Below are 135,691 nucleotides of genomic sequence, written 5' to 3' on the forward strand. Positions count from 1 at the left end.
TTGCACTCCTAAGGGGGTCAGCCCAGGATGGTGGCCACGGGCTCCCGGCCCGATCCAGCTCCTCCCTCTCCTGTGTTGTCTTCGCCTGTATCTTTGGGATGGTGATGGGAGCTTGCAGGAAGCTTCGATGAGACAGCGGGCCTGGATCTCTAAGCCCAGCACCGGGCACATAAGATTTGAGAGCTAATAATGATGGAACATTACTGTCTGACAACTATTAGGATCATGACTACTCGTATTATAAAAGATCTATGGTTTGTGATAGGCTGAATAATGGCCCCCAAAATTATCTAGGTCCTAATGCCTGGAACTTGGGGATGTTACCTTATACGGCAAAAGGGCCTTCACAGGGTCTTGAGATGGGGACGCCAGCCCGGATTATCCAGGTGGCCCTACACGTGATCACAAGTCCTTACAAGGGACGCAGAGGGAGCCTCAGCTGCAGAACAGGAGCGGGCAATACGACGAGGGCGGCAGAGACTGGAGCGATGCAGCCACAAGCCAAGGAGAGCCGGCCGCCCCAGAGGCCGGAGCGGATTCTCCCCGGAGCCTCAGAAGGAAGGCGGCCCTGCCGACGCCCTGCCTCCTCGCCCAGTGAAGCTGAATTTGGACTTCTGACCTCCAGAACCGCATAGAAGAAACATGTGTTGTTTTAAAGCATCGAGTTTGTGGCAGTTTGTCCTGGCAGCCATGGAGGATCCGGGGAGAGGACGTTGGGACATTTACACGGGGCTGAGGGAGGGAGAGAGTGGGCACACGATACTTGGTCCCAATCGCCAACTCCAGTGCCAACTACCCACAGCACCGACGTTAGTGCGCACGGCGCCCCCGGCAGAGCGGAGAACCCAGCCCGGGCCTGCAGGCAGGGCTCTCTCCGGGCGGGGCGTGCGCTGAGAATATTTTCTCGATGCTTCCTCTGCATGTGTACCTACAGATCCGAGTGCGTGTGTCTGTATCTGTACACGAGCGCATGAGTCTACACTGACACCCACGCCTCGATCTGCGTTGGTGTTCTCTGTGTTCCCCAAATGGGTTTCTTGAGTAGGGGAGGAAGAAGTGTTCCTTTGCTCTTAAATTTACTCTTAGGACCCAGTCTTAATTTAATTAAAGACCCAGTCTCTAATTCCAGCTTCTGCCATTTTCTCAAACTCTTTCAGCTTAAAATATCCAATATGCCATATTTCGGGGTAGCATGTCGTAAATCCCACCCCTTGCAACTTGCCTTCGTCATTCAGAAGACTCCTCTACCTGAAATGCGTTTGCATGTTAACTCTCTGCCCTCCGAATGTGCTCATCCTCAGGCTGGCCCAGTGTTCACCGATTCGGATCCCAGGTGCAGACATGGCACTGTTTGTCAAGCCATGCTGTGGTAGGCGTCCCACATATAAAGTAGAGGAAGATGGGCACGGATGTTAGCTCAGGGCCAGTCTTCCTCAGCAAAAAGAGGAGGATTGATGGCAGATGTTAGGTCAGGGCTAATCTTCCTCAAAAAAAACAAAAACAAAGACAAATGTGCACATCCTCGCCGTGCAGTTGTCGCTCTAGTTTATTCACTGGTCCCTGAAGCGCCATCACTGACACGAGACCAGCTGCCTCTGTTTTTGAGATCCCCTTCCTCTGCTCACAGCATCGTGGTCTGCAGGGCCGGGCTCTGGGCTAAGAGCTTTGAAAAGATTATCTCGGGAGCTGCCACCATCAATGCCCACAGGGCCAGGCAGGTATGGTGATGGGTGAGAGCCCAGGCACGCCACAGCTCAGGGTGGGGACGATGACAGCGGGAGACGGTGGATCCCACAGGGGGCCCCTCTTCCAGCCACTCGCTCCACGTGAGAGTGCAAATCAAGCTGCCGGGCCTTTCTGTTTCCAAGGGAAGCTGGAGATAAAAGTTGGACTTTTGTGTGACATCAGCCCTGCGGTTTTTCAGGGTTTGCAACCAATACAGTATTTTTAAAACATAGCCCGTGAGCCAGAACCACAGAAAAGTGGGCAAAGGCTGATTAACAGACAAATCATGGGAAAAGAAATGCAAGTGGTTCTTCAACACAAGAAAAGATGCTCAATTTCCTCATCACAAGACAAATGCAAAATAAGACGATGGACGGTGAGTTACCATTTTTCACTTCTTAGGCAAAGATTTAAAGTATTTGATAACACATTCAATTGGCAAACGTATAGGGGCTGGATATTCCAGATCTTAATGGTTGATGAGAATAAAAGCTGAGATTGTACACCACTTCACATCTAATAGGATGGCTATAATAATAATAATTAATAATAAAAAGGAAAATAAGTGTTGGGGAGGATGTGGAGAAACTGGAACCCTCGTACGTTGCTGGTGGGAGTGTAGAATGGTGCAGCCTCTGTGGGAAACCGTTTTGACTGGTCTTTAAAAAGTTACACATAGAATTAACATAACCACGTGGACCAGCAATTCCACTCCTAGGTGTATATACCCCGAAGAACCGAAAACAGGGACTGAAGCAGATACATGTAGTGAATGTTCCTAGCAGCCTTCTCCACAGGAGCCAACAGGTGGACACAAACCAAGCATCCATCAGCTGGGGATGGATAAACAAAATACAGTCTATCCACACCAGGGAATATTATTCAGCCATAAAAAGGAATGAAGTACTCATGCACGCTACCACCACATGGATGAACCGTGGAAACGTGATGCTAAGTGATAGAAGCCAGACACAAAAGGACAGATGTTGTATGATTCCACAAATATGGACTATCCAGAATAGGCCAAGTCATAGAGACAGAAAGGAGGTTAGAGGTTATGGGGGCTGGAGGGAGAAAGGAATGGGGAGTTATTGCTTAATGGGTAGAGCTTCTGTTTAAGATGACAAAAAATTTGGGAAGGAGATAATGGTGATGGTTGCAAAGCATTATGAATGTAACTAATGCCACTGAATCGTACACTGAAAAGTGGTCAGATTGTGGGCTGGCCTCATGACCTCGTGGTTAAAGTTCAGTGCACTCTGCTTCGGTGACCCAGGTTTGTGGGTTCAGATCCCAGGCACAGACCTACACCACTTGTCAGCCATGTTGTGGCAGCATCCCACATACAAAATAGAGGAAGACTGGCAACAGGTGTCAGCTCGGGGCCAATCTTCCTCACCAAAAAAAAAAGGGGGGGGCATACCTAAAAAAAAGTAAAAAAGAAAGAAGGCAGTTCTCTATGTAGTGATATGGAAAGATCACCAAACTATATGAAATGATAAAAGCAAAGTGTCGAACAAGGAGTATATGGTATGTTACTGTTTACAGTGTGTGTGAAATTCCTGGTCTGCATATAGAAAATTTCTGCAAGAATCTATCAGAATCGAGGGAAAACCTGGAGTAGCTGAGGGCAGCAGTAGAAGAGAGATTAGCACTGGAAACCTCTTTTTATACTTTTTAAATTGTACACAGTGTAAATGTATTCTCCTATTCAAAAGAAATACAATGAGAAACTTTACAAAACTGAAAGTGACACAAAACATACCTGTGGGTCTACTCTAAACTGGAGGCTGCCAACCCGTGACTTCGGCATCGTCGGACTTGATCCTCACACCATAAGGAAACTGACAACACAGAGACTTGCCTTGGGGAGCTCAGGAATTAGGGGTGTCACCAAGAGATAAGGTCTGACCCGGAGCCCGCCATCTCAGAGTGTCCTTACACTCTCTCATTTGTATAAAGCAGTGGAATAAAAAAGCAAGTCAACTGACAACGGCAAAAAGATTGAGAAGGAGACTGTGTTCTTTCCTGTGGCTGCTGGAACAAATTGCCATCAGCTTAGTGCCTTAAAACAACACAATGTATTCTTTTAGCGTTCTGGGAGTTAGAAGTTCCAAGTCAGTTTCACTGGGCTGAAGTCAAGGTGTTGGCCTGGTTGGTCCCTTCTGGAGATGCTGATTGGGGAATCCGTGTCCTTGCCTTTTTCAGCATCTAGCGGCCACCTTTCTTCCTGGTTTCTTCCACCTTTCTTCCTGGGCTGGTGGCCTCTTCCTCGCTCTTCACATCTCGTCACTGCAATCTCTGCTTCTGTTGTCCACTGCCATCCCCGCCTCCTCCTGTCCCCCTCTTAGGAGGACCACTGGGATTCTATTCAGGACCCGCCCAGAGAAACCAGGTTAACCTCCCCGTTTCAAGATCCTTCACCTCCTCCATCTGCAATATCCCTTTTGCCATGTAAGGGAACATTCGCAGGTTCCAAGGATCCAGGCGTGGACATCTTTAGGGGACCATTAGTCAATGACCCACAGAGACCATCTCCACTGGGGAGATGCCCACACAGTTCTGGCAGACAAATCAGGTAGAGGCATGGGGACAGGAATCAGAGGTCATTCAGGAGAGGGCTGCCCGCAAGAGGGAACCCAGCATCACCTGGGTTGTGGGGAGGAGGCAGGAGCGAGAAAAGATAGCCAAGACGGCCCCGATGACAGCCTGCCTGCATTTCGTGCACCATCCCATGTCCCCTTTCTCCAGGGCACAGGCCACCCCCCACTCACGTCGAGGAAAACAAGGACTGCAGGGTGGATCCCTAAGACCCAACTCTCTGACAGCTGAGGTGGGAACGAGGGAGGGGCTGGCTTCTTAAAAAAGCCAGTCCTCTTCTGGCACTTGTGGTAGAAGGGAGGGGTGGCAGGAAGTGGGCTCCTGGCCTCACCCACCCACATGTGAGGCCAGCCTGGCGGCTAGCCCCACACCCGGCCACAAAGCTGCCATTCATGCTCCAACTCAAGGGCAGAGGAAAACAGGCCCAGGCTTCCAGCAGAAAGCACACCGCCATCACCTCCAGGCAGTGGCCTCGCCTCTCCTTGGAGAATGGCTAGGAGCAGGCGAGCAGCACCAGACAGGAGAAGAAACCAGCAGAGCAAGAGAGCACCCAGAGCGAACGGCCCAGCCGGGACCCGGTCACCGTGCACACCGCATTTGGGTGTTACGTCTCTTTTTTTGAAAAAAGCCCTGGCCAGTTATCTTGGGTATATCCTTCATTACTACACACAGGTTTAGCTTTTTTTTTTTTTTACAAGAGTTCCGCATAGGCACTTTTGTGTACTTCCTATAGTTTCACATCAAGAGGCACTTGACTTGATGTCACGCTGTCCCACTTTGGGGATATTGATCACTCGGTTAAGAGGGTGTCTGCCAGAACCCACTCCCCCTCACTAGGTAGGTACATTTTTTCCCCTTTGTAATGAATAAGTCATGGGGGGGGGGGGATGATTCTAGAATGTTCCGCAACAACCTTTACCAATGGTTTTAGCATCCTTTGATGATCCAATTATTTTACTGGAGTCCCCTGTGATTTTTCTAACTCATCTAAAATAAGCTGGTATCCTTTATTGACATAAATCGCATGGTGCCTGTAAACCCACATCATCCATGCGGTCTGCATCTGGTGCACAGCAGGCGCTTATTGATGGTATCAATAAAAGAAAGAAAAAGTCATTGCTATTATCTCCAGTCCGCAAGCAAACTTTCTTCACCAATTAGGCCCCCAGCTCTCCACCCAGTAAGACCCGACTGAAGCGACGTCGGGGGGATTTTTAACTTCTATTCCGCTACGCGTGTGCTCCTCTCCAGACGCGCTTTGAAGCAGAAACATCGCGCGATCACGGAGCACGGCCGTCACTCTGCTGGGACTATTGCAGAACTCTGTGTACGGTATATGCCTCCTATCGCCTTCTAGAAAAAATCCGGAATCCCAAGCCTCTTAGATAAGAGACTGTGCGTGGATCTGTACTAAAAACGCTACAAATAATGCAATAATGTTACGACCTGCGACAGAAATGCTCGGAAAGGCGGTGGGTCCAGGTGACGGAGAGGTAAGGATCCCTCGGCGCTGCACGCGGGATCCCACGCGGTCCTGGCAATGGCGCTGGGGTCCCTTGCAGAAGCTCCTAGCGGAGGGGACCGGGGAACCCACGCCCGAACACTTTCCTGTCGTGTGACCACCCCCCCCCCCCCCCAGCAAGCGACTTGCACCGGGTGCATAGCCTACATTTCTCTGGGCCTCAGTTTCCCAGGAGAGCGTCCCTGGGGTCGTGCCTATAAAGCATCGCGCACAGTGCACGCCATGAGCGAGTGCCAGCGAGGCTTTACTCGTGGTGGGCGGCCTGGCATTCAGGGGACCGGCCCTGGGATGTCTGAGAGCAGTCACTTGAGGACCTTTGGACAATCTAGGGCAATGCAGGAACGGTGCGGGCCCAAGGGCAGAGGGCAGGGGACAAATAGCTGGTGGCCTCGGCCTCGCTGGCCCTGAACCTCGGGTTAATCCAGTTGTGTGCCATACAGGCGGGGGAGGCGGGTTTCCAAAGCAGGGGGCACATGTTGTCGCGGCCGCAGAGAAGTAAGCGGGGTAGCGAGGCTCAGCGTGGGAGCAGGCCGGGTTTCCGAGGCTCTGGGGACACGATGTAAGTTAGAGAGGATCCCCGCGGGAGGAACTCTGATCCAGTGTTTCAAACCAGGCCCAGCGTCACAGTCTCAGCTAAGCCAGGTAAGAGCAGGGGACAGATGGTGGGGAGGTGTTGCGAATGGCGGAGGCGGCTGGAGGCGGGAGGCCGGGGTGAGAAAGAAACCCGGGTCTGGGGGTCCTGGGGGAACCGGGGGCGTCCCCACGGCGGGAGGCTCCCGGAGGTGGAGCTCGCCCAGAGGAGGCGGCGGGCTGGGCGCCGGGGACCCAGGTGTCAGATCGCGGGGCGCCGGGGCCGCAGATCCCCACGTGGGGACCGCGCAGGCTCCCCGAGGGGCGGGCCCCCAGACCCGGGAGCGCGGGGCTGGCTCTGGTCCCCGCCCGCCTCGTGGCAGCTGGGCCCGGTCCGGCGCCCGCCGTGCTCCCGGGTCCCGCCCGCCGGCGCAGCCGCCCGAGGAGGGCGGGCCGCATCCAGAGCCGCCGCGGCCGCCAGCACCCCCGGGGGAGGACCGCCCGCCCCGGGGCTCCCTGGGGGGCCGATCCGGGGAGCCCCCGCCCGCCTCCCGGAGCAGCGGGGGGAAGGGGATCTTTGCCCGCCGCCGCCTCCGAGCGGGCCACCAGGTGAGCGCCGGCACAGGTCGGGACCCGCGTCCGGTCCCCACTCGCCGCTGGGGGTCCCAGGAAGGATTTCCGCCCCCAGACCCTACCCGGAGGGGCGGGTCCCGGGTGTCCTGTGCCCCTGCGCCCTTTCCTGGGCCTCCGGTCCTGGGCTCCCGGGCCAGAGTGAGCCCCAGATCCTGCGGGGAGGGCTTTGCTTTGCAAACCTGTCCCGCTCCGCCCGCTGCGAGGCCACCATTAAGTCCGTCCCTCCAAACGCAGCGACCGACACGTGTCCGCTGCAGCCGGCGAAGGGCCGGGCCGCTCGCCAGCAGCTGTGCCCATTGTCCCTGCCGGCCGCCGCCCCTTCGCAGACCCTGCCCATCCGCGGTCTCCCGGCGCCGGCGCCGTTGCTTGATTTAGCAACTGGGCACAGGGTGTTTTGAGCTCCTCCCAATTTAAATTTGGTTCTTCTAAGTCAACTTTTGCAGTGTCCAGGAATATTTCTGAACGCTGGGTATCTTGTTCCTTCAACTTTAGACAGCATCTGTTCACTCCCGCTTTGGGAAGATCGCACTATTGCAAACACACTTTTAGAATAAATAATAACAGCTTTTTAAAAACGTCCCGGGAACGCACAAGAACAAAGGACAAATAGGAAAGACAAAGCTTTACAGGAAAAATAACGGATCCTTTAAACCGCAGCCGCCAGCCCCACGGCCAATGAAAACGTTTGGAAATTAAGTTACTTTTCAGAAATGGTAAAAAGTAACTTGTGGTCTGTGGCGCATCGTTTTAAATCTTTTCTGCTTTTGATTCCTCTGGTAGTTACTTCCACATCTTTAAAGCAGATTCTTGGATGGTTATCTCTTGGTTTATCAGCTTTTACACATTAATCTCTTGCTAAAAATAGATGGCGACAGCTTTCCTAATGATCACAGCATTCCTGTCAGCTTCCCTGTTGGCTGTTTATTTAAATACTGATTTTTATTGTTTAACCCAATCAGGTTATACACGTGGCTCACAAATCAAATAGAAATGAGAGTGCCTTATTTTTTTTCTATGATAAAAGTATTATAATCTAAGAAAATGGAAAAGGCAGGGCAGTGTTTTAGATTAAATTGGGGAACCGTGACCACCCACAGCAGTGTGCAAGCCCCCGAGCTTGTCAGGAACAAACAGCTGCAGAAGACTTTTCTGGGACAATGAGGAAAATTGTTCACGGGCTGGGTATGAGAGGGCAGAATGGACTTCTCTTGGTGGTAAGTGGTTGTGAAGACCTAAAAAGTGCTCTGATTCTTTCTTAGGAGATGCAAGTTGAAGTTTTTTTTTTGGTGAGGAAGATTGGCCCTGAGCTAACATCTGTTGCCAGTCTCCCTCTTTTGGGACTTGAGGAAGATTGTTGCTGAGCTAACATCTGTGCCCATCTTCCTTGACTTTATATGTGGGATGCCACCACAGCATGGCATAGGTCCACGCCTGGGATGCGAATGTGTGAACTCTGGGCTCTGAATTGGAGCATGTGATGTTAATCACTACGCCACTGGGCCAGCCCCATGTCGAAATATTTAAGAATTCATGAAAATAGAGAGAAAGCAAATATGGCAAAATGTGGAACATACAGAGATGTTCGTTTTACTATTCTTTCTACTTTATGATGAAATTTTTTATTTTTTGAGGAAGATTAGCCCTGAGCTAACATCTGCTGCCAATCCTCCTCTTTTTGCTGAGGAAGACTGGCCCTGAGCTAACATCCATGCCCATCTTCCTCTACTTTATATGTGGGACGCCTACCACAGCATGGCTTGCCAAGCGGTGCCATGTCCGCACCTGGGATCTGAACTGGTGAACCCCAGGCCGCCGACGCAGAACATGCGCAGTTAACCAATACGCCACTGGGTGGCCCTATGATGAAATTTTTATGGGGAAAATAAAGTCAGACAATTGAGAAACTAGCAAAGAGATGAAGATGTGCACAGTGGCACAGACGCTGGCATCTTCCACACCGAGGTTCAAATCCCAGCTCTGCCACTGACTTGGCTGGTGACCTTGGGTTCGTCACTGCCCTCCTCCAAGCCTCAGTTTCCCCAGCTGAAAAACAGCGCCTGCCTCATGGGGTTGTCTGTGGGGCTCCTGTGGGGTTTTGTGAAGCATCCCCACGTACCTAGAGCTGAGTCAGTTCTCAGTTAACAGCAGCCGTTAGTATTTTGTGAAGGATGTTTCTTAACCAGCACAGACTCCTCCCCTGGGAATAACCGCTGTTAACGCCATGACCCTGTTGGGTCCTTCCCTCTCTTTTTTGTAGAGATAGATTTTGAACTTAGCATTTTCTTCTTAAAATTCAGCACGTGGCCCTGACTTCGCCGTCAGTGTGGTTTTCTGCCGTGTTTCGTCCCTTACTTTCTGACCTCTTCTCCCCTCATCCCACGTTCCTCTGGTTGTGGGTTCAGTGGCCGCGTGACTCCGCCGTGTGGAGGTGCAGACAGACTCCAGTCCCTTCGCCCACCTTCACTGTTAATCACAGTCACAACAACCAACATTTGTTGAGGGCCAGGCTTGACCTTTTAATTTTCCCACCTCCATGAGAGGCGGGAGTTATTAGAAATCCTCAGTGTCTTATCCAAAACTTTTGAGGCCAAATGCGTTTGGGAATCCAGACTATGAATGAATATTAGGCAAGTCCTATGGAATGCATCCTGTACGTTACATGAGACCCCCGGCGAGGCTGGGGAGCATCGTGCGCTCCGAAGTACTGATATTTCTTCAGTGAAATGCCTGTTCATTCCCAGGGGAATAAACAAAACCTCATGCCAGTCAAGTCAGCTCTGACACCACCTGGGTCTGAGAAAGACTTTCAGTTTTCAGAGCTTGTGGGCTTGGGGATTATGGTGAGGGGATGTGGACCCGACATTTCCCATTTTCAGAGGAGAAATCTCATACTCAGAAGGAAAGCCTTTTTGCCCAGTCATGAAAAAGTTAAAGTTGGGACTTCAGGCTGTCACCAGTAATTCCCCAAACCAGTGTCCCTTGCTAGCCCTGTGATGCCCTCTCGCCCAGAAATGTCACCGCTGCCTCCTGGGAGCGAGAGGATGCACGGAAAGAATTTCCCAGAGTGCCCCACAAAGAAAGCACTTGACAAATGTGAATTATTTCTTGCACTAAGATGCAATTAGACAATTGCGTTCTTTGACTTAAATAAGCATGGTGTTCATTGATGGCATCATTTATTTTTAATTGTGAAATATACCATCCATACAGAAAAGTACATAAAACATATGTACCGTTAACAAATAATTATAAATTTACCCATGTAACTGGCACCCAGCTCAACAGCAAGAATATCGCCAGCTCCCAGATGCTTCCCTGTGTGCTCCTTCTGGTTGAAGCTCTCTCCTTTCCTCTAGGAGCCACCGTCCTCACTTTCATGCTATTCACTTCTCTGCTCTGCTTTTCTTCATGTGGTTTTAGTACCTATGCGCGCATCCGTAAACAATATTGATTAGTTTAGCCCGTGTGCGAACTTGCTAAGAATAGAACCATTGGTGTGAGTAATTTATCATCCAAACCAGGAAATTTTGGAAGCAATAGAAGTCACTATTAATAATTACCCTAACTACCTTGGGACCACAGGTGTAGCCGGGCTTGTCCCAGGCTGTCTGGTTGTCCTGGAACCACACTTCGGGTGACTTTTGTCCAGCATCTTTCACTCAAAATTATGCTTTTGAGGTTCATTCAGTCTGCAGTGGGTACTTATAGTTAACTCCTTTTTATTGCTACATAGTATTCCATTCTGTGACTACCTTTATTTACACATCCTACAGTGGATGGGCAGCTGGGTCATTTTCAGGCTGAAGCTGTGAGGAACAATGCTCTCAGGAATATTCTAGTATGAGTTTCCTGGCTCTAGGGTCGAATTGCTGGGTCCTGGAGGAGGCACATTTTCAACTTCAGCAAAAAATGCCAACTAGTTTCTAAAGTGGTTATACCCACTTATCCTGCCACCAGGAGTGTATGTGAGTTCTCACTAATAGCATTTTTTTCCTTTTCCTTTTTTTTTTTTTTTTGAGAGGAAGATCGACCCTGAGCTAATATCTGTCGCCGGTCTTCCTCTATTTTATACGTGGGACGCCACCACAGCATGGCTTGATGAGTGGTGTGTAGATCCACACCTGGGATCCAAACCTGCAAATCCTGGGCCGCTGAAGCGGAGCACACGAACTTAACCACTATGCCACCAGGCTGGTCCCTCATTGATAGCATTTTAGGTAAATTATGGTGACATTGCACTGGTTGATTGGTTTATTATTTTTTTTAAAAAAAAGCATATCTTTATTACACATGATATTCATTACATTTAAATTAGAATATACCAAACAGCCAAGGTAACTTCGCCTCCCCCGTCTCTCACACTGTGGCCTAGAGGGCAGTTGGGTAACTGAGAGGGTGATGTCAATGAAATGACAGAGATATAGATAGAAATCCAGAATCACCTACTACTGTCTGCTATGAAAGATGGTATTTGGCCAACTGTGTATTCCTCTGCTTTACTGCCCCAGCGTTTTTTAATAATTGTACTGTTTGGGTATTTTTTTTAACATTTTTTATTTTTCCTTTTTCTACCCAAAGCCCCCACCCCAAGTACATAGTTGTGTATTTTTTTTTAGTTGTGGGTCCTTCTAGTTGTGGCACGTGGGCCGCCACCTCAGCGTGGCTTGATGAGTGGTGCCATGTCCGCGCCCAGGACCCAAACTGGTGAAACCCTGGGCCGCCGAAGCGAAACGCACAAACCCATCCACTTGGCCACGGGGCTGGCCCCCTGGGGATTATTTCTTATTAGCCTTTCTAAGTTTAAATTTCATGCATCACTTCTATTTTTTCTTCTGGCAACTTTTGATTCCCGTGCTAAGAGGTGGGTGAGCTGAGCATCCTGGACCCCCTCCCCCACCTTTCATTTCCCATCCTTTGTCAGTCATCCGTGTATTTTCCCACTGTCAAGTCTGTTCTGTTGCCATAAGTAACATGCTTCAGTCTTGCCTGCTTTAACTGTAAAGTTTGAAGGGGTTTTTGACAGCAATCAACGTGTAATTGACATACCATGAAATTCAGCCCTATTCTGAGATTTTTGGGAATTTACAGAGTTCTGCGGCCATCACCACAGTTTAGAGCATTTCCATCACCTCCAAAAATATCTCTTGTGCCTATTTGTGCTCCCTCCCTCTTCCCATGCCCAGCCCAGGCAACTACTCATCTTTCTGTATCTTTAGATATGTCTTTTCTGGACATTCCATATAAATACATCCTACAATAGGAGCTCTTTTGTGTCTGGCTTCTTTCACTTAGCATTCTGTTTTGGGGTTCACTCACGATGTAACATGTACAGTACTTCATTCCTCTTATTGCTGAGCAGTATCCCCTCGTATGGACAGACCACATTTTGTTGCTCTGTTCACCGGATGGCTGCTGAAGATCCATTGATGGACATTAGGATTTTTTCCAAATATATAATGCTGCTATGAAGATTCGCAATCAAGTCTTTATGTGGGCATATGTTTTCATTTCTCTTGGGTAGATAATCCAGTACTAGAATTGCTGGATTTTGTGGCAAGTTTAAGTTGTTTTTTTTTTAAATGTTCAACTTTTAAAGAAACTGCCTGTTTTCCAAAGTGGCTGTTTTTCACATTCCCACCAGCAATGAGAAGTTTCTAGTTTCTCTGCATCCTCTCCGATCCTTTGAACAATAGCCATTCTAGTGGGCATGAAGTGGCGTCTCATCGTGATTTTAATTTGTACTTCCTTAATGACTAACGATGTCGAGCATCTTTTCTTGTGCTTATCAGTCATTTGCATATATTTTTTAGTGAAATCTCTATTCAAATCCTTTGTCCAATTTTTAAAATTGGTTTGTCTTATTATTGATTTTAAGTGTTCGTTATATATTCTGGATACCAGTCCTTTATCAGATGTATGATTTGCAAATATTTTCTGCCAATCTATAGCTTGTCTTTTCATTTTCTTAATGATGCCTTTTGAAGTGCAAAAGTTCCAAACTTTGATGCGTAATTAATCCATTCTTTTCATTTATGAATCATACTTTTGGTGTTATATATAAGAAATCTTTGCCTAACCCAGGATCACAAGATTTTTCTCTTGTTTTCTTCTAAAAATTTTACAGGTTTAACTCTTACTTTTAGGTCTATGATTCATTTGAAGTTGCTATTTGTGTATGGTGTGAGGTAAAGGCCTAAATTCATCTTTTTTGCATGTAGATTTCCCAGCACCATTTGTTAAAAAGACAGTCTTCATGCTAGGAGATCAGATCTTTAAACGTTCTCATCACAAAAAAGAAATTATAATTATGTGACGTGATACATGTGTTGAAAAACAAAATTCAACTGAGTAAATTTGAAAATCTAATTGGTTTTATGAAATGATTCATGAATCAGACAGTATCTCTTCTGGCAAGCAGAGAGATACTCTGGGGAGTTAAACAAAATGGAAGGTTTTGGGGCCCGGCCCGGTGGCGCAGCGGTTAAGTTCCCAGATTCTGCTTGGGCAGCTGGGGGTTCACTGGTTAGGATCCCCGGTGTGGACATGGCACTGCTTCGCAAGCCATGCTGTGGGAGGTGTCCCACATATAAAGTAGAGGAAGATGGGCACGGATGTTAGTTCAGGGCCAGTCTTCCTCAGCAGAAAGAGGAGGATTGGCAGCAGATGTTAGCTCAGGACTAATCTTCCTCAAAAAAAAATGAAATGTCTTTAAGAAAAGTTCATTGGAGGAAAGTAAGAGTTCAGAGTGACAGTGGCTTCTCATTGGCTGAGCAGCGGCATTTTCCATTGGCTGGGCTTGTTGCTGGGCAAGGAGAAAATCTTCCTTCCTCCTGCCAGGGTAGTCAGGTGGAGACAACTTCCTGTTGGAGATGCAAGGTACGTCTCTTCCTGTGTAGGGAAACTGACCATGAGCGGTAGGATGTGAGAGCTCCCTCCGTAGGCCTCCATACTCCAACGTTAGTTGAGGTTTCCTTTATTAATTTTCACAGCGGTGTTAGCTAATGCTACAATTGTCGTCACATGACAGTATATAAGTATCAAAACGCATTGTACACCTTACATTTATACAATGTTATGTGTCAGTTATGCCTCAAAAAAAAAAAAGGCAATCTTTTCCCCATGAAAACCAATAAACAGGCTTCTCTAAGGAGAATGCCCCTAGCCCCCAGGTCACATGGATTCCTTTCTCTTGCACTTTGTCAAATGGACACAACATGGATCCAGTTTAGTGTCTATCATATTCAGACCACAACTTTCTTAAGCAGCTTTTTGTTTTTCCTGCAGTTTCTCATCGCTTTCATTTTTCCCTTTTGAGAGAAGCATTTTCCTGTTTCTAACTCGTCTGATCTATTTCTTAGATTTTTCTTTTCTTCTTGAAGACATTCTTCTTTTTATAGTATCCTATTCTCGTCTCGTTTTCAATATCTTCTCAAATCTAAGTGGACCCAGGACCAGCTACATAATTTGCTGGGCCCAAGGCAATGTGAAAATGTGGGCTCCTTGCTCAAAAATGATTCCGAATTTCAAGTTGGCAACAACAGAGCGTTAAAACAAGCATGGGGCCCTCCTAAGTGTGGGGCCAGGTGTGAATGCACGAGTCACATGCTCATGAAGCCTGAAGCTGGCCCTGAGTGTGCTAATTAGGTTTTGTTCTTTTCCTTTGGCATCTGAATCGTCTGTTTCCTCTGGGGTCACTTTGCTCTGGTTCTGCCTGAGGAGCTTCTCCTTCTCTTTCAGGTTCCCAGTTTCCTTCAAGTATCTGCTGATCCTTTTTGTCCAGTCACATTTTCAAACAAACGAGGGGCTGGGGGACTCTTTTAAGTAACTGGGATGAGGTTTGGGGCTGTTACAAATATAGTCCTTCTTTCCCACTGGCCTTTGTCGAGTTGAAGGGCCGACTGAGCCCTCTGTCTGGTGATAGCACGGAGGAAGCCAGTCTCTGCTGGGACCTGGATGCTGGAATGGGGAGGGCTACACCCAGAAACGCCGGCAGCCTGGCACTTCCCAGACGCTTCGTGCAGTTTGTTTAGGGAACAATCATCCATTCTTGTCTTGTGTTTCTGGTGTGAGAGCGTTGGGCAGCCTGAGATCTGTGTGGCAAAGCGTGAAAGAGGAAGGCGATGAGCAGGGAGCCAATAGGCATGGTTTTTTCAAAGATGGACTAACCTCTGCCCTCACTCTGCCCTCTCAGTCCTGACCTGCACGCCTACGCCAGCCTGGGACCCTCTGGCTCCAGAGCCTCTGGGGTCCTTGAGGCTCCATGGCTCCCACTGTGAGTTCTGTCCCAGCCCTTGCACTTCTGTCTGCTTTCTGTATTTCAGAAACAGATCAACATGGCTTTTTCATTGATGATCTCCCTGCTGTTGACTTTGCTGTTCAACTTCTTTGCCGTACGTAGAGAGAATGCCCGTTGAGAGCAAGATCAGACTGCCCAGATTTCAATCCCCACTCCACTTCTGACTGCTGTGTGACCTTATGTGAGTCATTTCTCCTCTCTGGGCCTCAGTTTCCTCATGGTGTGAAGATCAAGTGGGAAAACACAGAAGTCACAAAATGGCCACCCCAAGTCGGTTCCTGGGTCTGTAGATCTGTCTCATCTGGCCTGTACTTGCTTTACTATTTATTATTATTATTACTATTAACACATTGCTAACATTTGAAAATTGGGTGATTTCGCATAAAAACTGAGATTTCCAGGTTCTTTTGAAAAACTGGAAGATATGGCCAAACTGGGCCCCCCACCCACCCAGTTGGCAGTCAGTCAGCCAGAGTGAGTGCTGGCACAGCCTTCAGGCTGAGCTGTGCTCTGGTTTGCCAGGGTCCCCACCACTCCCTGGTTCTCCCACCAGTTAGCCTCCTTTGGGGTACTGCCTGTCTCCTGTAGACATTTGAACTTGGAATTCCTGGGATAGTGGTTTGAGAGCATCTAGCACAGGACCATGCACATATGAGCTGTTACTATTATGAGGCCAGCCAAAGGCAGCCATGTAAGTGAGGTCTCAGATCCAGCCCTTGCTCTGACCACCAGGCAGTGCTGGCCCAGGGGTGCATTCACCCAGAATGGCTGCCTTTAAAAAAAATCTACCCAAAGGCTCATACAGGCTAGTACGGCCCTGATTATCAATAGCTCAGTCTGCCTTCTCGAAGGAGAAGCCACACCGAATCTTATTTATTTATTTATTTATTGGTGAGGAAGATTGGCCCTGAGCTAACAGCTATGCCTGTCTTCCTCTATTTGGTATGTGGATGCCACCACAGCATGGCTTGATGAGCAGTGTGTAGGTCCAGGCCTGGGATCTGAACCTGCAAACTCCGGGACACTGAAGTGGAGCACACGAACTTAACAACTATGCCACCAGTCTGGCCCCACATCAAATCTTTGGACATGCAAACCACTTTAAAGAGCAAAAAATTTTAACCTTGTCTCATTGACGATTTTTATGTAACCAATTGTTGCAGATTAGAAGCAACCCCAGCACTACAATTCAAGAGCAAAAAGTTAAAATTAATAAGGGAGAATGTCAGATACAGCGGAATCCCCCAGAGGCCTGAAAAGGAAGCCATCCTGTCTAAAACGAAAAAGCTTGACCACAGCAGGTGCTGGCAACTGCAGCTCGCCTACACTGTTGATGGGAATGCAAAGGGCACGATAAGGCTGAAAAACCGCTGGGTGTTTTCTTGTTACGTGAAATGCGCTTGGTAATATACACTTACCATATGATCCAAGAGTCCCGCTCCCAGGCATTTAGCCACGAGAAATGAAAACATACGTCCACTTAAACACGTGTACAGGAATGTTCATAGCGGCTTTATTCTTAGTAACCCCAAACTGGAAACAACCCAAGTGTCCACCATGGTGAGCGGATAAACAGATTGTGGATTTCCTGTTCAATGGAATACTATGCAGCAATAAAAAGGAATGGACTCCTGATCGACACCTGCAACAATGTGTATGAATCACGCAAAGGTTATCCTGAAGGAAGGAAGACACAGGGAGCACATACTATATGTATCAGTCAGCATCCAGCCAGGACACTGAGCCACACAGTAGTTTGAAGGGAGAATGTTTAATATACAGAATTATTCATTATAGCAGAGGATTCGTGTAAGAGCAATTAGCTACTAAGAAATTAGGAGAATGCTAAAGAACATAGAAATAGCAGCTATAAGGAGCAGCCATGACTCCTAAGATCCAAGATAGAGAGCTCTAGAAAGATGACAGCCCCCAGAGACTCTGAGCTCCTTGCAGAATGCTTGGCCGAGGCTCACTAGACGGCAGGGGAGTCCCTGGGGAGGCTGCACCGGTGGGACTTGCTGGATATCCACCCTCTGGAAACTGCCAGAAGTCCGTCCTCTAGGATGCTGGGGAAAGCAATTCACAAGGACGTGCCTCACTAGGGGCGCCCTGCTAGGAAGCCACGGATGGCGGCGTGGGGGGCCAGGGCATGCCGCTGGCTGCCAGACCCTGGAGAGGCGTGCCCGCTGCCCGAGCTGCCCCAGAAGCTGCCCGCCTTCCAGGGAGCAGGTCTGGAAGCTGGAGGCAAAGCCTGTCCCACCGGCAGCGACTCTCTGGCTCCTTCTACTGGAAAAACGTATCATGTCAGCGGGCGAAGGAAAAAGATTTAAAGGGCCAAACTCGTATTTCGCCGCTTGGAGCTGGAAGGCAGTAAACTGATAACTGGCACGCTGTATGGCTCCATTGATACAAAATCTGAAAAAGAAAACTCGAACTTATTGTGGCGGAAAGCAGATTAGTGGCTGCCTTGGGGTGGAGGTGGGGGTTGTCTGGGAGGGGGTAAACGGAAATGTTCCCTGTCTTGGCTGTGGTGATGGTTACGTGGTTGTGTAGAGTTGTTTAAAATTGTACACTTGAAATATGTGAATTTTATTGGATGTGAATTATACATCAATAAAGGTAATTTTTTGGCAGGCCAGCCCTGGTGGTCTACTGGTTAAATTCGGCAGGCTCCGCTTTGGCAGCCTGGGTTTGGTTCCCCGGGCACAGACCCACACCACTATCAGCAGGCATGCTAAGGTGGTGGTTCACATACAAAATAGAGGACGATTGGCAACAGATGTTAGCTCAGGGCCAATCTTCCTCAGCAAAAAAATAAATAAATAAAGGTAGTTTTTTTTAAACGTACCCAATCTTGGAAACAGGGCTCACGTGCAATTATAAATGCAAAGAAATGCACACGTGCACACACAGCAGAACGGCAGCCTGAATCCCACCACCGAGATCCCCCAGCTTACCCTGGTGACTGTCTCTCTATGGGGTGGTGTCGGGATAGTTTCTGGCACTGGCTCGGTGGCCTGCTCTCTTACTCTCCCTGAGGGGTTCAAGGTCAACGTGGGTGCTGTGGGCAGTGGCTGAGTTTACGGGGGTGATGAGGTACGCATGCGCCCACTCCTCTCTCCTTTTCCCCCCTCCCCAAGGTGAATCCACAGAGGGCCCCCCATCCTTTCAGATGATCCACTCACCCTGAGAGCAAAATCCTACCCCTTGTTTTATTACCATTGGGTCTTGTTGCTTGAGTCCTGGGCATGGCTTAGGGACATTTGTCCTTCACTGCTCACAGCGACCCTTTGAGGCAGAGCAAGAGTTATCCCCAAATTACAGGCAAGAAAACCAAGGCTCAGAGGTCAGCAGGACACCTAAGAGATGGCCTGCCCAGGATTCGAACCCAGATCATCGCCTCCATAGTGGGAGCTCCAGCCACCACCTATCCTGCTGGGGGGCATTTGGGTCTCTTCTCCCCCCATGATTGTCTTATGACAGTGTCCAAGCATACAGAAAAGTTGAAGTAATTATACAGTGAATATTCGCTGACTCCTAAGGAGGGGAGATGCTAACATTACCCGTGTATTTAGGCTGATACTGAAATATTACTATTCATAGTAACAGTTTAGTCAGTCTTCCAAATTCATAAAATAAAATAAAAAGTTGGTAAAATGACATTTCAAGGACAAAACTGTCTAAATATCACAGCCAGTAAAAACATACATTTATAAATGCATAAGGGTTACGCGTAAGTCATTCTAATCTGTTATTAGCTGATAAAATTGATTAAAATAATTTCAAAATCAATTGAAATAAAACTGCTAAAATAATAAAGGTAAAATTAACAAAAATTAAGGAATAAAATTAATAAAGTAAAAATGACTGTATCAAATGAACACAGTTTAGTGAATCAGGAGCCTTGAAAATGAAATTATATTATTTGACGTTTTGAGTGTAGATTCTGGGAAAAGGATGCTCAGCTGGAGAGACCACGTGGAGACAGAGAAATGCCTCAGGAGCCCCCAGCTCTCTCTCTCTCTTTTTTTTTTTTTGGTGAGGAAGATTGGCCCTGAGCTAACATCTGTACCCACTTCCTCTATCTTGTATGTGAGTCACCACCATAGCATGGCTGATGAGCTATGTAAGTCTGTGTCTAGGATCTGAACCCGTGAACCCAGGCTGCCGAAGCAGAGCATGCTGGACTTAACCACTACGCCATGGGGCTGTCCCATGGCAGTATTTTTGTGCAAAATTTTCCAGTCACTATAAAAAGGTCTCTAGGGGCCAACCCCGTGGCTGAGTGGTTAAGTTCGCACGCTCCGCTTTGGCGGCCAAGGGTTTCGCCGGTTCAGATCCTGAGCGCGGACATGGCACTGATCGTCAGGTCATGCTGAGGCAGCGCCCCACATGCCACAACTAGAAGGACCCACAACGAGGAATATACAACTATGTACTGGGGGGATTTGGGGAGAAAAAGCAAAAAACAAAAGGTCTCTAGCCCGACACAATTCGAGGAACTGCTGAGGAGAGAGAGAACCAACTCTCCGTAGTTTCCATGGGTTCCTTCATTTTATAGCAGTCCTAGCTTTTGTTTGATAACTTTGGGGAGAGCTTTTGGATATCTTTTTGTTCCTTTCCGTGGATTACCATCTCTGTTTTTATTGTTGTTTTTAGGAAACCTTTTCTAAAAAGCGCTCAAACTGTACAGTCTGATGAATTTTTACAAATGAATGCACATATATAGCCAGCCCTCAGATTGAGAAACAGAAAAAAACACGTTTTCTAAATGAGTATACCTCTGCCCGGTGTGAAATTGTAGTGCTGCCTGAAATTGTCTTGGCAGAGAATGTTTTGTTGGTGTTCAGGACATAGATTCATCATGAAACGAATCATTGAGTCATTGATCACAAGCTAAGGGTACAAAAGATTCCAGATTTTTAAATAAAATCAAATAAAGATATCACACCACTAAAAATACCAGTAGTCAGAATAGCTAAAACGTGGAAGCACCCTGTGTCCATCCGCAGATGAGTGGACAAGCGAAATGTGAGCTCTCCATACAATGGAATATTATTCAGCCCTAAACAAGAAGGAGCTTCTGACACATGCTCCAACATGGATGGACCTCAAGGGACATGATGAGAAATGAAATAGGCTAGTCACAAAAAGATGAATACTGTATGATTCCTCATCTCAGGACTCAGAGTAGTCAAAATCTTAGAGACAGAAAGTAGTGTGGTGGTTCCTGGAGGGAGGAGGGAAGGAGTGATGGGGAATTATTGTTTTATTTATTTTTTTTTGAGAAAGATTAGCCGTGAGCTAACTGCTGCCAATCCTCCTTTTTTTGCTGAGGAAGACTGGCCCTGAGCTAACATCCATGCCCATCTTCCTCTACTTTATATCTGGGACGCCCACCACAGCATGGCTTGACAAGCGGTGCCATGTTGTCACTCGGGATCCGAACTGGCGAACCCTGGGCCACCAAGTAGCAGAACGTGCGCACACTTAACCACTGCGCCACTGAGCCGGCCCCGGGCATTATTGTTTTACAAGAGAAGAGTTCTGGAGATGGATGGTGGCGATGGTGGCATGACACTATGAATATATTTAATACCATGCTGTTAAAAACAAACAGAAAAGCATGCTCTTCCTGCATTACATTTACTAGGCTCGGTGGAGATAATTATTTTTTGCCCCAAATCACACAGATAGGAAATAGGCAGAATCAGGATTTGAACCCAGATCGGTCTGCATCGGGCACCCGTTCTTTCTTCTTGGGGCTCTTTTTTTTTTTTTACTTTTTTTTTAAACTATTTCTTTTTTTTTTATTGAGTTATTGATAGGTTACAATCTTGTGAAATTTCAGTTGTACATTAATGTTTGTCAGTCATGTTGTAGGTGCACCATTTCACCCTTTGTGCCCACCCCCCACCCCACCTTTCCCCTGGTATCCACTAAACTGTTCTTAGTCCATAATTTTAAATTCCTCATATGAGTGGAGTCATACACAAATTGTCCTTCTCTCGCTGGCTTATTTCACTTAACATAATTCTCTCAAGGTCCATCCATGTTATTGCAAATGGAATGATTTTGTTCTGTTTTGCAGCTGAGTAGTATTCCATTGTATATATGTACCACATCTTCTTCATCCATTCGTCTGTTGCTGGACACTTAGGTTGCTTCCACGTCTTGGCTATTGTAAACAGTGCTGCAATAAACATTGGGGTGCACAGGACTTTTGGGATTGCTGACTTCAAGCTCTTTGGATAGATACCTTGGGGCTCTTTGACATCCGGGGCAGGATAGCTCTTTGAAGTGGTACCCATGCCATGAAATGCAGGTCTCTGAGCATCGTCACATGTAGCTGCACAATAGACCGCTCAAAACGCAGTGACTTATGGGGCTGGCCCCGTGGCCGAGTGGTTAAGTTCGCGCGCTCCGCTGCAGGCGGCCCAGTGTTTCGTCAGTTCGAATCCTGGGCGCGGACATGGCACTGCTCATTAGACCACGCTGAGGCAGTGTCCCACATGCCATAACTAGAAGAACCCACAACGAAGAATACACAACTATGTATTCTATGTAAACCGGGGGGCTTTGGGGAGAAAAAGGAAAAAATAAAAATCTTAAAAAAAAAACCCGCAGTGACTTAAAACAATGCCCATTCTTTTCTCGTTATTTTTTATGGCTCTGGGGATATTGACCCAGCTCAGCTAAGCGGTTCTTAGGGGCTCTCGGGCAGGTGCCCTCAGACAGCGACACACGGCGGCTGGGTCGTCTGAAGGCTGATTCAGTCCCATGTTAGCACCTGGGATGTGGACACTCAGACATCTGGGGCTCCCCAGGCATCGCCCTCTGTCCCCACGCGGGCTTTCCAGAATGATGACTTCAGGGCAGCCAGCCTGAAGCGAGGGTCCAGGCAGCGGGATGCTGCACCAGCTTGCAGCGGCGGCTGGCGAGAGCGGACTGTGGGCAACTCTCCAGCCCCACAGGGCAGGGTCTTCACCGTGAGAACTCGCCATCAGCCCCAGTGGGTGTACTTACACCAAGGAAATCAGCAAATGCTACAAACCCAGACTCTTGTCCTTTTTCCCCAGACAGCCAGTTGCTGAACACTGAGCAGCACACCCCTGGACTCAGGGCTCCCAAGGTGCGCATCCTGACAGCATCTCCTCTGTGACGACCCAGCCTCGGAAACCCCTTAGCAATGTCACTTCTGCGCTGTTCTGAAAGTTGAAGCAGTCGCAGAGGCCTGCCCATGTCCAGGGGAGGGGTGTGGACTCACTTCTTTTTTTTTTTAAAGATTGGCACCTGAGGTACCAACTGTTGCAATCTTCTTTTTTGGTTTCTTTCTGCTTTTTATGCCCAAAGCCCCCCAGTACATAGTTGTATATTTTTAGTTGTGGGTCCTTCTAGTTGTGGCATGTGGGATGCCGCCTCAACGTGGCTCGATGAGTGGTGCCGTGTCCATGCCCAGGATCCGAACCAGCGAAACCCTGGGCCGCCATAGCGGAATGTGTGAACTTAACCACTCGGCCACCGGGCCGGCCCCTGGACTCACTTCTTAATGGAGAGGGGTCCAGCCCTGGAAGAGCGTGTCAGGTAGGGTACGTTGTATAGCCATTTGGGAAGACATGCTCTGCCATAGCATCATGGGTCCCTGGAAACAATACCAGTAGCATCCCCCAGTCACTGTGACAACCAGTAAAAACCTCCCCCCTAAACATGCACATGCTCCTGAATGCCCCGGCAGCAGGGCCCACATGAGCCAGCCGGCAGTCGGCACTCAGCCGTGTGGACCTGGCAGCTATGAGGTGCCTTGGGGCCCTCAGTAGAGCATCCTAAACAAGCGTTTTCTATCCCCAGGGCTCAGGAGGTACGTCGCTTGAAGGTCCTTGCTCCTCAGTGAAGTCTGGCTGCCCTCCTTGTGTGAGGGGCCCCCCCAGCTCCAGAGGTCCCCCATCTCCGCATTCCCGAAGAGGGCCCACCCGCTACACTCTGGTGAGTGTCCCGTCCACGCCAGGCAACTGGTGCACTTGCTTGTAAATTGCTGCTAATTATTAACGCAACTAACAACTGCGGGGGCAAAGCACACTCTAGTCTCTAAAGCCGGTCTCCACGATGTCGGTCACTCAGTCGTCGGGGCCAAGGGGTGTCGGGCTGTGAGCCATGTCCATAGACCGCTTGCCCGAAAGAGCCTGATTTCTTAACAAGACCTTCATCGATTTGTTTAAAAATAACAACAGCTGACAGGAACCGGGCACCCACTGGCTTTAGACAACATGACAAGCGTTAGCTGGCTGAAGGCTGTTAACCCGGGCCCACCTCCAAGGATGGTTTTGGCCATCACACTGAGAGGATGGGATTCAGGGAGATGGTCCAGCTTAAACGCTCAGCTCAGCGGCCAAATGAGGGCTCCAGAAATGTTGCCAGATGAAATATAGCTAAATGGTGGCTTGTCATTTTTTTATGATGTGTAATCATAAGAGCAACTAATAATTTAGTGTTTAAGATTAATATCATTTTTATTTGTGAGACACTGGCAGTTTTTTTTAAGTGCTTTACAAATATTAACTCATTTCATCCTCACAATAACCCTAGGAATTAACCACTGTTAACATCCTCATTTTCAGAAGGGGAAACTGAGGCACAAAGAGATTAGTGACTTGCCCTTGGTCACATTACTAGGAAGAGGCCTAGCTGGGACTTGAACCCGGGCCGGCTGGATCCAGGTGTCGGACTTTCAGGACGAGGCTGTTCTGCCCCAAACAGGGAAATCAATGAATTTTGCACTAGATCTTGGGCTGATCGCTGAGTTCTTGTTAAATAAAGGGATTTCGCCTCACTGTGCCTCGCATCCTCACCTGCGCAGTGGGCTTCTGGTGTGACGATTCGTTCGTTCATTTAACATCTCTTTATCGCTCAATTATTCTATGTCAGGCTCCACTGTGGACACTGTGGTTTGCAGTATGTGAAAGAAACAACAGTTCTGCCCTTGTGGTGGTTACAATGTGGGCTGGTCGTGAGGCCCAGAAGTTGTAAATCAGGTGGCCAGGGAAGGTCTCGTGGAGAGGCTGACATTCGAGCAAAGACTTGAAGGAAGCACGGAGGCGAGCAAAGAAATCCTCTGGATCCAGGTGGAGGAAACAGCCTGTGCAAAGGCCCTGAGGTGTGGAGGCCGCTGTGGCTGGGGCAGAGTGAGTGAGGGGGAGATGAGGGCAGGGAGGCGATGGGGGCAGATTGTGAGGGGTCTTGTGGGCCACGGTGAAGACTTGGCCTTTCCCCTGAATGACATGGAGCCAGACGAGGGCTCTGGGCAGGGAGGGCCAGGACCTGACTTGGGTGTTTACTCCTGATCTGATGTGAAATGGTTATCTACAGAGAGGAAGAGCGAGGGCCTAAGAAAAATGTAAACCTGATGGCTGGGCAGCATTAGGGGCACACTCGAGGGTCAAGTTCATAAACTCGAAGGGAGACCAGCCAGTGAAGCTGTGCGTTGTCCTTCAGCAGCTTTAAACTGCGTGGGAGAGGCACATGGTAGACGGGGGGCTGGATTTAACCAGGGTCTTGTGTAGGAGGAAGCCAGAGGAGGTGATGTGGTATGCAAAGAAACCAAGGAAGTTAAGCTGCATAAGGAAGAAATGAGGATGTGAGGGGATGAGGGGCCTGAAAAGGAGGGAGAGACACAGGGTGGCAGACCCCAGTGGGCTGGAAGGACAGTGGGGGTCTAGGGCATTGCGGGGAGAGAGCTGGAAAGAGAGGAGGAGACGGGTGGAGAGATGCCTGAGATTGAGGCTCTGAAGATGCTGTCGTCATTGAGACAAGGTCTAGGTGTGACCATGGGAGGGGGGGACAGAGAGGAGAGCAGGTCAGGAAAGGGTGAGAGGGGGCAGGAGACAGAAGGAAGGATCATCTACCTGGATGTGAAATGACTAAGAATGTCGACAGTGAGCCTGGAGAAGTGAGAAGTAGTGATCTGGGTCAGCGGATGATGCCCCCCGTGGGGTAGTCAACGATCTGCTCTGATGATGAGATTCATAGCTGGGGAGCTCGGGGAGGATGGAGGGAGAAGGGTCTGGAAGCAGCACCAAGGAGCAGGGAGATTTCCCCACTTGGAAGGGCCACAGGACAGCTGGGTTCTGATTAGAGCAAGAAGGTGACAAGAATGTCCTAGTCAAGAGATTGAGGAAATAGATTTTGCTGAAGACAGGTCATGAATTCCAAAGGCCTGAGGAGCTGGGACAGGTTGGGGGCTGAGGTGACAATGGTTTCCTCCCCGCTGGGTTTTTCTCGGGGGTCTTCAGTATGCTTATGGTCATCTATAAAGTGCTTAGCCTGACACGAGTGCGCCGGCCAGGGATGGGAGCCATGGTTAGCAGTCCCGGTGGGGGTCTTGGTCAGGCCAGGGGGTTGTTGCTCCAGGGGGAAAGTTGGGGAGAAGCCGATCGATCGCCCTCCGGAGCCAGGTGGCCGGAACTAGGTGCCTGGTTTTCGCGGCCGCTGTCAGTCCCGGGTGGCCCACGTACCTGGTGGGGTCACAGTCCAGCCGCAGCGGGCTTGCGTCCAGGGAGGAGCGGTGGAGGGAGGCCAGATGACCCTGACCCGCCCACCCCTCTCGCCCTGCAGGCCTCCGGCGGCCGGCGATGGGCGCGCGGCCCTCGCGGCGGCGGCTGCCCGCGGACCCGCCGCTAGCCTTGGACGCGCTGCCCCCGGAGCTGCTCGTGCAGGTGCTGAGCCACGTGCCGCCGCGCGCGTTAGTGCTGCGCTGCCGCCCGGTGTGCCGCGCGTGGCGCGACGTGGTGGACGGGCCCACCGTGTGGCTGCTGCAGCTGGCCCGCGACCGCAGCGCCGAGGGCCGCGCCCTGTACGCGGCGGCCCAGCGCTGCCCGCCCCACGGCGAGGACGAGGAGGAGTTCCCGCTCTGCGCCCTGGCGCGCTACTGCCTGCGCGCGCCCCTCGGCCGCAACCTCATCTTCAACTCCTGCGGAGAGCGTGGGTACCGGGGGCGGGGCCTGGGAGGGGGCGGGGCCAGGGCCGGGAGCCGGGGGGCGTGGTCCAGGAAAGATGCTCCTGGGAAAGTGGGTGGGCGAGGCCCCTCAGGGGCTGGGGAAGAGACGGACTGGGTGGGAGGAGCCGGGGGCTGTGGGCAGTGGAGGGAGACCAAATGGATGGGGGAGACCCAGCGGGCGGAGCCAGGGGGCGGGGCCGCGGCTGGAATGGCCCCGTGCTGGGACAGTGGGTTCGGTGGGCGTGGCTAAAGAGGGAGGAGCCAAGGGGAAGACTAGGGAGAAGCCGATTGGGTGCTGGAGGGGGCGGAGCTTGCATGGAAATATGCGATGTATTGAGAGGCCTTGGGGACGGGAACTGAGGAGTGGGCGGGGCCAAGGGAGGAGCCGGGGGTGCAGTGGTGGGAGAGGATGGGGTCTGGGTAGAAGGAGCCGTGGGCGGGCCGGGATTGAAACCCAGTAAATTGAGAGGCTGAAGAGAGGTGGAACAGGGGATGGGACCGAGTGGGGCCGAGGGGTAGCTGAGAGGATGGGCAGGGCTGGGTGACGGGGTGGTGGGGTGGGACCAGGAATGCAGGCTGCTGGGAGAAGCTGATGGGCGGGGCTAATTGGGTGGTGGCGGGCTCTGCGGGCGAGCTGGCGGGCGAATCCCTTGTGTTCAACCCTATTGTATCCCACAGAGGGCTTTAGAGGCTGGGAGGTGGAGCACGGCGGGAACGGCTGGGCCGTGGAAAAGAACCTCACACGGGTGCCGGGGGCGCCTTCCCAGACCTGTTTCGTGACTTCTTTCGAGTGAGTGGCCCTTGATCCCTGGGGCAAGGGCTCCGAGGAGGGAGGCGGACCCAACCCCATCATCCTCCTCACCCTCACCCACCTTCATCCTCTCCTTCCCTCACTCATTTATTCAGGCAGTCAATCAACGAATATTTGTTGGGGACCTGCCAGGTACCAGGCACTGTTTTATATGCCAGAGACACAAGGAAAATGCGGCAACATCAGGAACCTGCTCTTTTTTCATCTACATTTTAATTGTAGGGTGGGGGAAGACATTACACACATAACCAGTAAAATAACAGCAAAAACAACAGGACTTGGGGCTGGCCCTGTGGCCGAGTGGTTAAGTTCGCGTGCTCCGCTGCAGGCGGCCCAGTGTTTCGTTGGTTCGAATCCTGGGCGCGGACATGGCAGTGCTCATCAAACCATGCTGAGGCGGCGTCCCACATGCCACAACTAGAAGGACCCACAACGAAGAATATACAACTATGTACTGGGGGGCTTTGGGGAGAAAAAGGAAAAAAAATGAAATCTTTAAAAAAAAAAAAAACAGGACTTACTCTATGCCAGATGCTTTGCATAGAGCTCTTAATCCTGGCAACAACCCTGTGAGGTAGAGACTGTTATTATCTGCACTTTATAGTAAGAAACTGAGGCACAGAGGCTAACCAACGTCTAGTAAATGGTGGAGCTGAGATTTGAACCCAGGGAATCTGGGTTCTGGCTCCAGAGCTGCTGATTGTGATAAATGCTATGAAGCCATCAGAACCGTTTGATTTATTGATTCTCTCTACCCTCATACCCCACAACCATTTTCCTTGTCTCTCCCCCCATAGTCAACCATTCTCTTGTGGCATTATCCAGCTTTCTAGTAGTTGCCAGTATATTAGGGGTGAAGTGATATCTCATCGCTGTTTTAATTTGCATGTTTCGATTTCCTAATAATCAAGCATCTCTTCATATGCTTGTTAGCTTTTTGGATTCCCTCTTTTGTAAAGTGCCTGTTCATATTTCCTATTAGGGTTGATGTTTTATTCTTGTTGATATACAGGAATTCCTTGTAGAGTCTACCTGTCAGTCCCTCGTCCATCCTGAACACTGTGGAAATCTCCCACTCTCCATCTGGATTAACTGTGTCCGTGGTGTTCTTTGTTGTTATTTTCATATGATCAAATTCACCTCTCTCTTTTTTCGCTCTAGAATTTGTTTTTGAAATTTTGTTTAAAAAACCCTTCCCCACGCTTATAGCCTAACAAAATTCTCTTATACCTTCTTCTAGTAACCTCATAGTTTTACCTTTCACATTTAGATCTTTAATCCACCTTTGAATGTGGTGTTAGGAAAGGTCCAGTTTTCCCCCCTCCACAGATTGAGCCAGTTTTCGCCACAGCATCGTCTAAAGAATCCATCCATTCGCCCATGGACTGGCGGTGCCGCCTCTGTCATTTGTCAAGTTCCTCTGCATACCTAGGTCTGTCCCTGAGCACTGGGTTCCGTTCCACTGGCCAGTTTATCACTTCTTCTGCCAGTACTGCACTATTTCTATTACTATGGCACATTCAAACTGGGGGGAGGACAGTGTTCAAAGGTGTAGGCAGACCACAGGCAGTACTGCAGGAGCCCGGGCTAGTAACATTGGGGAAGGTTATCGCCACCCCTAGACCCGACACGGGGAAGTTACTGAAATGTGAGACAGAGAAGGCTCTGAGGAGAGGCCACTTCGGAGCTGTGCCCTTTCCCTGAGGCACACAGCAGTCCACAGTGATCCCTTGGGAGGGAGCCGGGAGGGTAAATACCCTGATTTTACTCTCTTCTCTCCCTTCCATCTTCTGCTGGAGCTTCCCACTGCTGACCCAACAGGAAGGGAGGGGAAGGGAGACCATCTCTGCAGGCACTACAGCCCCACAGCCGGGCCCCCACACTCTCAGAAGGCCCAGAATGCCCCGTTCAATGTGGGCCTCCATTGGTACCCATGTCCCGGTCCCCACAAATATCAGGGGTAGGCTTGCATAGCGGTCAGCCTCCTGGAGCCCAGAGCAGCTGGGAGAATGGTGGAGGGGATCGCAGAGGCCAACAGGGTTGCCCAGCCCATCATCCATCTTAGCTGGTAGAGCAAACCCTGAGGGGCTGCCGAAGATAGGGTTGGGGGGAGGGAGTTCTTGGAGGAGGTGATTTCTAGGCTGTGACTGTCTGCCCCTGCTCCCCCATGGTCTCCACTTCGCAGATGGTGCTTCAAGAGACAGCTTGTGGACTTGGTCATGGAGGGGGTGTGGCAGGAGCTGCTGGACAGCGCCCAGATCGAGATCTGTGTGGCCGACTGGTGAGTGAAGATTGGCGACCTGCCCCCAGCACCGACTGTGGTGCTGGCAGCGGTTCTGCGGGAGGCGCTCGTTTCCCGCCGCCATCAACCCCATGGGCTGGCCCATTACTCTGCCCCTTCATATTGAGGCTTCGAGAGGGGAAGCGATGCTCTCAGAGGTGCAGAGCCAGGGAGGGGCGGAGCCTTGGGGAGCCCAGACCCCTCACTCTGCACTCGTCGCCCCACCCCCTCTTCCCAGCAGTCCCCAGGTCGCTGACATGGGAGCTGTTGACTGGCTTCGCTTGGTCTGAAACAGACCAGCCTCTCTCACCCACTCCACCCCCATAGTCGGCAACTTAGGCTGACCCTGAGGGCTTGTGGACACCCACGGCCTCAGAAGGGAAGGGATCCCCGTGTCCTGAGAACTGAGCGGCAGAATTGGGATGGGGGCGCTGGCCGGCTTCAGAGTCTGCGGGCCAAGCACAAGCCCCCTCCTCTCCAGAGCACCCCGCTGCTCCCCAAAGCATTCGGGCTCTTCCTTCAAGCTCCTGCTGCCCCGCCGAAAATCCAGGTTCTTCCCTGGGACTCTGGCTCCTCCCCACAGCGTCCAGATTCCTATGCCCAGGCTCCTCCTCCAGATTCCCCAGCCAGACCTCCCCATCTGCGCCGTAGGGGGGCGCGACCCTCGTCCAGGCGCAGGGAGGCCCAGCCCTCAGCCTCCCTCCCCACCCTAGAGACGGGGGAGTGTGGTGGGGGGCGTCCAGGCTCACCGTCCCCCCGCCCCCCGGCAGGTGGGGCGCCCGAGAGAACTGCGGCTGCGTCTACCGGCTGCGGGTCCGCCTCCTGGACGTGTACGAGAACGAAGTGGTCAAGTTCTCGGCCTCGCCCAACCCTGTCCTTCAGTGGACGGAGCCAGGCTGCCGGCAGGTGGGTCCAGAGCGCCTTCCAGACTGCCCCCGACCCGCCCAGGGGTGCACCCCACCTCTCACTCTGCTCAGGGGCGGCCCTCCGCTCTCATCCAGAACCGCCAACCATCTCTGAGCCCTTACCACAGCCCAGGCGCTGTGCATCAACTCATTTCATTAGCACACCAGCCTCTTTGATCTGCATACATTTATTGAGCACCTACCGTGTACTGGGCACTGCTGTATGTGCTGGGAATGCAGCGGGGAACCCAAGTCCTCACACTGTGCCCCTTCTAGAGTTGAGGAAACTGAGGCACAGGCCTGGCCCAGAGTGGCACAGAAGCGTGCAGGGCCTGACCCAAGCCCAGGCTGGCTCCCGAGCATTAGCCATCACGATCACTGCACCCCAGTTATCGAAACAACCCTTCAGTGGTCTCATTTCCACTCCTCATCTCCTCCCTGACCCCCCACCATGCAGACACAGCATCCAGAAAGATCCCCTTGAAAAGGGAGTCAGGTCACACGTCTCCCCTGGTTGTGACCCTCCATGGCTCCATCTCAGAGTCCCACCAGGCACTGGTGGAAAGGAGGCGAGTCTGGACCCACGCTGCCACACGGAGGGACCCGGGAAACCTGCTAGGTGTGGGAGGCCGGGCCAAGGGCCAGAGTGTAGGACGGCGTTTATGTGAAACGTCCAGGACAGGCAGAGCCAGGCAGGGAGTGGCTGCCAGGGGCCGACAGGGAGGGAGGAGTGAGGGATGGTGGCTAACGGATTCAGCGTTTTTCCCTGGGGTGATGGAAATGTTCCAGAATTAGACAGTGGTGATAGTTGCATAACGCTGTGCATAGACTAAAAACCTCTAAATTGTACTGTTTAAAATGGTGCATTTCATGTTAGGTGAGTTTTATCTCAATAAAAAAGTTGCAAAAGATGGAAAAGCCAGACGCCGAAGTCCTTCCCTGGCCCACAAGAACCCCCAGGATCTGCCCGTTAGCTCCCTGACCTCATCTCTTACTTCTCCCCGTGCTCTGCTCCCAGCAGGCTGCCACCTCAGGGTCTTTGCACTGACTGTTCCTGTCCAGAACACTCTCCTCCAGATTCCCCCATGGCTCTTTCCTCTCCTTCAGGTCTCTGCTCAAATGTCACCTCACTTTACGACCCCGCCCTCCTGCCGAATTCCCTCTGTCCCTTTCCATCCGTCTCCAGTGCCTGGTCCCCCACGAGATGGTCAGTTTCACCAGGGCGGGCTCTTTCGCTGCCTTCTTCACCGCCGTCTCCCCAGCACCAGGACAGGCCTGGCACCCGTTCCGGGGGGGAGTATCTGCAATCCGGTGGAGGAGCACAGACCTCACCCTCTTGCTCTCCTCCCCTTGCAGGTCTCCCATGTCTTCACCAACTTCGGCAAGGGCATCCGCTACGTGTCCTTTGAGCAGTACGGGAGGGACACGCGTTCCTGGGTGGGGCACTACGGCGCCCTGGTGACCCACTCCAGCGTGCGGGTCAGGATCCGCCTGTCCTAGCGCACCGGCCTGCGTGCCTTGCGGGAAGCACTGCCCTCCGCCAGACACCGTCTTCCACCCAGGGTGGCTGGCAGCCGGGAGCCCGAGGACGCCCGCGGACAGCGGGCTCCCACGTGGCCTCCAGGGAACACCACTTGCTGCTGCTTCAGCACGGGGCCCACACATTGTACGCAAAGCCAGGGATGCAGCCAGGCTGCTCACGGCTCCCCCGGTGGGGGGCGGAGGGTACCTCGGAGGCGGTTCCTTTGCCTGCAAACTGTTTACCCACATGGGGCTGTCAGTGGGTAGACAGAGCCAAATCAAAGGCCAAACCAGGATTTCTAATGGGGGAGGAAGCTGCCGACAATCTGGGCCAGTGGCTCCTGTCGGCGTGTTTTTGGGGTAAGCTGATGGCTGGCAGGGAGCAGAGGTGAATCTGTCAGTCTGCCCTTAAGGGGACCACCAGGGACATCAAAGGATCCCTTTCTGTTGTTTCCAGGAGTCTCGGATTCAGCTGTGGGGCCCCTGCAACCTCCACCAGCACTGCCCATCAGCATACCCTGTTAGGCCAGGCTGGAGCTGTTCCCTTCAGAATTCCTGAGGCCGAGGACCCCAACCCCTGCCCCGCCTCAGGGCAGCACACTCCGCTCCTCCACACCCCGTCCTCCAGGAGCAGGGCGTGCCCGGCGGGGAGCTCCCACTCCCTACCCCGCTCAGCTCAGCCAGCAAACTAGCTCAATAAAACTGGTGCTCGGTGTGAGGTGAGGGGGGATTTTTGTCTGTCATTGGTGTTCTTTCTAGCCCAGCTCTGATCCTGCAAGGCCTGGTGGGAAGATCCCACTAGTGAGAACTTCAGGAGGTGTGTGAAGTGGCATGCAGCAAATGGAGGCGGCTTTGAGAACCCAGAGAGGCCACAAGGACGCACGGGACAGCTCCCACGCGGCTCCCAGCTGTTCTCCCAATGGCTCTTACCCAGGCACCCTTATCAATGCCACTTAGGCCAGGAGGAAACAGGCTCGGAGTTCAAATGACCTGCCCAAGGTCACCCAGCCCGGAAGTGGGGGGGGGGCTGCCCGGCCTGCAGGAAAGGGAACAGCCTCAGTGCCACACCCCTGACTCCAGAGCTTAGAACAGTAGCCACGTGCATGCGCTTTGCACACAAAGCATCTATTGACCTTCACCAAACCCAACAAAGGGCATGCTGCGAGGGGAGCTCATTTCTGGAGAAGGAAACTGAGGCCCAGAGGGGTGTCAGTCGCCAAGACCACACAGAGGGCGAATACCGCGGGCAGGAGTTCATATCACAACCCTGGGGGTCTGTGTTTATTGCAAGCCCTTGCCTGCAGGTGGCAGTGCCGTGTCCTGTCCCAGCAGAAGAGGTCCTTCACGCCACCACTCTATACATGGGAGCCAAGGATGCTGGCAGACGCGCCTTTTTCTAACCCAATGCTGGTCCTGATGGGAGAGGCGGGGTCAGGATTTGAACCCAAGACCAGCCGCCTTTCGAGCGGGCCTAGCTTCCCAAGGTCCCGCAGGAGCCCAGAGAGGCGGGTGGTGACTGCCGGCGCTGCAGCTGCGCGCCCGGCCGCCGTCACTTCTTCTGCACGTGGCCGCAGTCATACTTGCCGCGCACGACGGTGAGCTTGACGCCGGGCAGGTCCTGGGTGCGGCCGCCCTGCACCAGCACCACGTGGTGCTCCTGCAGGCTGTGGCCCTCGCCGGGGATGAAGCAGACGGCCTCGCGGCCCGAGCTGAGCCGCACGCGGCAGCACTTGCGGTTGGCCGAGTTGGGCTTCTTGGGCTTGCGGATGAAGGTGCGCAGGACGACGCCCTTCAGCTGCGGCCGGCCCGCCGTGGGGCCCGGCTTCGGGGGCGGCCGCTTCGGGGGCCCCTGGCGGTGCATCTGGTTCAGCGTGGCCATGGGGCGGGCGGCCCAGAGACGGGGCGCCAGGGCGAGGCCTGCAGAGACACAACCGGGAGGGCGCAGGAGGGTTACCAGCCGATGAACAGATAATAGTACCAGCGACTCCAATCTGGGGTTGTCGGCTCCGCGCCGAGCGCTTGACAAGCGTGTACTGGTTTACATCCGGGGTCCTCACAGATCACGGGAATAACAACAGGTACTGAGCAACCACCACGGGTCAGGTTCTGTTTTAGCCATTTCACATGAATTAACTCATTTTATTCTCCAAGGAGAGTACTAATTTTAATGCTGTATAAACATCATCACAAAGCGAACGCTGTGCGTCCCGTTCTATGCATGGAAGCTGCGTGAACTCATGCCATCCCCACAGCGACCTGGGACCTGCGGGGTAGTCCTGGGAGGTGTCACTGCTCCGCCCCCTCCTGTCACATCCACTTTCAGCCCCAGCGAACAGATCGTCAGCTGAACCTCCAAAACGGATGCAAAGCCCCCTCTTTCTCCCTCCTCCACTGCATCAGCCCTGCATTCTCTTCAACCAACGTTCACGGAGCATCTCCTGGGTCTCGGCCCCAATAATGAGACACAGGGATGACGGTGACGGCCCTGGGCGGGCTCTCCTGCAACTTCACTAGCACAGAAGCCCTTTCACACCCGAATGTCACACTCCCTCCACATCCAGGGCAGGTCCTGGTCTTCCTGGCCATTTCCACACGTCCTTATGTCTCGGGTTACAGCAGCATCCTCAGAGCGGAGGAGCCAGTCCTAGAAGCCTCTTCCTAGTGCTGTGCTCCTGAGCAAGACGCCTCGCCTCGCAGTGCCTCAGTGTCCCCATCTGTATCGTGGGCCCCACAATCACGTCTCCCTCCCGAGCGACCACGAGATACACACGTCAGGCTACCCCAGATGCCCTAGGCGGGGGGCACGTCTGTGCCTTGTGAGCCTCGGTGGGTGGAAAATGCGCTTGCAGGGTGAATAAGTGAGGGCATGTGATGTTAGTGGCAGGAATAAGTTAATGATTTGCCAAAGAAATCATTGACCCAAACCGCTGGCGCCCACCGGAGGGGCGCACAGCAGCCCTCAGCGCACCCGCTTCCCCGCTCTTGCCCTTGCAGCCCGCGCTCCGCCAAAACCCATCGCGTCTACATCCCCGATTCCAAATTAACTCCCTCGGGCTGCGGCACAGGCGCCCGAGTCCCAGCGGGGATAACCCTCACCCAGCCTCGCCTCTTACCATAACCGAGGGACGTGTTGAGGCCACGGAGAAGGCCGGACCAGGACATCGCGCCGCCTGCCGCGTCCCTGCGTTAGGGGATAAAAGACTCAGAAAGGAGGAGGGAACAGTGGCCGTAGTCGGGCGAAGGTCCAGATTCTCCCCATCCCACTCTCAGGGCCTCCTGATTCGATCTAAGACAGTTCCTCTGACAGTCTAGCCACAACCCCTCATACTGCTAACAAAGCCCCTCCGTGAATCTAGCCTCGCTCTGAGTAGGCTATCGGGGACCCAAACGCCTTCATCAGCATACGGGAGGAAAAGGGAAACTGAGGGGAGGTCCGGGAAGGTTTGGAGGACCCGGGGAGGCCGCTGACCTCACCGACCCTAGCCGGGTCCGCAGACACGCTGGATCCGGCCTCCAGTCCCTTCCGGGAGTTATCCCGGCGGGGATTGGCGGGTTCTGACTCTCGCGTACACCGAGGGGGCGGGGCACAGACGACGACTGGGCAGCGACAGAGTCAATCTCAGTTAACTGTCTTCAGCCCCCACCTCCAGGATCTGATTGGCTTGTTCCCCGCAGGACGGCTGCTTTGCAATTGGTCTAAACGTAGGGTGGGCGGGACGAAGGGTGCGTGTCTCCCTGTCCCCCGTCCAAGATGGCTGCGTCCATAGCACGGCGCCTGTGGCCTTTGGCGGGCGCTCGGAGCCTCCGGCCCCGGGGAGTCTGCGTCTGCAGTCAGAGCCCAAGGAGAACTTTCGCGACGGAAAGACGAGACCGGAACCTCCTGTACGAGCACGCGCGCGAGGGCTACAGCGCGCTCCCTCAGCTCGACATGGAGCTGTTGTGCGCATGCCCGGAAGAGGCGGCGCGCGCCCTGGAGCACCGCAAGGGGGAGCTGCGGCCGGAAGAGCTGCCCGCGATCGTGAGTGCGCTTGCGCCAGCCGGCGGCCGCCTATTGGCTGTGCTCTTTCCGGATGAAGAGGGCGTGCAGGATGCTCTCCAGCAGGGGGCGGGCTTGGCGCGGGGTTTCAGTTCCTCCGCAAGTGTTGCGCACGTGTTGTGCTTGGTACCCACATCCGTGCCCGTCATCCGCGGGGTGCCCGGGCCCTGCTGTGTAGACACCCGGGCTGCGCCTGCTCCGTGGAGCTCTGCGATCCGACCTCAGGCCGGGCTTCCCCTCAAGCCACAAGGAAGATGGGGGGGCGGCGGTGTGGGGGCGGGGGAGCCTCTGGCCTTTGGAGAGCGAGAGTGGAGTCCTGCCCCTGCCCCACACGAGGCAGGCGGTTAAATGGGGTATTCAGTGAATGGATGGGTCTATTGAACAGATGGAGGGAGCGCCTGTTATGATCCAGGTGCTGAGAATAAGGCGGTGGGTAATAATAATTAATAATGATGATGGTGATGATGTTACCATGATATCGTAGTACGTGCTGGGGAGCTAGAATAGGGTCATCCTACTCCTAGACCCTGCTGGGGTACTGGGGACGGTGGGCACCCCAAAGCCCCCCAGCCCTCTCTGGAACTCCCCTGCTACCCTGTTCTAAGTGCTTTATACATATTCGCCTCATTGAAGCTTTGCAACAACCTTGTGAAGTAGGTGCCATTATTTTCCCCCATGTTATCAGAGGGGAAACTAAGGCACAGAAAAGTTAATTAAAAATAAAAAGTATGGTGGTTCCTCAAAAAATTAAACAGAATTCCTATGTGGTCCAGCAGTCTCACTTCTGGGTCTACACCCAAAAGAATTGAGCAGCTCTTTGTACACCCAAGTTCACAGCAGCGTTATTCGCAATAACCGAAAGACACAAGCAACTCCAGTGTCCGTCCGTGGATAAATGGATAAACAAAATGTGGTATATCCATACAATGGACTATTATTCAGCCTTGAAAAGGAAGGAAATCCTGACACATGCTCCACCATGGACGAGCCTTGAGGACACTATGCTAAATGCAATAAGACAAATACTGTAAGATTCCACTTATGCCTAGAGTAGGCAAATTTATAGAGACAGAAAGTGGAACTGTGGTGGCCAGGGCCTGGGGGAGGGGGAATGGGGAGTTAGTGTTTAATGGGGACAGAGTCTCAGTTGGGGAAGATGACAAAGTTCTGGAGGTGGCTGGTGCTGATGGCTGCACAACCATGTGAATGTACTTCATGCCACTGAGCTGTACACTCACAAATGGTTACCATGGTCACTTTATGTGTATTTTACCACGGTTTTTAAAAGTGCTGGTTTAGAGATCCTAAATTAATTTTATAACCCACTGGCGGATCACACCCCAAAGCTTGAAGACACTGTTTCAGGGCGCAGAGTGTGAGGAGGAAGATGGCGCATGGCTTTGCAGCCGTAGCGAGGCATGGGATCGTTCCTGGGGCACTGGGGGGCTGTGGGTGCTTTTAGGCAGGACAGGGACTGTGTCAGGATGCTGGCTGGATTGGAGGGGTGAGCCCCAAGGCTGGGAGGGGGGCACAAGCATCCTCGTGGGGAACGACAGGACCTGGGTGGGTAGGAGTGGGGGATGGGGACGGACCGATCTGTTGGACGTTCATGAGGCAGAAAGGATGGGACATGGTACGTGGCTGCAGGGTGGGGGTGACATATGTCCAGGAAGAGGCCTGGGGCTCCGGGGTGGGGATGGGCCAGGGGTGGGGCCAGGGGAGCAAGGGGAGGGACTGTCCCTGAGGAGAAGGAGTAGATGTGGGGGGCGATGCTCTTCCTAGACTCACTCTTGCATGTGAGGAGTGTGAAGTGTCCAGGGGGAGCCACGAAGAGAGTCACAGCCCTCCCTGTGGCCCGCCCTCCCCTGCAGGTGCCCAGCCCCAGGGAGAGGGGACAGTGGTTTTACCGTTTTGTCGAAGGGAAAGCTGCCACCAGAGAGGACAAGGGTTTGCCCAGGGACATGGGCTCCCCGAGGGACCCCGCGGTGGTTGGTGCGCCCAGGCAGTGGGAGCTGGGGTGTGGGTCGCGCCCGGCCCTCTGGCCCCCTGTGATGGAGGGTGCAGGGTCAGCTGTGTTGGCAGCCCCACGGGGAGAGGCTGTATGGCTCCCCCTCGAGAGTAGAGGGAGCAGAGCCGGCGGGCCCTCAGCTCCGTGCCGCCCCTCTGCGCCCAGGTCCTTTCATCTTCTTGCTCTGAGTCTCAGAGGACATTGTCCTGGTCGGCTCTCCCACCGTCCATCATCCAGTCCAGGGAGAGTGAGAGAGCAGGTCCTGGATGGGGGCTTACCTTCAAGGAGGTGACCAGTGGTCACACTTCCCACCTCCTCTCATGCCCGCGGTGGACCTTGGGCACGCATGGCTGCAGCGGAGGCCAGAGAAGGTCTTAATTCTGGGCAGCCGTGGGCCCAACGAACCATCAGGAGTTCCAGTGCTGAGGGAGGGAGCGCAGAATGGCTCCCGGGGGCCAAGAGGGGTCTCTCCTCACCCCACCGCTGGTCCAGGTGGCCAGTGGGCAGGGCTCCCGCGGACGGGGCGGGGGACAGTGGCCACTTCACATCTTTGGCCCCTGTGTCCCCCCAGATCTCAACGTGGCAGGAGCTGAGGCAGCTGCGGGCGCAGATCCGGAGCCTGGAAGAGGAGAAGGGGGCCGTGGCGGAGGCGGTGCGGGCCCTGCTGGTGAGCACGGGGCTCCAGGTGGGGGGCTGGCGGCGGAGGCCCCGCGCTGCAGAGAACGGGAAACCCAATTTATGGGCCTTGAAGGATGCGCCCATTGGTTCCCGCCTGTCCCACCCAGGTTCAGGCATCCTTGGGGTTGATGCAGGCGCGGCTCCCCCACCGTCCGCAGCCTGCCTTCCTTCCCGCTCTGCCTGGCATGTTCATTTGACTCAGTTTCCCTCTTGAAGTTCAAGCTGGCTGCTATAGGACAGCAATTCCTCGCATGACTCTGCCAGGGGCAGAAAAAGGACCTCCCGGCTTGAGTGCCTTTTCCAGGAGGGGGGGGCCTCCCCGAAGCTTCCAGCAGAGTCCCCTCATCTCCTGGGCCCAGGCACCCCACACCCACCGCGTCATCAGCAGGAGGCCACTCCAGCTGGGGCCCCATCCTGAACTGCAGGCTCGGGGAGGGTGGCCTGCATCAGGGGTCCCTGGGAAAGGAGGGCGGAGGGCGGAGGGTCTCCGGTTAGCCAGCCCCAGCATCTGCCACAGAGGGCTGAGGAGTCATCGTGACAACAGCGGCGGTCAGCCTGCGCCAGGCGCTGTTCTGGCAGCTCTCCTTGCTGACAGCCCTGGGAGCAGGTTTACATACAAACCCAGTTTACAGTGGGGGAAACTGAGGCCCCAAGAGGTTGAAATGGGCCCAAGTCCACAGCTGGGAAGGGGGAGCAGTGGACTTGCCCCCGGGCATTTGGGCTGCTCTTCTCTGGTCCACTCGGGTCCTCTCGAGACACTGATGACATCTCCCAGTGACCCACCGTGTCTGCACTGGGCCCCGGGTCACGCGCGTCCCAGGCGCATCTCCGTCACTGTGCAGTGAGTGCTGGCTCGTCTCTCAGGGAGGCTGTGCGACAGCCCTGCTGGGGTGGTGCTGTTACTGCCCCATTTCACAGATGGGGATACCGAGGCGCCGGGGGAAGAGCTTTGCCCAAGGGCACCCACCATTCAGACCCAGGTCCGCCTGATTCCCTCTGCTGCTCTGGGTCGTAGAAGGTTCAGGGTGTCAAAAGCCCAGGTGGCAGGCCCCCAGATTCCCGCTCACAGCCCACCTCTCTGAGCCTCAGTTTTCCCAGCTGCAAAACGGGGGTCACGGGCTGCCAACCTCCTAGAGTGGGTGATGAAGAAATAGGATCGTGTGAGGGCCCCTGCACAGAGCCAGGCGCGAGGCGGCACTCAGTAAACGGAGCTGCAGGTGTGGTTCCGTTATCTGGCCCCCTCCCAGCGTTACTGACAGAGAAACTGAGGCACAGAGTGGAGGAGGGTCCAGCCAGGCCCTGGCAGAGCAAGGAATTCAGATGCCTGGCCCTGTCTGACCTTTCACCCTCTTTTTTTCCCTTCTCCCCACCCCCAAGTCCATCAACCTGACTGCCCTGTCTGTCTCTTTTCTACCAGGTGAACCAGGGCAACAGCCAAGTGCAGCAGGTACTACAGGGAGTTGGGGTCCTGTCCCCGGTGGGGTGTGGGCAGCGAGGAGACCATATCGGTCATGATTCCTCCATTGTATGGGACAGAAAACACAAACAGGATTAGGGAGAAAAGAAAACCAGGCTCTATTGATTCATGAAACTAAAAAGGCTGGCTTCAGGTAGAGCTGGATCCAGGTCCTGGCCCCATAATTGGTTCTGCTTCCCTCACCAACCAGCTTTCTCCCTTTGGGAGAAGGAGAGGCAGGGTCCCCGTGCAAATAGGGCCACTTCCCTGATTGCTCCAGCCATAGTCCTGGGGCTGATTCTCATGAATTCGGCTTGGATCATGTGCCTGTCTTGGAGCCCATCACTGTGGCCAATGCAACTGACTATTCCAGTAGGCCAGGCCTGAGTCACGTTCCCATGGACATGCCATGGGGTAGTGAGGGGAGGTTCCTGAAGGATATTCAGGATGTTGAGCCAAAAGAACACACAACAGAGGTCCCCCACAGAGGTCCAGCTAGCACAGCTCAAGGTCAGAGCGGGTGAGGGGCCCTCCCCCTCTCCCGGGCTGACCCCGCTCGCCCCACTCCCAGAACCCCCACTATCAGCGTCTGCGGGCTCGTGGCCGGGAGATCCGGAAGGAGCTGGTGCTCCTGTACCCGAGGGAGGCCCAGCTGGAGGAGCGCTTCTACCTGCGGGCGCTGAGGCTGCCCAACCGGACCCACCCGGACGTGGTGAGCGCCAGGCGGGGTGGTGGGGGAGGCCCGGGCCACCTCCTGCCACCTGTCCATGACACCACTGTCTTCCTGCAGCCCGTCGGGGACGAGAGCCAGGCCCGAGTGCTCCATGTGGTCGGGGACAAGCCAGGTGGGCCACACCCCACACTGGGGGCGGGGGCCCCTGGGGTCTGGGCCTGGCCTGGTGCCTGTGGAACCCCTGGGGTGCGGGAGGCGGCTTCATCTTGCCACCTCGGCATCCGTGGGGCACATCTCCCCTCACCTCGGACTTCCTGTGTGTCTCCCTGGTGTGTGTGTGTGTCTGTCTGTCTGTCTCCCTGTCCCTCTTCCTTGCCTCTCTCTTCCTCTCTCACCCCATCGCTTTTCACCCGCATCCAGCATTCTCCTTCCAACCGCGGGGCCACCTGGAAATCGCCGAGAAGCTCGACATCATCCGCCAGAAGTGAGCCCGCTCGAGGCCCCCTCCTCCGCCCCGCCCTCCCCACCCCAACAGCTGGCTGCCGGCCCACCGTCGGGCTCAGCACAGCATGGGGGACCGCCAGGGCCGCACCCCACATGAATATTTGATGCCCAGTCCCCGTCTGGCAGCTGGGCCTCTGCCCCCGCCCGCCCTGGCCCACACACCCCCGCCTGTCTGCCCGTCTGTCCCCCAGGCGCCTGTCCCACGTGTCTGGCCACCGCTCCTATTACCTGCGCGGAGCTGGGGCCCTCCTGCAGCACGGCCTGGTCAACTTCACACTCAACAAGCTCGTCCACCGGGTATGGGCCAGGGTGGGAGGGCTGCCTGGAGGCAGTGGCATTGAGCTCAGAAGGCTCAAGGCAGGCAGGGGGCGGGGGGGGGGGGGAAGGGGGGGACCTCTGCTCCAGTCGCTGTTGCAGAGCTTTCCATCTATTATTGACATGTTGAACTCCTGTGAGTCGGATGCTGTTATTATCCTCAATTTAGAGATGAGACCTTGTGGCCTGGAGAAGGAGGAGCCCAGGGTCTCCGGCTAGTGTAGAGTGGCGTGTAACCACTGCACCTCACTGCCTGCCTTGGCGTAAAGGGGGTGTTGGGGAAATACAGACTTGGTTGACAGTGGAGGGGCCAGCGGGGCTGAATGCACAGGGCCTTGGCCATGGTGAAGAACTTGGACCCTTCCTGGGGGCACTGGGGAGCCATGGAAGGCTTTTTGCAGGGGAGGGACCCGGTCCGAGCTGTCCTTCAGAACTGCAGCTCCGGCTGCCCTGTGTGTGTGATGTGAGTGAGGAGCCGTGAGGCCCCACAGGAGGGCCCGGCGCTGGACCCCAGGGCTCCGGGCCAGCCGTGAGCCCCCTGCTCGGGCCTCCCCCATTTTGTCTGAGGTGGAATGGACCTGAGTGACAAGGGGGAGCCACTGGCCCCCTCTGCAGAGTCCCTTCCTCAGGCTGAACCTGGCGTCTGGGGGGTCCCGGCTGTGCCCCTCACCCCTCGCCTCCCCCCACAGGGCTTCACCCCCATGACGGTGCCAGACCTTCTCCGCGGAGCTGTGTTTGTGAGTGAGGACCCTCCGCCCCCTGCGCCCAGGGTGTGTCAGGCCCGGTTCTGGGGGCCCAGGCCGGGAGACCAGCCTGTCTCCCCTGAGGGACGGCCCTGGGGCTGTGTGGAGGGGGTCAGGCCGTAACTGGGAGGCCAGGGGGTTCCAGATGCTTCCAGGGGAGGAGCGAGGGTTGTGACTGCAAAATGAAGGAGGCCAAGGGTACCCATCCCCTGACCTCTGGCCTGGCCTCCTCCTCAGGAAGGCTGTGGGATGACACCAAATGCCAGCCCATCCCAAATTTACAACATAGACCCCTCCCGCTTTGAAGACCTCAGCCTGGCCGGGACGGCAGAGGTGGGGCTGGCCGGTAAGCACCTGCCTGGGGCAGGGGGGTAAGGACACCTCCAGTGTCCTCAGAGCAAGAGGGGTTGTAGGGGGACAACCAGGAGCATCCTGGGGGGGCAGCTGCCTGCCCAGGATATCTTCAGTGACCCCAGGGTCGACGTGTACAGTTGTGTGGGTTGTTTACTGCACAATGGTACAGTGAGGATCCAGCCACATGCCCTGACGTGAGGGTGTGTCCGCCAGAGGGGATACCTCTTCTGGTTCTCACAAAGGTTTCCTATGGACGGATGGGGGCCCTGGCTGACCCGTCCTGTCCCCTTCTCCTCCCAGGCTACTTCATGGACCACTCTGTGGCCTTCAGGGACCTGCCCATCAGGTGACGCCCCATTCCTTGAGACCTTGTCCCCACCTGTGACATTCCCTCCCCGCTCCCTGACCGCACCTCCCCTGCTCCCCCAGGATGGTTTGTTCCAGTACCTGCTACCGGGCGGAAACAGACACAGGGAAGGAGCCGTGGGGGCTCTATCGCGTGCACCACTTCACCAAGGTTGCCACAGCTGGGACGGGCGGGGGGCTCACCCCCACGGCCCAGGGCCCCTGACCCCTGTGCCCCTGCCCTGCCCCAGGTGGAGATGTTCGGGGTGACAGGCCCCGGGCTGGAGCAGAGCTCACAGCTGCTGGAGGAGTTCCTGTCCCTTCAGATGGAGATTCTGACGGAGCTGGGCCTGCACTTCCGGTGTGGGGGTGGGGCGGGGGTGGAGGGCGGCGGGTGGGGGAGGGGTGGGGGGGACCGGCCGGTGCTCCCCACCTTGAACACCCTCACCACCTCCTCTCCCTTCGCCTCTTTCTCCTGTGTTAGGATTGTATGTCCACCTGTCAGTCTGTCAGCCCCATAGAGGATTCGAGGGCTGTGACAGCATCATGGGCAGCAGGGGACGCCCCAGAGTGGAGGCCCAGGCCCCCTCCCTCCCGTTGCTCCGCATCCCTGGGGCGTGCCTCATCTGCATGGGCCTCGATGGCTCTCACCCCCCAGTGGGGAGGGGCTGGGGGCCTATGCCCCAGACGTCGCAAGCCCGCCTCCTCTCACAGTCAGTCAGGCACACGTAGCTGTTGGGAGGGGCTGAGAGATGCTGACTTTTTGGGGGTGACCCATTGCAAAACCTGGGGGCGCTGTTCTTCCAGAAGGTGAGGATGGCCCTGCAAGCAGCCTGCAGACTCGGCCGCCCGCCCTTCCTCTCCCCGTCCTCCTCGCCCAGCGGCTCCTTCCCTCCTCCCCCTCCTCCTCCTCCACCGTCTCCATCACCACCTCCTGCCTCACCTCTTCCCCTTTGCCACTGTCACCTCCTCCTTTCTTCCTGCCATTTCCCTCTTTTTTCAGCTACCTTCTCTTCCGTCGCCTCCATTTCCTCCTACTCCCCCTCATCCGTCAGCTCTCCCCCATTGACCCTCTCCCTGTCTTTCTCCTCGGCGACAGGGTCCTGGACATGCCCACCCAGGAACTGGGCCTCCCCGCCTACCGCAAGTTCGACATCGAGGCCTGGATGCCAGGCCGCGGCCGCTTTGGCGAGGTGAGCCCCCACCCCCAGGGGATGCAGGGTAGGAGAGAGGGTGGGACTACCCCCCCACTGCTGCCGAGCCTCTCAGCCCACCCGGCCCCCCGCCCAGGTCACCAGTGCGTCCAACTGCACGGACTTCCAGAGCCGCCGGCTCCACATCATGTTCCAGACAGAGGAGGACGGGGAGCTGCGGTTCGCCCACACGGTGAGCGCCCGCACACCCTCACCCGCCCTCCCCAGCGCCTCCCTCCCCAAGGCCCACACCGCCTTGGCCTGCCCCTGGCCCTGAGCACGCGTCTCCCCCAGGTGAACGCCACGGCCTGTGCTGTCCCTCGCGTCCTCATCGCCCTACTGGAGAGCAATCAGCAAGAGGTGCGGGGGGCGGGGAGGATGGCACCCAGAGAGGCAGAGGGTGGAGGGCCGGGGCAGTGGCAGCATCCTGAGGCCTGCTCTGTCCCCAGGACGGCTCGGTCCTCGTGCCCCCTGCCCTCCAGCCCTACCTCGGCACCGATCGGATCACGGCCCCCACCCACGTGCCCCTCCGGTACATCGGCCCCAACCAGCCCCAGAAGCCCAGGCTCCCGGCCGGCCTACCTTGAGCTGAGAGCTCATCCTCCTCCTCCTTCCTGGGGCTCAGGGGCCCCTGGACACCTGGAACCTGTTTTCCTGACGTCTGCGTTCCTCCTGTCGGCTCCATGGCAGGGTCCCCCCCTGGCCTCCGGCACCCACCTCTCCCACTTCCCTACTTCCTCAGAATCAGTCAGGGACCTGTTGTCATTGGGGGTCCCGACCCACACTAGAAAGCAGCAGTCTGGGGACTGAAGGCTCTGGGGCTGGGGAAGGAGAGAGAGGGGCCTCCGCACTCCTTCCCTGTCCCTCCCTCCGTGCGCAGCAGAAAGTCCCCAATAAACAGTCAGAACGAAGGCCTTTGTGGATCTGCGGGCGAGGGGGATGGCCCTGGCCTCTGGCGGGCTGCTGGGCCATGGCTCGGCGGTGCTTAATCTTCGAAGGGTCTCCGGCTGCAGGGACTGGCTGGAAGCATCCAGCAACCACCGGAGCACGTGGAGGGTGGCGTGGGGGCCGCCGGGGGAGCCGAGAGGATGCCGAGTCCTCTCCCCTTCCTCTGGGACAAGTGGCACCTTGCGCCGACCCCAGTTGCAACCCCACCCCTCGGCCCCTGGCTCCAGGCAGCGGTCCAGCCGGCAGCGCAAGCTCTGGGAGGCCGGAACTCGCTCTCCGTGCCTGCAGCTGTGTGCCCAGCGCTCCGGCCGCACCCTTGGGGCATCCTCCCCTCTTCTCTTCATTCACGTCCAGTCCTCCAGCAAACCCTGGCTGCTCCTCCCTCGGAGTCTTTCCAGAACCTGCCCTTGCTCTCTCGTCCCGGCCCCTCCCTGGACCTCTTTGCCGTCTTCCTGCTCCCTGACCCCCACACAAGGCCAGGGACCCTGGGGACCCCTGCGTCAGGTCACATCCCTTGCCTGCTCAGAGCCCTCCTGTGGGGAAAGGACAGAGTTGTCACCATGGTTCACAAGGCCCCGCATGACCTGCCCCTCACCGTCCTCTTCAACCCACTGTTCTCTGTCCCATTCTCTGCCCTGCGGGTGTCACTCTGCCCACTCGTCCCCACCTAAGGCCTTACCCTGCTAGTCTCCTCCCGGCCTATCTTCCGTGGATCTTGTGTGATGGCCTCCATTCTATCACTCAGGCCCTAGCCCAGCGTCACCTCCTCAGAGAGGACTTCCCTGATCACCTGGCCAACGTAACCTCACAGCTCTCCGCTCTCACCCGCTGGCCTGCCACCTCTGTCATGTCCTCCTTCCTTCATGACGTGTATTCGAGTGCTGTTTGCTTCCCTCCTCCAGTGTCCGCTCCACGTGGGCAGGGGTGTTTGCCCGTCATTCACTGCCGCAGCCCCAGGGTCTAGAAGAGGCTGGGTATACAGAAGGTGCTTAATAAAGTCACTGGGATGAAGGTGCTCGGACCTGTGCAGTCCCCTGCCTAAGTTACTCATCCACACGCATCTAATTCTCCCCGCCTTGCTGTGCAGCCGGTCACCAGCCCTCCTTCACTAATGAGGAGACAGGTCTCAGAGAGGTTAAGCAGTTGTCCCAGGGCTGCACAGCTGGTGGTGGTGGAGCCCAAGCACAACCCCTGAGGAAGGAGGTTTAATGACCCATTTTCCCAATGAGACTGGGGCCAAGGAAGGGAAGGAGTTGCCTGAGGTTGATCTGTAAGCGGCTGCCCCTGGATTCGAATGCAGGTCGGCCTGCCAGTGTGGCTCTAAGCACATTAGACCCTGTTTCTCCAGGAGGGAAGCCCCAGCCCTCCATGCTGGCACCAGGGGCTGGAAGCCAGAGGGGAGCGGGTGCAGGGTGTGGGCCCCCATGAATAATTGAGGGTCTCGGGCAGGCCGCCGTCCCGCAGCTGTCGCCCTGCCAAGGGCGGGGAGGGAGCCGTGGTGACATCCTCTCCTCCCCCGGGGGGCCGCAGGCGGGTTATAAGGAGCTGCCGCCCAGCCAGCTGCACCGCGCTGAGCAGCCTGGTCGACGCCCCACCATGCAGCGCTGTGGGCCCGCCCCCCTGCGGAGGCTGCTGCCACTGCCCCTGCCCCTGCTGCTGGTGCTGCTGCTGGGGGCCGGTGAGTACCAGACACCGGGGGGACTGGGGCGGCCAGCCTGGGAGTGGGGTGACCGGGGCAGGGACGGTGCAACCCAGTGGAGTCGGACTACACTTAATGGGCCGAGCTCCCAGGTGGACTGGTGCACCTGGCAGGTGGGCTGGGGCGGGGGGCCCGTGGGTACCAGGCGGCCCTTGGAGCTGGAATCAGCACCGAGGACAGCGCCGAGGGTCCAAGCCCAGCCCCCATCTCCTTCCTCACAGCCACCGCTGCTCCCTTGGCACCAAGACCCTCCAAGGAGGAGGTGAGGAGTGTGGCCGCCTTGCCCTCCCTGCCAGCCTCCTCCCTGATCCTCGTCTCCCCTCTAACCCTCCAACTGTTCTCGTTCCCCCCATCTGCCCTGCCCTCAACCTCCCCTCTGACCCTTCATCCCAGCTGACCCACTGTCTGGCAGAGGTGGTCACAGAAGTGCTGACGCTGGGCCAGGCCCAGAAAGGCCCCTGCACCGCTCTCCTCCACAAGGGTAAGGAGCCCCTGCCGCGCCCAGGGGTCTGCCCAGGGCCACCTGGAGGAAGGGGTCCTCTTCTCACTCCAGGGCCCTCCTGCCTGGGCTGGCACAGCACTGCCCAGCGGGTCCAGCCTGATGGAGCTGGGGCCCCAGCCCCACCCTTGGGCTCCCTGCAGAGGAATGGGAGCGGGGCAGAGAATGTCCTCTCCCAGTGCTGGCAGTCCCCCTGTGGGGCCTCAGGCAGCCCCCCAGAACTCCTCTAGCTCCGTTTCCAGGTCTGCTGCACCGAGAGCATCCTCTCTTTCCACTAGAAATGTGTGAGACAGAGCCCCACGGCTGTGTGTCCGCCAGGGAGAAAGGCCTCCTGATTGGGGCCTTGAAGAAGCAGGAGGCTGGGAAGACGAGGTCCAGCCACGAGGCGAGGGACGAGGAAGAGGAGGCAGCAGAGAGGACCCACAAGTCCAAGGTGCGGGAACAGGTCATCCGCAAGGAGCTCCACAGCCAGCTCCGCCACGAGGAGGACCGCGAGGAGGAGGAGGAGGAGGAGGAAAAGGAAAAGAAGAGGGGGCCCTTGGACACCTCCGAGGGCCCGTGGAAGCGGCATTTAGAGGGTGGAGGGGGGCCCCGGCAGCGGGTGGCAGAGCAGGCCAATGACGAGGAGACGGCCCAGTTCGAGGCGGAAGACAAGGGTGTGCAGGTGCTGGGTGGGGGCCGCGGCCTGTGGCAGGGGGCCCGGGGGCGGGGAGGAGAAAGGCCCGAGGACTCGCCGCACCACTACCACCTCCGCCAGCCAGAAGCTGAGGCCAAGCAGAAGGAGAAGGAAGAGGCTTTGGAGAAGGAGGTGAGCGGAGGAGGCAGTGGGGGCGCGGGGTGGACCAAATGTCAGTGGGATTGCTACCCAACAGCTACCAGGGTTGGGCCGTAAACAGGGCGAGATCCACCACGAGTGGGTCACGGTGACCAGGATGATGCCAGGACTAGGTAGCAACATCCAAGCAGGGCCTCTACTTGACCAAGACGGCTTCCGTACTGGATTCCAGTAACCACGATGGCTGCCGTTATGGCACAGACGCGTTCAAGTTAGCCACCACTGCTAGTCCAAAACAAGCCAGTTGGCCGCATGGAAAGCAGCCGCCATGCCTGGTTCACAGAACTATAGAACCATCACTGGGTCATGGAATGTAAGATGTCACCACGATTGGTGGCAGTAGCCACAGGGGCCATCCCATCACTAATGGGCCATGGCATCTGGGTTGGGCACCCCGGCTAGGCCCACGTCTGCTGCTTTTGGCTCCGGAGTCAACGCAGACCTCACATGTTGGCCAACATAACTCTTCCAGGGTTGTGGTGACTGCTAGGGCCACAACTGCCATCCAGGATGACCACTGCTGGCTACCATTGTGTGGACAGATATGGTCATGGGTGACCACTGAGGAGGCCTACCCTTAAAGGTGGGCGCTGACCACCCCGTTTCTGATCCCAGCAGGAGCGTGAGATGGAGCGGCTGGAGCATATCAGAGAAGAGCTGAAGGAGGCGGCGGCGATGTTGGGGGAGGAGCTCCAGAGGGCGGGCTGACCCCCGACCTCACGTCCTCCTTCTTCCCAACACACCCAATGGCTTAGGATTGTTGACCCCCAGGGCCCCCAGCCCGCTCCCCCACCCACAGGAGTGGGATGAGGAGTGTGCCTTGGAAGCAGGCCTGCGGGGCTAGGCGGGAGCTGGGGAGAGCACTGGGCTCGGCCCGGCTCAGGAAACGCCTGACCCCCATCTTGCCCACCAACCCTTCCCAGTGAATAAAGCACAGAGAAAACCACCCAGGCGGACTGTGAGGGACTTGCTTTCCGAGGGCCAGGGCCCGGGAATGAACCAGAGGCCCGGGAATGAACCAGAGGCCCGGGAATGAACCAGAGGCCCGGGAATGAACCAGAGGCCCGGGAAGGCGCCTGGCCGTCCGCACTCTGGCTGGCAGAACTGGGATTTTATTAAACTGGAGATTCTATTCACAAGGCGGTCAGACAGGGTCGTCAGGGAGAGGTTTGGAGGCTGGGGCAGGAGGTAGCGGGTTCTGGCTCCGGCCTCTGTGGACCACGATGTCGTCGTATTCATCCTGGGGGCAGAGGGGACAGGCAGAGGGCTCAGGCGGCTGCCACCTGCCGCTGCCCCAGCTCTTCCACCCACCCTGAGCGGTGGCTCTGCCCTTGAAGCCCGAGGGCCCCGCTGCTTCAACTCCCCTGCTCCTAGTTATCCCCCCACCACTTCCAAGGTCGCCTCTCCCCGGCCTGTGTCGTCCCCTGGCTGCTGCCGGGGCTCCAGGCCTGCTGAGGCGGGTTCTCAGCAGCCACAGCCCCGAGGTCTCCCTCCTCCGCCCACTCCCTCCGCCTTCACCCAAATTCCTCAACCACCAACAGGCACCCTTGTCCCCTGCCCGAGGCAGTGCCTCTGCTGCCTGAGTTCCCCAATGAAATCCCCTCACCGCTGGCTAAGGTCTTTCCCCACTCCTGTCTCAATCATGGCTGCCCGATGTCACTGGCACCGCTGCCTGGGTTCTCTAATCGCAGCAGCCCAAGGTCGGTCTCCGTGCGCTGCCAGACGCCTGTTCTCCCCCTTCTGACCTGCCCGTTTACCCTGACCCCCCAGCTGGGCCACCCGTCTCTCCTCCTGACTCACGCCCTCGTCCCCGCTGTCGCTGTCGCTACTGCTGCTGCTGCAGGGGCCGGGCTTCTCGTCCTCGTCCTCGGGCTCAGGGGCTCCGTGTGCACGGAGGAGGCGGGCGAGGATGGGGTTGGGCCGGAGCGTGGCGCTGCCCAGCGGGGTGCGGCCACCGTACATGCGGGCTGTGGGGTCGGCGCCTGCCCTCAGGAGAAGCTCCAGCACGTCGGCCGCCTGGGCCTCAACAGCCAAGTGCAGGGGGCTCCGGCCGCACGTGGGCTCCTGGGAGGGGCAGCAGAGAGGTCAGAGGAGGCCCGCTCCCCCCCCACCAGGGGACAGCCCCAACCCAGCCGCACCTTCTCCCCGGGGCGGCTCACCGGTTTGTTGAGGTCAGCTCCAGCCTCCCGGAGCAGCTGGACCATCTCTGCATCTTTGTGGATGACGGCCACATGGAGTGGGGTGTGGCCTGGGGACAAAGTGACTGGTGTCAGATGATGGAGGCAATGCCATGATCCTGGGGGAGGGCTTTGTGGCCTGAGGGTTTGGGGTCTGGCTCCTGAGCTCCTGGGTATGGCAAAGAGGCACCTGCATCCCAAATGCCTAAGTCTCGGGTGGTCTGGAATGTGCTGGAACTGCCACTGCCTGGGGTGGGGGGCCCTTGGGACTATGGGTGAGGAGCCTGGGGTCTCTGGATGGGAGGCCAGGATCTCGGGGCCAAGAGACCTGAGTCTCTGGTCTTACTTCACGAAGGACTTGCCCCCAAATTCCTGGGTCCTGAGTAGTTGAAGGGCCTGTGACCTTGAGGGGTGGGATGGGCCCTGAACACTGGGTCCTGGGTGATCTCAGTCTCCTCGTGGAAGGGCCTGGTCCCAGGTAGCTGGGCTTAGAGATGGGGGAGCTCAGACTCAGACGCCAGGGCCCTGGGTAGACGGGGTCGTTTTTCCCATGAGACCTTGCTGACGAAGGCTGTCCCTGAAGCCAGTGTCAATTTCTGGGAACACGGGCTGCCAAAGTTTCACAGAAGGCCTGGGCCTTGAGTTCCCTCGTCCTGGGTGGGCAAGGACCTGTGGGGGGCCGAGGGGGGGTGGGGGGGCCTGCAGGGTGAGTTGTGCCTTCCAGCTGGGGAGCCCTGGCCTAACAATCAGATCGTAGCTCTAGGCTTATGGGTGACAGGTCTGGGTCCAGCTGGTCTGGGGCCCCCAGTTGGGAGTCCTGGGTCCCACATGTCCATTCCTATTAATTCAGGGCCAGGGTGGGAGTCCTTGTTCGTGATGCGTGGGGCCCTGATGCCTCAGGATTCCTTCCCAAGGGGCTGGGTCTTGAGCCAGGAGAGCTGAGCTAAGAGCCGGTGCTCTTGCCCTGCCTGGGAGCCTGGGCCCTGCCCGGGGACTGGAGACCTCACCCTCATAGTTTTCAGCCTCAAGTTGCAGCTTCCAGTCCTCCTCGCTCTCATCCTCTTCCTTCTCCAAGTCGGGGTCGGGGTACAAGGCAACAGGAGTATGGTCAGTGTTGGGGGTGTGGTCGGGGTCCTGAGCGAGGTAGGTGCTGGGGGCTCCCCGGGGGCGCCGGGGGCGAGGCTGGAGCAGCACACGAGCGCAGGCGTGTGCCCCCACACGGCAAGCCAGGTGCAGCGCCGTGTGGCCCCCACGCTCTGCCACGCACAAGCCGGCGCCTGCTGCATACAACTTCTCCACCGTGGATGCCTCCTCCAGGATGGCTGCCAGGTGCAAGGCTGTCTGCAGGAGCAGAGGGAAGGGGTTAGGGGCCACACTGAGAATCCTGGCCCCCAAGACCGACACTGTCCCCCGGTGGCTCACCTGGCCCAGGTCATTCTGCAGGTCCAGGTACTCAGTGCCAGCCGCAAAACCCAGGAGGAAATCCAGGAAGGGTTCATGCTGATGAATGACAGCCAAGTGCAGCGCCCTGAGGACAAAGACTGGGGTCAGAGGCAAGAGGTCAAGTACTCTCGTGTTTCTTCACTCAACAAACATGGAGCACCGACTGTGTGCTAGGCACTGTGACCACAGTTCTGGAAGAAGTTGTCAGGGATCTGGGAGGGGCAGGTCTGAGTCAACCCAGCAAATTTGTTTAATCAATATTTATTAAGTGGGACTTCTACTTCCTCCCAAGATGAAGTCACTGGACTAGATTTCCCTCAAAAAAATCAGACAAGATACAGTTTATGAAACAACAGTTTTCAAGATACTGGACATCACGCGATGAATGAAAATGATCCCTGAGAGAGAGGAAACAAGCGAGATGAGTCCTCTGACGGACTGGCACAGCTCACTGTGGTGACAGTTTCCAAGCCACAGAGCAGTGAGGGGGAACCCCGCCAGGGCCCAGCAGACTGCCCGAGGTGAGGAGGTGGAGCTGAGTCTGGGGAGAGCAAGGCGGCTAGAGTCATAGAGTAGATACCCCGAGAGGAGAGCACCCCACAGGGAGAGACCCCAGAGATCTGCAGAGGGGCCTCTTGAGTACTTAGGACAACACTGATCGGTGCGTGGGTATAAGGAAATACCCCAGTCTGGGGGAAAAACCACCCAAAAGGGTTAGAGAACCATGCCCATTGCTCACACGGGGCCAGGAATACCCTGTTCCCACCAGCCAGTCTAGGAAAGACCCATAATTCACAGGACATTGGGTAGAATATTCAGGAAGGTTTTGCCTCAGTAGTGGGGAATAATGAGTCCTAGATGGACCACTGCTCAGGACCCACCTAACAAATCATAAACGCAAAACCCAAAAGAATCAAGCTACTTGCAAGTATTGTAAACTGCATCCCAGAATAATAGGCAAGAATATTTATAGGAATACAAGATATCCAGCCTAAGAAGGTAAAATCCACAATGCCTGGCAGCTAATCGGAGATTATCAGCATGCAAAGAAGCAGGAAAACATGCTCCATAATGAGAATAATCAATCCGTTGAAATTGACCCAGAAACGAGCCAGATGTTAGAATTAGCGAACGAACAGTAAAACAATTCATTATCACTGTATCCCATACATTCAAAAAGTTAAGTAGAGACATGGATGATAAAAGAAAAGGACTCAAATTGAACTCCCAGAGATAAAAACTGTAGTGCCTGAAATGAAAAATATACGGGATGGGGTTAACAACAGGTTACACACTGCAGAAGAAAGGATTAATGAACTTGAAGACTTCATGATAGAAACTACCCAGAAAGAAACACAAGGAGAATATTTCAAAATGAAGAGAGCATCAGTGAGCTGTGGGACAACTTCAAGCCGCCTAATATATTTGTGGGGTTTTTTTTTGTTTGTTTTTTGAGGAAGATTAGCCCTGAGCTAACATCTGCTGCCAATCCTCCTCTTTTTGCTGAGGAAGACTGGCCCTGAGCTAACATCCATGCCCATCTTCCTCTACTTTATATGTGGGACGCCTGCCACAGCATGGCTTGACAAGTGGTGCCATGTCCACACCCGGGATCCAAACTGGCGAATCCCAGGCCACCGAAGTGGAACATGCAAACTTAACCGCTGCACCACCAGGCAAGCCCCAGCCTAATATATTTGTAACTGAGGTCCCTAAAGGAGGAGAGGGATCGACAAAATAACTGAAGAAACAATGTCTGGAAATTTTCCAAATTTGGTGAAAACTATGAACCCACAGATCCAAGAAGCTCAATGACTCCCAGGAACAAGAAATACAAAGAAAACTACATCAATGCCCGTGATAAAAAATCTGTTCAAAATCAGTAAGAAAGATAAAGATCTTAAAGGCAGCCAGAGAAAAAGATACCTTAAGTACAGGGGAATAAAAATAAGGATGACAACAGATTTCACGCGGGAAATAATGCAAGAGAACACAGTAGGGCGACATCTTGGAAGTACTCAAAGACGGCCAACCTAGAATTCTTTAACCCAGCAAAAATATCTTCTAAAAACAAAGACAAAATAAAGTGTTTTCAGATACACAAAAGCCGAAGGAACTCAGCAGACCCACACCACGAGAAATGTTAAGGAACTCTGCCAGCAAAAGGTAGATGCTCTCCGATGGAAAAACGGATCTATACAAAAGGATAAAAAATACCAGAAATAGTAACTATAGGAGTAAATACATGTTTTTTCTCTTAGTGTCTGTCTCTTTAGAAGACAACTTTTAAGAAATAATTGACTGTTTAAGCAAAAATAATAAAAATATTTAGTGGAGCTTATGACATACATACAAGTAAAATGTATGACAACATTGCATAAAGGCCAGGAGGGGACAAATAGAAATACACTATTCTGGGGCCAGCCCCGTGGCTGAGTGGTTAAGTTCGCGTGCTCTGCTGCAGGCGGCCCAGTGTTTCGTCGGTTCAAATCCTGGGCGCAGACATGACACTGCTCATCAAGCCACGCTGAGGCAGTGTCCCACATGCCACAACTATAAGGACCCACAACTAAGAACATACAACTATGTACTGGGGGGCTTTGGAGAGAAAAAGGAAAAAAATAAAATCTTTAAAAAAAAAGGAAATACATTATTCTAAGGTTCTTTTACTCTATGCAAAGTGGTGTAACATCACTTGAAGGCAGCCCATAATAAGTTAAAGCTGTACTATAAGCCCTAAAGCAGGGGTCAGCAAACTTTTTCTTTTTTTTCGTGTGGAAGATCGGCCCTGAGCTAACATCTGTGCTCATCTTCCTCTATTTTGTATGTGGGATGCTGCCACAGCATAGCGTGACAAGCGGTGCTAGGTCTGTGCCTGGGATCCGAATCTGTGAACCCCCGGCCACCAAAGCAGAGAGCGTGAACTCAACCACTCTGCCACCGGGCCAGCCCCGGCAAACTTTCTCTGTAAGGGCCCAGGTAAATATTTTAGGCTTTGTGGGTCACAAGGTCTCTCTTGTACTACTCAACTCTGCTGTTGTCATGGAAAAGCAGCCATTGGCAATATGTCAATGAACGAGCGTGGCTCTGTTCCAACAGAACTTTACTTATGGAGACTAATTAGAATTTCCTATAATTTTCATTCGCCACAAAATATTCTTCTTTTTATTGGTTTCAACCATTTAAAAACGTAAAAACCATTCTTAGCTCATAGCCATCCAGAAGCAAGTGGCTGGCTGGAGGCCACTGTTTGCCAACCCTCGTCTTTCAAAGCCACCGCTAAGATAACAGACAGTTAAAGCTGATAAGCCAACAGAAGAAATACAGGGGAATAAAATTTGCTCGTTCCAAAAGAAGCCAGAAAAATGGGAAAACGGAAACAAGGGAGAGAAAAGTGGAAAATGACTAACAATATGATAAACATAACCATATCAATAATTAAATTAAGTGTAAATGGTCTAAACACTCCAATTAAAAGGAAGAAATTGTCAGATAGACTTAAAAAGTAAAACTTAACTCCATGCTGCCTAGAAGAAACACTCTTTAAATATAAATATTAAAAAAAATAGGTTAAAAATAAAAGGATGGGAAAAGATATACCACCAGTCAGCCAAAAGACAGCAGGAGTATTTTAATATCAGAAAAAATAGATTTCAAAGCAAGGACTATTACCAGGGATAGAGAAGGTTAGTTTATAAGGATAAAGAGATCAATTAATCAAGAGGACATAATAATCCTAAACATATGTGACCCTAATAACAGAGCATCAAATTACATGAAGCAAAACCTGATAGAATTTCAAGGGGAAATAGACAAATCCACGATTACTGTTGGAGATTTCAACACCCCTCTCTCAATAGGTGAAAGAACAAGGAGACAAAATCATTAGCAAGGAGACAGACTTGAACAACGCTACAAACCAACACGACCTCTAACGGACATATAGCAGACACTACACTCCACGAAAGCAGAACACACACTGCTTTCAAGCGCACACACCACATTCTGAGCCATAAAACAAGTCTCCATAAATTTAAAAGGATTCCAGTCAAAGTATGTTCCCTATCCACAATGGAATTAAATTTAAAATCAATAAAAGAGAGATATTTAGAAAGTTCCCCGAATATCTAGAAACTAAATAACATACCTCTAAATAATCCACTGGCCAAAGGAGAACTCGGAAGAGAAATTAGAGAGTATACTGAATTAACAGAAACTAAAAACACACGTATCAGAATTTGTGAGCTATGCTAAAGCCGCGCTCGGGGAAATTTACAGCACACAATACCTTTATTAGAGAAGAAGAAAGGTCTCAGATCAATGACCTCAGCTCCCACCTTAAGAAACTAGAAAGGGAAGAACAAATTAAAGCCAAAGGAAGCAGAAGAAAGAAATAATGAAAGTCAGAACAGAGATCAATGAAATAGAAAGAGAAAAAAAAAAAAGAGAAAAGTAATGAAACCAAATCTGGCTCTTTGAGAAGATCTGAGTCTTCCTATGGGGATACAGAAGTAAAGACAACACACAAACGCAGGGACAACCCCCTCCTGGGCCCTTACCACCGCTGCTCCTTGTCCCTGGACTGCTCATCTGGCCAGAGAGTCTGCTTGTCTCATTTTCCTGCTTTATTTTTCTCCAGAGAACGTACTACTTTCTGACAAACCATACTTCTTTCTTTTTCTTCTTTCATTTCTTTCTTTCTTAGTTTCTCCCCATCTTTCTTTCCTCTTTCTTTGTTTCTTGCCCATCTGTCTTTCTTTCTCTCTGTCTCCCTTTCTTTCTTTCTCTCTCTTTCTTTCCTTCTCTCTCTCTTTCTTTTTCCTCTCTTCCTTCCTGTCTTTCTCTCAGTCTGTCTGTCCTTCTGGCCATCCACACACCCTCGCTAGAATGGACGCTCCCTGGGTTTTTGTCTTTTTCCTTCAGGTGCCATATCACCAGCACCTCAAACACGGCCTGGAACATGGTCGAGTTTGATAAATATTTGTTTAACACAGGAATGTCTGCTGTCATGGAGTTTATATTTTCTCTTTGAATGTAAGATTTGAAAACTAGAGCTCAAAAGGTGGGATCTTAGAGTCAAAGGTCAAGTATGAATTGGGAAATCAAAATCTAAGGGTCATAAATCAAGAGCTCAGGAGCACAGACCGTATTTGGAGGTTAGAGGTCAAGAGGAGCCTGCCTGAGCTACAGTTTTAACAACGGTCTCAGGACTGGGGTCAGGAGGGTCAAATCGAGTTTAGAGATCAATGGATAGGGATGTGGAACTCTGAGAGCCAGAGTTCAAGGAAGGTCAGACATGACTGGATTACGATCAAAGCTGGAGAGGAAATTGGTTTCATTAAAGGTTAGGACTTGGGGGTTAGAGGTCAGGAAGTCAAGCATCGGAATCAGATTTAGGAGTGAGAGGTTGGGAAGCCGGGATCAGAGACTAACAGGGAATCAGAAGTCGGATCCTAGGGCCGGGGTAGACAACCTAAGGTTCACTCACGTGTCCCCATCCTCAGTGACGTAGCCGAAGACGAGGGGCGCCCACGACAGCCCCGGGCCCAGCTCCGCGCCCAGCCCCGGTCCCCCGGGGGCCGCCGCGTCCGGACCCAGAGAGCCCAGGCCGCTGTCGCACCATTCGTCGGCGTCCGAAGCTTTCCCCAAGCACGCGACCCCGGCCATGGCCCCCGAATCCTCAGGGGCCCCCAGCGGCCGCCCGCCTGATGCTGGGCTCTACCTGGAGGTCTGGCGTTTCCGCCCTGCGGGGAATTCCCCAACCCGCCCCCTGAATCACCCAATCAGAGTGGGCTAAATAGTCCATGCCCCGCCCCCTACCACACCATAACCAATCAGAGCACTCAGATGGACAGCGGCTCTCTACCCATTCCCACATTTTCCGGGCGCCCTTTACCAACATGGCTGCTGGCGCGGGGCACTCTGGAACTTGTAGTCTGGCCCTCGCGTAGCTTCCTTACCTAAGAGGGGCTCACTCCCGACGTCGTGCGAACGCTTGTTTGCGGCCGCGACGGCTTCTGGGAGTTGCAGTTTTCTGCCCTATCTCTGCCCCTCCTTTTCCGGTGCCGTCACGGGACAGAGCAGTCGGTGACAGCTCCGAGGGCCCCTGTCCCGCACCCATGGCCGAGCCGGACCGTGAGTCGGGGGCCCGAGTGGGAGAGTCGGGCCGCGCCGGGGCCTGGCTGAAGGCTGCAGGCCCCGGGGCCCAAGGGTGGGCTTGATGGGGCAGGAGACAGGGGCTGCATGCCGCGGGGGAGTGGGGGCTTGGCGGCCGTTGCTTAGTGATCCATACTGCTAGGTTGGTGGGTTTCTGGGTCGTGAGGTTTTAAGGGTCCGTTTGCCGCGACCCCCAAGTTACTGATGATCGCGTGTTTCTCGCATCTTGGTCGCTAAGGACCCTCGTTTCTAAGGACTTAGGTTGCCGCGGTCCCGGTTGCTAAGAGTACCTGGTTTTTGGAGGGAACTGTAGGATGCTCGGGAACCCCTGGTGTCCCGCCTATCTCTCTCCTCTAATTCCCGTGCCTCTCCTAACCCTACTGTCCCCACTCTCCCCACTCCTCCAGTCAGAGGATCTCTTCCTGTCTTCTCCCTTCCTTTCTAAACTTCCCTCTGCTGGTGAACCTGACCCTCCCCGCACACACGCGCACACGCTCCCGTGTCCTGCCTAACGTCTCCTAAGTCTTCCTCCATGCCCTATAAGCTCTGCTTTCTCCTCCCTCTCCTAAACCTTCCTGGCCCAGCCTCTGCCCCCCACTCACCACCTCTCCCCCCAGCCCTCTCCACCCTAAGACATATGCTTTCCCCATCCCCTGCGTCTTTACTATCCCCCGCCCAGGATAATTAGGTTAGAGGATCTTCTTGCCCCCACCCCACTGCCTTGAAGCCCTTCATTGCCCCTTAACCATTCCCCACACTGTAACCACGTCTACCCCGCTCCTCCCCCAGCCTCTGACCCTCTGGAGACCCAGGCAGGGAAGGTGCAGGAGGCTCAGGTGAGATGGGGAAAGGGTGGAGGGAAGGAGAGAGACCTGCTTGTTCCCACGCCCGGCTCCCCTGGGGGGAGGCGGAAGAGGGGAGACAGTTACCCCAGGGCCCTCAGCTCACTGCCCCAGTCCCTCGCCCCACCTCCCGGGCCAGCCTCCTGGGGAATGATGGATTCTAGGAACTGTCAGAGAAGGTCGTGCAGCCTCAGCCCCAGCCTGCCCTCCCAGACTCCTCCCCGCCCGACCCTTCTGAACCTTATGTGTGCTGGGGCTGAAAGAGACAGGGATCCGACTTGGTCCCTGAACTCACGGATCTCATGAACAAGTGACTAGAGAATGGCCGTAACAGGGTGATTATGAAAGGAGCTCAGGGCACTCTGGGAGTCTAGAGTCAACTTTGTGGGGTCACAGAGCTTCCAGCTAGTCCCTTCCATGGTGGAGTCCACAGGCTGGTCTGGGAGTCAGACTGAGGTACAGACACGTTGTAGTCAGTGACGAGTGACTTAGAACTTCCTGGGGCAAGGTGAGAAGTGGTGTTCCACGCAGAGGGTCCAGCTTGTGCAAAGACCCAGGGACATGAAAGAGTGTGATGTGTCCAGTAGTTAGTGGCCAAGGGTGGTCAGCTAATTATATTCGTGGGTAGCATTTGTGGAGTACTTATTCCAGCTGGGCACTCTGCTTAGGGCTCTGTGGGCATCATCTCATTTCATCTTCCCAGCATCCCTGTTGCTGGGGGACACACAGCGAGTTGCTCCCATGTGCTGGGCAGGGCCCTCGAGTCCTTCCACAGAGCCTCACTGTCTGCAGCCTGAAAGAATGCGAGCCCACCCCCAGACACGCGGTCGCTGCTCAGATGCGGGGCAGAGCAGAAGCTGTGACTAGTGCACCCCACAGATGCCCGGCAGAGGGTCTAAGAGCTCCCGTCAGGCTGGGGCTGCTCCCTCTGGTTCCCAAAGCCAACCGCTGTCAGAGAAAAAGGTTTCATGTGAAAAAGGGATCCTCAGTCCCAAAGAGAGAGATTCGAGGATGTAAATCACAGCATTGTCTGTGACTGGGCGAAACTGGAAACAGCCCAAGTGGCTGTCAGCAGACGGGTGAAATGAACCATGGTGCGTGCTTGCAGTGCAACTCTGTAGCCGCTTAAAAGACAGAGGTGGGGCTACAGGATATTGTTCACAGGAAGATGCAAGGTGTGGCATCGTACCATGGTATAACCCATTTCTGGAAAAACAGTGAGGTTTATCTGCAGAGAAAAAGCCTGGAAAAATGATTGTCCTGTTAATAGTGGTCATTTTGCTGGGGTGGCTGAGGGAATTATGAGGCTGGTGCCCCAAGTTATACATTGGCTAATGATCAAAGTTTTTGCAAAGCTCATACAATCTTGAGAAGCAATAAAAAAGGTCTAGAAAGGAGATTCCTATGCTAAAAGGCTTGGAACCAGAGAGTGAGTGATGGGGGAGACGGCTTAAGCAGGAGAGTGAGTTGGTCAGAATTGCATTTTTACGAGGTCCCTGCAGGGCCCAGCCCTGGTCCAGCCCCGGCAGGTATTCATTTGTTCAGGGGTGGATAGTTCTGGAGCTCCTGCCAGGTGCCAGACTCTGTTCTTGTGCTGGGCATCCCGTGATGAACATGAAAGATCCCTGCCTTTGTGGAGCTGACAGCGTGGTAGGCTCTGGATGCTCGTGATCACATGATTAGACCAGGGCCTGGCCCGGTGGCACAGTGGTTAAGTTCGCACATTCTGCTTCCATGGCCCGGGGTTCGCTGGTTCAGATCCCGGGTGCGGACATGGCACCGCTTGGCAAGCCATGCTGTGGCAGGCATCCCACACATAAAGTAGAGGAAGATGGGCATGGATGTTAGCTCAGGGCCAGTCTTCCTCAGCAAAAAGAGGAGGATTGGTGGCAGATGTTAGCTCAAGGCTAATCTTCCAAAAAAAAAAGATGATTAGACCAGAGATGGCAAAGGGAAGGGCCTTCGCAGTGGAAGGGAGTGGGCTGATCCCAACAGGCCATCACAAGGAGGGTAGCAGAGTAGATCGGAGATGGAGACTGAGGCTGGGAGCCTAGGGAGGAGGCCGGGACAGGGCCCTGGTGGGGATAGGACAGGCTGGACCAGGTGGAGCCCTGAGGAGGGGACACATTATGGCGGGAGGGTGGGGGAGGGAGGCGGGAGGTGTCTGACAGACTGGGAAGCCACACTGAGATGGGGCCCAGCAGGAGGCGCAGGTTTGGGGGAGATGCTGAGGGTGGTTTGGGACACAGTGGGAGTAAGGGGCCTGGGGTCCCTTAGGGGGAGGTATCCAGGGGACTGTGGGAGCACTGGATCTGGGGACAGAGAGGTGACATCGTCAGTGACTGGGCTGAGGCCATTGGCATGGATGAGGCAGGTGGCCCTGGGAAGGCGGAGGGAGAAAGCAGGGAGGGCCCAGGGACAGAGTCCCAAGACCTGTGTTTGGGAGCCTGGCCTATGGGAGGAGCAGAGAAAGGAGGAGGAGGGGTGGGACAGGTGTATCTGGGCCTTCCAGCGGGAGGGCGAGGACCGAGGCCTTCCCACTGGCGTTATTCCTAGGAGGGGCTTTGATGAGGAGGGCTGTGGGGGTCCTGGGATGGGGTGAGGCCCACGCTACAGCAAACAAGGTGGGTGCAGGGCATGGACGTGGACACCAGGCAGGTGACAGTGGCACGAGCCAGCACTTCCCAGGCACTCATCCCGTGGGGTGCTGTTCTGAGCACCTCGCATAGGTTAACTTGTGTCATCTCATAGTGGCCTCAGGGGTGGGGGCCCTCTGACTCTGTGTCCGAGATGAGGGGCACCGAGACTCAGGAAAGTGAAGTCACCCACATGAGATGATGCTCCTCCCGAGTGGCAGGGCTGGGGCTCCAGTGCAGGCGGCCTGTCCCAGTGCCCACACAGGGGCCCCCAGCATGTCCCTCCATGGCCCCACACTTCCTCAGGCCCACCTCCCAGCCAGAGCCTTTTCCCCGAACCAGGGTGTCGCCCCGCTCCCCCCCTGCCTCCCTAACCCCACTTCTGGGGCCTGGCCACCCCACCCCCACCCCTTCCAGGACTCAGATTCAGACACTGAGGGAGGAGCGGCTGGCGGAGAAGCAGAAAGTGAGTATGTCCCTTGGGAGCCCTTGCTGGGGGGCGGTTTCAGGCACGGATTGGGGTGACACTGTTCACCTCCACCAGGGGTGACATTCAAAGTAGGTAAAATGGGTTCGCTGCCAGCCCTGGAGGCAGCTGGCTGGACCAGGCATTGAGCCTTTAGTTGTGGGAAGGCGGGTACCCCAGGGCTGGGGCAGCGGCATGCGGGGCATCTGTGTACCCCAGCTGAACGCCCGCCTGGCCGCTGTCTCTTTTCTTTTTGGCCAGTGGACTTCCTGCGGAACTTCTTCTCCCAGACGCTGGGCCTGGGCACCCAGAAGGAGCGTCTGCTGGACGACCTCACCCTGGAAGGGGTGGCCCGCTATATGCAGAGCGAGCGCTGTAAGTCCCTTGCCTGCGTGGGGCCCCAAGAGACTTCTCAGCCCCAGCCACTTGAATCACTCACATCTTTTGTTTGCAAGTAACAAGAAACCCAACTCAGCCTGCCTTTAAAAAAGCCAAAAAAGGAGTGTGTTGACCCTGTAACTAAAATCCAGCTTTAGGTATGGCTGGATCCAGGGGCTTCCATGTTGTCAAAAATCATAACCTTCTCTGGAGTTGCTCTCCTCTGTGTTGAGGGGGTAGCTCTGAATACAAGTTTCACCAGCGTAGCAACTCCCACTGAAGAGAGCTTCTTTCTCCCAAATATCTTCCATACATTTGTTCAAGCAACACAGCAGAGATTGGCTCCAGTTGGCCCAGGCTGGGTCCTGCCCATGAACCAGTCAGTGTGTCTCTGATTGGCAGACCAGTCAGTGTGTCTCTGATTGGCAGACCTGGGTCATATCTCCATTGCTGAGCCAATGACTGTGCCCTCATTGGCTGGGCATGTTTGATGGAATGAAGATGATAGTAATAGTATCTACCCACGGGGTTCTTGGGCGTTAAACCAGTTAATATAGACGTGAATGCCTGGAATGGGCCTCGAACAGGGCACGAGCTGTGTGAATGCTCCCTGTGACTATTGCTACAGGAGGCTCGTTGCAGGTCTGGCAAAGAGGTCCCTCTTGCCTGGGCCATCGTGTAATTTATATTTCTTGGTGCAAGTTGAGGTCACCAGCGTCTGAGAAACCAGCCCCTCGGCAGTCCTCGACTAGAACAATCACCCCTTTGAGGGTCCTGAACGGCCTTTTGTTGTGAACGTCTTCTCCAGTTGCCCCAGCCTCCACCTGCTGCCGGCTCCCTCCTCGGGCAGCCGGGCCACTGCCCTGAGCCTCCCTCTCCTGGGCGGGCTAGGCGGCCATCCACAGACATCTTCTGGCTTGGACTGACCCCAGCGAACGCAGGCAGTGGCCACACTGCGTTAGTTCCTTCTGTCCTGCTGCCCCTGGGTTTGAGGATCACTGGCTCATGAGGGGTGTCTATGAGGGGATGATAATCAATACTAACAATTAATTGAGCCCTGGCTGTTTGCCAGAGGCTGGACCAAGCCCTTGACAGGCGTCCTCTCATTTGGTCCTCACATTATGCTTGTGAGGTCGTTACACAAGTGATCTGGACAGACGAGGAAACTGAGGCACAGAGAGGCTGTGACGTGGTGCAGGGTCACACAGTTGACAAGAGGCAGAGTCAGGACTCGACCCCAGGCCCCCTGAGTCCAGAGCACATACTCCCTCCCACGTGGCCCCCTGGGTCCAGCCGGGCCTGGTCTGATGGTATCCCCCAGACGAAGCCCAGGGCTGAGGCTGGGCAGGCCTCGGCCTAGTTCACCCTTGCTGGCCTCCTCTGGACAGGACACCCCAGAGGCACCCTGTTCTCGGGGCCTCACACTTGTGTGTGTCCCGCGTGCCCAACTGATGCACAGACACCAGGGTACCACCTGGAGGGCTGCCCGCCAGCCAGCAACTGGGTCTCAAGAAGTTTATGGGTCTCGAGAAGTTTAGCACAATTGAGCAGAGAATAGCAGTAGACAATATGCGCTGTCTGCTCAGCGCCGGGCAGCGGCCCGAGCTTTCCGTGAATTCCTCCATTCTCTCATGGGCCCGCCAAGTCCCTACTGTCATTACGCCCATTTCACAGGGCAGGAAGCTGAGGCCCCGAGGGGTGATCCGGGCTAAGCCCCCGCTGGTGAGCAGGAGAGCCAGGATTTGAAGCCCTGCTCCACGTTCCTGCTCACTGGGCACGGGCCGAGAGTGACAAATCTCTGGTCTTCCCCTGGAAACTACCAGTGGCTGATGTGTGTTTACAGAGGAATCAAAAGTAAGATGATGAAGGAATGTGTATACTCTGCTAGAAATAGATGGTCCTCCAAGATCGGGTCCAAAAGGCGAAGTGTTGCCAGAGATTTTTGTAATACCCCGCAGGCCTTCCGGGAACCCCGGCCCCAGCCTTCTCATAAGATCTCATGCGTTTTTCTTTTGTTCTTCTTCTCCCCAAAGCCCCCCAGTACATAGTTCTATGTTCTAGTCATAGGTCCTTCTGGCTGTGCTGTGTGGGACGCCGCCTCAGCATGGCTTCATGAGCGGTGCTAGGTCCACGCCCAGGATCCGAACCAGTGAAACCCTGGGCCACCAAAGCGGAGCGCGTGAACTTAACCATTCAGCCATGGGGCCAGCCCCTCATGCATTTTTGTCTAGATCGAGTCAGGGGGAGAGACTCTCTCCAAGTGGCCTTTTCTCAAAACTGTCTAAATGGACATAATTGCAAGCAGTGGATTCTTTGTCCCCATGCTGGCTCTTCCACCAGTTGACTCTGTGACCCCTTCCCCTCTCTGAGCCTTGGTTTCCTCATCTGTAGAATATGGATGTTAACACCACCGCCTTGAGATGGCTGGGAGGACTGTTCATGCATCCGAAATGCTTGCTCCAGGGCCCGGCTCCTAGTACACCGTGTCAGGGGCTGTGATGGGTGGCTTCGTTGTGGGGCGTGAGCAAACCGTGTCACATGATCTCTAAACTCCTCTCCTGCAGGTCGCAGGGTCATCTGTTTGGTGGGAGCTGGAATCTCCACGTGTAAGTGCCCCCTCCCCCTGTAGCCACCCCCAGGTGGGGGCGCCCCTTCCAGGGCAGGAGGGGAGCCGTGTGTGGGCGCTCACCTGGGAGGTGGGTGTGGTATAGCCGGGGCCAAGGTCCCTGATCGCTTGCTCCCTGCGCTCCTCCCCCAGCCGCGGGCATCCCTGACTTCCGCTCCCCATCCACCGGTCTCTACGCCAACCTGGAGAAGTACCACCTTCCTTACCCGGAGGCCATCTTTGAGATTGGCTACTTCAAGGTGTGTGCTCCCCCAGGAGGGGTGTCTGTAACTTTGGGGGAGTAGGGTCTCCTGGCTCCGCGCTCATCCCGCCAGGGGCATCTGGCCCACTGCCCTGCGGCCCTCTCTCCACAGAAACATCCAGAGCCCTTCTTTGCCCTCGCCAAGGAGCTCTATCCTGGGCAGTTCAAGGTGAGCTCTTTTCTGCGGGGGGACAGGACAGCTGGGAGACAGCAAGAAGGGGAAGGCGCTCTTGCACAAATATTACATGGTCAGGAAGTTCATGGGCTCTGGGCCCATGACCTCGAGGCTCGGTTTTCCCATCTGTAAAATGCAGCCGTTAATAGTATGTGAAAAGGGTCATCATGAGGCTCAACAACCCACGGGAGAGCCCAGACTCTGGAGCCGGGCTTGCTTTTGTGCGAACCCCCACTCTGCAACTTACCGGCCGTGTGGCTTCGGCAAGACAGGCAGCCTCCCCGGGCCTCAGTTTCCTCCTCTGTGAAATGGGGATAGGGAAGGTCTGTGCCTCACGAGGCTGTGGGAGGATTCCGTGAGGTGACACAGGCCTGGGACAGCTCCTGGGGGCAGTGCGGGGGAGGGGGTGTTCTCGGTTACATCAGCATTGTCGCGATTGCTCCCCTGCAGCCCACCATCTGTCACTACTTCCTGCGCCTGCTGAAGGAGAAGGGGCTGCTCCTGCGCTGCTACACGCAGGTAGGCGGGGCGGGGCCCCCTAGGAGGAGCGGGGTGGGACCCCCAGCCCTGGGAGGGGCGGAGCGGGAGCGCCCAGGGAGGAGCGGGGCAGGGACCCCAAGGGGATGGCACCGGCCCTAGGAGGGGTCAGGCTGCCGGAGGTGTCCTGGCACCTCAGTGCCTGAGAGCTCGGGCCACTGCTTCTTCATCGTGGGCCTTGCATGGTGTCGCTTCCCCTCTCGCAGCCTCAGTTTCCCCTTCTATAAATCAGAGGCCAGCACAGCGGCGCCCTCTCGGGTCTGTGGGGACGTGGCAGCGACCTCCTCCCTGGGCCATCTCCTATCCCGGGGAAGGATCCCATGTCTGAGGGGACGCCGCGCGCCCTGTAGATTTTATGTTCGTTAGGGTTTTCCAGCGGATGATGCCACAATGACTGGCTCTGACGGTTTTCCAGCCGCTGCACGCGGCGTCTTCAGGGAGAGGGCTTTCCTGTAATCCGCACGGGGCCGGGAGTGGGGCCGCGGCTCGTTCCTGTGCGGTCCTTGGCGGGGGCCGCGCCCTGGGGACTCAGCCGGGAGAGCTTTCACTGTACACTTCTGGACCCGTCAACGGGACCTTCAGGGTGTCGCACCCCTAAAATGAAAAACGCCTGCACCTCTACCTTTGTTTTATGATCACGTACTGCAGTCACGTGGTGTACTATAGCACTGATGTGTGCAGGTTATCATTCATGCCTCAGCGCCTAGTTCTAAATCGAGAGAGCAGCGGCATAAAAACAAGTGTTCTAACATTTTCTTCCCGCGCCTGGCGATTTGGAGCCTGCAGCCTCAGAAGCTGCCACCAGGGGGAGGATGGGTCTTTTTTTTTTAATTGAGATTATGATAGTTCATCATTTTGTGAAATTTCAGTTGTACATTATTATCTGTCAGTCATGTTGTAGGTGCACCCCTTCACCCTTTGGGCCCATCCTCCACTCCCCTTTCCCCTGTAACCACTAATCTCTTCTCTTTGTGCATGTGTTTGTTTATCTTCCTCATATGAGGAGTCATACAGAGTTCGTCTTTCTCTATCTGGCTTATTTCACTTAGCGTTATACCCTCAAGGTCCATCCATGTTGTTGTGAATGGGACGATTTTGTCCTTTTTTATGGCTGAGTAGTATTCCATTGTGTATATACTACATCTTCTTTATCCAATCATCCATCAATGGGCACTTGGGTTGCTTTCACGTCTTGGCTGTTGTAAATAGTGCTGCAATGAACATAGGGGTGCATAAGTCTCTTTGAATTGTTGATTTCAAGTTCTTTGGATAGATACCCAGTAGTGGGATAACTGGGTCATACAGTGTTTCTATTTTTAATTTTTTGAGGAATCTCCATACTGTTTTCCATAGTGGCTGCACCAGTTTGCGTTCCCACCAGCAGTGGATGAGGGTTCCTTTTTCTCCACGACCTCTCCAACATTTGCTATTTTTCATTTTGGTTATTTTAGCCATTCTAACGGGTGTAAGGTGATATCTTAGTGTAGTTTTGATTTGCATTTCCCTGATGATCGGTGATGATGAGCATCTTTTCATGTGCCTATTGGCCATCCATATATCTTCTTTGGAAAAATGTCTGTTCATATCCCCTGCCTACTTTTTGATCGGGTTGTTTAATTTTTTATTGTTGAGTTGTGTGAGTTCTTTATATATTATGGAGATGAAGCCTTTGTCTGATGTATGATTTGCAAATATTTTTCCCAGTTGGTGGGTTGTGTTTTTGTTTCAATCCTGTTTTCCCTTGCCTTGTAGAAGCTCTTTAGTCTGATAAGGTCCCACTTGTTTATTCTTTCTATTGTTTCCCTTGTCTGAGAAGACATGGTGTCTGAAAAGATCCTTTTAAGACTGATGTCAAAGAGTGTACTGCCTACATTTTCTTCTAGAAGCCTTATGGTTTCAGGTCTCACCTTTAAGTCTTTGATCCATTTTGGTTTTTTTTTTTTTTCTGCTTTCCCCCCCAAATCCCCCCAGTACCTAGTTGTATGTTTTAGTTGTGGGTCCTTGTAGTTGTGGCATGTGGGACACCGCCTCAGCCTGGCCTGACAAGCAGTGCGATGTCCGTACCCAGGATCCGAACTGGCGAAACCCTGGGCTGCTGAAGCAGAGTGTATGAACCCAACCACTCAGCCATGGGGCCGGCCCTCATTTTGAGTTTATTTTTGTGAATAGTGTAAAAGAATGGTCGATTTTCATTCTTTTGCACATGGCTGTCCAGGTTTCCCCACACCATTTATTGAAGAGACTTTCGTTTCTCCATTGTAGGCCCTCAGCTCCTTTGTCAAAGATAAGCTGTCCATAGATGTGTGGTTTTATTTCTGGGCTTTCAATTCTGTTCCATTGATCTGTGCACCTGTTTTTGTACCAGTACCATGCTGTTTTGATTACTGTAGCTTTGTAGTATGTTTTGAAGTCAGGGATTGTGATGCCTCCAGCTGTGTTCTTTTTTCTCAGGATTGCCTTAGCAATTCGGGGTCTTTTGTTGCCCCATATGAATTTTACAATTCGTTGTTCTATTTCTGTGAAGAATGTCATTGGGATTCTGCTTGGGATGACGTTGAATCTGTAGATTGCTTTAGGTAGTATGGACATTTTTAACTATGTTTATTCTTCCAATCCATGTGCATGGAATGTCTTTCCATCTCTTTATGTCGTCATCAGTTTCTTTCAGGAAAGTCTTGTAGTTTTCATCGTATAGGTCTTTCACTTCCTTGGTTAAATTTATTCCAAGATAATTTATTGTTTTTGTTGCCATTGTAAATAGGATTGTGTTCTTGAGTTCTCTTTCTGTTAGTTCATTATTAGAGTATAGAAATGCCATTGATTTGTGTAAGTTGACCTTGTACCCTGCAACTTTGCTATAGTAGTTGATTATTTCTAATACCTTTCCAATGGATTCTTTAGGGTTTTCTGTACATAAAATCATGTCATCTGCAAACAGCGAGAGTTTCACTTCTTCACTCCCTATTTGGATTCCTTTTATTTCTTTTTCCTGCCTAATTGCTCTGGCCAAAACCTCCAGTACTATGCTGAATAAGAGTGGTGAGAGTGGGCACCCTTGTCTTGTTGCTGTTCTCAGGGGGATGGCGCTCAGTTTTTCCCATTGAGTGTGATGTTGGCTGCGGCTCTGTCTTATACGGCCTTTAGCACGTTGAGGTGCTTTCCTTCTGTGCCCATTTTATCATGAATGGCTGTTTTTGTTTTTAGTTTTGTTAATGTGGTGCACCACGTTGATTGACTTGTGGATGTTGAAGGGAGGATGGTTCTTTTTATTTTGAGGTTCAGATTTCTCAAATGGGGCAGGTGCTCCAGCCCAGGAGAGGTGGTGGCGCCAGGCTGGGGCGGCCTCTTCTTCCAGGAGGAGCCTCAGCTCCGGATAAACCTGACCTTTCTTCCCGGAGGGTCAGTTTTATCCATGGGACGTGGCTCAGGTACAATAAAAGCTGCTCTCCTGAGGCCACGTGCCTTCTGGGTGGGATTTCATGAGCTCCTCACCACGCCCTGCTGGCAGCCCTGTCTGTCAGCTCCTGTGACAGTGTTTACTGAGCACCAACCCAGTGCCAGGTCCTGCTGGCAGTGGACGGAGCAGGGCTCCCTGCCCCCCGGGGCTGACCTTGTGATGTGGGGAGAGACCGTGGACGGGATGGGGACGCAGTGTACGGCGTGTGTGAAAGGGCCAGAAGTCTGGGGAGCACAGCTGAGCAGAAAGGGGAATCAGAAGTGCTGTGTGCGTGTGTATGTGTGTGTGCAGGGGGGCAGGAGGTGCTGTTGTAAACAAGGTGTCAGGGACAGCCTCCCTGAGAAGGGGACGTTTAGACACAGACCTGTAGGAGGGGAAGGAGCGAGCCACGAGATTCTCTGCGGGGAAAGTGTGTTCCAGGCAAAGGGAACAGCCAGTGCAGGGGTCCTGAGGTGAGAATGTATTTGGCATGTTCAAGGAATCCCAAGCAGCTGGATCTGAGTGAGCGAGGAGGACAGTAGTTGGACAGAACGGGGGAGCCGAGGTCAGGGAGGTAGCAGGGTGGACCATGGAGGGCCTCAGGGGCCAGAGGGAGAACTCTGTCCTTTCTCCTGAGTGAGATGGAGCCACAGGGGGGCTCTGAGCAGGGCCCGGACGTGACCTAACCCAGGTGTCCACAGGGTCCCTCTGGGTGCGTATAGGGGACAGACTAGGGGTCAGTGGGGAGAGGGCACAGACACCCGGCAGAGGCTGCTGCAATGGTCCAAGCGGGAGAGGATGGAGGCTGGGCCGGGGGTGGGGGAGAGCATCGAGGGGGAGAAGCAGACAAGTTATGAATCCATCTGAAGGTGGAGCCGGCTGGACTTGCTGATGGATGGGGTGTGGAATGACCGTGAGGGAAAGAGGGGAGTCAAGGATGGCTGGACAGCTCTCCACGATGCTGGCGTTTTCCTGGGATGTGGGAAGTGCGGACGTGGGGGCCGCGGAGCCGTCTGGGTCGAGGCCTGTGGAGGTTGAGATGCCCATTAGACGCCAGGTGGAGAGGAGGGCAGACAGTGGATGCAGCAGTCTGGACTTGAGCTGGAGGAGCAGCTAACAGACAATGTTTAAACTCAGCAGACGGGATGGGGTCCCGGGGCCCCAGCACCAGAAACCCAGGCCCCGGGCAAAGTAACCCATCGGGGCCACACCGACTGCTCCCTCCCCAGGTCTGTCGGAGGCAAAACCCCTGTCTGCCCACGAGGGCACACCAGCTGCAGGCTGTTTTTACACGAAAGCCGGCGTGGGCACGTTCTGGGGTCAGTGTGCAACGTGCGGGCACGCCCCCCTGCTTGCAGTATTCAATGCATGGATTTAACTACACAGACACTGGAAATGGCATATTACATAAAATAGATAAAGGTGGAAAAAAATTCTACTCTCACATTTCATGAAACTGTTATTTTTTTTCAAACTTGTCACCCTCTCCTTCAGCCTCAGCTCCTCTCAGTCACTGACCCAGTTTTCTAGAACACATTGCCTTCCCGTCTTTCTGAATTGTGACGACGCAGCACTTTCGAAGCGCTGGGCGATGCTATTTTTATGTCAAGACACAGTATCCATTCAAACAGGAGAACAGTTGTCCTGTTCAGTCAAGTTGCCATGATCAACACAGCGAAACAGCACAGAGTTCTTTTAAATACATATATGGTGTTTCCACCAGACAGAGGGTCTGTCGTCGGCTGTTGTTCGCTCCCCCTCCTTGTCTGGAAGACCCTTCCCTGTCTACACCCACGGAGCAGCTTCGTGCTTTTCAAAAGCTGCCGTCGATGCCCAGGGACACGATGTCTGGTAGCAAAAAGTGAGCAGAGGTTTAAAAATCAGGAGGTTACACCTGAAAACGCAGGCTCCAGGCCCCTCCTGGAAGGTGCGAGGAGCTGGCTGCACGCTGGCTGACTTTCCCAGGGAGAGCGGGTGGCCGGAGCTGTGCGGCCACTGTCCCCTCCAGGAACGGCCCACCACTGCCCCGGGCCCACCTCCCCACCTCGCCCCGTTCCCTGTGCGGTCAGGTGTTAGTTGCTGTGTGTCATCGAGCGTCCGCTGATGCTTGTCCTTTAGCAGAGAACTTCCTTGGCCGTATTCCCAGCCCCCCACTTCCCGCCCTCGAGGCCACCGCTGTCGCCCGCCTCTCGTGTCTGCTTCGAAGATCTTCTGCCCTTGGGGAAGCAAACACACAAATTCACGTATCATTTTCCCACATCCTGAACCCACTGCCTTGGTTCTTCTGGACCTTTCGCATCTTGGAGAGATCATTTTACATTAGTCCGTCAGGTCGGCCTCGTTCTTTTTTGCTTGTTTGTAGCTTCTGTGTCAAAAGCGGCATCAAAGGATAACAGAGGCATTTAGCAGTTCTTTTCCGTGTTCTTTAGTTATTTGCACGCACACTGCGTACTCACATGCACGGGAGTCAGCTAGGAGACTGTGTCAAGCGACAAAGGCAAAACTTGGATTTCTAGTCGGGGGGGAGCTGCAGAGCTGGGAACAGTGACTCTTGTCTGTGCGTTCAGGGGACAAGCTGACTGCTGGCGGGGAGCAGCCACTGCCCTTGAAAGGGAACCCTGATGCTGTTCATGGAGCCTCTGGGAAAGCTTGTGGGTTCAGCTGTGGGGCGCGTGTGATGCGTCGAATGTCTGCCCGTGTCCCCCGTTAGCACCATTCCTCACGGGCAAACAAAAGCTGCTCCAGAGGAGGCTGTGTGTTTTGAGAACAAGGAGCGAGCACAAATGTCTAAGTGGAAGAGAACGTTCTCTCTTGTTTAATGAGGAACGTATCTCTGTCTTAAGAGAATGAAAGTTAACATGCCATCTATGAAACAGACCATAGTAAGAAACCTGACTGCTCAGTAGGCAAACAGTGTGACTCAAGCCAAATGACCCCTCCTGATTTGTCTATTTATGTTAATGCCTGGCCAGGGCTGCCACGTACAGCTGTGCAGGTTGAGTACTGCACGAGGGTGCTGTGTCTGAGAGGGCTCCATTTACAGTGAAGACGTTGTGGATTTGTACATTTATTTCAATTTCTGGCAGGTGGCACTAAAGTGTGGGCTTCTAGCAAGACAAATTTTCTGAAAAGTGGAAGCAAAGTGGTCTGAATTTGCAAAAAATGCCATATGGGCTGGTGGTGGCAGTGGGCCTGGGCTCATAGACATTTGAGTTTGGTCCCCTGCTTTTAAGCGTCTATGACCTTGACCCGTTCAGTGGCTTTCAGACATACCCTGCCCCTACTTCTCCCCATCTCTCTTCCGTCTCTCTCCCTCCAGAACATAGACACCCTGGAGCGCGTGGCGGGGCTAGAGCCTGAGGACCTGGTGGAGGCCCACGGCACCTTCTACACGTCGCACTGCATCAGCCCCGTCTGCCGGCGGGAGTACACGCTGGGCTGGATGAAAGGTGAGCGGCTGGAGGCCATCCTCGAGGACAGGCTTTCCGCCCACCGTCCCCTCCTCAGCGCCAGGAGCAGGCTCTCCACCAAGTGGCACAGTTCTGTCCTGCACGGCTCTGGGGCTCTTTTTAGCAGATAATGGCAGCCCTCCAAGATGAAGTGGCAGTAGGGCTTCATTGCTCCCCACACCAGCTTGCAGCCAGGTTGTAATGGATGCAAGCCCCAGACCAACTTCAGCCACACGCTGACGTGCCTTAGCAGAGAGGCACCCACGTGCTTGTACAGACCCGAGCTTAGTCCTTCGAGGGGCTCCGACCTCATCTTACTGAGCTGCCCGTCAAGGCAAATGCGACTGCCTTCTGAGAAGAGCAGAGCTGTCCCGTAGAACTTTCTGAGAGGAGGGAGAGAGTCCGTGCTGCGCTGTCCAACACGGCAGCCACTGGCTACACATGGCCGCGGAGCGCTTGAAGTGTGGCGAGTGGGACCCAGGAACTGAATTTTAGATTTTCTTTAGTTTTTATTAATTTCAATTTAAAAAGCCACGTGTGGCTGTGACCACCACGTTGGCCAGCACTGTGCTGGGGCACGAGATTCGCTCAGCCGTTATCAGATTCAGGCGAGTGGAATCTGTGGTGCCTGGGACCAGACACAGCCCTGGTTCGGAAGGAAGCCCAGGGCTGTCGCTCAGGGTGCAGACTACAAGCTTTGCTAGAATCATGGGCCCTGTTGATGTAAGTGTCCAAAAAATAAGCCCAGCCAATCTACATTTCTTGAATACCAGTGAAGCCCTATTTCTGACATCGATTGTGCGGATTAAGAAGCCGCTTATTTCACTGGTGGGAAGCCTTTTCTGACCTTCTTTATGCTGATTTCACAAAGCCCCTGGTGTCCATGTGAGACAGGACAGCTGCCGCACGTGGAGGAGTGTGGCCAGCTGACCGCCCCGGGCCCTGGATCCTGACCAGCCCGCTGCGCGCAGCTGGGGACCACACAATTCACATCCCCCCGCCGTGTTTCATTTATGGCGATGTCACATGCGTCACCCACAGAATAGCATGCTGTCAAGGCAGAAATATTTTCAAGTAAATTACAGACATAAAACAGTGCTCTGTGAATATCTGATGAAGGAATGAATGAATAGTTGCACGAACAAGCTAGGATCTGTGAGTTGCAAGTGAGCAACTGTTTTCAAGTGTCCCTCATCAATAAGCAATAAGGAGTATTGTCACAAGGATGGTGGGGGGGGTCTGTCACAGAGCCTGAGGGTGGGAAGCAGCTGGGCCTAAGCATTTGTCCTCACCCCAGGGGCATCTGCATATGCTTCCCTCGCTCTCCGCCACCAGCCTGGGACCCGCCAGGCCCCTCTAACAGCTTGAGCCAGGGCTGCCCCCACAGCCCCACTGGAGGAACTCCTCCCCTGAGTCCAGATCCCTGAGCCGGGGATGGTGATCCCCTGTTAGGGGCCAGCGTCTGCTCCTCCCTTTATTCTGCCATTCAAGGGCTAGAGCCTGGGGCTGGAGCCCCCTGCCCCCCGGAATCCTGGGGGCTGGGGGTGGTGGGGGCTGTTCTCTAAGAAGGGGGGGGTCCTTTCTGGGCAGGCACCCCCCCCCCCCGGTCCCCCCGCTTTCTGAGCTGTGTTTGTTGACTGTGAAGGGAGGGGGCGGGGCAGCCCCAGCCCAGAGCCTCTTAGCTCCTTCTCTCCTTCCCTTCCCGCGCCCAGAGAAGATCTTCTCCCAGGTGACTCCCAGGTGCGAGAAGTGTCAGAGCGTGGTGAAGCCTGGTGAGCACACCCCCAGCGACCCTGTCCCACAGGCCCCCTCACCCTCACCCCGCCCTGACCGGAGCCCCAGATCTGCCCCAGGGGGAGTAGGTTCTGTGCCCCTGGCCTGTCCCCGCTGCTCTGCACTCCCCCTCAGCCCCTGGGTCTGCCTTCCGCTCCGGCCTGTTCTCTCTCTCTGTGCCCCCACTTCACCGTCTCTTTCCGTCTCTCCATCCATGCGTCTGTCCACCTCTCTCTGCCCCAGACATCGTGTTCTTCGGGGAGAGCCTCCCAGCGCGGTTCTTCTCCTGCATGCAGTCAGTGAGTGTCCCTCCCTGCCACCGCCCGCCACCCCGCCAGCCTGTGGGGGCAGCCCCGCCCCGGGGAGGGCCCTTCCTCAGCCAGCTGCAGGTGGGCGGGGGAGGCAGGGAAGGCTCCCAGAGCCCAGAGCCCTCACTGGCCACCCCCTCCAGGACTTCCTGAAAGTGGACCTCCTCATCATCATGGGCACCTCCCTGCAGGTGCAGCCCTTTGCATCCCTCATCAGCAAGTAGGTCGGGCGTCGGGGGCGGGGCTGTGGGGTGCTGGGGACTGGGGAGCCGCCAGGGATCCTCACCACTCAGCTCGCCGTCCCCTCAGGGCGCCCCTGTCCACCCCGCGCCTGCTCATCAACAAGGAGAAAGCTGGCCAGGTGAGTGGCTTGGATTCACATCCTTCCGTTCTCCCCTCCTCCTCCTCACTTGGGTCCCATGTTCCCTCCCAGTGGCCTCCTCGGGCATGAGGGGACAGGTCTCTAGGTCTCAGTCTTTGGACCCCTCAGCTCGGAACCAGGCATCTGGAGTCGAGAGGGTCAGCTTCCAGCTCCTCTGACCCTAGGATTCCGCAGGCCTCTGCGCCATTCAGGACCCTTTTCAGCAAGTGACTGAACCCCAGCTCAAAGCGACTTAAGCAGAAGCAGGAACGTGTGCTTCCCGGGACTGAGGAGTCAGGGCCCACCGGACCACGGCCTTCAGCTGTGCCCCTGGGGCCCCCGCTCCCTGTCTCGGCTCCTTTCCTGAGGTCACCTCGTTCCCAGGCAGGCCTCCCTCCCGGGGAGAGATGTTTCCTCCAAGCAGCAAAGCATACCATGTGCCAGATGCTGAGCTAAGCATTTTCTGTGTATTAACCCACTGCCAGGACCACCTGGGAGTGGGTTCCATGATCACCCCCACTCGACAGATAGGGAAACTGAGGTTCAGAGAGGTCAGGTCCCTGGAGTGAAGTCACCGAGCTGGGATGCAGACCCAGGCCGCCTGGCTGCAAGGTCGGTGCTCTTAGCTACCCCCCCGCCGTTCCCCCCGTCCCCTGCAGACGGACCCCTTCCTGGGAATGATGATGGGTCTCGGCGGAGGCATGGACTTTGACTCCAAGAAGGCCTACAGGTGAGGCCTGGGCCTGTGGTGGGGGGGGGGGGTAGCCTGCAAGGGCCAGGGCCACAGAGCGAGGGAAGGCGCGAAGACAGAGGGACAGGGCAGAAGCGGCAGGGGCCTGGGACCAGCCCGGGAGCTCTGACTCTCTCACCCGCCCGCAGGGACGTGGCCTGGCTGGGGGACTGCGACCAGGGCTGCCTGGCCCTTGCTGACCTCCTCGGATGGAAGGTGAGGAGACTGCGCGGCCCAGCCCACCCTGAGCCCAGTCCCTGGGCCGCATGGGGTCCGCTGACCTCTGTGACCTTTGCCCCCTGCAGAAGGAGCTGGAGGACCTCGTCCGGAAGGAGCATGCCAGCATAGACGCCCAGTCAGGGCCGGGAAGCCCCAACCCCACCACTTCAGGTTCCCCCAGCAAGTCTCCACCTCCCGCCAAGGAGGAAGCCCGGACCACGGAGGGAGAGAAACCACAGTGACAGCGTGTCCCCCGGGCGGGACGCCCCGCTCCTTTGGGACAGCTGAGCCCCACCAGCCCCTGCCCCCTCTAACTTTTAGCTCTTGTCAGGGGAGCTCAGAACATTTCCTCAGTCTCTTAACCTCTCCCTCCCAAAACGGGGATCCCAGACCCCCGGATCCGGCAGATCTCTAACGTCTCCAAGGGGCCGAGGCGTGGGCAGCCTGGCTCTAACCCCTGCAGCCTCCACCCACCCCAGGGTGAGGCTCAACCTCCCTCATCTCTAACTGCTCCCAGGGCCGGGGGTGCCTCCACACTTCTAACCGACACAGGATCCCAGGACAGGGGTCCCGGGCCCCCACGCCCTCTGCTGCTCCCAGGGGCCTGTGGCCAAAACCTAACCATCCCTGGGGGCGGGGAGGGGCCTTCCAAACATGACTCACACCCTGTGGGGGACCCCCAAGTCCCTGCCTCCAACTCCCAAAGTGAGTGCTGGGCCCCCTTCACTCAGGACCCACTTCCCACTCGGGGATGGACAGAGGCGTTGCTTATCGGAGAGAAATTAAAAACGAGAGACAACTAACACTTAGCTGTCTGGCCTCGCTGTTCCTTTCTGTGGGCGCACCGGGAAGCCACTGGAGGGAGGGTCAGATTTTGGGCCTCGATGGAAACTGGGGCATCTACAGGCCTGTGTGAGGAGCAGAGCGCAGGTGCCAAGAGGGGCCTCGGGGCAGTGGGAGCCTTGTGGCTCTCCCCTGGACTCCCAGGCTGCCAGGGTCCTTTCCTCCCAAGGCCTGAGCCCCGGAAAAGAGGGAGGAAGGTCGATTTCAGATACCCCCCAGCCCCGCCTCTTCCCCCAGCCCGCTCAGCTTCCTCTCTGCGAGGAACACTTTCACTTCCTGTTACTCCAGGCCTCGAGAACAGGTAGGGGGCCCCAGGGGCCGAGCAGCTGGCATTGTCACCCCCCACTGCCTCCCTGTGGTATCAGGCAGGTGCCCCATCCCATGCGGCCCAGCACCACCCACCTCCTCCTGTCTCTCGTGGTACCTAGGCAGCCTCTGCCTCCATCCCCCGCTCCTCCCGCCTGCTCTCCCCGGGGGAGGGCACCTGCTCTCTGCTCCCCCTTCCTGACACCCTGGGCTTCTGTTCAGTGGGCTGATGGATTTGTTTGGCTCTTCATTATCCATCTCCCATACCCACCCCAAGCAAGAATGGAAGCCCTTTTGAGCAGGAGCCTATGCTGCCCATCGCCCTTTCCCCAGGCTCTGGCTCCTAATTCTGGGCATGAACCCAGTCAGTCTTTGTTGGATGGATGGGTGCATGCGTGGACCCTCCCTCCCGGACCCAGGTTTCCTACTTCTGAGAGGCTGCAGGGAAAATAGTCAAAACGCCCTCCTCAAGTGATAACTCACGGTCGGACTGTGTACCTGCTTAAGGGTGGGGTCCAGTGGATGGATGGGTGGAGGGAGAGATGTGGGATAGAGCAGAGAGTGAAATGTCCATAGTGGAATCCAGGTAGTGAGTATATGGATGTTCACTGTAAAATGTTTCCAGTTTTCCTGAATGTCAGAAAATTTTCATCATAAAATGTTGGGGGAAATATCTGAGGTCCCCTCTGGCCTGGGGGTGGGGAGGAGGAGGGGATACTGTGTGACATGTGTCCTGGTTATGGAGTGCCTACTATGCCCCGAGCCCATTTCCAGGCACTGGGTTTTGGCAAGGGTCGTTATTCAGCTGGTCCACATTTGTGTGGCTGCTCCAGATGCTAAAATCTGAAATATTTCCCTACCACTTCGTAAAGAGCTGTCATTTTGAGTCCTCTCCCCACACCCCAAGACATACCGGCATCGCTCCTGGGATCCCCAGATCTCCCCACCATCCAGCAGCTGAAGAATTAACACCTGGCAGAGCAGGGGGTCTCGGGTCCCTTCTGATTGGTCAGGGCCTCTGCCATACTGGCTGTAAATATTGTGAATATTGCTCCTGGGCTGGAGCTGACTCGAGCCTTATCTTCCTCCCCTCCAGGGGCCAGACCAAGGCTCGCTGGCCTCCCACATCCTGAGGATGGCCTGGCCAGAGGACAAGGCCGCAGCAGGCCCCACCGACGGGGAGAGGTGAGGGCTGCTGGGGTCGAGATCTCCATCTCCTGTCCCTGAATTCAGAAGTCCCTTCCATCTAATGCCTACACCCCACAGGACCCCAAGCCCCATCTCTAAGCCTTCATCCTGGGCTGCCTTTCCTGCGCCTTTGACCCCGCCTTAGTGCCCAACTGCCCACCTCTGACCCTTGGTCTCCTGGACCCTGCATGTCCCAGACTGGCCCCATCACAGATGAATGGAGCAGGCGAGATCCCCTTAGGGGTCCTCAGGACCCCAGAGCCACTCCTTCGCCTGCAGAGGACATGGGGGGTGTGGCAGATCCCAGAGCTGGATGCACAGGAGGCAGAAGTGCTTCTGGAACTGTGGCCACCAGGGGTGAGTACTCACAGCCGGGGACCCCCCCACCGACCCTCCCCATGACACCCTGGATCCCTCAGGACTCTTGCTGTTTGCTAGTGACAAACACAACACAAATCAGCAACCCAAAAAGGCAACTTATTGATTCAAATAACTGAAGAACTGAGAAGTAAAAGTAATTTTTGGAATGTCTAAATCCTGAGCATCAGACAACTTACGAATTTCTCTTCGTCCCCCTGCTTGGCTTAGCTTTAAAGTGTGGGGAATTCTGGACATTTGGGGCTGCCAGTAACAAGCGCTGATCCTATAGTAGCTGAGATAAACAGGCGTGGATCTTTCTCACATAACCAGAAAGGACGCTGCTGGCTCTAGTGCAGCAGCTCAGGGGACATAAAGGCCAGCTTCTCCGCAATTCTCTTGGACGTCCCTCATGGTCGCCCAGTGGCTGCGCAGGTCCAAGCATACGTATGCATTCCAGGCAGAGGAAGGGAAGAAAGGAGGCACCAGTCGCATCTGTTTCTTTTACCAGGGGGGGAAGAAAAAAGGCCTCACAAATGATTCAGAATATATGGATGGGGCCCAGGTAGCAATATTTTTAAAAACTCACCTGGGAATTATACAGCCGGAAGTGGGATACACTGCCTACGTCAAGCAGTATCCACCTTCCACGGCTGGGCCTATTAATGCCCTGAACGGAGCTGGAGTTTTGCAAGGAAAAGGGGGTAGATGTGGATAAGGTAACTAATAGGTCTGCCACAGCTTCCTCCTCAGAGGGGGCTCCTCCTGTGGTGGCAGAGATGGTTGGTCCCAGCTCAGGGCCAACACATCTCACCAGCTTAGCAACCCCCGCGTCAAAACAGACCTCCTTCCAAAGGGCTCCAGCAAAAATCCTGTGGAAGATTTCCATTGGCTGAGCTTGGTTCACGTGCCCATCTCCGGGCCAATCACAGTGGTGGTCAGAGAGTGCTGTCATCCTATTGATTAGGTCAGATCATGGACCCACCCCTAGGGCTTGGGGAGAGTTAGTCCCACCCACAGGCCCTGAGAGTACTAGTGGGTTTCTGTAAAAGAAATTTGGGGTTTGGAACCCAAAATAAGGGAAATGGATGCTAGGCAGGCAAAAGTCTCTGCACGAATTCTCTTCAAGCTGACCTTCGCCTCCACCCCACAGAGTTTCCTGGTCACAGGACACGACCCCAGCCAGGTCCTGGTGTTGAGGACAGGACCTTCGCCAGGGGAAGTCAACACCTACCGGATCCAGAAGCTTCCTGGAGGTGAGGAGCCCAGCCCTGACTCTCCAGGCCACAGCAAATTTATCACCAAGAATACTTTTTACTTCCAAAATACCTCCTGAATCTTCCCAATCCTGTCTGCCTCCATCACTCTGGTCCAAGCCACCGTCACCTCCTGTCTAGATAATTGCAATGGCCTCCTCTCTGGTCTCTCTGGTCCCACCCTTTCCTTCCTGCAATCTATTCCGAGCACACAGCCAGAGTGGTATTTTCAAACATCGATTAGATGTTACACACCCCTCCCCCAACTCCCTGCAAAGAATATGCAACATCCTTATGTACAATTTTAAACTCCAACATCATAAGATGTTGTGTGATTGGTCCCTGCCCACCTCTCCATCGACTGCCCCTCATTCACTCTGCTCTGGCCACGTTGTCCTCTCCCCTGTTCCTTGAGCATGCTAAATGTGTCCCGTCTTCAAGGCCTCTTCCTTTGTTCTCCCTGCCTGAATGCCCTTCCTTGAATGGTTGGTTTGGTCCCCATCCTTCAGGCATCTGTGACCACCACAGTTAACATAGCCCCTAGTTATTTTCAATTGCTCCATTTCGTCCACAGCACTCCATATAATATACACATAGCTTTGTTTGTTTACTCATTTATTTTCTGTCTCCCTCCAGTAAGAGGTAAGCACAGGCAGGCAGTGAATGTGTCTGCCTTTTGACAACTGTATCCCCAGTGCCTCGAAATGAATAGTTAGTCAATAAATATTTGTCTAATGAATGAATCCTATTTGGTGGCATAAGTGGGATGTGAGCATAAAGACACAGGGGAAAATGGGGATGCCAAGGGGTGGAAATTTCCCTGTTCAGAGGGTTCCTGGGGGGAGTGCAGGACTGGGGAAGACAGAATCCCAGGAAAGAAAGGCTGGCAGCCCTCAAGTTCTCTAACTTGTCCCTGTTTGCCCCCTCCCCAAGGTGTGTCTCTGGAATCCTCTAACCTCTGCATGCAGGACCTGCTCCATCTCCTGGCCTTCCTATCAGCCAGCAGGTACAGGTCACCCATCAAAAGGGCTAAGGGGACTCCTTCCCTAAGACACCCTGCCCCATCGTGGCTCCCCTTTATCTTTTCTCAGGGATGTTTTGCCCAGAACACTGCTCTTGCCGCCTCCCACTCTAGGGCCAGGAGACCAACACACAGGTGAGGCATGGTTCTCCAAGAGAGGGAGGGGCCAACTTTCCAGCCTTCTTGGTCCAGGAGGATGGCACTTGGGGGACAGACTACTGGGTCCGAGGGAGGGTAGGGGTGGGGGTCTGGGAGAGTTGGGGAGGCTCGACTCCTGGACCTGAGCAAGGAGGGGCCCAGGACCAATCCTCAGCTCCTCCAGTAATGAGGCTGGGAATTAGGTCTCCTGGTGCCCTGAAGGAACCAGGGCTGGCCCCTCAGACATCTGGGACACCTCACTTTCTGCTGGCCCCCAGATGCTCTGCAGATTGGCAGCATCCAGCTCAACACAGCAGGGAGGGTGCTCTCCGTGGTGAACAAGCTCTACCTGGAGACCCACAGAGAGTGGGGGATGGACCAGGGTCCCCCAGAGACACTTCCAAAGACTGAGGAGAGACACCATCCAGGTTCGCTGGGCAGGGCCCTGGGCCCCTGAGGGGTGAGGGAGCTGCTGCTGCTCTTCTGTGGGACCCACCCCTCTCCCAACATCCAGCCCCTAGGCACTCCACCCCTCACCGGGTCTCCTGGGTGGAAGGCCCACTCAGCCCAGAAGGCCACCATCCTAGGCCAGCTCTCACCAGCCTGGTGGAGGAGAAAGAGGAGGAGGAGAAGGAGGAGGAGGAGGAGCATAACGACTACAAAGATGAAGAGGAAGGACCTGAGGATGTGCTCACCCAACACGTCCGGGTTCTGGCCCGGGCTCGGAGCAGCTATGTGGCCAGGCAATTTCGGAGCCTTCGGGCGCGCCTCACCTCAGATGCTCGGGGCCCCCACAGGCCTGGGGACCCCGCCACAGAGCTGCTCCAGGATGTGCGGCACCTGCTCATTGACCTCCAGGATCACCTAGCAAAGGACCCAGATGTCAGGGCCGTCTTTGGGAGCAGGGGCCCTGGGGCCCCCCAGAAGGACCAGGATCTTGGTAATGAGGAGGACGGGGAGGGAACTTACGGCCACTCTCTGAACCCCCCCGTTTCACGTGTGCCATCTCTTGGCCCTACATATGTGTTCACACCCAACTTCCATCTCTCCCTCCACGTGCACACAGATGCCCTTTTCTACGTAGAGTAACACCTGTTCTGTTCCCCACTGCTCCATCTCACACATGTGTGACAGCCACACTCCCTCTCCCACTCGCGTGTTCACACCCATGTCTACACCGGTGGGTGTCCAGAAGCTAGAGAGGGGTGGCGATCAGCCAGGGTGGTTCGGTGGAGCGAGTGGATGGGCGTGGGTCGGCCTGGCAGCCCCTCCCTCACCCACCCGAACCCCTCGCAGGCCCCGCGGTGGAGGCGGCCTTGTGCCGGGCGGTGCTGGCGCCCCTGAAGCCCGCCCTGTGGTCGCGACTCCGCACACTCCGAGCCCCGGAGCTGCGACGACTGCGGCGGCGACAAATAGCCCTGCGGGCGGAGGCGGGGCCTCCGGGAGCGCAGGGGGCGGGGCCTGAGGGGCAGGCCCCCGCCCCCGCCGTGCGGAGCCGCATCCACGCGCGCCTGGAGCATCTCCATGCCGCCTGCTCCCCACGCCGCAAGGTGGCGCTGCTGCTGGCGATGTGCAGTGACATCTACGCGGGCTTGGCTCGGGGTGAGAACCAAGGTAAAGGAGGCGTCTGCGTCTACCTGGACGTGGAGTGGCTTGGGGGTGGCGGGAACCAGGTAGGAGGCGCCTGTGCTCGCACGTCGAGGAGAGAGGGTGGCATGCTCCAGTGGGAGGTGTCTATGCGACCCAGGGAAGGGCAGCCAGCGCCCTCGGCCCTGGGGACCAGATGGGAGGTGTCCACACGCCCCCATCTACCTCAGAGCCTGTCCTCCCGCTGCCCCAGAGCCCATGGGGGCCGACGCCTTCCTGCCGGCGCTGACGGAGGAGCTGATCTGGAGTCCGCACATTGGGGAGACGCAGCTGGACGTGGAGTTTCTCATGGAGCTCTTGGATCCGGATGAACTTCGAGGAGAGGGTGAGCCCTCGTCGTCCCCAGAGCGCCGGCACCCAACGGGCGGCGCCCCGGGGCTGCCCGCGCCCCAGACAGCCTCGCCCTGGGCAGTTGGGAAGGCGGGCAAACTGCAGGAGCGCCTCGGGCGACCGGGGAGGCAGAGAGAGCTGCGCTGACCTCCCCTTCTTGTCCCTAGCCGGGTACTACCTGACCACGTGGTTCGGGGCGCTGCACCACATCGCCCACTACCAGCCCGACGCGGGCCGCGCGCCCCAGGGGCTCAGCTCCGAGGCCCGCGCCTCCCTGCGCCAGTGGCACAGCAGGAGGACGCTGCACCGCCAGGGCGGCCCCGGAGCCCAGGTGACCGCGCGGCCGCACCGCGGGCGGAGGGGAGGGCTGCACCTGTTGCCTTCCTGACCCGGCTGCCCCTCTCCCCGCAGGCCGACCTGCCCTTTGAGGAACCGTGGGCGGTAGAGACGGTGCCGAGAGATCAATGAGGATTAGGGGTCTTAAACCCTTCTGCTCTTCAAGCCAGACGGGAGAGGCGCCTGGGACAGCGCCAACTTCTGCCCCCTGTGGCTTAGGGGCAGCAAGGGGCAGGGGATGCTTCCCGGGAAAAGGGAGCAGGCCCACCTCTGGGCCTTTGCATTGGCTGTTCCTACTTCCCCGGAATGCCCTTCCCTAACATCCATACTGCTCCTTCCTCCCTTCCTTCGGGTCTTTAGGCAGACGTCACCTTCTCAGTGAGGCTCTCCTAGGTCCCCCTAAACTGGATTCCCCAGGGCCCAGTGTAGTCACAGGGTCCTTGTGAGAGGGAGGCAGAAAGGTCAGAGTCACAGAGAGGGACGTGATGATGTGAGCAGAGGTCGGAGGGGTGACCGGGAGCTCCGGAGTGCAGGCACCCTCCGGAAGCTGAAAAACACAAGGAATGGATTTTCCCTTGGAAACTCCAGAAGGAACCTAGTCTTTGATTTTAGGTACGTAAGACCTCTGTTGGACTTCTCAGCTTTCGAACTGCCAGACAATAAACTTGTGTTGTTTTAAGGCACCAAGTTCGTGGTGGTTTGTTACCGCAGCCGCAGGGGACTAATACACTCCCGTACTCTGATCTGTATTTTTTTCTGCAGAAGCGATCACTCCCCAACGTGCCATATAATAGACTTATTTATTGTGTTAATGATCCATAGTCTTCTCTCTCCTCTTAGAGCAGCACGGTCCAACAGAAGCACAATGCCAGCGACACGTGTCATTCTAAGTATCGTAGTAGCTCCATTTAAAAAAAGACTAAAGAGAAGCAAGTCAAATTAATTTTAATAACGTATTTGATTTAGCCCAGTATGTCCCAAATATTATCACTTCAACACATAATCAATTTGAAAAATTTCTGAGATATTTAACATTATTTTTGTGTGTGCTACATCTTAAAATCCAGTGTGTATTTTACCCTTCGACACATCTCAGTTTGGACTAATCACATTTCGAGGGCTCAACAGCCACACAGGGCTCGTCCCCACCCTTTTGGATGGTGCAGCCTTAGAATGTCAGCTCCCGGAGGGTAGGGATCTCTGTTTTGTTCATATCTGTATCTTCAGAGCCTAGACAATGCCTGGCACGAAGTAGGTGTTCAATAAATGCTTTCTGGGCAATTCAATGAACGAAGTTTTTGTCGTAGGCTGAAAATGGCTCCCCAAAAGATATCCATGTCCTCATCTCTGAAACCCGTGAATATTCCCTTATTTGGAAAAGGGTTTTTGCAGATGTTATTAAATTAAGTATCTTAAAAAGGGGAGATTCTCCTGGGTTATCCAAGTGGGCTCACATGTATCCTTATAAAAGGAAGGCAGAGGGAGATTTGACACAAACAGGAGGAGGCGACATGAAGGCAGAGCAGAGAGAGGTTTGAAGCTGGCCTTGAAGACAGGTGTGACGCGGCCGCAAGCCACGGAATGCTGGCGGCCCCCAGAAGCTGGAAGAAGCAAAGAGCAGACTCTCCCCAGAGCCCATAGAAGGAGTGGGGCCCTGCGGGCACCTTGATTTCGGCCAAGTGGCACTGACTTCTGACTTCTGGCCTCCAGAACTGGAGGAGAACAAATTTCTGTTGGTTCGGCCGCCCAGTTTGTGGTCATTTCTTGCCGCAGCCACAGGAAACTGACACGGTTTCTCAGCACTTAGAGAAAAACAGCAGCAGCATTGATTCCCGACTCACTCTCATTCTAGCAACACGGGAGGTTGATCTGCAGATACAGGAATTAACTAGAAAAATAGGAGAAGTCCTCTCAATCTGTCTCACAAAGAGATGCACTGCTATTAAAATTTTACGTTTTATAGTGATCAAAATTCTGTAATTTAGATATCAACTAAAAAATGTGCCAAAGAATAGAGATTTTTTTTTTTTTGCAATGGTTTTTGAAAGCCAAAAGGCTTGAGGATGGCTGCACTTGGCGGTGAAGCAGGGGTTGGGAGACCGGAGGAAGCAGCCTCTGACCTCATGTTCATACAGAGCTGGACCCCAGGAGGTGCAAGGGGATCACTTCCTACAAGAAAGAGCCACCTTCCAGGGCAAGCAGGGCACCAAGAATTTCATCATGTTTCTTATGCATTTATGTATGTATACATATTCATATGTATTTATTTTTAATTTATTTTTAAATTGTAGTAAAAAACATAATATAATGTAGAGTTTCCTCTCCTAACTACTTTTAAGTGTACAGTTCAGTAATTTTTTTTGTTTTTGCTTTTTGGCAAGGAAGATTGGCCCCGAGCTAACGTCTGTTGCCCATCTTCCCCCTTTCTTTTGCTCCCCAAAGCCCCAGTACATAGCTGTGTATCCTAGTTGTAGGTCATTCTAGTTCTTCTATGTGGGACGCTGCCACAGCATGGCTTGATGAGCAGAGTGTAGGTCCATGCCCAGGATCCGAACCCACAAACCCTAGGCTGCTGAAGCAGAGTGTGTGAACTTAACCACTCGGCCACGGGGCCTGCCCCCAGTGATGTTAACTGTCCTCACATTGTCGTGTAACAGATCTCTGGAACTTCTTCATTTTGTAAATTGGAAACTACACCCATCGAACATAACCACCACTCTATTTTCTGTTTCTATGATTTTGACGACTCCAGACATCTCACATCAGTGAAATCATATTTATATTCATCTCTTGGTGAATTCCACTAAGCTTATTCCACTAAGCACAATGTGCTCAAGGTTCATCCATGTTGTAGTATGTGACAGAATTCCCATATTTTTGAAGACTGAATAGTATTCCATTGTGTGTGTGTGTTCCGTATTTTGTTTTCTAGTTGTCGTTCTGTGGACATGTGGATTGCTTCTACCCCTTGGCTATTGTGACTAAAACTGCAATGAAAAAGGGGGTGCAGGCATCTTTTCTAGATCCTACTTTCATTTTTTTTTTTTGAGGAAGATTAGCCCTGAGCTAACATCTGCTGCCAATCCTCCTCTTTTTGCTGAGGAAGACTGGCCCTCAGCTAACATCCGTGCCCATCTTCCTCTATTTTCTATGTGGCCTGCCACAGCATGGTGTGCCAAGCGTTGCCATGTCCACACCTGGGATCCAAACCGGCAAACCCTGGGCTGCCGAAGCGGAACATGTGCACTTAACCGCTGTACCACTGGGCTGGCCCCCTTGCTTTCATTTCTTTTGGATATTACCCAGAAGTAGAGTGGCCAGATCATGTGATAATCCTATGTTAAATTTTTGAGGGACCTCTAAACTATTCTCCATAGCAGCGGCACCAATTTTACCTTCCTACCAACCTTGCGCAAGGGCTCTGATTTCTCCACATCCACCCCAATACTTAGTTTCTGTTTTTTGATAGTAGCCATTCTAACGGGTATGAGCTGATATCCCGTCGTTGTTTTGACTTGCATCTCTCTAATGATTACTGATGTCGAGCATATTTTCATATGCTCGTTGGCCATTTCTTGATCTTCTCTAGAGAAATGTCTATTCGAGTCCTTTGCCCATTTTTAAGTTGGGTTATTTGGGGGTTTTGTTGTTGAGTTGGAGTTCTTCATATTCTGGATGGGGATGTCTTGTGGACAGCCTCGCTTTCTGGATTTGTCTGGCATTTCCTCATGGTTAGATTCCAGTCATCCAGTCAAGGGAAGAATACTCCATAGGGGACACTGTGTCCTTCTCAGTGTATCCCCTCGGGGCCCCAGGACCAGTAATGCTAGCCCTGCCCACTGCCCACTGAGCTGTTAAGATGTTCGTTGGCTGGCTCGGCGCCATGACGGAATACCACAGACAGGTGGTTAAAGAACAGAAATTTGCTTTCTCACGGTTCTGGAGGCTGGAAGTGTGAGCTCCAGGCATTGGCAGGGTTGATTTCATCCTGCGGCCTCCCTCCTTGGCTTGTGGATGCCATTTTCTCCCTTCGTCTGCACCTGCTCCTCCGTCTGTGCATGGCAATGTCCCAATCTCTTCTTATAAGGACACCACCCATCATGCCTTAGGGCCCACCCCTGTGACCTCATTTTGCCTTAATCACCTCTTTAAAGGCCCTTTCTCCAAACACAGTCACATTCTGAGGTCCTGGGATGAGGCTGAACACAATTCAGCCCATAACAGGAAGTGACCACCAGGTCTCTCCCCCTTTGAATTATGATGTCATCTATGGGTGGCACCTTGAGACCCTGTGAGTAACCTGTCCCCCAACAAGCTGTCACCCAATGCTTTCGGCACCTCTTCTCGATCCTTGCTGAGTCATTGGATTTATTTGTGCTATTATATTCTATTTAGGGCAGTTTTCCACTTCCTGGGGTGAAATGGCATTTCCTGTTTAAATGAATGTGTTGAATTAAAAAAAAAACAGTGAGTTGACTTAAAAAAAATTATTTAGTAGCTAAGTGTCCAGTGAGGCGTGGCTATGTGGCGAAGTGTAGGAAGGTGAAACTCCAGGGCCGGATGTTGGGGTGTCACTGGTTAGGGCTTTGGGGTCATGCTTGGCCTCTTGTTCACTCTTGGGCTTCATGCTGGATGCCTCCCTTTGGGCTCCCACTCCCATGGTGTCCCAAAACGGCCACAGAATCTCCCCTAAACGTGCTCCTCCTTCTAGTCGCTTTCTCAGGGGACCCTCTTGATCCCCCAGTCCCTAGGCCAGAGCCCTGAGCCTCGTCCTGGGCACCTGCCTCCCCACATTCCCACTCCCCCCGTCCTCCCCTCCCCTGGCCACATCCCGGTCCAGCCCCAACCTCCCCCTCCTCCTGGCTCCCGTCCTGGGGATGCCCTCCAATCCCCACCCACATGGGAGCCAGAAGGAAATTTTTAAAAGAGATCATAGGTCCACCTCCAAGCCAGAACTTAGGTTTGCAAGAACTATAATTTTATTTTTTATTTCTTGATATGTAAATTGAGCCCTTGTCCCACTATGATGGGAAGACACTTTAACCTGGGAGGAAAATTTCATCCTTTTTAACACCATAAGCCCCCACCTCCCCTTGGTTGGTCACAGGACCTGTTTACAGAAGTCACCTGGAGACAACTCACCCCGCTGATCTGGAGGCCTCTCATCCCACAGTCCCACTGTTTTCCCACAGCTCCAACTCACTCTGCGTGAAAGCCAGAGCCCTTCCCCACAAGGCCCCATGCGACCTGTCGGACTCTCATCTCCTCTCACTCACCTGCTCCAGCCTCACGGGCCTCCTCACTGTTCCCTACCCCCACCAGGCAGCCGCCCACCGCAGGGCCTTTGCCTGGCTTTCCTCTGCCCGGAACATCTTCCCCAGATGCATGCATGTCTGACTCCCTTGCCTCTTGCAGGGTTTTGCTCAAGTGTCACCTCCTATATGACTTCTTGAAAAGTCCCACCTCCCTTCCTGTTTTATTTTTAACCTGATGCTATATATCAACGGTTCTCAGCAACTTGTTAAAAATGCAAATTCTAGAAATAAACCCTCCCATGTATGGTATATGATTTTCAGTAAGGGTGCCTAGGTTATTCAATGGGGAAAGGATAGTCTTTTCAACAATGGTGTTGGGAAAACTGGATGGATATACACGTGTGAAAGAATGGAATCAGACCCTTAGGTAACACCCTATACCAAAATCACCCTAAGATGGGCCAAAGATCTAAATGTAAGAACTAAAAACAAAACTCTTAGAAGAAGACGTGAGGGGGGGCCGGCCTGGTGGCGCAGTGGTTAAGTTCACACTCTCCACTTCTCAGCAGCCTGGGGTTCACCGGTTCGGATCCCGGGTGCAGACATGGCACCGCTTGGCACACCATGCTGTGGTAGGCGTCCCACATAGAAAGTAGAGGAAGATGGGCACGGATGTTAGCTCAGGGCCAGGCTTCTTCAGCAAAAAGAGGAGGACTGGCAGTAGCTAGCTCAGGGCTAATCTTCCTCAAAAAAAAAAAAGAAAACATAGGGGAAAAGCTCCATGACGTTGACTTTGGCAATGACTTCTTAGACATGACACCAAAAGAAGAGGTAACAAAAGAAAAAACAAATTAGACCACATCAAAATCCAAAACTTCCGTGGATCAAAGGAAACAATCAACTGAGTGAAAAGGCAACCCACGAAATGGGAGAAAATATTTGCAAACCGTAAGGGGTTATATCCAGAATATACATAGAAGTCCTAAAATTCAGCAGCAACAACAACGACAAAAACACAATCTAAAAATGGACAAAGGACTTAAGTAGATATTTCTCCAAAGAAGATACATGAATGGCTAATAGTGCTAAACATCGTTAATCATTAGTGAAATGCAAATCAAAACCACAATGAGCCACCATTTCTTATCTGTTGAGGAACACTGTATGTTTTGCCTGTTTAATCGCTGGCTCCCCCCACCATATGAAATAGCTAATGCTCAGTGGCTTGCATGGCTGTTGGAAGAGGTAATCAAGAGGATGTGACCGCCCATTGACCCTCGAGCTGGCCGCAGGTAATCAGAGGCTCCTCCCTCCCTCCCCTGTGCTTGGAATGTACTTCTGCCCTCTGTTCCCACAGTGGGAGCTGTTCCAAGACACAGCCTTGAGAGAGTAAGGTGTTGTCCAGGCCATCTGGATGGTAGATGTGACCGAGCCCAGTTAAGGCTCTGTATCAACTTTTAAGATTCTAGTGGGTGGGTGCATAGATCTGCTTATCTCGCACATAAGTAAATTCTCCTGCTTATTAAACCTGCCACCTCTCAGTCTGGAGGGGTCTGCCTCTTTCTTTGGTCTCTCCTTGCCCTTTGTGTACAGGGGCCAATTTATGAACCAACAATTGACAAGCCAGCCAGGAGACAAAAGAAATGGGCCTTGGGAAAGGGGCATTGGAATAGGAAATCCCAAGTTGGCCATCGACCTCCATGTAGGCCACCGCGTGAGAGTACAGGGATGCCCCCAAAACGCCAGCGGGTCTAATGAGCTGGTTTGAAGAGCTGTGCAGAGTGCACTGTGGCAAACAAGGGAAATGAACAGCTGAAGCAGGGCTGGCCTCTACTGTGGGCAGTTCGGCTGGCCAGCGATACCCAACCAGAGGCTGAAACTCAAGTGATAAAGTCAGAAGAAGAGCAGAAGTTAGAGAAGCACAGGTGGTTGTTCACCACTCTGCTGGCTCCAGGGCTGGTAGACAAAGTGGGAGAGCAGAATAGTAAGTGGAGACCTTAGCGTGCCATTTTGCAGAGCTAGGAGGGTGCAACGGACACAGATTAAGATCTGAACACTTATGGAAGAGCCTGAGTAGGACACTGAGAGGTGAATCTCTGGGGAAGCGAGGAGAGCAAAGGGGAGGATGTTGTGATGACTGACAATGAAACAGACCGAGTGCCCCATGCCATCCAACCCCTAATACAAAGGGAAAATTTTAAATAGTGATTAACTTAGACTTCTCATAATAGAGAAATGCACCCCAAAACTCCTAGGAGAAGACTTGCATTCTTTCTCTAGCCCTTGAAGGGATGTCACGTCTTTGAAATATAAACTGCTGATGACTGTGTGAGACTGAAGAAGGAAAAGAGGGGGAAGAGGCTTTTTAAAATACACTGCTAGAAGCCCTTTTGCCCCAAATCCACAGCCTTCATAAGATTATTTGTCAAGGGCTGAAGTTTTGGAGTGAAAGCTATGGGGTCTCTGTTTGTGTCATCTGTATGTTTACGTATGTCTATAGATATATGTTGTGTTTGGGATGTTTTTCTGCCTCTGGAAGGTATTGCCAAAATTAATTTGTAAAAGAGTTCTATTTAATTGGCTTAAAGAAAAATAAGCTTTAATATCAATAGCATACTTACGTAAAACTGAAAGGATTTTCTTTCATCTGGTAAAAGGACAAAGTTTTCTTGGACTACTGGTCTGTTCTTGACGGGAGTGTGAACAGTTCTTCTTAGCTTTTAATTAATCTACCTAGAAAACAAAGATTCTTTGCTTTATCAAAATAATTTCTGTGTTTCATGTTGTCTTTATAAGGTATTTTTTTTTTGTTGAGGAAGATTAGCCCTGAGCTAACATCTGCTGCCAATCCTCCTCTTTTTGCTGAGGAAGACTGGCCCTCAGCTAACATCCATGCCCATCTTCCTCTACTTTATATGTGGGACGCCTACCACAGCATGGCTTGCCAGGTGGTGCCATGTCCACACCCGGGATCCAAACCAGTGAACCCCAGGCCGCCAAAGCAGAATGTGCACACTTAACCGCTGCACCACTGGGCCAGCCCCTATCAGGTCTTTGATTACTAAAGAAAACTGAGTTGTCTCTATTAAAAGAGCTAATTTTTTTTTACAACTATGTAACTTTCTGCATTTGCCTTTGAAGTCTTTGTCACTTTGGTTAAATGGATAACTAAGCATTGTTTCACAGTGCCCTATGGTCCTATTTAATCAAATGTTTTAAAACCTTTTGACGTCTTTGACAAAATTCTCAAAAATCAAATTCTAAGTGAAGTCTTGTTGACCTTGAACTAACTTTGGGGTTTTCCAGAGGGCCCTTGGAACATCTCACTTTTTTTTTTTCCTGAGGAAGAGTAGCCCTGAGCTAACATCTGTGCTGATCTTCCTCTATTTTACATGTGGGACACCGCCACAGCATGGCTGATGAGTGGTGTAGGTCTGTGCCTGGGATCCGAATCCAAGAACCCGGGCCACCAAAGCAGAGTGTGCCAAACTTAACCCCAGAACATCTCAAAAGGTGTGTTCTCTCTCCTTATAAAAGAGAGATATTAAACTAATTAGGCTTATTTGATACTTCAAATTACTTGGGAAGCATTGTCAAAGAAGAGTTGACACTAAACTTTCTTTAGGGTACATTTGTATAAAATTCCTAAAAATCTGTTATGCTCTGGTATAATGTTATCAGTCAAAATTTTAAAAGGTATGTCACAGAAATAACAAGACTTCCTTGTCAATTGCATTATAATCAACTCTCATCAGATCTTTAACCATGACCGTTTTTAAGACTTTTGTCATTTATAGGCTGTTATTTTTTTACTCTGATGCTTTTGCAAAAGTGCTTCATCTTCAAGGAGATTCATGGGAAAGTCTCAGCCAAGTACAAGTTTTTCATAATTTGCCTTCATGTGGGAGGGTCAGCAATGGACCTTCCAGGTGTTTCCCCAAGTTTCCCCACACAGCCCCTCCACATCTCATGGGGTGGTCGCCCGAGACCCCTCCCTGTTCTCCTTCCCCGTGTCAGTGAAATGGGCCCATTACACTGATGGTATAATATTAACATGTGAAGATTTGCCTCTGCTGAGGACACTCTGCAGACTTTGCAAGGGAGAGGATGGGCAGTGAACCCACAGAAAATTCCAGGCCCAGCCACCGCTATAAAGTTTTTGGGAGCTGTTTGGTTGGGTAAGATGTACATTGTCCCAGAAGCTGTGATTGATAAGGTATGAGCCTATCCAACCCTGAGAATGTGGAAGAGGGGTGAGCCTTTTTGGGGATGGGGGGGTTTGAAGGACTTTTATTCCCCACGTGGCACAGGGCCGCCATCCCTTATGTCGCCTGGTAAGAACGGGCACATGTGGGCCTGGGGATCAGAGCAGCACGCCGCCCTTGAAAAGACAACGATACTAGTGAACAGATTGAAGCTCTGGGCATCTCCCGAGCAGGGCTGCCTCTTGGTCAGATGTGGCTGTGACTCCGGGTCAGGCACTGCGGCAGAGACAAGAGGCGGGGACAGTGCCCCTAGGATTTTGGTCCCAGGTCTGGGAGGGGGCAGAAAGCTGACATAACCCACAGAGCAAGAGCTCCCAGCAGTGTACACAGCGCTGCTCCGGGTAGAGCCTCTCACGAAGGAACGGCATGTCGTGGTAAGAACTTCCCTTCTTATCGAGGCGGGGTTGAGAATATGTTCCATCGACCCACCTCTGCCATGGCTCAAACCCCCACATTGACTAAGTGGCATGCCTCTTTGTAGCAGAGGGGCACCCTCTCCACCAGCCTGCTGTCTCTAGAAACGTGGGGGCTCCTGGCCCTGTACGGGCTGTAGATCTTCCAGATGCCCCAGCCCCTATTCCTGTGGTGGTCCCTGCAGCCTGTAGAGAGGGATTGGGGTCAATTCCCGCTGATGCCCAGTATACAAATGCCTGGAATCAGGAACAAACACAGCAGCCAGTAGGCTGTACTCACTGACCGTCGGGCTCTTCTAAAGGGACTAACCCTGTGGCTGGGACAATGGGAAGCCCAAGGGGTGGGTGATCATGAATACGCCCCTGTGGGGTCAGGATGTGTGGAGGGACATTTGGGTTCACCTGCAAGAGCCTGAGGCAGTCCTTGCTGTCTTCCATGTCTGGGGTCATGAGGCGCTGACACCCCCTGACAGTCAGAAAGCTGATGCCCCAGCTCAGGGACCAGCCCTGGCAATCGACCCTTCAGTAGATACAGCAGGTTGGGTGCGTAGAAAGAGTGGTCACCGCCATGCCCACATGGGATGGCGTATTGCCCAGGATGCCGTTTGCCCTTGAAACACAGTGGCCCGGTTAATGAAGTAGCAGCATGTCCTGTATGTTCTAAACACCCAAGGCAGCTGCCTAAGGAGCCTGCCGTCCACTGGAGCTCCCAACTGGTGAGGAATTGGCAAATGGGTTATATCGGCCCCCTCCCCATGCGTGAGGGCTCTAAATACGCCTTGGTTTGTGTGGACACCGCTTCTGGTTAACCCCAGTTTTCCTTGCTGTGTAGACCAGGCTGCCACTATGAGTGGATTAGAGAAGCTGAGTCCCATGGATGGATGCCCTCGTTGATTAGACAGTGACTGAGGGTCACATTTCAAGGTTATGATGCACAAGACGGGACAAAAGAACATGACATTGGGTGGGGGTTCCATCTCCCCTATAAGCCTCCAGCACCAGGGTTGGTAGGAAGGGAAAATGGAACTTTAAAGCAGCAGATTAAATAGCTGACAGGTGAGGCCTCCTTGGCCGGGCGAGCTAAGTACCGTCCCAGGCCTCAGTAGATTTGAGCGATCAGCCAGCAGGGCCTGCTGCCTCATGTACCAGACTGGGGACCCTGCTGAGGCACTCAGCGCCATAAAGGATGGAAGTCTGGGGAAACAGCCACCTCCCAACTCTCGCCGTGGACCAGTGTGCTATGCTGCTGAGAACACGTGCCCATCATGCCAGGGAAGGCGGATCTACTGGAGCTTTAGTGAAATGTCGCACTGAGACGGGCGAGTTACTTCGCATCCCTGGGTGAGCGGGAGCGACACAACCTCTGCTGGGATCCCACTGTCCTGCTGCAAGCTGGACCTGTTGAAATGCACTATTCCTGGAAAGCAACACAAACCATTGAAAGAGGGGAGACCGTGGGGGTCCTGGTCTGGCGTATCCCACCCCTAGTCCATCTCGTCAGGCCTGACAGTGCTGCTTCCCCCGGACGACATGTATGATTCGCACAACCTGGTCAAGTTCCTAAAGCTGCCAACCCCCCTCTCCTCGAGGCCAGGTGGGCACGTTCTCTTTCCCACCGGTACGATCATTTGGCTGCCATCTTTGTCCCCTCCATTGGCCTGGAGGATGCTGTAGCTCACACAGAAGCCCTTACTGAGTTCACCCAACAAGCCTTAAATGACACCCAACAGAGCCTGTCCTTACTCGACCCTGAAATGTCTTCAATGGAAACGCTGTCCTCCAAAAGAGGATGGCCTTGGACCCTATTACTGCCTTACAAGGAGGCTCCTGGGCCGTTAGCCAAACAGATTGTTGTGTTCAGATCTGATGAGTCCGCTAACGTGTCGTCTTTATTAATCACACAAGGGCACGAGTGGACGCCCTGAGTGATCCGACCCCAGCCTAGAGGACTTAGCAAGTCAGTGGTTTGGGTCATGGGGCTCTTGGTGGAAAAAATTGTCACTCATTTTGGAAATCCTGATTTTAATCTGTGTTTTCTCTTGCATGTGCCTGTATTGTTGCTGTGGGATCTGCCCCCAATATAGTCAGACAGCTGCCAAATGAGCCCCCTCCATGGCAGCAAAACCCCTTACTGAGGCTCAGGTCACATTGTGGAAGAGGGGGCTTGTGAGATTGTGAGAGCCGGTCACAAGGGGGGCAGTGTTGGAGGAGGTCATCGGGAGGATGTGACCGCCCATTGACCCGAGAGCTGGACTTGGGCAATCAGAGGCTCCTCCCTCCCTCCGCTGTGCTTGGAATGTACTTCTGCCCACAGTTCCCCCAGTGGGAGCTGTTCCAAGACACAAGCCTTAAGAAAGCAAAGTGTTGTTGAGACCATCTGGACGGTAGACGTGACCGAGCCCAGTTAAGTGTCTAGATCAACTTCCAAGATTCTGGTGGGTGGGTGCGGAGATCCACTCGTCTAGCAGCTGCCCAAGACAAGCCTGGCAAGTAAGTTCCCTTGCTTATTAAACCTGCCACCCCCCAATCTGGAGAGTTCTGCCTCTTTCTTCGGTCTCTCCCTGCCCTCTGTTTACAAACCAACAATGCCACAACCTTAGGAGGTAAAGATTGCATTATCAGCATCCCCTTTTTACAGAATAAGACTCAGAGATAGGGGGATTTGCCCAAGGCCACACAGCTAAGAAATGGCAGAGCCAGGATTGGGACCCAGGCCATCTGTCTCCTGAGCACATTTATGCTCCCAACCTCTGAACCAAATCAGCTGTGATGAGAGAGGATCCACATCAAACATCAGCTTCCCATGGGCAGGAATTTTGGGTGCCCTGTTCACTGCTGAATCCACGGTGCCTACAACGGGGCCTGGCACAGAGTGGTACCCAATAAATATTTGTTGAACGAAGGAATTAAAATAAAGACTGAATTTTCATCCAGTTTATTACTATTATCATTAAATAAGTGACGCCATGGTACAACTACTTTGGAAAATAGCTTGGCAGTTTCTTAAAAAGTTAAATATATACCCACCATATGATCCAGGCACCCACTCCTAGGTATATACGCTGGAGAAATGAAAGCATATGTCCACACAAAGATTTGTACACAGATGTTCACAGCACCTTTATCTGAAATCACCAAAAACCGGAAACAACCCACATGTCCATCAACAGGTGACTTTTGATAATTTTGATAATTTGATAAATTATGGTGACTTGGTAAACAAACCATTCCATGCAATGCATTGGTACTCAGAAATAAAAAGAATGAATTATTGTCGAACATGTATGAACCTCAAAATAATTGTGTTGAATGGAAAAAGCCAGACATGAGAATATACTATACAATTTCATTCTAGAAAATACAAATGAACCGAGAGTGACAGAAAGCAGATCAGAGGTCGTCCGGGGATGTGTGATGTGTGTGGAGGATGAGGGGTGGAGAGTTTGCCAGAGGCGTGAGGAAACTTGAGGATGATGGGTGTGTCCATTACCTGATGGTCATTATTTTGATCGTGGCGGCGGTTTCACGGGTTTATGCATAAGTCAAAACTCATCACCTTGTATATTTTAAATGTGTGGTTTCTTGTATGTCAGTTACACATCAGTAAAGCTGGAAAAAAAAGTGCCACAACTGTGTAATGAGACTAAGAGGTTTCCCTCTCTGGGGCCGGTTTTACCCATTGGCCCCTGGGGGCATCTGAGTTTTCAATCTGAGGTTAATAGACCATGAAGTTATTTCCACATGGAGCCCTAAAGGGGCTTAAAAAAAAAAAAAAAAAAAAAAGAGAAAGTTGGCTTATTTCTGCTTTCGAGATTGTCACGTTTCTCTCCTGAGCCCACAGGGAACCAGTTTCTTGAATGGGGGAAGTGAAAAATGAGAACATGCATATGAAAAAAAAGACACTTAGCAGATGGGAACATGGCTGGCTACCCCAGTCCCAGGTGGGAAGGCAGTGTGTGGTGAAGACGCAGGAGGAGGGTGGATGTGGCGGGACAGTGGCTGTGGTTTTCTCAGGAAGCAAGAACAAGCCCATTGCTGAGGGCAAGGAGGAGGAAGGAGTGTTGCAGGTTCGAGTGGAAGGTCTGATATGTCATCTGGGAGAGCCAAGGGACCAGGGACACAGGCAGATTTGCTGAGCAGCATTTTGGGGCCACTCCAAGTCAGTGGGAGTGAATTTTAGGCGAGACCAGTTAGCATGGGTGTGTGTTTTTCTCCATCCACATTCAGTTGCACAGATGCAGCCATGCGATACATGGAGCCTTAGATTTAACAAGGGTTGTGGTTCTGCCAGAAGAGCAGGGTGGAGGGGGGGAAGTGTATGGTGAATGTGTGTAAGAGGGTGATTATTATAACAGTTGGTCAACGAATTTAATCCGTGTGAAGACATGAGGGGGCCGAGGGGTTGTGGAAAGGTGGTAGGGCTAACGGATTGTTGGAGTTGAGGTTTTGGGGGAATGATCTAGAAGGAAAGGATATGATGGGCCGTGAGTGATACATATGAAATTGGTGCAGTTATTGAAACAAAGTCTAGGCATGCCCATGGGAGGGAGGGCCTGGGGGAGGACAGGATCACTGGAGGAGAGAAGGTCTAGGAACCGAGAGGCCAGGACGGTCCGAGGATCACCTACCTGGATGTGGAAATCACCAGGAACGATGATAGGAGCAGCAGGAGTGCTGGTGAGCTGGCAGCTAAAACCATGGAGAAGTGAGGAATAGGGATCACCAACTGATAAATAAACAAAATGTGGCACGTCCAGACAGTAGAATATTCCTTGGCCACAGAAAGGAACGAAGTACATCCTATAACATGGGTGAACCTTGAAAATGTGCTAAGGGGCCAGACACAGCAGGTAACATATTGTATGATTCCATTTATATGAAATGTCCAGAATAGGAAAACCCATAGAGGTAGAAAGTAGGTTGGTGGTCGCTAGGGGTTGAAGGGAGGTATGGAGCTTCTTTTGGGGGTGACAAAAACATTCTGGAATTAGACAGTGGTGATGGCTGCACAACTTCGTCAATATACTAAAAACCACTAAATTGCACACTTTAGAAGAGTGAATTTTGGGGCTGGCCCCGTGGCCGAGTGGTTAAGTTCGTGCACTCTGCTGCAGGCAGCCCAGTGTTTCGTTGGTTCGAATCCTGGGTGCGGACACGGCACTGCTCATCAAACCATGCTGAGCCAGCATCCCACATGCCACAACTAGAAGGACCCACAACGAAGAATATACAACTATGTACTGGGGGGCTTTGGGGAGAAAAAGGAAAAAAATAAAATCTTTAAAAAAAAAAAGAAGAGAATTTTATGGTATGTGAATTATATCTCAATAAAGACGTTATTTTTAAAAAATCTGAGCTGTCATTCTCAGGTTTTTTTCCCCTTATTCTTGACCAAAACACTTCCATTTACAACTGTAAGGTACAATATGAATTCCATGATTTCTTGAAATTCTCACCTGGCTCTTGTAAAGAGTTGAATCTACACTTTCAGTCTTCATCATCAGAAAGGATGCCTAATTCTTCATCCTTTGACTGGGAAGGGTCTGGGTGTGGAAAGTGACACAGCACGGCATCTGAGTCGTGCCAAAAGCACCGGAGAATCCAGAGCCACATAGTCAACTGAAGAACTCGGCCTGCATGCCTGGGATCAGGTCAGCTGGGGAAACTGTTCTGGGGCTCAATACGTACACCACTGCCAGCAGGACAGACTCCACCACCTTCAGCTGCCTGCACGCTGTGGCCTCTGAATAGATGACATGTGATGTGAGCCAAAGGTGCCAATCGCGTCAGAGTTGACGTGCCAGGCCCTGGTCACTCTGGGTTTTAAACCCTCTTGTGGTTCCTTTTTCAGACCAAAGTCCTCACCCTCACCACCTCCCACTAGGCCCCACGCACCTGTTCCCATCACCTCTCCCAACCTGTCTCCTCTTACACACCCCGAAACTTGCTCCACCCGGTAACACTGGCTTTCCTTCAGTTCTTACTTCAGGGCATTTGCATTTGCTGTTCCCTCTGCCTGGAATGCTCTTTCCCCAGCTATTTCCATGGCATGTAAATACACACACACACACACACACGTGTATATATATGACAGACTCACTTTCAATGAGAGAAATATAAAGTCAATGTAAATTAAAGCCAGATTTTACCCTTTAGATTGTAAAAATGTAAATGTAAAAAAAATTTGCAGTGTTTTTGAGATAGTGGAGAAACAGGTATTTTTATATAGTAATGTTGGGAACTCAAACTGTTACAGTATTAATGGAAGGTAATTTGGTGAAATCTCACAAAATGCAAAATGTACCAACTGGCAATTATTTTAGCAATCAACAACAAAGAGATAACTAAAAACTCTATGTGTGGGGGTCTGGTCCCATGGCTGAGTGGTTGAGTTCGCGTGCTCTGCTTCAGCGGCCCAGGGTTTCACTGGTTCAGATCCTGGGCGCAGACCTGGCACTGCTCACCAAGCCATGCTGAGGCAGCGTCCCCACATAGCACAACTAGAAGGACCTACAACTAGAATATACAACTATGTACTGGGGGGCTTTGGGGAGAAGAAGAAGAAAAAAAAACCTCTTATGTTTGGGAGAAATTAAAATGGAAATTATAAAACATTTAAAGCTGTAGGATGCAGCTAAATCAGTATGGAGAGGGAAATTCATAGCCTCAAATGGTTGTATCTGAAAAGAAGAAAAGCTTTGAATTCATCAGCTTTTCCAATTTAAGAAGTCTTGAAAGAGAACAGCAGAAGAAACCCAAAGAAAGAAAGAGAGAACAAATGTAATACTGAAGAGTAATTCATACAATAAAAGGTACATACTCTTTGAGTCAGCACTTCTCAGCATTTCTTCTAGAGATATATTTGCATATATGGAAATCAATGTATGTACCAGTCTGGCCATTGCAGCATTATTTGTGGTAGCAGAAGCCTGAGGACAACCTCAGTGGCCACCCATAAGATAGATTATGGGACTTCCATCCAAGGAAAACTATCCAGACATTAAAAAGAATGAGAAATTCTCAGTTACTGCTGGTGAGAACATACAGTACAGACATTTTGGAAAACAATTTGACATTATCCAGTAATGTTGAAGGAAGATGATCCTATGACCCAGCCATCCCACTCCTAGGTATGTGCCCTGAAAACTCCCACACATGTGCACGAAAAGACTATACTAGGAAGGTCCAAGGAGCATTTCTTTTCTTTTCTTTTCTTTTTTCCACAGTCCCCTCTGTTACTTTATTGTTTACAAAACAAATGGCTCCGGGAGGAAGGAACACAAAAGACTTACACTTACAGTGGCGAATATAGAGGGGGAAAAGGCTAGCTTTAAAATATTTGAAAATCACCGATTATGTGAAAATGCTGCTTCTGGGCACCTCGGCCGTGGCTGAGGCACCAACATCAGCACAACAGAAAAGTCTCAACTTCGAGACTGTCTCTCCACACTTTCATTTCTCTGTATTTTTAAAAACACGCAGCCCTCACATCACGATCTTTTATCAGGGAGCTCAGCCAGCCAGTGGGAGCCGATTTCGAGAGAAATGTGTCACATTCAATAATTTATATTCTGTTCTTTTGCTATTTGTTTTATGGTGGAAGAAACAGACAACCAGCGCAAGAAAGAGTGATCCTAGAAAGGATCAACAGAGTCTTTGTAAACAACGCCCGCCTTCAACTTGTCACTCCACTACCTGAACCCTGGAGCACCAACCCTCCAGTTTTAAAACCTTTTCCCTCTCTATTGATAAGCTATAATCAAATTAGCTTAGATGATCATATCTTCCATTGTCGCATTGTGGATGCCTTCACGGAGGCTGTGATTGCAGGAAGTTTCACAGTCAAGACCATGTGCCCAACAAAGCACCTATAGGCAGTTCCAATTTTCTTTCAAGATGGACGTGTAAAATGCAGAAGTAGGGGGAAAAAAAGGGAAAGAGGGAACCTTACTGGGTTCTCTCCTAGCAGCTATATTAACGTTTCAAAGTGGGAAAAGTCTGCGAGGGATCAACTCAGTAACAGTCAGAGCCTAACAGGCCTTTCCCCGGCCATCCCTGACCCTCTACATTGCCATGGGGGTAGGCAGCTTCTGGGGGAGGAGCTCTGTGAGCGGATGCAAGGGGCCCTTCTCAGCTTAGGTGGTGGCTGACCTCTGTGCCAAACCCCACTCTGCCTCTACCGTGGAGTATGGAGAAGAGACCAAGCATTTTTCTCTCGATACCAAATATTTAGGAACCACTCAAATGACCGCTATCGGCACAATGGATAAATTGGGATACGTCCATACAGTGAGTTAACTAAGAGATATTCCAATCATCACAGAGGAGTCTCAAAAGTATAATACAAACAGTATGATTCCATTTTTATTAGGGCCCCAAACTGGGAAAACAAAACGATAGATTGCTTTCAAATCCATAAAACCGTAAAGAAAAGGAAGGACTTAGAAAGACAAAATTGAGGGCAGTGGTTATGTCTGAGTACAGAGATGGTGATGCAATTCAAGAAGGACATGGAGAGGCCTCGAAGGCGTTGCTAATATTTTAGATGTTAAGCTGAGGGGTGAACATCTGGGTATATTTTATTACAACTTTTAAGCAACACCTTGGTTTATATAAGTTGCCTATCAGCAATAAAGAGCAAAATAGGAGAACAATGGGGCAGTTCTTTATATAAGAATATGAAATGATCTTCCAAAAAAAGTAAAGAGGGGTGGCTGGCCCGGTGGCGCGGTGGTTAAGTTTGCGCACTCCGCTTCGGTGGCCTGGGGTTTGCAGGCCTGGATCCCAGGCGAAGACCTAGCACCTCTCGTCAAGCCACACTCTGGTGGCATCCCACAGAAAATAGAGGAAGATTAGCACAGATGTTAGCTCAGTGACAATCTTCCTCAAGTAAAAAGAGGAAGATGGGCAACAGATGTTAGTTCAGGGCCAATCTTCCTCACATACACAAAAAAAGTAAAGAGGGGGCCAGCCCCATGGCCTAGTGGTTAAGTTCGGTACACTCCACGTCAGAGGCCCGGGTTCGGTTCCCAGGTGCGTACCTACACCGCTGTTAGCAGTCACGCTATGGCAGCAACCCACAGACAAAGCTCAAGGCCAATCTTCCAGTGGAGAGCAGAAACATCTGTGTGGAATGTGAAAACAGTGTCTGTATTGAAGTATTTGCTGGTGTGTATTTAGGATTCCTCTGGAAGGATGCTCAGGGGCGGGAGACGGGGATGAGCAGGGAGGGAGAGTGTTCGCCACAAATTACTTCATTCACCAAGGTCATGTTACCCACTTAATATTTTTTTTTCAAGGAAGATTAGACCTGAGCTAACGTCTGCTGCCGATCCCCTCTTTTTTGCTGAAGAAGACTGGCCCTGAGCTAACATCCGTGCCCATCTTCCTCTACTTTATATGTGGGACGCCTGCCACAGCATGGCTTGCCAAGCGGTGCCATGTCCGCACCTGGGATCCGAACCGGCGAACCCTTGGCCACTGAAGCAGAACCTGCACACTTAACTGATGCGCCACCGGGCCGGCCCCAATATGTTTTTAATTGAAAGAAATCTGACTGTTTGAAAAGAGGATATGGGCCAGGGGAACCGCCATCCCCATCTGGATGGGGCTGCCGCAGACATGCATGCCCCCGACAGTCACTGCAGTGGGTGGCTGGTCCTGGGAGAGGGAGAAGGGATTCTCCTTAAAAATGCAGCATCGCACAGAGGATGGAGCACCGAAAGGAGCCGGGGTCCTGGGCCGCCACTCTGAGCCCCAAAGTTGGGGTTCTTAATCACCAGGAGCTTTGAGCCCTCAGCCCTTCCCGGGGTCTCTACTTCCACAACACATCCACAACCCACCCACTTCAACTCCTCCACGGCCCCCGCCCTGGTCCCCTCCACCTTCTTGTCCAGCCTGTTCCACTGAGTCAGCCTCCCTACTGTCTTCCTGCTCGCGCCCCACCTCCCACAGTGTGTTTCCCACACCCACATCATGCAGCTGCAAGGCCCCTCGTGTGAATATCTGAGCCAGATCAGGGCCCTCCCCTGCTGCAGACACTTCGTGGCTCCACCTCAGAGTAAAAGTGAGAGTCCTGCTGTGGGTGGCACATGAGGCCCCTCCCAGACTGCTCCTTCCCGCATCTCTCTGACTGCATCACTTACTATCATTACCAGAGTAGGTCCTTAGAGGAATTAAAACATGCCCACTTCTGGCCCCCGAAGAGCCCAGACTCTAGTGAGGCGACATAAATTAAACAAATAACTAGATATTTTCACAGGGCAATAAAGCAAAAAGAGAGAGAAATGGGGAGCCATGAGTATAACTGTGTATGGGGCTGACTAGGCTGGGCCGGTCAGAAGATGACACTGGAGCCAAAGTCTGTCAAATGAGGAGCAAAGATCCGGGAGAAGGGTATTCTCGGCAGAGGGAACAGCCAGGGTGAAGCCAGAAACGAGCATTAGGTATTTCATGAAGAGAAGGAAAGCCAATGTTTGCACCATGTCAAGAACAAGCAGGAAGGGGCTGGGCATGGATTTAGATGGGCCCACATGGGTGCATTCTGCCTTGGGGGTGTTAAAGGGGGGAACCACTTGCTTTTTCAGAGGGTGCCCAGCTGTGGTGAATTTCAACTGGTCTTTCCCCTCTCTGTGCCTCAATTTTACCTAATCTGAGAAATGGGGGTAGGTCTGAGGTCCCCTCTGCTTCCAGACATTCTCTGCACTCCTCAAGACCACCCCAGGAGTCAGGCGTTATTACCATCGTCTTCCTGGATGAGGAAACAGACGCCCCAAGAAGCTAGATCGCTTTCCTCAGGCCACAGAGCCAGTTAAGTGTAGCCTCATACTTGACCCCCGGCACTCTGGCCCTAGAGCCTGTGCCTTCAACCTCCGTGGCATACTGCAGCCCCCATAACCTGACCAGGCACTACGGTGCAGTGGTCACGCCTCTTTGGCGGCAGACAAGTCCCGCTGTGCCACTTACAAGCTGTGGGATCCTGGGTTAGTCGTTTGCATCCCCCGAGCCCATTTCCCCATCTGTACAATGTGCACCCCAACACTGCCTTCAACCACCAGAACATTTGGCTGACCAGGAGAAACGAGGCGTGATTCCCAAACTGCGAGACTTGCTGCGAAGGAAATGGGGGGGCGCATCGAGGGGTTGGGGGTGTTTGGGGAAAAGGGACGCGGAGCCCGAACGCTGCGGCTCTAGAGTCTTCCCATTCCTCTCTTGCGTTGTTTCCTCCGTTCTACCGTGGAGCAACTCTCGGTGCCCCCCCTTCTACCCCCCCACATTTTTTTTTCCAGGCTGAAAAGAGGTCGCGGTCCCTTTAAGGCCCGCCCCTCCCTCCCCCAAAACTTCCCAGTGTCTGCTCTCTTTTCGATCCCGGACGGCCGGCCAGGCTCGCCGCCGAGCTGGTAGGGGCTGGGGGAGAGGGGCGGGGAGCGGGGCGGGGGGATCGGCGGGAGGCGCCCCCAGCCGCCCGCCGCCCAGGGCCGCGCGCCGGGGTGGGGGCGGGGCGGCGGCCGGGAGCGCGGGATTGCAGATAACGCGGCCGCCTGGTCGCCCGCCGTGGGCGCGCGCAGCGGGCGAGTGGCCCGGAAAGCGCCACGCCCGGGCCGGTTCCGCCGAGGGCCGTCCGCGCGCGCCGGCGCGAGGGGCGTCCGGGCCGGGCGCGGGGGCGGGGAGGGGAGGGGCCCCTCTCCCCTCCCCCCACCGCATTCCTCTGACGTCGGGACATCGCGACCCCGCCCCTCGGGGGGACCGGCGCCGCCTGGCTCCCGTCGCACGGATCACGTGTGGCGGGCGCTGCGCCGCCCCCATCTCGGTTCTGCCCGCCTCTTCGGCTCTTCCCAGTGAGACGGGGAGCTCGTTTCGATCTCCATCAGCCCACCCCCAAGTTTCTTCTGTCCGCAGACCCACCGGGCCTGTCCCACTCTCTTAGTGCCACTGACCCCATTTCAAACTTAGTTTCCACAAGGACCACTATTTCGAGAAGACCCGGGCACCCGGGGGGGGGGAAGGCTCCGGAGCATCTTTGGGGGCGTGCCCAGCGTTTCCCACGACTCTGTCCTCGCTTTCTAAGCGCAGTGTCTCCCCAGCGGGCAGCCCCACGACTCAGAGCCCTTAGGGCGGGATCCTGGGTCAACCCCCGGCCCCGGCCCCAGATCCCCAGGTTTGGGCGTCGTTGGACCCTAGAGACTCTGAGCGAGGGCATTCTCTGCAGGGTGGCCCTACCCCGCCCCTGGGGAAGGAAGCCCTGCCAGACGGTTAGAACACCCTGACTCCCCTTGGCTGAGCGCTAGCGCCGTGCCGGGTGCTGTCCCCGGTGCTTGGTGGGCGGGCCGAGGCAGGGACCGCCGCTCCCTTGCCTGTACAGGACTTGGACAGTCCCTAGACTGGCGGCCCAGAGTGGTCAGGGCTGTCGCGTGAAAGCCGTTGGCCTGAGCGATCAGGGGTTACCATGGGGGAAGCCGGGGGTCTGGGCTGGCAGGGACAAGGAAGGCTTTTCGGAGTGAACCGGGACTGCACGACAAGAGGAGCTATTCCTTGCTCTGGCAGGAGGGGTAGTGGAGCAAATGCTCTAGGTGGAAGGGCTGCACGGGCAAAGGTCGAGAGGTGCGCGAAAGAGGCTTCCCCACGTGCAAACTGCAAACAGTCACTGTGGCCGAGTTTAAGGATGGAGTGGTGAAACGACGCCGCCGGACTGGCCACGGTCGCAACACAGGCGGCGGCAGCAAATGGTTTTATAATGAGAGAAAGGGTCAAATTAGCGTTAAAAAAAATTCCTCCGGCCCTGTGAAGGCTAGAGGTGGCGAGGAAGAGGCTATAGTGATGGGAACAGAGCTGAGCTGGCAGCGCCCCTGTGTCTTGGTCCAGCCTTCCGCCGCTGCACACAGCAGTCACGCAACAAATACTCAGGGTACTGCAGGCCCTAGCTCCCTTAGAGGGTCGCTCCGCCCCGGGAGGCGCCTGAAAGCGTGTTCGCGCATGCGTTCTTTCCTAGACTGCGCCAAAGAGCGCCTACCGGCCTGAGGGCTCCCCTTTTTCACCCAATCAGAGACCGCCAGTCCTACGATCCGGCGAGGGGACGCTTTCTACTCCCCATTAACCAATTGGGTGGAGACGCAGAAGATGGGCACCACCAGTAGCCACTGGAAAGAGGCAGAGGGGCGGGGCTTCCTTGTCCTCTTGCGGAGTGGCGCGGATAGGTAGCCGTTGTGACTGGAACACCAAAGGCCTTCGGTTTGATGGATTAGCGAGAAAACCAATGAAATTGGGAAGGAGGCGGGGCTTTTCAGGAGAGTGGGGAGCGCCGTTCCTATCAGGTGCTCGTAGGGAAGCCAGGCAGTGCCAGAAATCCGACCTATCAAATTGAAGTTTATTTTAAGGCGGCGGGGTCGGCGAAATGACTGGCAGAAAGCGCTCGCCTATAAGGAGTGTCCTAGACAAACGAGGGCGGGCCCTCCTACAGAACGGCGTGGCCTGTATCCAATAGGTGCGCAAGGCATGTGGAGGCTTCCCCTCCCCCCGCGGCGGGACCAGTGGCTCCCCCTATCGGGTGGGGGCGGCGGGTGACGGGCGTGTCCCTCCCCCAATGAGAGGCGGGGGGAGGCGGGTTCTGCGCCGCCATGTCGCGGAGGCTGCTGCCCCGGGCGGAGAAGCGGCGTCGGCGGCTGGAGCAGAGGCAGCAGCCGGACGAGCAGCGGAGGCGGTCGGGAGCGATGGTGAAGATGGCGGCGGCGGGCGGCGGAGGCGGCGGTGGCCGCTACTACGGTGGCGGCAGTGAGGGCGGCCGGGCCCCTAAGCGGCTCAAGACTGACAACGCCGGTGACCAGCACGGAGGCGGCGGCGGCGGCGGTGGAGGAGCCGGGGCGGCGGGCGGCGGTGGCGGGGTGAGGCCAGGGCCCTCATTGCCGGGGACGGCCGGGAAGGGAGGGAGAATTTTCCACTTTTAGGGTATTTATTTTAAGGGGGGGCCTCTGCGCACGCGCCTAGGCCCTCGCGCCGTTGACGGGGTGGGGGAGGGGCAGGCGTTAGGCAAACGGCGGGGTTTGAGCGAGGACAGGCGCTTGCGCGTGCGCGCTCGCCCCTGCGTGGAGGGGGGGCGGAGGAAGCGGTTCGCGCTGCGGGCGGCGCAGTGCGCAGGCGCCGCGGGCTGGCGTGTGGGGGCCGGGCACGCGGCCGGGCCGGTTTTTCCTCTTTATCTTCTCCCCCTCTGGCCCCGCGCGCAGGCGCACTGCTGCCGCCCGGGCCTCGTGGGCGGTTGGGGGGGGCGCCGCGTGAGCGGTAACGAGTGGGCGGTGAATTCCCCTCTTCTTCGCGCCGAAGTGGGAATTTTTGTGCTATCGCTATTTAATTTTTATAGCGTCGTAGTTTCTGTCGATACAGACGTTGGTTTATTTGAGGCTGTTCCCCTAGCACAGTATGTCCCCCATTTTGGTGGGTCTTGGAAACCGGAAGCCAGGCTCGGGAAAGAACTTTTTAGCCGTTTTGGGAGTGGAGCCCGGCTTTGGAGCCCTCGTTTGCTTAGTTTCCTGCGCAGTGGGTTCGATGCCCCGGAATGTTCCCTGAGCGTGGGTATTTCGGATTTTGGAAGGATTTTTAGTCTCCTTCTGCGAAAACACCCCTAGTAGTTCCTGCTGGCTGGGAGCCTCCCCCTTCCTCCGAGTTCATGAACTGCCGTCCAGCCAACGCAGGGTCTTCCAGGGTTTAGTGGCAGCCGCAGCTGTGATTTGCCAGCATTTTAGTGTCTGCCAGGCCTTGCTCCACGCGGTCTGTAGGTAGCTGGATTGCAGTTGGACACGGAGGTAGGGGGTGGTATTCTTATTCTCCCTGTACCGAGATGAGGTAAATTCCTTTAGGTCAGGTAGCCGGGGAGGGGAGGAGTTGGAGTTGGAGCTCGGGGCTGTGGAACTCTGAACCGCGAGCTGGGAACCGTCAGTTGGGTGTGCCTCCTGTGGTTTGTGTGGTTCATTCCTGAAATAGAATCCAGTTCTGCCCCTGTTCCATGGGTTTCTGCCTGGCCGTTCTCAGGCAGGAGGTTGGACCCCGAGCCCAGGAGACGTGGAGAAAGTGGCTTTCCTCCTCCTTCCAGAGGCTTCTGTGTGAGTGGGTGGAAAGATAACTTCTCCTGGGAAGGGAACTGGTTTTTAGTGGTATGGGTGGGAGTTTGTGTTTCTGAAAGACCGTCCTCACCCCGTTTTTCCTTAGTCTGGCTTAGGCTGTATTTTCCAATGCAGATTTGGGTGGGAGGGTATGGTGGGAACAGAAGGCCCGGCTGGGTAATGATGGTAGCTTGCTTCACCCGGGAGAGGGCAGAGAAGCTGGGGCGGATGCCACGGGATGTCCTGATTCGCACTGCTGCAGAGAATTGTTCAACCCCTTCCTGCCGGTGGTGTCCCCGTTCCAGGTCACTGTCTTTTCATGTTTCCTTGACCAGTGGGAAGAGACAGGTCCTGGGAGGAATGTAAGATAGGGGACTAACCTGATCCTCTGTTCTGCTTCCCTCAGCAGCTACAACAGAGCCCCTGGGCAAGTGGCCACCCACTCAGGGCCTCCGCTTTGCTGGCCTAGAATCCTTTTAGGGTGATTGGCTGCCCGTTGTTGTCTGCCTTTGTTTTTCCTGAGTGACACTCACTTGTCTTATTAGACTGAGTCTCCTGCAGCTCGGGCCAGTGGGCCACCATGTTTACAGCAGGAAATGAAGTCTTGTTTTTGTTTCTTAGGAGAACTACGATGACCCGCACAAAACCCCTGCCTCCCCAGTTGTCCACATCAGGGGCCTGATTGACGGTGTGGTGGAAGCTGACCTTGTGGAGGCCTTGCAGGAGTTTGGACCCATCAGGTACTCGGCTCGAGGCCAGGAGTTGGGTATACAGAGAAGTTGACGCCTTGGTGTCCCATGCATTACCTGTTTCTGGTTGGAAGCGATGTGGCCAGTTTGGTCCAGTCTCCTTTGGCTAGGTCCTGGGGCTCATCTCTTCTTTGGCATGGCCGTTGTACTTTGGGTCAGGTTACAGCAAGCTCTTTGTCCTTTTTTCTTTCCTTCCTCTGCCTTGTCATTTGTAGTCGGCACTCTCACATTTAGCAGGCGTTCACTGAGTATTTGGCGCGTGCTGGGGACTGGGAAAGCGTAGTGAACAAAACTGTCCTGGCCTCCTTCAAGTCAGTCACCCACCAGAGTGACCAACATGGTGATGGGGGAAGCCCAGGCCTCTGTGGGAGGCATCTGACTCAGTCGGGGGGGAGGAGTCAGGAAGGAAGGCTTCCTAGAGGAGGTGATGCCAAAGCGACACTTCTTTTGCATGTTGTGCCACTTACTGCCATTGGTGTTCAGGTCGGGAAACTGTGACAGGGTACAGAGGAGTCCAGAGGCCAGGCAGGAGTCAGTTCACAGGACTGAAGGCCATTCTCCTACTCTCGTCGCCCTCCCCCTGTTCTCTCTGCCAGCTATGTGGTGGTAATGCCTAAAAAGAGACAAGCATTGGTGGAATTTGAAGACGTGTTGGGGGCTTGCAACGCCGTGAACTACGCAGCGGACAACCAGATCTACATTGCTGGTCACCCAGCTTTTGTCAATTACTCTACCAGCCAGAAGATCTCCCGCCCCGGGGACTCGGATGACTCCCGGAGCGTCAACAGCGTGCTGCTCTTTACCATCCTGAACCCCATCTATTCCATCACCACGGTGAGTGCCAGGGGGCGTTCGTCAAGGCTCCTCTGTGAGATCTGCCCCGAGCCACTGACGTGCCAGTGCCCCTTCATCTTGCCTGTCTTTACCTTTCCAGGATGTTCTGTACACTATCTGTAACCCTTGTGGCCCTGTTCAGAGAATTGTCATTTTCCGGAAGAATGGAGTGCAGGCCATGGTGGAATATCCTTTGCCGGGAAACTGGTGTTCTTGGAGCAGGGGCTGTCGCAGCCACACAGGGGTCCAGCCTCTCAGCCGACTTGTGCTGCTACCTGCTGTCCTGTGCCAGCTGCCTTCACAGAGCCCACAGTCGGACAGCAGGGACCACCGATAAACCAGTGATTGGATGTAGTGTGGCAGTGCGGGAGTTAAGGTGCTGTGAGGGGGAAGAGCAGGATGCTCTGAGACACCAGGGGCTCCGGGAACGTGTCTGGGGAGGTGATAGCCTGTTTCCGAGAGGAGCTGGGAGCTGGTATTGAAGGCGGAGAAAGCAGCCTCTGACCAGGTCGTCAGGTGGGCAGGAGCGTAGTGTTGGAGGTGGTGAGGGATGTGACAGCTGAAGAGGTGCTGACGAGGGGAGAGGGCTCGCCGTGGACATGGTGGTGTTACTAAGGCAGCCAAGACGATGGCGTGAGGCTTGCTCAGGGTGCAGCGGGAAGCCACTGAGGGACTCCCAGGACAGGAATGGTCTGGTTGACGTTTCAGGCTGGTTGGGCTTAGAGCACACGGCAGGGAAGGGAGAGGATTAGGCTAAAGAAGCTGCTTTGTTCTGTGTGGTGGCAGAGGAGGTGGCTGCCACCTCTAGGTGGTGGGTTGGGGGTGCACATCACAGGAGAACTCTGCCCGGCAACCGCTCACCCAGGGCAGCGCTCTGTACGAGCGACTGGTGACCGTGTGCAGGGCCCTAACCCAAAGCCACATGTAGCATAGTCCTTGGTGCTACCTTCTCCTTCCTCTCCGGGACAACTTGAAACCCTTACCAAGGAGCGGCTGTGCCGAGACTTTCCTTAGCTGTCCTCACATTTGACTCAGTGCAGAGTGCTCAGCGGGCCAAGGCCTCGCTCAATGGGGCTGACATCTACTCGGGCTGCTGCACTCTGAAGATCGAGTACGCCAAGGTAGGTCTGGGGAGAGCCGGCCCCGTCCACTTCTGGGGCCCGGGCCCGGGCTGAGCTCACTCTGTCTCGTCCCTGCAGCCCACACGCTTGAACGTGTTCAGGAACGACCAGGATACTTGGGACTACACCAACCCCAACCTCAGTGGACAAGGTAATCCTGCGGCCACTTTGTTCTCCACACACCACCTGCCTTCACTCGACTAGTGCACCTCATAGACCTGGGCTCAGGGTTATGTAATGCCATTGGGTTCCCTGTGGACATGAGAGGGCCTTGGGCTCAGCTCTTGGAAAAGACGCTGCAGTGGGAGAGGGGGACCGAGGGGCCTCTGGGTCCCAGCTGCTGCTTCCTGTTCTCTGCTGAGGCTGAGGGTGCAGTCGGGGCAGAAGCTTGGACGGGCTGGGAGCAGGGCCTCACTGAGCACAGGGCCTGGTGGGGGCTGGTAAACCGTTGCAGCTCCCAGGTGGACTCTGCTGCTTCCCTTCTGGGGGCTGCTTAGAGTCCCTGATTCTCCATTAACTGGGCCGGGAGCCGTTCCCTTGCTCTCCCCGGCCCACAGGGTCTGCTTGGGGCCGGGGGCAGATTGGGAAGGTGACGAGGGCTCCTGGGCCCTGCCGCACAGCCTTTGAGCAGGCTGACCTGGTGGAGGTGAGACACCCTGGATTGGAGCAGGGCCGACACGCCTCGCCTCACTTGTAGAGGGGATTCAACATCTCTGCCGGGGGCCCGCGTGGACGGCCCCCTTCCTAGAATCTGTCAAGAATGGTTTGCCTTGGATAGGAGGGAGAGGTGGAGGATTGCCTTTGAAAAACAGCGGCACCCCCCCAGCGAAACCGTCCACCTCTGTGTCTGTCTTGGTCTGCTACGTCGGACTAGGCCGCGGGCTGAGGGAGGAGGCTGGTGGCTGACATCTCTCGGGCCCCGGGAGGCCAGAGGCCCCGAGTCCCAGGCAGGCCTGTCTTGCTCACCCTTGCAGCTGGGAAGCAGTGGGCAGGGTGGGCTAGACTCTCCCCAGGACCCTCACAATGGGCGCTGTGGGCCCGGCTGCCCCCTGCAGAGGTCAGAGGCACATTGGTGCCAAGTGAATGTACCAGAGCGGGCAATGGCATTACATGACTGCTAACAGAAACACGGCAACCAGCCACTGCTGCTCCAAGGAACATAACTAGAAGATGTGCAGACCAGCAGGGGCTAGTGGCAGGGGCTGGCCGGGCATTGTTTGATGCCTCTCAGCTTTGGCCGCCCCAGAGCCGGGGGTCAAAAACGAGAGCTGAGGAGGTGACCTGGAGCGAGGGCGGTGCTTCGCCACCCCCTCGGGAACCGTACTTCAGCGGCTCTGCCTCTGCACATTGCTCACCAACACACAGGGTAGAAACCACTAGCTCTTCCTGGAGAGGACAGAACACGCAGCCTGCACCACGTCCCCAGAGCAGCCGCAGACTTGAGCTCACTACATCAAGGACACCACACCGCGCTCCAAGGAACAGCTCCAAGCACAGAGACAGAGGCAGACAGAGGCAAAGAAAGAGGCGCAACACGGCAGCAGACGCTGCTCTTTACTAGACATTAAAGGTCAAAGTCCAAGCAAACTCGAGCCCGAGAATGTACACAGAAGTAGGAAACACAGAGAACAGAGCTCTCCCAGCCAGCCAGCGGCACTCTTTGCGGAGAACGTTCATAGACTGAAGTAGATTCCATGGGCCTCCGAGACAATAGGATCCTCTCCATTCCTCGCCATATGGGTTTTGGTTTTTTTAAGTCCTTTGGTTTGGGGAGGGCCTTCTTTTTTTCTTTTCTGTTTTGATGTTTTTATTTTTTCTGCAGTCATCGGCTGCCAACATAATCTGCACCAACTGGAGATCAGAAACCAAAAAAAAAACTTAAACCACAACAAAAAAAAACCAAAAAACCAAAACAGACCTAAAACCAGACAGCCAAACAGCTCAGAGGTACACAGTTACCTGCTGGCGGGTAACCGGGCGTGCTCCCAAGGCCAAAAGCGCGGGCATAGTGGGGCCACTGGCACACTTCACAACCAGGAGACACGCACACGGAGCGCTACACAGCCAGAAGCACCGCACTGCAGCACACAATGTGAGGAGTGACAACACGGAGGGACACTACCCACTGCATACACCTTTATTTTCCACTTTGGTATCTTCTGAGGACAGAACATCTGTGAGCCATTTTTGATTTAATCAGAACATTGACTTTTAAAAAACAATTCTTTAAAAAAAAAATGTAGCGGATGTGTGCCGTAACTTGTATTTATGACTGTAAAACCATGTGATGCAGGGTCGCAGTGTATGTTTGATGGGACGCCATCTTTCAGAACTGTGCTAACTCACTGTTGAAGCGTCCAATGGTAAGAGAAAAGACAGATTTGTTTTTTGTGACAAATGGACATTGTACTCTGTACTTCTGCTGTAAGTAGCCCTTTTCCATCTTTGTAATGACCGATTGTTGAAAACACAACCCAGGCTGGGTGGCAGGAAATGGCAGTGGTCTCGAGCCCTGGGTTTTGGAGTCAGCCAGACCTGGGTTCAAATCCCGGCTCAGCCACTAACTTGCTTTGTGACCTTGGGCCAAAGTGTCTTTTAACTGCTCAGTTAAAAGTTAACTGCTCACTTTCCTTATCTGTAAAATGGGGCTGAAATAGTACCTACCTCATAGGGTTGTTGTGAGGAACTGAAGAAGCGGTGATGTCTGTAAAATGCTGAGCACAGTGCCTGCCACTCAGGTGCTGAGTTAACGGGAGCGATGGTGACCGGCAGCTGGGGTCGGGGGGATCTGCGCCATTGTCTGGGTCTGAGAATGTTGACGCCTGTACATAACTCTTCATCTGAACTGATCCTGATGTTGCCCTGTGTTCCTTGCCTCCGGCCCCTCTCCTTGGGTCGGACGTGACTAGTAGGGGGATGGCTGGGACCAGGATTGAGAGGGAAAGGGTCTAGAAAGAGGGCCTTAGAGCCCCTGGAACCTTGGGGCTTTGGGGGCCAAATTTTATCTTCTTTTCTGCCCTCCCCTGGGTATTTTCTGCTCTTCGCTCCTCTCCCTTCATTGGGAGCTATTTTAGAAAGCTGTTCTTGGCCCCCGTAACAAATATATCAGCTTCCACAGCAGCTGCAGGTTCCCCAGAGGGCCCACGCCTTGGGCCTCCCACCAGGGCCAGGGCAGGGGAGAGCAGGCCCAAACCCTGGCTGCTTCCTGTAGGGAGAGAGGAGACCAACCGCTAGGGCGGGGCAGGGGAGGGGCAGTCACTCCAGCCTTGAGGCTTGGGCTTGATGCCCACCCTGGGTCACACGACAGGAAGGAGGGCCCGGCAGCCCTGGTGAGGAAGGGAGGGTCTGCAGCCAGGTTGCAGAGCTGAGGGCCTTCGAGATTAGCCTCTGCAGTCAGGAGGGAGAGACGCCCCCGTTTTCCAAGTTAGGCTCTGACTCTCTTTCTCTGTCCACAGGTGACCCTGGCAGCAACCCTAACAAACGCCAGAGGCAGCCCCCTCTCCTGGGAGATCACCCCGCAGAATATGGTGAGGGCAGGGGGTTCCCCTCCGTGGACTCCCGTGGCTCATGTGCCCCTGCCCGCTGCCCGCCGCGCAAATTCTCACCAGTCCTCCCTCTCTTTCCTTCCCACCCCCCAGGAGGGCCCCACGGTGGGTACCACAGCCATTACCATGATGAGGGCTACGGCCCCCCCCCACCTCACTACGAAGGGAGAAGGATGGGCCCACCAGTGGGGGGTCACCGCCGGGGCCCAAGTCGTTATGGCCCCCAGTATGGGCATCCCCCACCCCCTCCCCCACCACCCGAGTATGGCCCCCACGCCGACAGCCCCGTGCTCATGGTCTATGGCTTGGATCAATCTAAGATGAACTGTGATCGAGTCTTCAATGTCTTCTGCTTGTATGGCAATGTGGAGAAGGTGAGCTGCTGCTGGATGCCCTGCTGTCCTTAGACCTGGCAGGCCTGGCTGGAGCGCGGGCAGGAGGGCTCACGCCGTTAGTCGGGCAACTGGCCGCAGACAGTTAATCTGGGCCTCCCCGTGTGTGGGTGTTCCAGTATTCACAAGCCAGGACCTTGTCACGTGAAAGTACTACTATCTAACGTTATGTGGATATCGTGATTTAGAAAACTTACCCATGATAGTTAAAGGTGATGATGCAAGGATTTCGTCTGGAAAACATCAGATGATCTGGCAGCACTAGGCCTTCCTGCCTGGCTTGTCGGGATGCTTGACTGGGGCTGGCTGGTCACTGTCCGCCTTAGACCGGGTGGGCTCCTCTGTCGCACCCAGCTGGGTCCTAGAAGCCTTTGAGTTTGTAGCCCTGGCTCGGCTCGTTGATGGTGGGAGCAGCCAGTGCACGTTCAGTGTTTTTCCTATGTACCAGGCACTGTTAAAAGTGCTTGACATGTAAGAAGTTGACTTTTGATACGGAGCTTTAATGAAACAAGTAGGGGAGATGCACCAAGGGCGCATAGCTTGCCCAGGTTCCCGTCCCTTTACGAGGAAGCAGGACTCAGAGAGAGAGGGCCTGGCTTCCACACCTGCACTACTGTTGGCAGCATGTTGATGCTGTAACCCACACGGAGAACTGCTTCGCCCTGTGACCCAGTATCTGTCGACGCAGCTGTCTGTGTGTGACAGACACTGACGAGCAGGGCTGCTGTAGTTTCTCACTCTGCCCTCTGTTTGCTGTTGCGCATCCTGGAGGGACAAGCTTGGGGGTTAGGTCCTGCAGTTAGAAAAACACTGCCTCCTGGGCCGAGCGCTTGCTGTGGGCTTGGCCTGCTTCTCCTGATTCCCAGTTCACAAGTGAGGAAGTGGAAGCTTAGGCCCAGAGCAGGAGTGACTTGCTTCTGACTAACGGAGGGGCGGGAGAAGGGTCCCTGGCATCTGGGCAGTGGTGCCGACCGCGGCTGCTCTCCTCAAGGTGAAATTCATGAAAAGCAAGCCGGGGGCCGCCATGGTGGAGATGGCTGACGGCTATGCCGTGGACCGGGCCATCACCCACCTCAACAACAACTTCATGTTCGGGCAGAAGCTGAAAGTCTGGTAGGTGCCCGGTCTCCCTGGCCTGGGGAGGGCTGGCGAGGGACTGAGAAGGGAAGGGGCCCGCTCTGGACAGGGCACTGCAGCGGAGCACAGTGAGGCCGAGGAGCTCATCAGGCTGGAGTGGGGGTGGCAGATGCGTTCCCAGATGCTCCTCCGCACCAGGGGGAGAAGGCGAGTGGGCCTCGCCCGGCTGTGAAGCAGTGCCCCCTAGGCACACCACGCTCAGATGGGCACCAGGCCGCAGTGGAGGGCTTGAGGGACCACTGGAGGTCTGACGAAGGGCTCTGCCTACCCCGCAGTGTCTCCAAGCAGCCGGCCATCATGCCTGGTCAGTCCTACGGCCTGGAGGACGGGTCCTGCAGTTACAAAGACTTCAGTGAGTCCCGGAACAATCGGTTCTCCACTCCGGAGCAGGCCGCCAAGAACCGCATCCAGCACCCTAGCAACGTGCTGCACTTCTTCAACGCCCCTCTGGAGGTGACCGAGGAGAACTTCTTCGAGGTGGGTGCCGCGGGGCTGGGCCCTCACCGCTGCCCTCAGTGGGTCGTGCCTTGTGTTCTGACCGATACCTGTTGAGCCGCTCTGCCAGACGCTGGGTTTGGGTGCTGGGGACACAGCAGTTTCCAGGACACACAGGCTGGAGTGGCAGCGAACTCCAGCAGCACTGGAGTTAGCTGTGCTCTTGCCACTGTCGTTTGCTGGTTAGAGTCCTCCCGTCCCGGTGGCAGAGTGCTCATCCCAGTCTAGTCTCAGGGCGTCCATCGTTGGCCCTTGGGTGCAGGGGGCTCTCGTTAGGTGTGCTCATGGGAAGGAGGAGGCCAGGCTGGCGGGGTGGACTCTGCCCCTTGCTCCAGCCTGAGAGGTTGAGTTCAGCAAACATTTGCCTGGTGCCAGCACACCCAGGCAGCAGGTGAGGATGGGGCGTTTCACAAGCACTGTGCCAGCTCTTGGCAGCAGAAAGGTAAGAGCGGTGTTTCCAAACCTTAGGCTCATGGGGACACCTCAGGGGATGTGGTAGAAGCCTAGAAACCCGTTCTCTGGGAGCACTCCCGCACTCAGGCACGGTCTGCTTGATTCTGCCCTGTGGCAGAGGCGCCGTGTATTTCTCAGTCTCTGCTTGCTCTGTTGCAGATCTGCGATGAGCTGGGAGTGAAGCGGCCATCTTCTGTGAAAGTGTTCTCAGGCAAAAGTGAGTGCCTTGCGCCCCCCGCACCCCCCACCCGCCCTTCCCACTCCTTGGGTGTAGGGGGCACACCCTAGGTCCTGCTGGGCGCAGGCCGCAACCTCTGCTTTCCGAGCAGGTGAGCGCAGCTCCTCTGGGCTGCTGGAGTGGGAATCCAAGAGCGACGCCCTGGAGACTTTGGGCTTCCTGAACCATTACCAGATGAAGAACCCAAGTGAGTGTCTGTGTGTCGTGCAGCCGTCCCCTTGTGGCCTGCTATGTTGGCTGGCTTCAGGCCAGAGCCATCCTTCCTGCCCTCAAGATAGGGCTCCAGAGATTTTCTCACAGTCGCTGACACAGGCAGGTGGGGCCTGGTTGTCAGGAGAGCAGCCTCATGTTCCCCATGGGAGGGCCAGCCCGGCTGCTGAGTGCCACCCCCTCTGCCAGCCTGGGAGTTGCTCAGGCTTGTCCTCCAGGGAGTTGGCATGCTCTCTGTCAGAAGACGCTGGTACACGCCCGGCAGTGTCAGTCACAGGGGCCGGCTCAGACAGTGCCAGGAGAGGGGCTAGCGTAGCCAGCTGGGCAGGTCTGCGCGCTGCCCCCAGTTCCTGGGGCAGGACTCTTGCCCTGGGGCAGTGAGGGAGCTAGGCGTGGGGTTGAAGAAAGAGAAGTGGCTTGTTTTTAGGACTCACACTGGGCAGTGACGGGTTCGATCTCTGCAGTTGAACTGCAGAAAAAGAGATGTGCACAAAACGAGGGGAACTGGGTGGGGGGAGCCTCTAGAAAGGGGCCCAGGCCAACGTTTGTTTTCCCTTCTGCAGATGGTCCGTACCCTTACACCCTGAAGTTGTGTTTCTCCACCGCTCAGCATGCCTCCTAATGAGGTGCCGAAGAAGAGGCCCTTCTGAGCAGGAAAACGTTTCTCTTTCCTTTATGCTGTTGGTTTGTTTGTTTTGGCAAAAGTTCCTGTATTCCTTTTTTTTAATGCTAGGTTAGTAGAGGCTTAACCATAATGAAAATGCTCGAGGTCTGGAGGGGGAGGGGAAGGGAAACATCTCCCAAGATTAACGTTCACTTTTTAAAAATTATTGTACATGTGATTTTTTTTCCCTGTTCATATGTTTGTGCTGCCCATGTACTCTGCACATTTCAATAAAATTGTTTGGAAAATAAACATAGCACTTTCTGGGATTCCAAGGTGTGTCTGCTTCCCTCCTACTGAGTCTTCTGCAGAGGTGGCAGGCTGGGCCCCAGCCGCAGCCCTGGGGGAGCTGCAGGCTCCACCCTGGGCAGACACGGAACCATCTAGGAACTCAGGAGGCCTTGGAGGAACATCGGGGCCGCCTGGCTGCATTCTTCACGGGCCCTGCCTGAGCAAGCTCAGTCCACTTGAGAGTCACTTTAAAAAGAAAATGGTGGGCTGGCCCGTGGCCGAGTGGTTAAGTTGCGCACTCCACTCCCGTGGCCCAGGGTTTCACCTGCTCAGATCCTGGGCACAGGCATCGCACTTGTCAGCCCACGCTGAGGCGGTCTCCCACATGACAACTAAAATATACAACTATGTACTGGGGGGGATTTGGGGAGAAAGCAGAAAAAAGAAGATTGGCAACAGTTGTTAGCTCAGGTGCCTGTCTTAAAAACAACGAAAAAAGTAAATGGTGTTGAAGAAATTCAGACTCGAGAGAAAAAAAGAGCCTTAATCCTGCAAAGTAAACAGCCTGCATTTTTATAAGGTTAGAAAATAAAACCTCAGATAAAAGTGAAAGTGTGCCCTTGAACAGCCTTGTGATCCTTTCTTCCATATGGAAAGTTCTCTGGATGTGTGTTACTGTAACAAGTGCTGTGTGTGTACTGTACAGTGTTGTGCACCGTATCACATGCAGAGCGACCTCCACCACCTGCACAGTATCTTGTGTGCGTGTCATGATTTACTTTATCTGGGCCGAAAGGTCATGTCCACGTTTTTGCAATTGAGAACAGTCCTGTCACGTCTATCATTACACAAACAGCCGGCCTCCCTGACCGTGCTCTGGAGGTGGGTTGCTGGGTTAAAGCATGTGTGCGATTGCAGCATGACACACTCCCCAGTGTGGTGGCTGGGGACTTGTGTGTGTGGTTGGGGTGGGGCGAGGTGGGTGGCAGCCTGGCAGGAGCCAGCGTTAAGGACTTTGGCTCCTACCGGAGGAAGCAGGCCCTGCGGAGAGGAGCAAGTCAGTACAGGGCCTTGCTCGTGTGTGTGCGCTTGAGAAAGCACCCACTTGGGGAATTCACTGTGAAGGTCTTAAACTCAGATCACTGGCGTCTACTGAGGTCACGCGGCATCTGTCAGAGGAACAAACTCCGCTTCGCCAGGGGACGTTTCAAACAACCTCTGGCGGTCTAGGAGAAATAGTCGCCTTGCAGCCGGAAATGTCTCAATGTAGGATTTCTTTTTCAGCCAATCGAGGGGGTAAAAAGTAAACACGCCCATTTTGTCTCCCAGCACCCAGTTTTCATCCCTTGTTACACGCAGTTTTGCCTCCTAGATACTCCATGCGTGCGCCGTGTTCTATACACACACAGCCCCCTCGAAGCATCTTTCTACACAAATGGATCAAACAAACTTCTCCGTCTTTCCCGTGTTCCTCCTGTATCTTGGGACCGGCGTAGCGGTTTCAGTTTCCCGTTGCAGGGGCAGCCAGGCAGTTTGCCGACGGCTGGTCACCGGTGGCTCCCGACGGAGCCTGCCCGGCTGTGGCCCGTCTGCCAGGAGGCCAGGCGCTGTCCAGGGCCGTCCCGGCGGACGTCTCCCTCCAGAGCAGCACGAGCAGCGCCCCCACGCTCTGTTCTCGAGTTAGCTGGCTTTCTCCCAAGTGACTTTATTTTTTTAAAGAAATTGTGAGCACATGGACTTCGGAGGCACGTAAATGCCCCCCTTCAGCACTCCTGACGCCCGGAGACGGCGAGCCAGCCCCCTCCCCAGCCCCTGCCTCTCTGCCCTCCCGGCGGTGCGGGGTTCGGGCCGCACAGTGGGCGCCTCGCGCTGGCCCGTTTCTATGTTCATTCCCTTCCGTGGGTAAACAGCACTGCTCACTTTCTGGTTAGGACGGTACAAGCGCCTGGTTGCAAACTGGCAGGGCTGGGTTTATTCTGCCACTAGGTCCTTGGACGTTTCAGCGGCCCCGTTTGCACACCCTGTGAAACAGCGCTGTGATGGACTCGGTCCAGGCACGCCCGCAGCCGTGTGGACCATCTCAGGCCAGCTTCCCACTGGGCCCAAGGGCCCTTTTAAGCCGCCCTCTGACGCGCAGGCGAGCCCAGAAGGCCGCTTCCGCTTGCCCTTAGTAAAGATGGCGGGAGGGGGGTAGTCACCGCGGGCGGGCTGCAGCATTGATGCCCTCACTCAATATGGCAGCCATTTGTGCCCGCCCCCCTGGTTTTCTCCAGTCGAGTGACGCCAGGGACTGTCCCAATGGCGGCGGTCACGGCGGCTTCTCGCAGACTTGGAGACCTGCTGAAATGGCGTGAGTCACCTCTTCACCTCTGGGGGTCTGTTGCACTGTCGTTCTGTCATAGCGACGGTAGGACGGGGACACCTGTCCCGGGTCAGGCAGGGTCCGAGCGAGCCCCTTTAAGGGGGCTGCGTGCTCTCGTTCAAAGGGCTTCCCAATTCTATAGGACTGGGTCTTAAAATCGGGGTGCTGGCGGCTCAGGATCCCCAACCTGGGGTCAGTCCCACGGTTGAGGAGCTGAACTTGTCCTCAGACTGAGGCCACTAAAAGCACCTCTAATCTTGAAGTCTGTATGCCCCTAAACCAAGGTCTCAAAGGGGCCTGCAGTCTCCAGTCTAACGTCACTGCGCCCTCTGCTCTTGAAGGTACTGTGTCCCCAATCTGGGGTCACCGAAGGCTCTTCCTTCCTTTGTCTCCCCAGGACTGACAGCCCCCACCCACCGGGGTCTGAACCTTAGCCTTCGCCCCATGGGCTCCTCTGCACCCAGTGAGACCCCCGGAGCTGCCCCCAGCAAAGCCCCAGACCACAGCTATGAGTCCCTTCGGGTGACAGCTGCCGAGAGACACATTCTGCACGTGGAGCTAAACCGGCTGGAGAAGAGGAATGCCATGAACAGGGCCTTCTGGAGGTCTGGCCTGCACATCCTGGAGGCCTGCCTGCAGGAGGAGGCAGGACTGGGGGGCGGGAGACAGATGGACAGGAGGGTGGGCATCTCCACCCAGACACAGCCCTCCCCTCCTTGCCCTCCACAGGGAGATGGTGGAATGCTTTAAGAAGATAGCGCAAGACGCCGACTGTCGGGCTGTGGTGATCTCTGGTTCAGGAAAAATGTTCAGTGCAGGTACCAGGGGCTCTCCACGCCCACCCCCGCCGACCCCTCTACTCCTGGGAGCAGAGGAATGCTGCTTAATCAGGGTTGTAAGCAGCTTCCAACTTCCACTTTTATTATTATTTTTTCATTTAAAACATTCAAATACAGAAGTTAGATGACAGGATCACCTCTGAAGCCTAGGTTTCCATCCTGGACCTGTGGCCTTGACCAAGGCCCTTAACCTGTCCCGGTCTGTGTTTTTGTGTGTCGGTCAAGTGTGTTATAATAATATCGTACTTTATGCAGTTATTCAGCACATGTGAACTGGTTTCCAGTTACATGTCTGTTTGATCTTTTGATTGTCCCATGGGTCTGTTCATCCCATGGATAATTTCCATGGACCAGACCCCCTGACTCCTTGTCCATCTCTGTTCTGCTGTTAAACCCAGCCAGTGACTTTTAAAATTTCAGATATTGTAGTTTTCCCTTCTCAAATCTACACTTGGTTCGTTGACGTTTTCCCTTGCTCGGCTGAAGTTTCCTATCCTTCTATTTATCACGAGCATATTTTTCTTTGTGTCGTTGAGCATAGTCGTACAGGCTGCTTTAAAAACCTTGTCCCCTCGTTCCAACATCTGGGTCACCTTGGGGTCCGTCCCTGTTTACTACCTCTTGAAAAACTGGGTCTCGTTTTCCCGTTTCTTTGTATTTGGAGTAAGTTTGGACTGTGTCCTGGAGGTTAGGATACGGGAAGGAGAGGTTGTGGAAATTCTGGACACTCTTACATAACTCCAAAGAGAGTTGAGTTTCCTGTTTTACCAACTTAGACCCAGTTTTTTAATCTCTCGCTGGCCTGCTTTCATGGGTCACAGATCAGCGAGAGATTTGGGCAGAGTTTTTATACATAGAATTTGGGGCCCCCCTCTGGCTCTCTGCTTTCTGGAATTTCCCCCCTCACTTTCCGGCAGCAAGGGTCAGCCTGAACTCTAGCTTCTGGTTCTTCAAGCATGACTTCAGCTGGCCTCAGGCCAGCAGCGTTAAAAACAGGTGACTTACTGGGTGCCAGTCCCTTCTTCTAAATGATAACCCCTTCCAGAATCTGCCCCGCGCTGTCAGGTAGCTGTGTGTCGTCCAACCAGAGCACGTAGTGGATGTCTGTGGGAGAGAACATACCAGAAGGGAGGCATCACATACACTGATTTCTGCGCAGGGCCCAGCCCAGGGCTGGAGACTCAGTGCAGCCTGAGATAGCCCCGGGCTGCCCTCATGGAGCTCCCGACTTCAGTGGGGACAACAGGCAGTAAACAATCTATTTCTTTCTGTTTCCTCTGTTAACATCTTCACATATTTTCTTCCCACCCTTTCTCTGTTCTCCTTTCATTCTTTCAACAAACATTCAGCAAGGTCACTCCACTGCCAGCCCCCTTCCTGGTTGCCAGGAATTCTATGTTCTCACCACAACCCTTTGTGACAAGGTCCTTTCTCATCCGCATTTTTCTGGGGAGGGAACTGAGGCCCAGAGAGAGGACGAAGCTTGCCCAGTTGTCCCAGCCTGTAAGTGGCAGAGCTGGGCTTTTCGAAGTCGGGCTGCCTGGCTGCAGGGTCTGTGCCCTGAGCTGTGACCCAGAGGGCTGGCATGCTGGTTCAAAGCAAGGACTCTGACCCCAGCAGCCACCACCTCCCCCCTCTGCCGCCTGCACGCACCCCTTCACCTCTCTGTGCCGCGTGCTTCCATCTGCAGAAAATGGAGAGCATGTCAACAGGCCCTACCTCATCAGGCAGCCGTGAGGATTCAATGAGTGAAGACAGTCAAAACGTTAACACATGCAAAACCTCGGTTGATGTAGCTGTTATTATTTATGAATGAATAACCTACTGATGATTCACAATGACATCTGAGACATTTCGAGGGGCACCGGGGGACAAGGTGGGAGACACCTTGTCCCATGGTCTGGGGCCCTTTATTTCAAGAGGTTCCAACGCCAGTGTCTGCAGCTCTGGGTGGGGCGGGTAGACCAGAAAAGCCAGTGGGAGGAGGCAGGGCACCTGGCTTGGCCTGTCCTGGAGTGAGTGTGGCTCAAGCTGTGTCACATGGCTTCTCAGACGTGGGGGAGTGCCGGGGTCCTGCCCCGGCGGAGTCCAGGTTCCTGAGGGATGGACGGCGTCGGCGCAATGATGGGAAAATAAAGGGGACGTGAGACTTTGGTTGGTGTTAGCAAGTCCGCTTTTACTGTGCACAAGTGTCGTTTATATATTTTTCAGGATTAGTACAGAAATAGTTCTACAAATATTCTCAGAGAGATAAGGAAGTAAAAAACGAGCACAAGAATATTTATTAGCATTCTATTCTATAGAGCATAAGGTTAATGGTAGTCTTCTCCGCAATTAACTAATGTTTGTTGTCTCTAAGCTAAAGGAGATAGGTACCTAGGCATCTGTTGTAATTCATGGCAAAGTTAAATCAAAGAGAGAAGGTCCAGGCCTCCGGACAGGACAGCAGTCCGTCTGGTTACATCCTGGTGGAGCCATCCCTGCCTCCCTCAGTCATTTACGTCATTAGTGTAGATGGTTAATGGGAACAAAAGGCGACTCCAGGGTGTCTTATCCCCAGGGCTATCTGCATTCTCAGTGGGCAGTTAAACATCTTTACATTTTCGCGCCCTTTAGGGGGTGGAAGCATTCCTTTGTCTTTTAGATTGTAGAGCTAACAGTCCCTTAAGCACACTGCCGGAGAAAGTATCATTTTGTTAGTAAAGTAAAGGGCTGAAAAGCTAAGCTAAAGTATATATCTTCAAGAATGAAAAACAGAAACAAGTATAGACAACCTTGCTAGAAAGCATGCATATAATTCAGAAAATATCAGGGGTTTCGGCTGGCCATTCTTCACTGAGGGGCATTCTTGCACCCCTCGGCCCTTCTACTCATCAATTATTTATTATTTATTGCTTTTAGGAGAAAACCTCTATAACATTTTAACAGAAAGCAGAAGGTCAAGAATAATATATAGATACTTCTTGATCATCCAATTAACCAACAAACTTAGAAGGACGATGCATATATATTTAGACAAAGAACTGGAGGGAGAAGGAAACATTAACCAGACAGAGGCCATAAACCTAATTCGACATCTTATCTGGGCAGGATTCCTTTCTGCTTTTCTCAAATGGGACTGTGTGCTCCTCCATTAATTAACTGAAAAATATCTTGAAAGTTACCTGCAGGTGGTCACATTCTCTTACTATATCTAATTTTCCCAGGAGGTAGTGCCTCCCAAGCAGCCACCCAAAGGAGTGAAAACTGGAGGTTAAGAAAGGAAAAGGAATGAAGGGCAATTAGAAGCAGCACAGGTTTCAGAACTATGTGAGGGGCCAGCTGGTTATTCTTCACCAAGGGGCGACCCTGCACCCCTCGGCGTTAATCGGCTGGACCCTGTCAAACAGCCGATCAAATGATGTCGCCACGGCTCCCGGCAGGGGAGCCAGCAGATTCCAGACTGCCCCTGCTGGGTCTGGCCTCTGCGGACACGGAGCGTATCATAACAGTAATTGTCGTGACGCCAGCCCATGCCAGGCACTGTGCCAGGTGCCTCTGGAGCCCCGTCTCCTGGAATCCTTGCAGCCCCCTCAGCTCTCATTTTACAGAGGAGAAGCCCAAGGCCCAGGGATGAGATGGCCTGGCCGAGGTCACCCATGGGAGTCCCGTCTTCCACGTGTTTAACCTGCACAAATTCTGCTCTACCCTGAGCCAGCCCTCCCCTGCTCTTGGAGCCATGGTGGCCCCTCCAAGAGTCAGGGGTGTGGCCGAATGTGGGAACGATTTTGCAGGCTTGTTAACTGGCATTGTTGGGAGGACAGGCAAAAGGATGGCAATGATTAACCCCAGGAGGAAGAATGTGAAGGGTGATTCTGCTCAGAACCCTCTTAGAGCAAAAGCCAAAGTCCGCCCCCTGGCCTGTGAGGCCCCGCACGATCTGCCCCCATCACCTCTCCGGCCTTGGCTCTTCACACCTGCTGCCTTGCTCACTCCACTCCGGCTACGCCAGCCTCTTCACTGGTCCTCACACAGACCGAGTGCGTTTCAACCGCAGGACCTTTGCACTGGCTCTTCCTGACATTTGCCACCCTCATCCCAGCTATCCCCATAGCTCCCTCCTTTTCCTCCTGTGGATCTTCATTCAAATGTCACTTTTTCAGTGAGAGAGTCCCTGACCATCCCATTTAATACTGCAACAGCCCTCACCGCACGCGCACACACAGACACACTCACACACACGCGTGCACACACTCCATTCCACTTCCATTTCCCTCTTTTAACTTTCTTTCAGCACTTATCACCACCTGGCAAAATGTATTTTCTTATTCGTTTGTCTCCCCCCACAGAAGGGCAGCTCCATGAGGGCGGGGACTGTTGTCTGTATTGCTCACTTATTAAGCACCTACTGTATACTAGGCCATTTAGGCACTGGGGATACAGTGGCAGACAAAAAGACAAAAACTCCTCCACTCCCAGAGTTCACATCCTAGAAAGGGAGACAGGCACTAAATGAGATAAGCACATAATTATGTGATTATGAGAGAGCAGCCGAGATAAAGCAGAGAAAGGAGACAGTGGGGGGTGGGGCCACTATGTAGCCAGGGCGCCCAGAGCGGGCCTCTCCGAGGAGGTGACCTTTGAGCGGCTGCTGAAGTGACAGAGTCAGTCTTGCCCATCACGGGGGAAGGACTGCTCTTGGCAGAGGGAGCAGTGGGCACCAAGGCCCCGGGGGTGGGGAATGTGTCGTGTTGTCGCGACAACCATTGGAGGCCTGTGTGCCCACAGGAGTAGGTGGGCAATGATGTTGGTGCAGGACTGGAAAGGTCTTGGCAAAGACCTTGCATTTTATTCTAAGTCAGTGGGATGGGAGGGAAGCAGAGAGGGCCCTGAGGGGTTGACAGCGTCCCTCTGCTGCGTGTGGGAGCTGGGAGACCAGGCGAGACCATGGTCGCCAGAGTCATGGAGAAGGACTGGTGAAAGAAAGGTAGATTTGGGGCTGTCTTGCAGTTGGAGCCACAAAAATTGCTCCCTCCCTTCTTCCCACGGCAGGAGACATGACCACCGTTGACTCGATTGCTCATGCCCAAAACCTCCCAGGCCGATGGGCATAAGGGTGAGGGTCGTGGCCCCTGGAGCCAGCTGCATGGTTCTGGGTTCGAAATCCCAGTTCACGATTCACAAGCCAGTGACCTTGGCAAGTGACTTAGGCTCCCGGTGCCTCAGTTTACCCCCCAGTAAAAATGGAGATAGTAATAGGACCCACCTCATAGGGTCGTTGTGAGGATTACGGGAATAATGACTCAATACGCGTTAGCTTGTATTTATTTTCACACCCTCCATGCAGTCCCTCGCTATGTCTCGGGTGAGTTGCCTTCTCCCCTGCGGTCGTTTGGGGGTTCGAATCGGCTGAGCCTGGTTCTGACCTCTAGTTGGGGCAGCGAGTGTGGCCTGGGAGGCTAGGTGAGCGTCCTCACCCTCCCCACCAGGTATCGACCTCGTGGACATGGCTTCGGACCTCCTCCAGCCCCAGGGAGAAGACGCAGCGCGCATCAGCTGGCACCTCCGCAGGCTCATCGCCAGCTACCAAGAGACCTTCAGCGTCATCGAGAAGGTGACTCGGGGGAGCTGGCATGGCCTTCTCCCTGCCCACCTCTCCTGGGCCAGCCCTGACCCACCCCTCCTGTTCCCCTCCAGTGCCCTAAACCGGTGATCGCAGCCATCCACGGGGGCTGCATCGGCGCAGGTGAGTCTGCAGCCGCCCACCACCCATGCGGACGCTCCCTCTGTCTGGGCACCCATTGGCTGCTGCCCTTCCGGACGCTCCCTCTTTCTGGGCACCCATTGGCTGCTGCCCTTCCGGACGCTTCCTCTTTCTGGGCACCCATTGGCTGCTGCCTTCCGGACGCTCCCTCTTTCTGGGCACCCATTGGCTGCTGCCTTCCGGACGCTCCCTCTGTCTGGGCACCCATTGGCTGCTGCCCTGCGTTCTTAGCCAATGGCCTCCAGCCTCAGATCTGTTGCTAGTTAGACCTTGTCGCGAGGTGCGTCCCCACCACCTGGGCGGAGGGCTTGGTCCTCGGGGTGATTTAACGTCCCTGGCCTCTGACTCCCAGGCGTGGACCTCATCACTGCCTGTGACATCCGCTACTGTGCCCAGGATGCTTTCTTCCAGGTGAAGGTGAGCCATCCTCCTGAGCTTCTGCTTCTCCGGGTTCTGCTCAGAGCTGGGCCGTGAGCAGCAGAGCCCGGGTGGAGCAGGGGCCGCACAGGCTACGGGGCGGGAGTGGGGAGGGAGGTCCCGGAGGAAGGCCTCAGGGTTTCACGGAAGAGTTAGTCCAAATTGAACCTTAAAAAGTCAGGTTTGGCCATGGAGGAAGTCAAGGGTAGACCATTCAGTGCAGGTGAGGGCGGGAGTGAGTAAAGGCGTGGGAGCAGGGATGAGGCTGGGGTCCCGCTGGGGTCCGTGCTGGAGAGGGCAGGAGACAGGATGGAGCCCAGGGATGCAGGAAGGGGGTCGCATGGGCAGGACTGGAGGGCTGCCCAATGGAGACAGACATGGCTGACCCCGAAGAACTGGGAAGGCACAGGAATCGAGGGGTGGGCTCTATTCTAGACTGAGAGAAGCTACAAGGATGAAGAGATATGGGTGGGAATGCAGTGGGGTGTTGGAGGGGAAATCTGAGGTGGTGGAGTAGGGGCTCTGCAGGAAATGCAGAATTTGATTGGCATTGAGGTTGTGTGGAGGACAATATTGGGCAGAAACCAAGCACTGACACCATTGCTCCCCCCAGGAGGTGGACATAGGTTTGGCGGCCGATGTGGGAACCCTGCAGCGACTGCCCAGAGTCATCGGGAACCAGAGGTGGGTGGGCAAGAGCCTGGGGGAGGGGACTGCAGGGCATCTCCGGGACCCGGGCTGTCTGCCGGCCCCTGACACGCACCACCCTCTTGCAGCCTGGTCAACGAACTGGCCTTCACCGCCCGCAAGATGATGGCTGACGAGGCCCTGGGCAGTGGGCTGGTCAGGTAGGGGCCGAGGCCCATGCTGGTCAAGAGCTCTGGGGCAGCCAGGCCTGGGTGGTGCTCTCTGCACCCTCACTCACGGATTCCAAGCAGCTTCCTCTCCCTCGGTGGTCAGCTCTTTATTCTAGAGTCCAGTGCCCTGCACGGATTGGTCCATTTCGGGGGGGGGGGGGGGGGGGGGAAAGCTTCCCGCTGTCTCCTATGATTGGCCACTTCGTCATCCCTGGGAGGGAGGCGAGAGAGCCCTTCCCGGACCACTCAACCCACTTCATCCACAGCCGGGTGTTCCCAGAAAAAGAGGTCATGCTTGATGCCGCCTTCGCCCTCGCCGCCGAGATTTCCAGCAAGAGCCCCGTGGCGGTGCAGGGTACCAAAATCAACCTGCTCTACTCCCGCGACCATTCGGTGGCCGACAGCCTCAACTACGCGGTGAGGCTCTCCGCCCGGCCAATCACAGCCCTTCTCTGATCCCAGAGCGACCAATCAGAGCTCAGCGTCCCTCTGCAGGCCTTGCCCTCGGATTGGTGCGCTGCTGTCTCCCTCCCGTTTCTCGTTGGTCCCACTCCAACCTTCCCCTCACCCTCTTTACCCAGGCGTCCTGGAACATGAGCATGCTGCAAACCGAGGACATCGTTAAGTCCGCCCAGGCCGCGATGGAGAAGAAGGAACTGAAGAATATCACTTTCTCCAATCTCTGAGAGCCCCCGCGTCCCCACCCTGGCCCGGGGTCTGGCCTTGTTCCGCCTCGTGCCCGTGTTTCCTCACCTGCAGAGCGGGAGGATGGGTGAAGATGGTCACCTGGCCGCCTTCTCACCCAGCCTCCCCGTTTATAACTTTATGACACTGACTTCCTCATCTTATCTTTGCCTTACTAACAATAAAGCGAAGTAAAGAACCTGGTGCCTTTCCTGGAGAGAGAGGAGAGGCGGAAAGGGGCCAAGATGCGCCCCATGACCTCAGTGGTAGTGAAGGTCGAGAACAGAGGTTTGACTAATGGGAATGGGAGCTGTGCTGGTGCGGACCACTCAGGGCTGGCGGTGCGGGGGCGAGGACCAATAGAAAGTCGGGCAGAGATGGAGCAAAAGCCACACGGCTCCTAGGCTGAAAGGCTACAGGTGGTCTCTGCCTGCTCCGGCTCCTGGGCTGCGTTCACCCTGCGTGGCACCCACTCACTGCACAGCAGAGCGGATCTGCTACTGGGGGCTGGCTAGGGTTCCAGGGTTAGCCAATCTTAGGCCAACTGCCTCATTTCTTTCTCTCTGTTTTTTTTCTTTTTCTTTTTTTTTTGAGGAAGATTAGCCCTGAGCTAGCATCTGCTGCCAATCTTCCTCTTTTTGCTGAGGAAGACTGGCCCTGAGCTAACTAACATCCGTGCCCATCTTCCTCTATGTTATATGTGGGGCGCCTGCCACAGCATGGCTTGCCGAGCAGTGCCATGTCCACACCCAGGATCCGAACTAGCAAACCCCGGGCCGCCAAAGCAGAACGTAGGCACTTAACCACTGCACCAGCGGGCGAGCCCCTTGCCTCATTTCTTTAAGCTTTGGGTGTTCTTATCCATATACAATCCCAACCTCCTGGATTTCTGTTTGATACGAGTGCAAGAGACCAAACATTAATCTAGTGCCTTCTAGGTGCCAAGTCATGTTCTGAGCCTTTATTAACACAGTGATTCGTTTCAAGGACCCTATGAGGTTGAGACTATTAATATCCCCATTTTATAGAAGGGCAAATGGGCAAATTGAGGTTAAGGCACTGACCCAAGATCACACAGCCAGGAGGTGGCAGAGGCAGGATTCGAACCCAGAGCATCTGGCTGCAGAAGTCAGGGATCTCAACCACCATACCTATCATTTATTTATTTATCTAGCTATCTATTTTTTTTTTTTTTCCTGAGGAAGATTAACCCTGAGCTAGCATCCCCCACCAAACCTCCTCTTTTTGCTGAGGAAGATTGGCCCTGAGCTAACATGTGTGCCCATCTTCCTCTATTTTGTATGTGGGATGCTGCCACAGCATGGCTTGATGAGCCGTGTGTAGGTCGGTGCCCAGGACCCAAGCCAGCGAACCCCGAGCTGCCAAAGCAGAGCATGAGAACTTAACCACTACACCACTGCGCCGGCCCCTCAACCACCATACATATCATTTAAAGTGCATGGGAAAAGCACGTAGTGGGCACGCAATAAATGTAGGTCCTTTCACAGTCCCTGGGTGTGTCAGCTCCGCCCGGCTTTCTCTCACTTCCATTGCCCATCTGTCCCCGGCCACTCCTGCAACCCTGCCCTGCCCAACACGCCTGGCCTCACCCTCCCTCTGCTAACAGAGATCTGGGCAGGGTTTTATGGGCTCTGATAAGGCCCTGGCGGGGGCAAAGTTCACTGACACCTCCTCTTTGCAGAAGGGCCTGGAGGAGGGGGCCCTGAGCCGAGTCCCCCAGGCCTGGCCCGGGTGACCCAGGGTCTGGCTGGTCACCCATGAGGCTGGTAAGAGAAGCGGGTCCAGGGATGCTGTAGGCGAAGACGTGAGCGTGGGATGCCCAGAAAAGGGACCCCGTGGACCCTGCCCTGCCAGCCACGCCCTTCCCCTCAGGTATAAGAGGCGCTCGTCAGCTGCCTTCTGCCACCATTGCTCACTCCTGCAGCTCTCCTCAAGGCACAAGCCCTGAGCCCAGCCCGGCAAGATGGCCTTTGTCCCGGCACCCGGCTACCAGCCCACCTACAACCCGGTGAGATGCCGGCCCAGGCCCTACCCCAGGCCCTGTCTAGGGTCCACCCTGAGCCCCACGCGGTTTGCCCTCGGCCTGATCCTCCGAGGGGCTGACGGACCCCGTCCCGGCCCTGCGGCTTGACTGACTCCCACCCCGAGACGCAGGCCACTCATTTCAGACCTGACTCTTGGCCTTCTTCATCTCCACGCTGATCCCTCACTCCTTGGGTCCCGCTCCCTTGCTTAAGGGAGTAGGGGGGGCTTCCCAATGAGGGGTAAAGGCTGCAGCAGGCAGATGCCTTCGAGGCCCCTCACCCGGCCCCTTCTACAGACTCTGCCCTACAACCAGCCCATCCCGGGTGGCCTCAGCGTCGGAATGTCCGTTTACATCCAAGGAGTGCCTAGCGAGCACATGAGGAGGTAAGACCCGCCCCATGCCAGGCCAGGCTAGGAGGGGGCTCCAGCCGGGGGCTCCAGCTGGGGGCTCCTGGCCTGGGCGCAGGAGGCCGTCTTCCCTTCCTCCACCCTGGGTGGGGAGGGACTCTCTGTCACCCCACCCGATGGTCTGGGGAATCCTGGGCTTGGCGATCAGATCAGGAGCGGGGACACTGGGGGCTGGAAGGGGTCAGGGAAGGTCCCCATGAGAGGTGGCCCCAGGTCGGGACTTTGGGCTGGAATTGACGAGTGTGATAGCATGAATTAAGGTCACAGGCTCGGAGCCGGTCCCCCAGCCTTCACGTCCCGGCTCGTCACTTACCAGCTGGGTGCCTGCAAAAGTGGCTGGACCTCTGTTTGCGAATCCTGTTTGAGGATTCAATATACAAACATGTAGGACTGTAAAATAAACATTGTCACGAGTCTTAGCCTTTGTTATGACCTTAAAATGGTGATCAATATTGAATTTACCTCATAAGGCTTTTGTTTCTTTATTCCTTGTTTCTTTGCTCACTGAGTGCCTGCTCTGGGCCTAGGCGCCGGGGACAGAGCAGTCACCAGGACAGACAAAGATTCCCGTCCTCGTGTAGCTGACATTCTGGTAGAGGAGACAGATCGACAATAAATAAGTCAAATCTATAATACGTCAGATGATGAGAAGCGCTATGGAGATGAATAAGGAGGGGAGATAGGGAGTAGACGTGGGGCAGACGGCGTGGCATCGTCCGGGGAAGGCCTCCCTGCGAAGGGAACATTTCAGCAAAGATGTGAAGGAAGTGAGAGAGGGAGCCTGGGATGTATCTGAGGGAAGAGCGTTCCAGGCAGAAAGAACAGCAGTGCAAAGGCTCTGAGGCAGGTGTGTGCCTGCCCCATTCCAATAACTTTGGGGATGCTGGTGTGAGGAGAGATGTGGAATGTGCATGCTCTGACTTGGGTGTCACAAGGTCTCTCTGGCTGTATGTGGGGAATGGCCTGCAGGGAGCAGACAGATCTGAACTGAGAGATGTCAGGTACCTAGGACAGTGTCTGGCCCACGGTGGACGCAGAAACGCAGGAGTACCAATTGCAGTCCCATTGGAAGTTGGGGAGAGGCTGGGGGAGCTGGCCTGGTGAGGAAATGGACTGAGGGAAAGGGTGGCGGTGGGAACCCGCCTCCTGGAGCTCAGGGCCACGACCTCCTCCTCCCCTCTTGGGCCAGGCTGCCCTCCCTCTGGAACCTGGAACATGGTGGGGCGGAAAGGGCTTCCGGGAGGACGGCCCCATGTGCCGGCGGGTGGGGCACGTGGACCAGCTCTTCTGTGTCCCACCAGGTTCTTCGTGAACTTTGCGGTGGGGCAGTCCCCGGGGTCGGACATCGCCTTCCACTTCAATCCCCGCTTTGATGGCCTGGACAAGGTGGTCTTCAACTCGCAGCAGGGCGGCCACTGGGGCAAAGAGGAGAGGAAAAAGGAGATGCCCTTCCGCAAGGGTTGCCCCTTCGAGCTGGTCTTCATGATCCTGCCGGAGCACTACAAGGTGGGAGCCTCCCCTCCTTGCTCCCCCCTCCTCCCTTCCTCCCTTGTCCCCTCCCTTCCTTCCTCCCTCCCCCTCCTTCTCTCAGCCTCTCCTGTCTCCCCTCCCCTCCTACCTCATTTTTGTCTTTTCTTATCCCTCTTTCCTGCCTCTTACAAAACTCCCTCACCTCTTTTTCTCATTTCCCATTCCTCCACCACGGAGAACCTTGTCACACGTTGACCTTCCATCACCTCGTTCCTCTGTGCTCTCCGAGTGTGTATTTTTGCTGTTTCTTGTCGAGAACTCTGAACTCACACAAAGGGAGCACCGGGACGGTGACCCCATCTCCTGGGCCGGCTCCAACAGCTGTCCACTTGAGTCCCTCTGCTTTCACCTCTACCTCACACCTCCCCTCCCGTAGTCTTTAAAAGCAAATCCCAGAGAGCACATCATTTCATTCAGAAATAGTTCCGTTTTTAAAAACACGGTCACGATGCCATGGTCACACCTTACACATCGACAGTTCTTCCTTGATGTCGCCGCATATCCAGCCAGGGGCCAGTTATCCCATAAATGCCATCAGCTTTGTTGATTTCTACAGTTAGTTTGCTTAAATCAGGGTCCAAAGGAGGCCCACACATTGTGACGGTTACTATTCTTCAAGTATTTTTTGATGTGTTCTTACGGTGTGACCCAGGTACAGAGAACCATCTGCACGAAGCACCCAGGTTTTTTGCAAAGAGAATGTCCCCCGTGTACGCAGCACCTGGGTCCACAAACAGAACGCTCCAGCCCCAGAAGCCCCCTCATGTCCCTCAGTCCCCTCGTCCCCAGGGCAGCCTTTATCCTCACTTCTCTCGGCCTGGATATTGTCTCTGCGTGTTTTTTCAGGTTCTCTCCTTACGTATTCACCGCTATGTTACACTCCCCCCACCCCCGGCTGCTTTTCTCCATCATCATTTATGTGTTAGAGCCCCGCGTGCTGTCACCCCTGCTCTGCGCCTTCTGCTGGCTGTGCAGGCCTCCCGGGCCATGCTCTGAGCTCCTGCTGTCCCCGCGTCTGGCTCCCCACAAACAGCCCTGCAGGGGATGTCCCGGTGCCCATTCACAGCCACATGCCCCACCTGAGGAGTGTCCTGGGGGGAATGGCCGGTTGGAGGATCTCCCTGGACTTGACTTGCCCTCCTGTGGGCACAGCTTTCTAAGCTCATCACCGAGGTTAATGTCATGGTTTGAAGTTAGACAGACGAGGATCCGAGGTTTGCAAGACTGGAACCTGGGCTTTGCCATGCCCCCAGGTGTGACCTTGAGCTGGTCGCTCTACTGCCTGGAGCCTCCGCTTTCTTGAGGGACAGGACCAATCTCTTGTCCTGCCTCACGGAGCTCTTGAGACAGTGACCACATTGATATCACCATGGAAAGTACTAGCACCTGGTGAGCTCTCGGTCCTGCGGAGGTGGCTCTCAGCCCTGTGTCCACGGCTTAGCACTCAAACTAGAACCGTGATGACTTCCGTCCTCTCAGCGATGATCGCAAGGCTCTAGCCAACATTTCCACAACGCCTCTGACAAGCCTTGCTGGCTTTCCATCTTCCCGACAATCCCAGAGTGAGCCCCCATTTTACAGATGTGGAAACAAAGGCTCAGAGAGGTGAAGTGACTTGCCTGAGGTCACACAGCCAAGACATGTCAGAGCTAGACCTCAGACTCAACTCATTTGGTGCCAAAACCAGGACTCAGACTCTGTTCTCTCCCTATCTCCACCCCCAGATGAAATTCTCTATTCTCTCCCATCTCCCCCATCTGGGAGGTGACTTTTGACCCCGGCTTGACTTCTGACTTGTGGATGCCAAGCTTCCTGACTTGGAGGCTATCCCAGCTCGCCCCCAAGATTTGTCACCTCAAGTTTAAAAAGGTCCCTGTCTCCTGCTTCCTGCTTCTGCTTTCCCAAGGTTGTGAGTGCCGACCCTGACCTCCCCTGGCCCCGCAGGTGGTGGTCAATGGAAATTCCTTCTATGAGTTCGGGCACCGGCTCCCCCTCCAGATGGTCACCCACCTGCAAGTGGATGGGGACGTTCAACTTCAGTCAATCAACTTCATCGGAGGCCAGCCCTCCCACCCCCAGGTGCGTGGGGCCTCCCTCTCTTCTTTACTTGCTTCCTTCCTTAGTGCACTCCCACAGTCACTTATTTCCTGAGCTCCTGCTCTGTGCCAGGGCCTTTGCTGGGTAATGCCGTGGACCCA

At 54.2% G+C, this 135,691-nt stretch overlaps 10 protein-coding genes across 19 annotated transcripts in view; 8 read left to right on the forward strand and 2 right to left on the reverse strand.

The window, feature by feature from the left end:
• The first annotated feature begins 6,263 nt into the window (after positions 1-6,263).
• Positions 6,264-32,954, forward strand: FBXO17 (F-box protein 17). 5 transcript variants are annotated; one of them, XR_006891626.1, is made up of 9 exons: positions 6,264-6,490; positions 15,373-15,528; positions 23,196-23,330; positions 25,956-26,321; positions 27,016-27,127; positions 29,334-29,429; positions 30,200-30,335; positions 31,691-32,000; positions 32,313-32,954. XR_006891626.1 is itself a non-coding variant. In XM_046683005.1 (8 exons), exons 4-8 carry the CDS (start codon positions 25,973-25,975, stop codon positions 31,832-31,834), a joined length of 837 nt encoding a protein of 278 aa, XP_046538961.1. In that variant the 5' UTR covers positions 6,264-6,490; positions 15,373-15,528; positions 23,196-23,330; positions 25,956-25,972; the 3' UTR covers positions 31,835-32,954. The 5 variants fall into 5 exon arrangements, 4 of the variants coding, with proteins under 4 accessions (XP_046538961.1, XP_046538963.1, XP_046538962.1 ...); XM_046683005.1 differs by having other exon boundaries at positions 31,691-32,954; XM_046683007.1 differs by having other exon boundaries at positions 15,450-15,528; positions 31,691-32,954.
• Positions 32,955-33,108: 154 nt separating this feature from the next.
• MRPS12 (mitochondrial ribosomal protein S12) lies at positions 33,109-35,398 on the reverse strand. The gene is made up of 3 exons (XM_046683009.1): positions 35,325-35,398; positions 34,969-35,036; positions 33,109-33,772 (listed from the first exon to the last, which is right to left on the reverse strand). The coding sequence occupies exons 2-3, from the start codon at positions 35,015-35,017 to the stop codon at positions 33,405-33,407; spliced, it is 417 nt and encodes a 138-aa protein (XP_046538965.1). The 5' UTR covers positions 35,018-35,036; positions 35,325-35,398; the 3' UTR covers positions 33,109-33,404.
• A 172-nt stretch (positions 35,399-35,570) lies between these two features.
• Positions 35,571-45,071, forward strand: SARS2 (seryl-tRNA synthetase 2, mitochondrial). Its single transcript, XM_046683000.1, has 16 exons — positions 35,571-35,873; positions 38,471-38,566; positions 39,995-40,024; positions 40,605-40,745; positions 40,824-40,878; positions 41,127-41,190; positions 41,402-41,507; positions 42,215-42,262; positions 42,506-42,614; positions 42,923-42,968; positions 43,052-43,139; positions 43,219-43,328; positions 44,067-44,160; positions 44,258-44,353; positions 44,455-44,520; positions 44,610-45,071. Exons 1-16 carry the CDS (start codon positions 35,607-35,609, stop codon positions 44,745-44,747), a joined length of 1,554 nt encoding a protein of 517 aa, XP_046538956.1. The 5' UTR covers positions 35,571-35,606; the 3' UTR covers positions 44,748-45,071.
• Positions 45,072-45,220: 149 nt separating this feature from the next.
• Positions 45,221-49,200, forward strand: CCER2 (coiled-coil glutamate rich protein 2). 3 transcript variants are annotated; one of them, XM_046683003.1, is made up of 6 exons: positions 45,221-46,022; positions 46,639-46,786; positions 47,029-47,069; positions 47,201-47,288; positions 47,585-48,114; positions 48,760-49,200. In XM_046683003.1, exons 1-6 carry the CDS (start codon positions 45,972-45,974, stop codon positions 48,847-48,849), a joined length of 948 nt encoding a protein of 315 aa, XP_046538959.1. In that variant the 5' UTR covers positions 45,221-45,971; the 3' UTR covers positions 48,850-49,200. The 3 variants fall into 3 exon arrangements, with proteins under 3 accessions (XP_046538959.1, XP_046538958.1, XP_046538960.1); XM_046683002.1 differs by having other exon boundaries at positions 48,757-49,197; XM_046683004.1 differs by having other exon boundaries at positions 45,221-46,093; positions 48,757-49,191.
• Positions 49,201-49,213: 13 nt separating this feature from the next.
• Positions 49,214-57,513, reverse strand: NFKBIB (NFKB inhibitor beta). Its single transcript, XM_046683001.1, has 6 exons — positions 57,250-57,513; positions 51,741-51,846; positions 51,326-51,659; positions 50,301-50,389; positions 49,942-50,205; positions 49,214-49,381 (listed from the first exon to the last, which is right to left on the reverse strand). Exons 1-6 carry the CDS (start codon positions 57,426-57,428, stop codon positions 49,286-49,288), a joined length of 1,068 nt encoding a protein of 355 aa, XP_046538957.1. The 5' UTR covers positions 57,429-57,513; the 3' UTR covers positions 49,214-49,285.
• A 307-nt stretch (positions 57,514-57,820) lies between these two features.
• On the forward strand, positions 57,821-76,903 carry SIRT2 (sirtuin 2). The gene is made up of 16 exons (XM_046682805.1): positions 57,821-57,896; positions 58,707-58,753; positions 61,813-61,861; positions 62,123-62,236; positions 64,804-64,845; positions 64,998-65,104; positions 65,219-65,275; positions 65,732-65,800; positions 72,574-72,703; positions 74,416-74,475; positions 74,720-74,775; positions 74,928-75,004; positions 75,094-75,145; positions 75,805-75,875; positions 76,025-76,091; positions 76,181-76,903. Exons 1-16 carry the CDS (start codon positions 57,881-57,883, stop codon positions 76,334-76,336), a joined length of 1,170 nt encoding a protein of 389 aa, XP_046538761.1. The 5' UTR covers positions 57,821-57,880; the 3' UTR covers positions 76,337-76,903.
• Positions 76,904-77,027: 124 nt separating this feature from the next.
• Positions 77,028-84,398, forward strand: RINL (Ras and Rab interactor like). Its single transcript, XM_046682804.1, has 12 exons — positions 77,028-77,238; positions 78,340-78,428; positions 78,629-78,788; positions 79,942-80,044; positions 80,978-81,050; positions 81,136-81,200; positions 81,482-81,631; positions 81,718-82,143; positions 82,500-82,817; positions 83,044-83,175; positions 83,348-83,511; positions 83,592-84,398. Exons 2-12 carry the CDS (start codon positions 78,379-78,381, stop codon positions 83,646-83,648), a joined length of 1,698 nt encoding a protein of 565 aa, XP_046538760.1. The 5' UTR covers positions 77,028-77,238; positions 78,340-78,378; the 3' UTR covers positions 83,649-84,398.
• A 22,649-nt stretch (positions 84,399-107,047) lies between these two features.
• HNRNPL (heterogeneous nuclear ribonucleoprotein L) lies at positions 107,048-118,628 on the forward strand. Of its 2 annotated transcripts, XM_046681827.1 has the most exons (13): positions 107,048-107,326; positions 109,160-109,278; positions 109,884-110,121; positions 110,222-110,307; positions 111,146-111,242; positions 111,321-111,393; positions 114,698-114,769; positions 114,881-115,161; positions 116,171-116,292; positions 116,592-116,793; positions 117,424-117,481; positions 117,594-117,689; positions 118,276-118,628. In XM_046681827.1, the coding sequence occupies exons 1-13, from the start codon at positions 107,063-107,065 to the stop codon at positions 118,332-118,334; spliced, it is 1,767 nt and encodes a 588-aa protein (XP_046537783.1). In that variant the 5' UTR covers positions 107,048-107,062; the 3' UTR covers positions 118,335-118,628. The 2 variants fall into 2 exon arrangements, with proteins under 2 accessions (XP_046537783.1, XP_046537782.1); XM_046681826.1 differs by having other exon boundaries at positions 114,698-115,161.
• Positions 118,629-120,843: 2,215 nt separating this feature from the next.
• ECH1 (enoyl-CoA hydratase 1) lies at positions 120,844-129,708 on the forward strand. The gene is made up of 10 exons (XM_046683764.1): positions 120,844-120,957; positions 121,367-121,574; positions 121,699-121,787; positions 127,277-127,401; positions 127,485-127,533; positions 127,904-127,968; positions 128,582-128,652; positions 128,745-128,816; positions 129,092-129,242; positions 129,407-129,708. Exons 1-10 carry the CDS (start codon positions 120,906-120,908, stop codon positions 129,509-129,511), a joined length of 987 nt encoding a protein of 328 aa, XP_046539720.1. The 5' UTR covers positions 120,844-120,905; the 3' UTR covers positions 129,512-129,708.
• Positions 129,709-130,834: 1,126 nt separating this feature from the next.
• LGALS4 (galectin 4) overlaps positions 130,835-135,691 on the forward strand; it is a 7,758-nt gene continuing 2,901 nt past the window's right edge. The window contains exons 1-5 of one of the 3 annotated variants that reach the window (XM_046683151.1): positions 130,835-131,296; positions 131,403-131,538; positions 131,851-131,939; positions 133,265-133,469; positions 135,438-135,572. In XM_046683151.1, the coding sequence (XP_046539107.1) occupies positions 131,494-131,538; positions 131,851-131,939; positions 133,265-133,469; positions 135,438-135,572 (474 nt within the window). In that variant the 5' untranslated portion in view covers positions 130,835-131,296; positions 131,403-131,493. Of the gene's footprint in view, positions 131,539-131,850; positions 131,940-133,264; positions 133,470-135,437; positions 135,573-135,691 lie in introns of all 3 variants that reach the window. The other 2 variants (XM_046683154.1, XM_046683150.1) reach the window with 2 other exon arrangements.

This window comes from Equus quagga, chromosome 13 (genome assembly GCF_021613505.1).
Source record: "Equus quagga isolate Etosha38 chromosome 13, UCLA_HA_Equagga_1.0, whole genome shotgun sequence".
In the NCBI taxonomy this organism is placed as follows: domain Eukaryota; kingdom Metazoa; phylum Chordata; class Mammalia; order Perissodactyla; family Equidae; genus Equus; species Equus quagga.

Bases quoted from the DNA above. Each gene is read 5' to 3' on its own strand.
- FBXO17 (XM_046683005.1), top strand. From the start codon at position 25,973: ATGGGCGCGCGGCCCTCGCGGCGGCGGCTGCCCGCGGACCCGCCGCTA. The intron at 26,322-27,015 runs GTGGGTACCGGG...TGTATCCCACAG, and splicing joins CTTCAACTCCTGCGGAGAGC to AGGGCTTTAGAGGCTGGGAG. The intron at 30,336-31,690 runs GTGGGTCCAGAG...CTCCCCTTGCAG, and splicing joins CGGAGCCAGGCTGCCGGCAG to GTCTCCCATGTCTTCACCAA.
- MRPS12 (XM_046683009.1), bottom strand. From the start codon at position 35,017: ATGTCCTGGTCCGGCCTTCTCCGTGGCCTCAACACGTCCCTCGGTTAT. The intron at 33,773-34,968 runs GTAAGAGGCGAG...GTGTCTCTGCAG, and splicing joins CAACACGTCCCTCGGTTATG to GCCTCGCCCTGGCGCCCCGT.
- SARS2 (XM_046683000.1), top strand. From the start codon at position 35,607: ATGGCTGCGTCCATAGCACGGCGCCTGTGGCCTTTGGCGGGCGCTCGG. The intron at 35,874-38,470 runs GTGAGTGCGCTT...GTGTCCCCCCAG, and splicing joins CGGAAGAGCTGCCCGCGATC to ATCTCAACGTGGCAGGAGCT. The intron at 38,567-39,994 runs GTGAGCACGGGG...CTTTTCTACCAG, and splicing joins AGGCGGTGCGGGCCCTGCTG to GTGAACCAGGGCAACAGCCA.
- CCER2 (XM_046683002.1), top strand. From the start codon at position 45,972: ATGACGTGTATTCGAGTGCTGTTTGCTTCCCTCCTCCAGTGTCCGCTC. The intron at 46,023-46,638 runs GTGGGCAGGGGT...GGGGGGCCGCAG, and splicing joins TCCTCCAGTGTCCGCTCCAC to GCGGGTTATAAGGAGCTGCC. The intron at 47,289-47,584 runs GTAAGGAGCCCC...TCTTTCCACTAG, and splicing joins CACCGCTCTCCTCCACAAGG to AAATGTGTGAGACAGAGCCC.
- NFKBIB (XM_046683001.1), bottom strand. From the start codon at position 57,428: ATGGCCGGGGTCGCGTGCTTGGGGAAAGCTTCGGACGCCGACGAATGG. The intron at 51,660-51,740 runs GTGAGCCACCGG...CTGCTCCTGCAG, and splicing joins TGCAGAATGACCTGGGCCAG to ACAGCCTTGCACCTGGCAGC. The intron at 50,206-50,300 runs GTGAGCCGCCCC...TGCCCCTCCCAG, and splicing joins GAGCTGACCTCAACAAACCG to GAGCCCACGTGCGGCCGGAG.
- SIRT2 (XM_046682805.1), top strand. The intron at 65,276-65,731 runs GTGAGCTCTTTT...GCTCCCCTGCAG, and splicing joins TCTATCCTGGGCAGTTCAAG to CCCACCATCTGTCACTACTT. The intron at 74,476-74,719 runs GTGAGCACACCC...TCTCTGCCCCAG, and splicing joins TCAGAGCGTGGTGAAGCCTG to ACATCGTGTTCTTCGGGGAG.
- RINL (XM_046682804.1), top strand. From the start codon at position 78,379: ATGGCCTGGCCAGAGGACAAGGCCGCAGCAGGCCCCACCGACGGGGAG. The intron at 78,429-78,628 runs GTGAGGGCTGCT...TGCATGTCCCAG, and splicing joins GGCCCCACCGACGGGGAGAG to ACTGGCCCCATCACAGATGA. The intron at 81,201-81,481 runs GTGAGGCATGGT...GCTGGCCCCCAG, and splicing joins GCCAGGAGACCAACACACAG to ATGCTCTGCAGATTGGCAGC.
- HNRNPL (XM_046681826.1), top strand. From the start codon at position 107,063: ATGTCGCGGAGGCTGCTGCCCCGGGCGGAGAAGCGGCGTCGGCGGCTG. The intron at 109,279-109,883 runs GTACTCGGCTCG...TCTCTCTGCCAG, and splicing joins CAGGAGTTTGGACCCATCAG to CTATGTGGTGGTAATGCCTA. The intron at 116,794-117,423 runs GTGGGTGCCGCG...GCTCTGTTGCAG, and splicing joins CCGAGGAGAACTTCTTCGAG to ATCTGCGATGAGCTGGGAGT.
- ECH1 (XM_046683764.1), top strand. From the start codon at position 120,906: ATGGCGGCGGTCACGGCGGCTTCTCGCAGACTTGGAGACCTGCTGAAA. The intron at 120,958-121,366 runs GTGAGTCACCTC...TTGTCTCCCCAG, and splicing joins TGGAGACCTGCTGAAATGGC to GACTGACAGCCCCCACCCAC. The intron at 127,402-127,484 runs GTGACTCGGGGG...GTTCCCCTCCAG, and splicing joins CCTTCAGCGTCATCGAGAAG to TGCCCTAAACCGGTGATCGC.